The 121,871-nt window shown below is 43.4% G+C and overlaps 12 protein-coding genes, 1 long non-coding RNA gene and 5 other non-coding genes across 24 annotated transcripts in view; 11 read left to right on the forward strand and 7 right to left on the reverse strand.

Moving 5' to 3' along the window:
- Window positions 1–1,864: 1,864 nt before the first annotated feature.
- gphb5 (glycoprotein hormone subunit beta 5) lies at window positions 1,865–2,340 on the forward strand. The gene is made up of 2 exons (XM_057855404.1): window positions 1,865–2,083; window positions 2,152–2,340. Exons 1-2 carry the CDS (start codon window positions 1,865–1,867, stop codon window positions 2,338–2,340), a joined length of 408 nt encoding a protein of 135 aa, XP_057711387.1.
- Window positions 2,341–4,813: 2,473 nt separating this feature from the next.
- On the reverse strand, window positions 4,814–27,000 carry gpha2 (glycoprotein hormone subunit alpha 2). Of its 4 annotated transcripts, none has more exons than XM_057853566.1 (10): window positions 26,864–27,000; window positions 26,529–26,639; window positions 24,007–24,264; window positions 20,639–20,797; window positions 20,062–20,574; window positions 15,058–15,232; window positions 8,941–9,214; window positions 5,750–5,867; window positions 5,506–5,690; window positions 4,814–5,442 (listed from the first exon to the last, which is right to left on the reverse strand). In XM_057853566.1, exons 7-10 carry the CDS (start codon window positions 9,007–9,009, stop codon window positions 5,338–5,340), a joined length of 477 nt encoding a protein of 158 aa, XP_057709549.1. In that variant the 5' UTR covers window positions 9,010–9,214; window positions 15,058–15,232; window positions 20,062–20,574; window positions 20,639–20,797; window positions 24,007–24,264; window positions 26,529–26,639; window positions 26,864–27,000; the 3' UTR covers window positions 4,814–5,337. The 4 variants fall into 4 exon arrangements, with proteins under 4 accessions (XP_057709549.1, XP_057709548.1, XP_057709547.1 ...); XM_057853565.1 differs by having other exon boundaries at window positions 20,062–20,319; window positions 20,424–20,797; XM_057853564.1 differs by lacking the exon at window positions 15,058–15,232 and having other exon boundaries at window positions 20,062–20,797.
- On the forward strand, window positions 15,206–24,439 carry LOC130928689 (atrial natriuretic peptide receptor 1-like). The gene is made up of 23 exons (XM_057855405.1): window positions 15,206–15,238; window positions 15,372–15,480; window positions 15,540–15,672; window positions 15,740–15,872; window positions 18,179–18,283; window positions 18,344–18,446; window positions 18,506–18,651; window positions 18,717–18,789; window positions 18,850–18,994; window positions 19,064–19,150; window positions 19,545–19,688; window positions 20,473–20,594; window positions 20,655–20,793; window positions 20,893–20,941; window positions 21,090–21,191; window positions 21,926–22,045; window positions 22,109–22,202; window positions 22,262–22,349; window positions 23,368–23,507; window positions 23,578–23,730; window positions 23,797–23,895; window positions 23,972–24,063; window positions 24,131–24,439. Exons 1-23 carry the CDS (start codon window positions 15,206–15,208, stop codon window positions 24,266–24,268), a joined length of 2,547 nt encoding a protein of 848 aa, XP_057711388.1. The 3' UTR covers window positions 24,269–24,439.
- Window positions 27,001–27,247: 247 nt separating the features above from the next.
- On the forward strand, window positions 27,248–30,146 carry LOC130928125 (ceramide-1-phosphate transfer protein-like). The gene is made up of 6 exons (XM_057854351.1): window positions 27,248–27,397; window positions 27,481–27,542; window positions 27,632–27,798; window positions 29,033–29,138; window positions 29,209–29,405; window positions 29,473–30,146. The coding sequence occupies exons 1-6, from the start codon at window positions 27,316–27,318 to the stop codon at window positions 29,699–29,701; spliced, it is 843 nt and encodes a 280-aa protein (XP_057710334.1). The 5' UTR covers window positions 27,248–27,315; the 3' UTR covers window positions 29,702–30,146.
- trim2b (tripartite motif containing 2b) lies at window positions 29,742–35,904 on the reverse strand. Of its 2 annotated transcripts, none has more exons than XM_057854344.1 (13): window positions 35,774–35,904; window positions 35,040–35,297; window positions 34,833–34,978; window positions 34,572–34,752; window positions 34,216–34,475; window positions 33,983–34,121; window positions 33,744–33,914; window positions 33,379–33,678; window positions 33,079–33,246; window positions 32,806–32,974; window positions 32,667–32,737; window positions 31,138–31,278; window positions 29,742–31,066 (listed from the first exon to the last, which is right to left on the reverse strand). In XM_057854344.1, the coding sequence occupies exons 2-13, from the start codon at window positions 35,136–35,138 to the stop codon at window positions 30,914–30,916; spliced, it is 1,998 nt and encodes a 665-aa protein (XP_057710327.1). In that variant the 5' UTR covers window positions 35,139–35,297; window positions 35,774–35,904; the 3' UTR covers window positions 29,742–30,913. The 2 variants fall into 2 exon arrangements, with proteins under 2 accessions (XP_057710327.1, XP_057710326.1); XM_057854343.1 differs by having other exon boundaries at window positions 33,379–33,681.
- On the forward strand, window positions 35,315–39,167 carry LOC130928129 (uncharacterized). Its single transcript, XR_009066639.1, has 8 exons — window positions 35,315–36,128; window positions 36,510–36,532; window positions 38,010–38,048; window positions 38,257–38,290; window positions 38,488–38,534; window positions 38,733–38,771; window positions 38,976–39,012; window positions 39,093–39,167. It is a non-coding gene; the product is annotated as an uncharacterized LOC130928129 (long non-coding RNA).
- On the forward strand, window positions 37,843–37,935 carry LOC130929325 (small nucleolar RNA SNORD14). The gene has a single exon (XR_009066864.1). It is a non-coding gene; the product is annotated as a small nucleolar RNA SNORD14 (small nucleolar RNA).
- LOC130929312 (small nucleolar RNA SNORD14) lies at window positions 38,088–38,180 on the forward strand. The gene has a single exon (XR_009066851.1). It is a non-coding gene; the product is annotated as a small nucleolar RNA SNORD14 (small nucleolar RNA).
- Window positions 38,326–38,418, forward strand: LOC130929311 (small nucleolar RNA SNORD14). Its single transcript, XR_009066850.1, has one exon. It is a non-coding gene; the product is annotated as a small nucleolar RNA SNORD14 (small nucleolar RNA).
- On the forward strand, window positions 38,571–38,663 carry LOC130929323 (small nucleolar RNA SNORD14). The gene has a single exon (XR_009066862.1). It is a non-coding gene; the product is annotated as a small nucleolar RNA SNORD14 (small nucleolar RNA).
- LOC130929324 (small nucleolar RNA SNORD14) lies at window positions 38,809–38,901 on the forward strand. Its single transcript, XR_009066863.1, has one exon. It is a non-coding gene; the product is annotated as a small nucleolar RNA SNORD14 (small nucleolar RNA).
- A 3,320-nt stretch (window positions 39,168–42,487) lies between the features above and the next one.
- fgb (fibrinogen beta chain) lies at window positions 42,488–45,241 on the forward strand. Its single transcript, XM_057854348.1, has 12 exons — window positions 42,488–42,621; window positions 42,687–42,719; window positions 42,788–42,891; window positions 42,953–43,058; window positions 43,130–43,198; window positions 43,267–43,381; window positions 43,453–43,559; window positions 43,657–43,771; window positions 43,834–43,953; window positions 44,416–44,633; window positions 44,709–44,899; window positions 44,963–45,241. The coding sequence occupies exons 1-12, from the start codon at window positions 42,529–42,531 to the stop codon at window positions 45,189–45,191; spliced, it is 1,500 nt and encodes a 499-aa protein (XP_057710331.1). The 5' UTR covers window positions 42,488–42,528; the 3' UTR covers window positions 45,192–45,241.
- Window positions 45,242–47,929: 2,688 nt separating this feature from the next.
- LOC130928124 (fibrinogen alpha chain) lies at window positions 47,930–53,324 on the reverse strand. 2 transcript variants are annotated; one of them, XM_057854349.1, is made up of 5 exons: window positions 52,931–53,324; window positions 49,990–50,164; window positions 48,792–48,975; window positions 48,560–48,705; window positions 47,930–48,478 (listed from the first exon to the last, which is right to left on the reverse strand). In XM_057854349.1, exons 1-5 carry the CDS (start codon window positions 53,014–53,016, stop codon window positions 48,188–48,190), a joined length of 882 nt encoding a protein of 293 aa, XP_057710332.1. In that variant the 5' UTR covers window positions 53,017–53,324; the 3' UTR covers window positions 47,930–48,187. The 2 variants fall into 2 exon arrangements, with proteins under 2 accessions (XP_057710332.1, XP_057710333.1); XM_057854350.1 differs by lacking the exon at window positions 49,990–50,164 and having other exon boundaries at window positions 48,792–48,970.
- Window positions 53,325–53,477: 153 nt separating this feature from the next.
- fga (fibrinogen alpha chain) lies at window positions 53,478–58,388 on the reverse strand. The gene is made up of 8 exons (XM_057854346.1): window positions 58,224–58,388; window positions 58,048–58,152; window positions 57,798–57,981; window positions 57,584–57,729; window positions 57,427–57,525; window positions 57,198–57,344; window positions 56,561–57,104; window positions 53,478–54,169 (listed from the first exon to the last, which is right to left on the reverse strand). The coding sequence occupies exons 1-8, from the start codon at window positions 58,353–58,355 to the stop codon at window positions 53,562–53,564; spliced, it is 1,965 nt and encodes a 654-aa protein (XP_057710329.1). The 5' UTR covers window positions 58,356–58,388; the 3' UTR covers window positions 53,478–53,561.
- A 375-nt stretch (window positions 58,389–58,763) lies between these two features.
- On the reverse strand, window positions 58,764–69,858 carry npy2rl (neuropeptide Y receptor Y2, like). The gene is made up of 6 exons (XM_057854353.1): window positions 69,748–69,858; window positions 66,232–66,530; window positions 66,037–66,169; window positions 61,770–61,935; window positions 61,554–61,707; window positions 58,764–59,479 (listed from the first exon to the last, which is right to left on the reverse strand). The coding sequence occupies exons 2-6, from the start codon at window positions 66,349–66,351 to the stop codon at window positions 58,907–58,909; spliced, it is 1,146 nt and encodes a 381-aa protein (XP_057710336.1). The 5' UTR covers window positions 66,352–66,530; window positions 69,748–69,858; the 3' UTR covers window positions 58,764–58,906.
- Window positions 69,859–76,746: 6,888 nt separating this feature from the next.
- On the reverse strand, window positions 76,747–79,615 carry LOC130928126 (lecithin retinol acyltransferase-like). Its single transcript, XM_057854352.1, has 2 exons — window positions 78,946–79,615; window positions 76,747–77,003 (listed from the first exon to the last, which is right to left on the reverse strand). The coding sequence occupies exons 1-2, from the start codon at window positions 79,447–79,449 to the stop codon at window positions 76,851–76,853; spliced, it is 657 nt and encodes a 218-aa protein (XP_057710335.1). The 5' UTR covers window positions 79,450–79,615; the 3' UTR covers window positions 76,747–76,850.
- Window positions 79,616–84,192: 4,577 nt separating this feature from the next.
- On the reverse strand, window positions 84,193–93,082 carry lratb.1 (lecithin retinol acyltransferase b, tandem duplicate 1). Its single transcript, XM_057854347.1, has 19 exons — window positions 92,829–93,082; window positions 92,654–92,754; window positions 91,210–91,279; window positions 91,016–91,146; window positions 90,857–90,939; window positions 90,700–90,799; window positions 90,585–90,628; window positions 90,436–90,513; window positions 90,176–90,372; window positions 87,918–87,982; window positions 87,752–87,858; window positions 87,579–87,681; window positions 87,419–87,518; window positions 87,311–87,350; window positions 87,088–87,248; window positions 85,592–85,675; window positions 85,410–85,527; window positions 84,981–85,071; window positions 84,193–84,896 (listed from the first exon to the last, which is right to left on the reverse strand). Exons 1-19 carry the CDS (start codon window positions 92,983–92,985, stop codon window positions 84,822–84,824), a joined length of 1,905 nt encoding a protein of 634 aa, XP_057710330.1. The 5' UTR covers window positions 92,986–93,082; the 3' UTR covers window positions 84,193–84,821.
- An 18,229-nt stretch (window positions 93,083–111,311) lies between these two features.
- The window catches only part of LOC130929183 (H(+)/Cl(-) exchange transporter 5-like), a 15,754-nt gene continuing 5,194 nt past the window's right edge, over window positions 111,312–121,871 (forward strand). Inside the window, exons 1-12 of one of the 2 annotated variants that reach the window (XM_057856181.1) lie at window positions 111,312–111,405; window positions 112,083–112,208; window positions 115,029–115,177; window positions 115,242–115,341; window positions 115,408–115,595; window positions 115,668–115,790; window positions 118,519–118,725; window positions 118,791–118,871; window positions 118,948–119,182; window positions 119,247–119,422; window positions 121,619–121,759; window positions 121,849–121,871. The exon at window positions 121,849–121,871 is cut by the window's right edge and continues 164 nt beyond it. In XM_057856181.1, the coding sequence (XP_057712164.1) occupies window positions 112,094–112,208; window positions 115,029–115,177; window positions 115,242–115,341; window positions 115,408–115,595; window positions 115,668–115,790; window positions 118,519–118,725; window positions 118,791–118,871; window positions 118,948–119,182; window positions 119,247–119,422; window positions 121,619–121,759; window positions 121,849–121,871 (1,538 nt within the window). In that variant the 5' untranslated portion in view covers window positions 111,312–111,405; window positions 112,083–112,093. The other variant, XM_057856180.1, reaches the window with a different exon arrangement.

A 121,871-nucleotide genomic window follows, 5' to 3' on the forward strand; every position in this document is an offset into this window, starting at 1 on the left:
GAAATAATTTTACTCCAACGTGAATTTATTAGATCCACATTTGAGTGATAAAAGCACATGGAAAAACAGTAATTATCAACAATGTATTCTTAATACAGTGTTGATAATAATTACATTTTCACAAATGGTCACTCTGGAAATACAAGTGAAATTGACCGAACACAAAAATATAACACAATTAGTGAAATAAAGTACACATAGAAGAAAAAGAAAATAAATGATCATCTTGCTTTTTACTCAAGCTGCAGTCAAACCTCTTATCTCCTACATTCAGGGGCGGATCTAGAAAAATATTTATGGGGTGGCGAAAGGGTGGCAGGAAAGTTTTGAGCTCGGAAAATATTGCATGATGGTATATCAATCATTGACGCCAGCCCCTTTGCTTTTGAACACAAAAACGCTCACTAAAGCAGGGAGTGCACCCGCCCATGGATGTTATGTATGTTAATATTAACAACTTTCACTAAGGGGGTGTACTCACTTTTGTTGCCAGTATTAAAATTTAGGCGCATCACTGTTTGAGGGCTTGATAACTCCAGGGATGTGGAGGGGGCAGGCACAGGATGTTTAGTTATACTGTTTTGTTGCTTAGCAGGCAGGCATAGCACTCTCAGTTGTATTGTACTGTAGCCTACATGGGATATTAGATGAAATTTTTTTGTTTATATTGTGTCACATAACATTACGGTCTGTTCAATTAAATGTCCATCTCAAATAATTTGAAAATTTACACTGTCATTGCTTGCAAAGCATTAAAAGTACCGTAATTTTCGGACTATAAGGCGCACCTGACTGTAAGCCGCCACCCACCAAATTTGACACGAAATGACATTTGCTCATAGATAAGCACTGGACTATAAGCCGCAGCTGTCTTCACTGTACTATAGGATATTTATTTAAAAAAAGATGTTAACTGGAAACCCTTTTTTTGAAAGCACATCATATGAACCACCATGAACCTTTGAACCAATTGGCTGCAAAACTTCATTGCTTCAAGAAGCTTCATTTGGCCATCACTGCTCCCTTGTCACTTATCCTCTGCTGTCACCAGCTGTCAACACTGTTGTTGTCCAACATGCCTCCTAGCATGCATTGCAGCGCTAAAGATGTAAATAACAATCAAAATTCATGTTTTCTGTGCTAATTATTTCTTCAGTTGCCGTTCCAGTTGTTTCATTTATTGCTAGTTATGGTATTAGGTAACATTTTATTGGGCAGTGGCGCCATAAGACTGTAATTAGACAATCATAATTATGACATGAGACTGTCATGAGCATTAATGAATGCTTATAACAGATGTCATTTAGTGGTATTCAGGAAATTATCTCACTTTTTTCCAAGGCAAGGCAAATTTATTTAAATAAAAGGCAGTTGGGCAGGCAGTCATGATGCAAAAGGTGCCCTTTTTTCCCCTCTGAGCACCTGCCCTCCAAATTGTCCGTGCACGCCCCTGTTCATAAATACCTGGTTCATCTGTGGCAGCCAATGAGTTAAGAAAAGTGTGCCTTGACAACTATGAGTATTTTCCAGGAGGGAGTCTCCATTCTTCAATGAATGAATCGTAATGACTATGATGTCAGAGTGTCTCTCACGCGACAAAAAAAAAAAAAAAAAAACTGGGGGTGGCTATCAAAGACAACCCTCCCAGCTTCTTTTTCACTCACTGACAGACTCCCGCCAGCTTCACTCTGCGCAGACGGCCACACACAACAGGTGAGAGGTTATTCTTGCTTTTTTACTTAAACTCAAACATTTATTGGACTTCAGCCCACAGCAAGTGATAATATATAATATATGTAATATTTTTAATTTTATATTAAGTTTGTTTTTCTTACTTACTTTGTCTTATGTTGGTTTGCCAAGCATGCTTCCGCCGACCCGGATCCCGACGGTCCTCTTCCTGCCGCTGCTGATGCTCGGGTCGCAGTCCGCTGCAGAGATGCGGGTCTCCGGGATGACGCCGGCGCTGCACGGCTTTCGCGGCTGCGCAGTGCGAGACTTCTCTTTTGTGGCCCAGAAGCCAGGTTGCAAAGGGCTTCGGGTCACCACCGAGGCGTGCTGGGGACGCTGTCACACCTGGGAGGTAAAACACGCCGCTGTGGAATATTTCAAAGAGGAAAGGAACGCAAATGCATGCGCTTGGTTTTGCAGAGACCAGTGTTGGACCCCCCATTTATCCACCGGCACCACTGCGTCTGCACGTACGCGTTGACCCGCTACGCCAGTGTGCGTCTGCCCGGCTGTCAGCCCGACGTTTCGCCTCTTTATCACTACCCGGTGGCTCTTCACTGCCACTGCGCCGTCTGCAACACCCTGGACAGCGAATGCGAGAGCTTCTGATGGATGATTCGTGCTTATTAAAATCATGCAAACCAAATAACTGTGTGCCAAGTTTGACTGCGAACACTAAACTTGCAAGAAAATTTAGAAAAATGCAGGCCTGAGACATTATTTTGTTTTTCCCCATCCAAAAACAGCCGTTTCGGTCCAAATTTGTCATGCTCGCGCCTTTTCAAGGCCTGCACAATGGCAGAGCACACGCATGGAGGATAGTTTACATACTACTACTGGGCTACTACAAAGACAGCTTCCTATTTCACCTACAGTGTTGGAGTTTTTTTTTATTGGAAAAAAAAGCGCCCGTGTATTATAATGCAAATTCTCGCAGCTAGACGGCGCAATGACACACAAACATTTTTGAAAACTAAAAGGTCATATAAGCCTCGATTTAGCACTCACTGTTCACAACACTCAAATCAATTGCAGCAACAGCAAACAATAATATGGCTACAATTCAAGCTATTTTAAGTTGTCCACTGTCTGCAGTGAACTTTTCCTTGCTGGGCACTATTACAAACTATCATAAAAATCTTCATTTTTGACCTTTAATTAAAAAAAAATTCTGTAAAGAAAAAAAAATGCCAATTCATTTTTGCGTTACTTTTTCTGTTCCAATACCACCTCGTTAAGGTGTCAGGTGGTGACCATGTTATTAACAACAACAAAAAAGATCAACATATATATTTAATCCCCAGTTAAATACGTTGTTTCAATATGTTTTATTTATTGATTTATTTTTTAACACACATACACAAAAAGAATCTACCAAAATTTCTCCTCGCAGGTCTTCAGCTTTTTTGACCGAGCCGTGATGCACATCAAACAATGAGTTTCATCAAGACAATTCTGACCAGGTGTGTGTTTTATAGTGGGCAGAGCAGCTTTAAAGCACTCATCAATGATTGGGCACATACCTGACTTAAATTGTTTGGTAAAAATTGGTTCAATTGCTATTTAAGTCTCCCTAGGCAGAGCGTTCACTTACTTATTTTTTCCCTCTTCTGTCATTGTTTGCATACTATCCGCATTAAAATATGAAAACCAATAAATGTTTGGGTGATTTTAGTTAAAGCAGACACTGTTTTTACATCTGTGTGATTTTGACAAAAATCAGATAACATTTGAGGGGGATTTTTTTGCACAAATGTGACAACATCCAAAAGATTTAGAAACGTTTTCATACCACTGTAGGAAAAAATATGAAAAATGTGTTCCCTCCATCCCCTTTTATTAACACACCTCTAGATTAAATAATGCCAAAATTCAAAAATTCCAAATCCTTTATTCACAAAATGTAATCACAAAAAATAAGACATCTCTAGCTTTCTTTTACAGCCATTTAAATCACTCTGGTTCCACTTATAGTCACTTATTGGCTGCCATCGACGCCGCTTGACGTCCAATCTATTTGAATGAAAAAACAAATTTTCATTTGCTGCCAACCCTCCTGCTTCGAATGGATTGGACGTCTATTAGTGATACACATTTGAAAATTCTATTGCATTTAAATAAGTGCCCTATAAAGGTTAACTCAACACTTAATAACTTTTCAGTCGATTTTAGCGACGCCGGTGGACAAAAGCGGTAGTTTTTGCAGCCTCAATCAATTAGTAGTCAGTCGACACGTCATCGCAAATGTTATGAAAGTATTTGATAAAGGTTGAAAAGTTATAGAGGTAGATTTGTGTCTTTATTATTCAATCAAAAAAAAAAAAAAAACAGTTGCTTCAATCAAAAAAAAAAAAAAAGACTTCAATCAAAATATATATTTTCAATCAAAAAAGTCACTTAAATTAAAAAAAAAAAAGTGTTTGCAGAAATAAAATTGAAACTAGAACTATTTTTCTTTGATTTTTTTTTTTTTTGTTGATAAAGTCGATTTTAAATTGAAACAACTTTTTTTTATTGACATAATGTAGTTTTGCGTTTGGGCTAGGACATTTGTGTCTTTATGATTTAAACAAAAAATAAGTTGCTTCAAACCAAAAAGCATATATATTTTCAAAACAAAAATCACTTCAATCAAAAAATTTAAAAAAAAATTTTAAAAATGTGAATGCGAAAAAATATTTGAGACTCTAAACACTAAATTTTTCATTGGAACTGTTTTCTTTGATTGAAGCAATCCTTTTTGTGTTTGGGCCACATTATGCGTAGGACATTTGTGGCTAAATCATTCAATCCCAGAAAAAGTTGCTCAATACAAAAAAACTATTTTCAATCAAAGAAATAAATCATTTGCAAAAATAAAGTTGTCCTTCCCTAAAAAAAAAATTTTTTTTGAAAATATATTTAAAATATATATTTTTATTGCAATAAAAAAAATTTTTTTTAAATATATATTAAAATATATATATAAAATATATATTTCAAATAAAAAAAAAATATTTTCAAAAAAACATATATATTTTTAGGGAAGGGCAATTTTATTTTTGCAAAGGATTTTTTTTTTTTTGATTGAAATGTGGCCCAAACACAAAACTACATTACTTAAATCAAAAATGTTGTTTCGATCAAAAAAAAAAAACAAAAAAATGAAGAAAAATAGTTTTCAAATGCATTTTTTTTTTGTTTCAAATTTATTTTTGCATTCAAAAACATTTTTTGTTGTTTGAAGTGACTTTTTTTTTTTTTTGGATTGAATAATAAAGACACAAATCTACCTCCATAAAAAGTTACCTAGTGTTGCTTTAACTCATTGCTGCCATTGACAACGATCGGACGTCTACTAGTGACAAACTCATAAATTCACAGCAGGAGGATAAAAAGAGCCACGTGATTAGACGTCTATCATCGTCGATGGCACTGAAAGAGTTGAAGTTGCTGACAAATAAATATTTGTGATTTTTTACATTCTTTTGTCATTTGTTTACGGTTAGTGCTTCTTGTAAAATGCGGCAAAAATGATTTTTCTGCGCTGTCAACACACCACCACGGGAATCCGGATTTGGTCTGGGAGTGCATAAGTCGATCGGATGGCGGGTTCCCATCCTCAGGTCAGTAGCGGGACGTTCGGCACATGTCGCAGCGGCAGGCCTTGGCTGTCAGGATCTCCAAGTCGTCGTGGTGACGCCCTCCGGGACACTCCAGGCGAACTTTGACCTAATATGGAACAGTTAATAAGACGGAGGCCTTATCCCGATAAACTGCCATCAGCTCGCTCACCTTGGCCTCCTTCCCGATGGTACAGCAACGTGACGATGACGTGACGTTGCGGGTGAAGTTGGAGGCAACCAGCACGGAGTACCTGGAAGGGAAGGCGCTAGACTCGCAGTAGCCTACGCAGGCGTGCACCAGGTGGGTCCCTCGACAGGTGCCGCGCCGGTCGCTGCGGACGCTCACGTTGAACGCTGCGCACAAGATCCGCTTTAATAAAAACGCCACCGATCGGAAGGTGGTCGGGACTCACGGTGCAAGTGACAGCCAGGGCTTAGGGTGACGTTCTCGGAGCTTCGACCGACGGGAGACGAGAGCAGCAGCGACATTGCCGGCACCACCAGCAAGCAGAAGGTCGTCGGCTGTGACATCTGTAACATTGTTTGACGAACAGAAAAACAAGCTTATTATATGCCTCTGCTGTGTATTGGAATGAGTTTATAACTAGTAGACGTCCAATCCGTTCGAAGTGGGAGGGTGGCAGCGAATGAACATTCGTTCATTCGCTGCCACCCTCCCACTTCAAATGGATTGGATGTCTATGATTCAGATTCAGAGATTTATTTTGTCATTGATACCAGCAAGGAGAATCAATGATAGTGAGAAAAAGGCGGTGGCGGACTGAAGGAATGAGCCACCATAAACACTATTCTCATTGATTTTGGTAGCAACCTGTTGGTTTGTATTTTTTTTTATACAGCGACATCTTTTTAAAACAATATACCAATTCATGGTGGGAGCATATCGATAACCTTTTGGGCTGCAAAGTATCACAATATATCACCTTTTCGATAGATTGTCAAACCCCTACTGGCTGCCAATGATCTATTTTGAGGAATTCCTCGACCGCTTCCTTTCTTGTGGAAAACCACACGATTTGGATACACGTGCGCCGATGATGGCCTTTATTTCAATTGTTCCATTAACGCTCATTTCGGAGTAAGTAGCGGCTTAACGACGAGGAAAATGAGAGCGACGGATGTCTGAGCGCCACCGTCTTAACACACGCTCACTGGCCTTGTGTGGAATGTAAACATCAAGTCAGGTTTTCCCTCTAATTTGGTCGATCTGACCTTTGTCGTTCCAACGGGAACGCACGGAACCCCCATTTTAATCTCCTGCTATACAGTCCTGAATGTGTGTTAAGATTAGGGCTACAGCTATCAATTATTTAGTAAATGACCTTTTTGCATTAAAATCACTTGACACAATAAACGATAACATGAGTAAACCATTAGAGAACTGTAACCTGATCAAAGTACATAAGTAGGACTTTTAATTCAAAGTTTCTAAATATTGGTCAAGTAAAAATGCATAGTTTTGAGTTTGGGAGTAGTTACAGAGGTCCACTACTAATATTTACCAACTTTGGCCAAAATTCATTCAGAATTGTGGATTTACAGTACCACAGAAATGAGAACTGTAACCTGATACATGTAGGACTTTTAATTCATTTCTCTAAATATTGGTACAGAAAAACGCATAGTTTTAAGTAAGATAGTAGACAGAGAAGTCTACTACTAATATTCACCAACCTGTCTTACATTTCTGCATAAAATGCAAGATATTAAATGTGACGGTTCACTTACTTATTGTCTTCCATCTATCATTGTTTGCATACTACCCTATCAAAATATAAAAACCTATAAATGTTTGGGTGGTTTTAGTTAAATCAGATACTGTTTTTTCATCTGTGTGATTTTGACGAAGATCAGATCACATTTGATGGTGGTTCTATGCAGAAATGTGAGAAATTCCAAATGGTTCAGATACTTTTTAATACCACTGTATACCCCCTTTTGTACTGTTTATTGTGCGTTTTCAATTGTCGTCGAATACTTGGGGAGAGTTTACAGTGCCCAACATAATTATTGGATTTATAATTATTATGTGTTTTTTAGCTTCTAATAATTTTTTTTCTAAATAATATGGAACCTTAATGGAAAAAAAGAGAAAAATCCAACCTTCAATACAAGTGCATTTATTCATTGGGGAAAAAATCCCACATAAAGAAATAATTATTTGACATCAAATAATGTGTGTCACAATTATTAGCACCCCTGGTGTTAAGACTTTGTACAACACCCTTTTGCCAACAAAACAAGGTCTGGGGACTGAGATGGCCATGGGAGGAGCTTGATTTTGTGTCTGGTAAACCATTTCTGTGTAGATTTGACCATATTTTTAGGGTCATTGTCTTGCTGAAAGACCCAGTGCGACCCATCTTCAGCTTTCGGACAACAGATTTTGATTTAAGATGTCCTGGAATTTCAATGCATTCATCATGCCATGCACCCTAACAAGGTTCCCAGGGCCTTTGGAAGCAAAACAGCCCCACAGCATCACTGACCCACCCCCATACTTCACAGTGGGTATGAGGTGCTTTTCAGCATGCGCATCTTTCGTGGCACGCCAAACCCACTTAGAGTGTTTGTTGCCAAAAAGCTCAATCTTGGTCTCATCTGACCAAAGCACACGGTCCCAGTTGAAGCCCCAATACCGCTTGGCGAACTCCAGACGTTTCTCCGTGCATGCCTCCCAAACAGCTTGTTGGCGTGTTGAAAAGCACCTCATACCCACTGTGAAGTATGGGGGTGGGTCAGTGATGCTGTGGGGCTGTTTCGCTTCCAAAGGCCCTGGGAACCTTGTTAGGGTGCATGGCATCATGAAAGCTTTGAAATACCAAGACATTTTAAGTCAAAATCTGTTGCCCGAAAGCTGAAGATGGGTCATCACTGGGTCTTTCAGCAAGACAATGACCCTAAACATATCGCCAAATCTACACAGAAATGGTTCACCAGACACAAAATCAAGCTCCTCCCATGGCCATCTGAGTCCCCAGACCTCAACCCTATTAAAAACCTGTGGGGTGAGCTGAAAAGGAGAGTACAGAGGAGAGGACCCAGGTCTCTGGAGGATTTAAAGAGATTCTGCAAAGAGGAATGGCTGAAGATCTCTCTTTCTGTCTTTTCCCATCTTGTGAAAAATTATAGGAGAAGATTAGTTGCTGTTTTGTTGGCAAAAGGGGGTTGTACAAAGTATTAACACCAGGGGTGCTAATAATTGTGACACACATTATTTGATGTCAAATAATTATTTCTTTATGTGGGATTTTTTTTCCCACTGAAAAAATGCACTTGCATTGAAGGTTGGATTTTTCTCTTTTTTTCCATTACGGTCCCATATTATTTAGAAAAATAATTATTAGAAGCTAAAAAACACATCATTATTATAAATCCAATAATTATGGAGGGCACAGTATATGATTGCTTTTGATGACGTGCGGACGCTAACTGAAACATGCTAATCGTTTGTTAATGCTGTATCAGCAGCAACACAAATTTGAATTGCTGTTATTGAAGATGAGACTATTTAATTCGATTTTAAATGCAAGCAAAATGTTTTAGTTACATTAAATCAGTAAAGTCAGTAAAAATTTCTTACCTGTATAGAGGAAGGCACAACTTGCAGAGCCCAGTCGATTGTCGGCAATGCAGAGGTGAGGTGTGTCATGCAGGTAGGACAGAGGCCACTTATAGCTGGGAACACACCCACGCTCTTCCATGCAGGTCCCCACTTTTCTTCAGCCCTGTTATTTCTCTGCTCCAATTTTTCCCTAAATGTCCTTTCTCCTTCTGCTGGTGCGTTAGCATGTCAGCGAGGCTACCACCTCCCTACCGCACTTTAAAACCTACATGGGGGGGCGGGATTGGGATCTCTGTGACACAGAGGAAAACTAGATTAGCTTTTCCATTAATGTGTTGGCACCATCGGCACACATGCGTGCAGCATGTTAGCGTCATTTAGCTCCTTTAGCGCCACTGATGGTGACAGACATCCAATAATTTGGCAACAAAAAACTCAATTAAAACTCTTTAATAGCGGCCATTACTTCATTTGTGTTGTTGGACATGCTTGCCATTTGATGACTTTTCTAATTTTTTGAATGACACACAGTGCAGGAAAAGGTGTTGGTGACCACCTTATGGCCCCGCACTTTCCCAATCGGGCTATGGCAATGGAAAAGCGGAATTTGTGACATCATCATCCTAACCCTCAATTACATCTACACAATTATTGTGGTGACAGTTGCGCAGACGGAACACCAGTGAATGGCCTCCTCAGATTAGACTGCGAAGGGCCATTATTTTAACGTGACTCAGCAAAGCTGACTGGTGTTTAGATTCATCCGTTGCATCTTTGTTAGCTTGGTTACCATGTAGCCTATGTCATTATTGTTAACTCATTCGCTGGCATTCGCCAAATCCGTTTGGCATTGAATGAACATGACGGCGAGAGACGTGAAGAACCGCTTTTGCACTGTAGGAACTATTCGCAGTTCCTAAAACCTTTAGGGGGACAATTGAGTTTTTTTGCGTGTTCACACATGTAGGAACTTAGGACTAGGAATTCGAGTTCCGAGAACCATTTTAGTTCCTACTCTGAAGCAGAACAGCAGCTATCAATTATTTTAGTAGTCGATTAATCGATGAACGAGTTAGTTCCAATAATCGAGTAATCGGATAAGGAACATAAAAAATTCAAATACCTGAACTGAGCCTAAAACGTTATTAAAAAAAAAAAAAAATGAGGATCTAAGTACAACAAAAGAACAATTGGCTATCTTACATAGCAAAAGTCTGCTAGCTTAAATGCTATAAAACTTTTTTTTTTTTTTTTTTTAACAATGCTCTTAGCAAATAATTCAAACCTATATTCCCACAAAAAAACTGCTAAATATCACTATAAACTAAATTATGAATGCATTAAAAATACATATACATTAGCTCAAACAAAAACTGACCTTATGTTGGTCTTAGCATGGAGCGGATTCAGCCATGTTAAATGAGTTACAGTGGGGCAAATAAGTATTTAATAAACCCAGAAAATCACATTGTTTGATTTTTGAAGAATTTATTTGCAAATCATGGTGGAAAATAAGTATTTGATCAATACCAAAAGTTCATCTCACTACTTTGCTATGTACCCTTTGTTGGCAATAACGGAGGCCAAACGTTTTCTGTAACTCTTCACAAGCTTTTCACACACTGTTGCTGGTATTTTGGCCCATTCCTTCATGCAGATCTCCACTAGAGCAGTGATGTTTTGGGACTGTCGTTGGGCAACACGGACTTTCAACTCCCTCCACAGATTATCTATGGGGTCGAGATCTGGAGACTGGCTAGGCCGCTCCAGGACATTGAAATGCTTCTTACGAAGCCACTCCTTTGTTGTCCTGGCTGTGTGTTTGGGATCATTGTCATGCTGAAAGACCCAGCCACGTCTTATCTTCAATGCCCTTGCTGATGGAAGGAGATTTTCACTCAAAATCTCTCGATACATGGCCCAATTCATTCTTTGCTTTACGCAGATCAGTCGTCCTGGTCCCTTTGCAGAAAAACAGCCCCAAAGCATGATGTTTCCACCCCCATGCTTCACAGTGGGTATGGTGTTCTTTGGATGCAATTCAGTATTCTTCCTCCTCCAAACACAAGAACCTGTGTTTCTACCAAAAAGTTCTATTTTGGTTTCATCTGACCATAACACATTCTCCCAGTCCTCTTCTGGATCATCCAAATGCTCTCTAGCGAACCGCAGACGGGCCTGGACGTGTATTGGCTTCAGCAGTGCAGGATTTGAGTTCCTAGCGGCACATTGGGTTACTGATAGTAGACTTTGTTACTGTGGTCCAAGCTCTCTGTAGGTCATTCACTAGGTCCCCACGTGTGGTTCTGGGATTTTTGCTCACCGTTCTTGTTATCATTTTGACGCCACGGGTGAGATCTTCCATGGAGCCCCAGATCGAGGGAGATTATCAGAGGTCTTGTATGTCTTCCATTTTCTCATAATTGCTCCCACAATTTATTTCTTTACACCAAGCGTTTTACCTATTGCAGATTCAGTCTTTCAGCCTGGTGCAGGTCTACAATTTGTCTCTGGTGTCCTTCGACAGCTCTTTGGTCTTGGTCTTAGTGGAGTTTGGAATTTGACTGACTGAGGCTGTGGACAGATGTCTTTTATACCGATAATGAGCTAAAACAGGTGCCATTAATAGAGGTAACGAGTGGAGCCTCGTTAGACCTCGTTAGAAGAAGTCAGCCAGAAATCTTGCATGTTTGTAGGTGACCATATACTTATTTTCCTCACTAATTTGGAAATAAATTCTTTAAAAATCAAAAAATTTGATTTTCTGTTTTTTTTTTTCCACATTCTGTCTCTCATGGTGTAGGTTTACCCATGTTGACAATTACAGGCCTCTGTAATCTTTTCAAGTAGGAGAACTTGTACAATTGGTGGTTGACTAAATACCTATTTGCCCACTGTATGTCATATTCACTGATGCCACCAAAGAGCAGTGTATCCTCTCAAATCAATTAAACCAAATGCAAACATCTTCAAAACTAACCATTACAATGCCACTCTAATTAAACGAACAAACGAAGCAGCAAAATTTGATTTGAAGCTCTTTTCTAATCTAAATACTCGAGTTAATCGATTAATCGTTGCAGAACTCTTTTACTTCAGTAAAACAAGTACTTCATCCACCACTGCCCAGCGGTTCCCATCCCTAGCAGTCGGTGAGTTCATTCAAAATTTGTGCGTATTGTGGTACAAATGATTTCCTGTCAATTGTCGTGTGTAATTGTGGCCAGATGGAATTCACAAAGACAACACACGTGACACCATCAACTTGAATTTTTGTGCCAAAATTCGTGACAATGCCTCGGGGCGACACACACCCTTGAGGTGGAACACTTAAGTCATTTAGATTGACGGGAGGAAAGTGCGCTTTCCATATGGTGACACTCACCGAGCAAGTCATCAAGTGGAAACATTAGGCGAGTGGCATTTTATCCATCAATGAGCAGAATAATGCCTTTGAATGCGGTCCACCTTAAACGAGACGGACGAGGAGGTCGAAAAAGTAATAAAACTAGAACAGGAAAAGAGCTCTGGTTAAGGGTTAGGATTCAGTTACAAAAATAAAAAGTCAGCCTTCAAAAAGTATGAAATCTGGACCGCATACTAACAAACAAGGATTGTCTCAGGAGTGATTTGTTCGAGAATTCTGTTAGGTTTTGTGTTGTTTTTTTCCTAGTGTGACTTGTCCCTGTGATTACTCATTGATTTCACCTGTTGTGCCTGCTCCTAGTGAGTCCACCTGTATTGCCCAGATGTTCCTCGTTGTCTCGTTACCCCTTGTCTGCATGCGTGTGTATACAAGCACCCAGTTTCTTTTCACCCCTTGTTGCGTCATTGTCAACGTCAAAGTCCATGTCAATTCCCGTGTCAATGCCCATGTGCTCGTCAGTGTTCTCAAGTTTGCCCAGTCCAAGTCCTTGTGTTCCTCGACAGGTGAAACAGCGCCATTACAGATTGAACGCGACAATGCGTGAGTGGGTCGTGCAGCGCATGCGTTAATTGCGTTAAATATTTTAATGTGGTAATTTTTTTTTTTTTAATTAATTACCGCCGTTTTGGGATAAATTTGATAACCCTACCTTAAGCCTAAACTAAAGACTCTAGATGAGTGTAACATATTATGTCTGTAACGTTAAATACAATTAGAAAATGATTTAATTAAGATATATATATATTAGGGCTGTCAAAATTAACGCGTTAACGAGGGGTAATTAATTTTTTTAATTAATCCCGTCAAAATGTTTGACGCAATTCACGCACAAATGCCCCGCTCAAACGTATCAAAAGGACAGCAAAGTGAAAGGTGTACTTGTTGTGTTTTTCGGAGTTTTGCCGCCCTCTGCTGGCACTTGGGTGCGACTGATTTTATAGGCTTCAGCATCCAGGATGCATTGTGTAAGTAATTATTGACATCAACAATGGCGGGCTATTAGTTTATTTTTTGATTGAAAATTTTACAAATTTTATTAAAACGAAAACATGAAGAGGGGTTTTAATATAAAATTTCTATAACTTGTATTAGTTATTATCTTTTATTTATTTTCTATATTTTTTTATAAATATATATTTTATTTATTTATATATTTATATATTTTATTTATTATTTTTATTTATCTTTTAAGACCTACAAGTCTATCCATGGATCGCTTTAACAGAATGTTAATAATGGTATTGCCATCTTGTTGATTTATTGTTATAATAAAGAAATATAGTACTTATGTACCATATGTTGAATGTATACATCCATCTTGGTCTTATCTGTCCATTCCAACAATAATTTACAGAAAAATATGGCATATTTTATAGATGGTTTGAATTGCGATTAATTGCGATTAATTTTTGAGCTGTAATTAACTCGATTAAAAATTTTAATCGTTTGACACCCCTAATATATATATATATATATTAAAAAAAGGCATGTCCGATATTTTTTTGCCGATTCCGATATTTTGAAAATGACGTGATCAGACCCGATCGATCGACATCTCTAGTTGCTATTTTGGGCAAAAACTTATATGTTTAATATTGCTATTGATCCTGATAATATAGGTGATTATCTCTGCACTTGGTGGTTTCTGTACATCTAGTGTAAAATCAGAGAATTTTATAGCCATTTTAAGTTTTGTGACATAAAAAATTATTTGGGATTTTATAAGGGAACGACTTTGAATTTTTTTCATGCCACTGCTCATTGTGACTCATATATGGCTAAGGTAGGTGCCTGTTTTGGTTTTAGGTCGGTAACAGCTTTGGTTTTAAAATGTTTGAATTTAAAGTTTTTGAAAATAAGCCCCCTACGGATCGGCCCCGTTTCCCGTGTCCTGTCAAGTATTATGAAGTCTATGCTCAAGTATAGCAACAAGTATTTGTCTATGTTTGTATTCAGGCCGATGCGGATCGAAGGAACTTTCTTTCAAATTGCACGTTAGAAGTGTCATTATCGCTCCTTTTCATTCTGTTTAGCGCGACAGCGCCGGAGATGATCTCACTCTGCAGATCAAACTTAATACTTGTGAAAGCCTTGCAAGCTTTGTAAGGGCGACTCCTTCTCGTTTTAAGAAAACAAATAACTCAATAGGCCCGCTACAATTAGCGTAAATCATTTTTTCCGTTCCGGGCTAACGCGCGCTAGGCGGGAGGGAAGTCAAAGTGAGAACGAAAGAAAGAAAGAGGGTAATTTGGAGACTTGGTTGCTACCAGCAGGAAGACACAATTGCACTCTCTAAGTGATGCAATGCTATTATTAACCTTAATCACAGTGGTTATCCTCCTCACGCTTGCCTGAGGCAACCTCACTAGCGGCGATACGGCCACTGTTTGCATGCGCTGTTACTGTCGGGCGGGGAAGTGGGCGACCGCTCTTCATCCGTGGTGGCTAATTAGCAGATTGTGTGATGGCAAATATGACTAGAGTATATCATGTGAGGGAAAATCCAGAGGAACATGCAGGTGGGCTTTTCCTTCATTCAAGTGTAGCCAAACGACAGATGCTCCTGGAACGCCACCGCCTGAAGTGGCTCTTCAATTTGTCGCCCTACGTTCAGGCTTAGAAGGCCCCAACTAATTGTGTTTCCCAAAGAATATCGTGTATAGTAAGGAAAAGGGTGATAAAGGTCATTGTAGAAGGTTGGATAATACCAGTGTTCTGCAGCAGAGGGCAGCCTTGCTCCAAATGCGTTGTGTTGAAAAGTGACAACCTGCTGCTCAACGCTCACTTGGATGCAGACATCCGAACGCTGTGGGCATCCTCCTTTGGCAGCTCCTGCTTAGTTTTGATTTGTCCGTCATGAGGAGCAACCTCTGCTTCGCCATCCTATGGGTGAGACATTTCACCGTTCAACTCCATCTTGCACAGTTCAAAAATCAAACTTTTGGAGACCCTTTCGTTTGACCTCATCAATGATTGGATTTAAACAAGACTGAATTTCCACTCTTGTCCATGTATATCGAAGGTAGTGTGTTGCGCCACACCTACGTCTTGCTGGCACGACCTGGACAACAGCGAGTATGACTGCTGGCCTCTGGAGCGCCCAGACGACTCCAACATGATCAGTTGCGGAGGTAAGTGTATTCACGCTGGCTGGGAACTGCGCTGGTAATGCCGGCGTGTCCGCGAACAGGTCTGGAGATGGCGTGGGTACTACGGCCTCCAGAGACGGTGAAAAGCGGCGAGGTGTTCGCCGTAGTCTACTCAGTCTCCGTGCGAGACTCTTTCTATAGCTGGGCCGTGGACAATGACATCTTCCCTCACAGGTAACCGAGCATCCCGACAGATCTTCCGTAAACCGTCGATGCGCTTTCTAATGCCGAGGTTGTTCAGTTCCATTGAGGGCGCGGAAGACGCTCGTAGGTTCTGCGAACATCACGATTGTCCCGCCAACTGGAAAGACGCCGACGGTGAAAACTGCTGCATTCATCACGCCAACATCCACTCCTGTCCACTGGGATACATGGTATACACACCCGTGCGGGTTAGCGAGCAAACGAGGTATAGGCGTATGAAAAAGTATCTGGACCTTTTGGAACTTCGCACATTTCAGCATAAAATCATCATCAAATGTGATTTTTGTCAAAATAACACAGATGATAATACAGTGTCTGCCCTAGTTTTTCATATTTTAATAAGAATAGTGTTTTCCGAAATTTCCAGGTTCGCAGTGAATCAGTAACAGGCACACTTTTGCTCAATAGACAATGTTTATTGATTAGAAAATGCAGAATAAATGAGATTTATTGATTACAATCCCACAAGAGCAAGCAACAAGCATAAAAAACAAGCATAACAAGGGTAACGATGACGCTAGATTTGAGTTTGTCAATCCCAGAATCCCCGCGTTACGTTACAGCACAACCAGGTGTCCCTTAGCAATGAAAATCGCTTACAGTGACAAATATGTGGGAGCCAACGCTCCGGTAAGGCGGCGAAGGAACAAAGCCAGGCGATCCGTACGTGAAGTAAATAAATGAGGATCTAAGTACAACAAAACAACAATTGGCCAACTTGCATAGCAGAAGTCCACTAGCTTAAATGATATAAAATGCTATCTATTTTTTTTTTTTTTTATGACAATGCTCTTAACAAACATTCAAACACATATTTCCCAAAAAAAACCGCTAAATATACCTATATACTAAATTATGAATGCATAAAAAAAACAATCTCAAGCAAAAACTGACCTTATGTTTTTCTTAACAGGGACCAGCTGAATTCAGCCGTGTTCAATGAGTTATGTCATATTCACTGTTGCCACTAAAAGGCAGTGTATCCACCCATATCAATAAAATGAAATGCAAACTTTCAAAACACACCATTACGACGCCACTCAAACAAATACAGTGATCCCTCGCTACTTCACGCTTCAAATTTCGTGAATTTCGCCTGGCTTTGTTCCTTCGCCGCCTTACCGGAGTGTGTTGGCTCCCCGCTCATTTGTCACGGTAAGCGATTTTCATTGCTAAGGGACATTTCGTTTTGCTGTAACGGTAACGCGGGGATTCTGGGGTTGACAAACTCAAACCTAGCGTCATCGTTGACATTTGTTGATACTTGTTTGCTTGCTCTTGTGGGATTGTAATCAATAAATCTTATTTATTCTGCATTTTCTAATCAATAAACATTGTCTATTTTGCAAAAGTGTGCCTGTTACTGATTCACCGCGAACCTGGAAATTTCGGAAAACAGCATGCAAACAATGACAGAAGAGGGAAAAACAAGTAAGTGAACCCTCAGCCTAAGGAGACTAAAAGAGCAATTGAAACCAATTGTTACCAAACAATTTAAGTCAGGTGTGTGCCCAATCACTGGTGAGTGGTTTAAAGCTGCCCTGACCACTATAAAACACACAACTGAACCATCTCTAAAAGTCTGAATGTTCATCAATGAACAGTCCGAGAAGTTGTCTACAAATGGAGAGAGTTTGGTACTGTTGCTTCTCTACCAAAGAGTGCCGTCCACCAAAGATAACCCCAAGAGTTCGGCGCAGAATACTCAGAGAGGTAAAAAAGAACCCTAGAGTGTCTGCTAATGACTTACAGAAATCACTGGCACGGTCCAATATCTCTGTGCACACACCACCTATATGTAAAACTATGGCCAAGAATGGTGTTCGTGGAAGGACTCCACGGAGGAAGCCACTGCTGCCTAAAAGAAACATAGTTGCTCATTTAATGTATGCAAAAAGGCACTTGGACTCGCCACAGAAATTTTGGGAAAATATTTAAACCAAAGTTCAGTTGTTTGGGAGTAACGCACAACGTCATGTGTGGAGGAAAAATGGAACAGCTCACCAACATCAACACCTCATCCCCACCGTGAAGCATGGATGAGGGAGCATCATGATTTGGGGCTGTTTTACTTCCTCAGGGCCTGGACAACTTGCAATCATTAATGGAAGAATGAATTCAAAAGTTTATCAGGATATTTTGCAGGAAAACCTGAGGCCGTCTGTCAGACAGTTGAAGCTAAAAAGCGGATGGATGCTGCAACAAGACATTGATCCAAAACACTCAAGTAAATCAACTTCAGAATGATTTCAGAAGAACAAAATAAGCGTTCTGGCCAAGTCAAAGTCCAGACTTGAACCCCATTGAGATGCTGTGGCATGACCTAAAATCAGTGATTCATGCCAAACATTCCAGGAATTGGACTGAAGTACAGCAGTTTTGTAGAGAAGAATGGGCTAGAAATGCACAAACGTGAGAAATTCCCAAAAGGTTCAGATACTTTTTCATACCACTGTTTGCTGGCGCTTGTGTTCAGACTTCGGAGAGCATCTGCGGTCCGTGGATTCCCGATGATGGGAAGATCTTCACGCATACTATCTCCACTTCGGGCAAGATGACGCAGACCAACTGGAGCGCCAAGGTAAGAGTCGACGCCCTGAGAAGAAGACGGGGCTAATAAAGAAGCGGTGCTGTCCGGCAGGTGGTTCTGTTCCACGTGGGCTTGACCTCACTCATCGCTCACATCCGAGTGGGCCGCATGCAAGTGGCGCTGGAGGCCAAAAGCACCGTGCTGCCCTCCGCAGGTACAACATTCACGCTTCTGCGGCACTGTCACCGCGTGACCGACACTGGGGTATTGTAGTCTGCGGTGATGGCGAGTGCCAAGAGGAGGAGCTTTGCTCCACCTGTCCCGCCGACTGTGGCCAATGCCCAATGACCGCGTCCGCCAAACTGGCCATTGGACTGCCGCTGAGCTTGCTGTGCCTCTGCTTCGTCCTAACTGCCACGGTTAGAATTGCTTAGCCCCCTCAATTGTGCGCACTTGTGACCGTCGCTGCCTACTGTACTTTCAGTGGCTGAGGTATCAGCAGCAGAAACTGCTATGGGATGAGAGCTGGATCATCGATTTTGACCTCATCAAGCAAGGTACGGAAAATACGTAAAGTAACACCTTGACTTCTCAGTATCTTGATTTTGGCACCGCAGATCTGCAAGCTCGCGTGACCATGAGCAGCTTGATTAGCATGGCCGCTGCACAGAGCGACAGCAATACCAGCTGCGTGACAGCCCTCGCTTCCAACGGAGGACAAGCCGGAGGCAGGAAGACTACGTTCACCTGCACGGGGATCTAGTAAGCTCGCCACTTTGACCTTTTTCCTTACGGATGACGAAGGCAAAACAACGTGTGTTTGTCTCACAGTGACGGTAGGACAGTGGCTATCAAGAAGATTCCTAGCAAGTCTTTCTCTCTGTCCAAAACCATCAGACAGGAAGTCAAGCAAGTCAGGTAAGATGTCACTAATGACTGCTACATCAGCATAGGTTGTCACATAAGCCTTCAATCATATCACATAAATACCACCTATACAACAGTTGCTACATAGAGAATAAGCTAAACTTGCTACAAAAACAATACCAAACGTGATATTCAGGGTGTGAAAGAAACACATGGTCAATTTGCATTAAATAAATGCGATTGCAGTCAAAATTTATGTAGAAATGGCTGTTTTCAAACATTTTCAGTTCACTCTTACATGCCATTATTTGAATGGACCTCTGCCTTGTTTTTGTTGCACAATAACAGTACTGTAAGCCAAATATTGTCGGAGGTCCCGCGAGTAGCACTATAAACTTCGGCATGGATACGAAAGTGATTAGGAACAGAGCCTGTGTGCGTTCAGGGAGTTGGACCACCCCAATCTGTGCAAGTTCATTGGCGGCTGCATCCAGTCGCCGAGCGTAGCCATCATCACCGAGTACTGCCCCAAAGGCAGCCTCAATGACGTACTTCTCAACGAGGAGATCCCGCTCAACTGGGGTTTCAGGTATGACCGCCTCCAGATGTTTTGGCCATGAGACAGGTGTTTAGGCATGTGCCGGTATAAGATTCTGACAGTATGACAACCTTAAGCCAAAACATCACGGTTTCACGGTATCACGGTATTGCAATTACAGCTCTAAAATGTGTTAACCTGAGATGCCTAAACCCAGAGCCACAGCTCAACATTACTACCATCAGAACAACAATAATTGAATTTGTGTATGACTCGTATCATGTTTACATTATACACAGACTGTCTCTCAACACAGTTGCCAGAGAGAAAAAAAACACCACGTTTTACCACCGCTAGACACACTAAACACACTGGAGTTAACTCTCGTAGCTGGTGGGAAACGTTCATGACAGTGTTTACTAACCTTTAATTTTGTATAAATGTGAAGTCATATTGGAGGTATTGCCTCCTCTGCAGCTACTCTGCGCAAAGTTGTTTTACATGTCGGTTGGCCCTCCTCCTCTAAGCCGTGGCCGTCTGTAAGTTTTCTGTATCCGAAGTCTTCCCATACCGGCGATTTCGTTTTCTTCGATGGAGGGAAAAAGTTCAGGAGTTTTACCTCCTCCAGCCATCGTGCAGCACAGTTGAGTAACAACCGGTGGGGGAGTGTTGAGCCTTGTAGCTGCAAGCGAGAGATTTCTACATTTTTGGGACGTAAACAATAGCTAATACAGTAGGGACGGTATGACGGAATTTTTTTTAAACCGTTTTCATACCACGGTATACCTTGAAACCTGTATTCGGCGCATGTCTATGTAACACAAGAGCCTCCTAGGTTCTCCTTCGCTGTGGATATCGCCAAAGGGATGGCGTACCTCCACCAGCACCGCATATGTCACGGCCACCTCAAGTCTCTCAACTGTGTGCTGGACGACCGCTGGGTGTGCAAGATCACCGGTGAGACCCTCGTTGTGTGGACTTTCTCCCGGAATTCCACCAACCTCATGGTTTCGGCAGATTACGGGCTGAGGGTGTATCGCCGGGGAGAAGGGGCGGAACCTCCCTCAGCCTATCAGCAGAGACTTCAAGAAGTGTACAAGCCCCCCGAGTTTCAAGAAGGCGATGTGGAGCCGACACTGGCTGGAGACGTCTTCAGGTCACTGTACAAACATGTGCACACGACACAAAGAAAACAATTATCGTTATTTTTTTGTTAAGACACACAGGAGAGTAACACTTGTGTGGGTGTGTTCAGTTTTTCCATAATCTTGCTGGAGATCGCAACACGCAGTGACCCCGTCCCCGTAAGTGTGACACCAAAACATTTCTGTTAAGTCCAGTAAGCAACCCTCGCACTCAGGTTCAGAATTCACAGGCCTCCTAATTTACTGCTTTTTCGTTAGTTTTGTCGATTCACGACCATGACTATTTTCACACGGCGCTTGTGTGCAGGTGGATGATTCCAGCCTGGAATGTTCTTGCTGTCCACCTCTGCCCGAGCTCATCTCCAGCAAAGCCGACAACAACTGCCCGTGTCCCACCGACTACGTGGAGGTAGAGTAGCTATCCGCCACCATGCCGCCCATCGGTCGCGAAGGAATTCGGCCTCCCAGGCAAGCCGCCGGAACCGCGACAGTCGAACCAGTAGGCATCCCGCTGGCACAGCCCCAGCAAGTTGGCTGGAAAGGCCAAACTCCGCGCGTCCACTCCGGTGTTAACCCTTTGTACTGACTCTATTTTGAACGGTTTAAAGAAGGCTCACCGAAAACAGGTTGACAATTTATATGTCGACAGTGATCAAAAAGCAAGGCAAAACAGACGACGGAGAGGCAATGCAGGGTACGCAAAACAACGGATACATCGGAATGTTCCCGAGAAGCGACAGTTGTTAGCTAAGTCTTTTGAAAGCTGTGGTGGAGTGGGCGTGCCTGGGTGTTGTCTTGGGATCATCCTTCTGTGGCAGCTTTGGGCGGTCAAGCTCGTGTGTCATCTTTCGTGGCTGGGTCGTGGTTGCTGCGGCAACTGAGGCATGTCTTGACGTCTAAGGCGCTGAGCTATCAATTTGTTGCCTTGTTAGGGTGGGGGTGTCCTTGCCATCAGGCGAGGGCTGATAAGCTGGTCCACTTTACTGTGTCAAAGGGCATGGAGAGAAGTCTGCCCATTTCTTTAAACTATGGTTAAATGCTTTACTATAATGAATGTGTTAGGCCACTGCAAACAGTTATACGGTCTCTGCGAGAAAAGTAACTATCCTCTACAGTCGTTAACATCAGTCTTTTCGTTGGCAGCTCATCCGACGATGTGGCGCTCAAAATCCTACCCAACGGCCTACTTTTGAACAAATCAGAAAGTTTGTCTACCGCATCAACCCCATCAAAGTCAGTCCGGTGGACATGATGATGAACCTGGTAAGACTCCACGGACCCCCGCCCACGCTCGTATTGGCTCACAGAGCGTGCGCTGCTTTTCAGATGGAGAAGTACAGCAAGCATCTGGAAGTGTTGGTGGCCGAACGAACGCAAGATCTGATGCATGAGAAGCAGAAGACGGATAGACTTCTCTACAGTAAGAAACACACACGGGGGAATAGTGCCCATGGGTCGATCATCTGCGTACGTGCGCAGGTATGCTCCCTCGCCAGGTGGCTGACGACCTACGTCAAGGCAAGCCGTCGCAGGCCCAGAGCTACGTCAGCGCCACAGTGTTTTTCAGGTAAGACAGACAAGAAGCGAGCGCGTACTGGCTAGTATTTGCCCGCCACAGCTTGGTGAAAGAAGGTCCACTGTTGGAGCAATCATTAGAAAATGGAAGAAGCTAAACATGAAAGTCAATCTCAATCAGAGTGGAACCCCATGTAAGATGTCATCCCATGGGGTCTCAATGATGCTAAGAAAGGTGAGATCAGCCCAGAACTACATGATAGGAGTTGATCAATGACCTGAAAAGAGCTGGGACCACCGTTTCCAAGGTTACTGTTGTTAATAGACGTCATGGTTTGAAATCATGCATGGCACGGAAGGTTCCCCTGCTTAAACCAGCACATGTCCTGTCTTAAGTTTGCCTATGACCATTTGGATGATACAGAGGAGTCATGGGAGCAGGTTTTGTGGTCAAATGAGAGTAAAATAGAACTTTTTGGTCAGAATTCCACTAACTGTGTTTGGAGGAAGAAGTGAGTACTATCTCAAGAACACCATCCCTACTGTGAAGCATGGGGTGGCAGAATCATGCTTTAGGAGTGTTTTTCTGTGCATAGGACAGGAAGAGTTCACTGTATTAAAGAGAGGAATACTGGGGCCCTGTATTGAGAGATTTTGGGGAGCAACCTCCTTCATTCAGTCAGAGCATTGAAGATGAGTCGTTCCTGGGTCTTCCAACATGACAATGACCCGAAGCACACAGCCAGGAAAACCAAGGATTGGCTCCGTAAGAAGCATAACAAGGTTCTAGCATGGCCTAGCCGGTCTCCAGCCCTAAACCCAATAGAAAACCTTTGGAGAGAGCTCAAACTCAGCCCAGAAACCCGACTGAAGGGTGGGCCAAGGTCCCTCCTGCAGTGTGTGCAAACCTGGTGAAAAACTAGAGGAAACGTTTGACTTCTGTAATTGCAAACAAAGGCTACCATACCAAATATGAACATTCCCACGATGAAAATTTCAGACCCCTCCATGATTTCAAAGCGGGAGAACTTGCAAATTAGGGTGTTCAAAATTTTCTTCACTGTGTGCAGTGACATCGTTGGATTCACGCAACTGTCCAGCAGCAGTACGCCGTACCAGGTGGTGGACTTCCTCAACAAGCTGTACACCACGTTCGATGACATCATCGACAATTATGACGTCTACAAGGTGGAAACCATCGGTGACGCCTGTGAGCACCCACAAATGCTATCAGAATCACTCGTTTTTCTCAGCAAGCTAGCATGTGTGCATTTGCGTAGACATGGTGGTGTCGGGCGTCCCGCAAGAGAACGGAATCCTTCACGCATCTGAGATTGCCAGCATGGCGTTGGACTTGGTGGCTGTGTGCCGCACCTTCAGGATCCCTCACAAGCCTAACACGCAACTGCAGATTCGCGCCGGGATCCACTCGGGTACGTGCAAAATTTAATCTACTGAATTGCTAAAACAAAGTTTTGTGTACGCGTGTGTTTGGTCAGGTCCAGTGGTGGCCGGGGTGGTGGGGACGAAGATGCCTCGCTACTGTCTGTTTGGTGACACGGTAAACACAGCTTCTCGTATGGAGTCTACCAGCTTAGGTACTGTGTGCACCTTCGTCTCCATCCTCCGCCCTCGCTGTACCTGACCAAGTACGTTGTGCCATGTGTTGCATAGCATTGAAAATCCAATGCAGTGCTAGTGTCTTTTACCTGCTGGAAGAGATTGGCGGCTACGTGTTGGCGTGTCGCGGAACACTGCCGGTCAAGGTCAGCGACTTCCATTCCCGTGCAAGGCCATTCGGAAGCCCGCTAAAGTCGAGCGTGTTCTCATCAGGGGAAAGGTGACATGGTGACGTACTGGCTGGACGGCAAGACCTCCGAGGAGTCGGACGGCAAAAGAGAGCAAGATCTTGGATTCTCCCTGCCTGGCGCGCTTGACGCCAAGGACCGTCCGATTGCCGGCTCCACCTGAAGGCAGCGGGTTGAACAATGTTAGCTAACCCCGAACCCAACATAAACATATCATCAGTGTTGTCAATAACTGTAATTTCACTTCATCAGTATCGAGTAAACTAACGCGTTAATTTTTCCAAACCAGTGATCTGATTAAAGTTAGTTTACTTAGTGTCTGTACATTACTATTTTTTTGTTGCTTCATAATGTACGTACGATGAAGAATATTGTAGTCATGTATGAAGAGCATTTTGACATAAGACCTAATGAACCACCATGAAGCTTTCAACCATTTGGCTTCAAAGCCCTATTGCTTCAAGAAACTTCATTTGGCCATCACAAGGGACTCCCTTGGGGGAAACAGTCAACCTCTGCTGCCACCTGCTGTAAGCACTGTTATTCTCCAACATGCCTCCTAGCATGCATTGCAGCGCTATAGATGTAAATAACAATCATTATTCATGTTGTCTGCTAATTATTTCCTCAGTTGCTGTTCAAGTTGTTTCATTAATTGCTAGTTATGGTATTTGGTAACACTTTATTTGACAGCGGCATCATAAAACTGTCATAAGACCATCATTAATTGCTAGTTATGGTATTTGGTAACACTTTATTTGACAGCGGCATCATAAAACTGTCATAAGACCAAATGAACCACCATGAAGCTTTGAACCAATTGGCTTCAAAGCTTCATTTGTCCATCACTGCTCCCTTGGGGGAAACAGTTACCCTCTGTTGCCACCTGCTGTAAGCACTGTTATTCTCCAACATGCCTCCTAGCATGCATTGCAGCGCTATAGATGTAAATAACAATCGTTATTCATGTTCTCTGCTAATTATTTCCTCAATTACTGTTCAAGTTGTTTCATTAATTGCTAGTTATGGTATTTGGTAACACTTTATTTGACAGCGGCATCATAAAACTGTCATAAGACCAAATGAACCACCATGAAGATTTGAACCAATTGACTTCAAAGCTTCATTGCTTCAAGAAGCTTCATTTGGCCATCACTGCTCCCTTGCGGAAACAGTCGTCCTCTGCTGCCACCTGCTATCAACACTGTTATTGTCCAACATGCCTCCTAGCATGCATTGCAGCGCTACAGATTTAAATAACAATCAAAATTCATGTTCTTTGCTAATTATTTCTTCAGTTACTGTTTAAGTTGTTTCATTAATTGCTAGTTATGGTATTTGGTAACACTTTATTTGATAGTGGCATCATAAGATTGTCATGAGACCAAAGGAACCACCATGAAGCTTTGAACCATTTGGCTTCAAAGCTTCATTGCTTCAAGAAGCTTCCTTTGGCCATCACTCGTCCCTTGGGGGAAACAGTCAAACTGTGCTGCCACCTGCTGTCAACACTGTTATTGTCCAACATGCCTCCTAGCATGCATTGCAGCGCTATAGATGTAAATAACAATCAAAATTCATGTTCTGTGCTAATTATTTATTTAGTTACTGTTCTTGTTGTTTCATTATTTGGTAGTTATGGTATTTGGTAACACTTTATTTGACAATGACGTCATAAGACTGTCATTAGACAATCATAATGTTGACATCACAATGTCATGAGCATTAATAAATGCTTATAACATATATCATTTAGTGTTATCCGGCAAATTACCTCACTTTTAAATGGATGTAAAAGACCCAAGCTGGACATAAATGGAGTTAGTGACATAATTTGCCGGATGACACTTAATGACATCTGTCATAAGCATTCAGTAATGCCCATGATAGTGTCATGTCAGAATTATGACGGTCTTATGACACCGCTGTCAAATAAAGTGTTACCTATTAACCCAAATAAATCAACAAATAAGCCGCACGGGACTATAAACCACAGGATTCAAAATGAAGTGAAAAGTAGCAGTTTATAGTCTGAAAATTACGATACTTTTTCATGTAATCTCTGACAACACTGCATATTTTTAGAATTTGCGTTGTCAGTACACATCATTTTCATCTCCATTAGTTTCCGCCGTGCATGCAAAGCATCTTTTTAATTAAACGTGTGTGTGAAGATAGAACCACTCATGTCAAGTGGACGTGGTCTCTCCATTCTGAAGCTTGCTCACTCATTTTATTAAGCATTACCATATCTGAGTAGACACATGTGCACTCATGTACTTCAAAGCACACTTCAACGGGATAGCGTCTCATCTTTTAGTTACAGAATACATCAGAGACGCATACAAACAAAGAAGCCACATGCATGGTTTCCATGGCTACCTTGTCATGTAACTTCCAAAACAACATGAAAAACGGATCACCTGTCAGTTATGGCGAAGGTGGGCGGCTCTCTTCTCCAGCAGCCAATGAGCTGCGACCCTGCCGGCGTAGATGACGTACGACCAAGACAAGAGCACAAGCGCCAACAAAACCTGGCAAAAACGCAAAATGCAAACATTTAAATATTGAAAACCTTCAAGGCGTTGCCAGTTGCTTGCATATAAAGACAAAACTGGCATATAAAGACATCTGTAACCGTCAACGCCGCTCAATAGACGCTAACAATTGTTCTACATTACAACGAAGCTGCTTGCTAGCTCCTAAGTTTAAACCCAACAAAACGAAACATTTGGCGTTTAACAAGCGTGAATTTTACCAAGGAATAAATCCTTTCCAAAGTTCGTCTGCTGACCACCACCATGTTGTGACTTGGGGGCTCTTGAATCACATTTAAATCCAAGAAAGATTCACTCGGTTAGCATAGCAAATGACATCACGTCTTGTTCTTTGCTGCCTTATATGTGTGGCAACGTACCACAGCGCCGTCCTGTGGTTGCACTCATAATTACATTCCAGTTGAATTTCAAAAAGGTAAACCAAATTTTCACTGATGGTGGTAAAAAAATACTGTAAATCATCCAGAATATTCTCTATGTACTTTAAATAAGTATTTTTCTTTTTAATTTCTGTGAGTGTATGTAAAGCCATACAAGCAAGAGCAAAGGTCAAGCTCAAAGTTCATCGAGTGACGAGTGTGTTTATCACGAAGTGGCTATCATGATCAATGCCTGTGTTTGAGTTTCGAATCTTTTTGCGTAAGTTGTCTCAATGGTCAAGCTCGGACGTACTGCGGTGCTTGGATTCCTGCTACTGTCAGCCATCTTGACGCTGGTTGTCTTCGTGTGGCTTCGTAAGTCCCTTTACTCTGCGCCCCCCGCCCCCTGACATTGACCTTTGATCACATTTAAGTAGAGGATTATATGTACATTGCAGATCAGGGTGGTGTCGGAGACTGTGGACCTGCGTACTTTCCATGCCGGACAAACAAAAAAAACGTAAACAATCAACCTGGGCTTCTAACATTATCACCTATGATCTTATCACTGCAGAGATTTTCGCGTATGAAAGCTCTTCTCTCTTTCAGTCTAAGCTTCCATTGACGAAGTCCACTGAAGCTCCGCCTCTCATCCGGGAGTGCCCCGGCCAATTGTTTCAGGCACCGCGTCTGCTGCACTTTTTGAAGGCCAGCGTTTCCGTTCCTGATGATGTCCTGCTGGAGCCATACCTGCAGAGCTGGGATCAGTTGATTATGTACGTTCCAATTGCATGGGGAAGCGTACTTTTAGTGGTCTCTAATTGTCGACCAATCACATGCATTCCAGTAAGAGTAGGGAATAAACACAAGAGAAGAAAGAAAAGAAAAGAAACACAAACTACAACAAGAAATACATTGAACGTCTAGACTAACTACTAATATGTTGGTGCTATCGTTAGCTAGAAGTATTTCCGGTTGACACCATGTGTGGGGCCTGTTGACCAGGGAAAGAGGGGGACGGGGTGGGGGAGTCTATAAGCTAAATGATTGAAAGGGGTAGAGTGTACAAAAATCAGCTCTGTGATCTAGAACCCGTAATCGTGTGAATCCCTTGTGAGTGTAAGCCCGTTGGTAACCGACCCTACAAAGCCCCATCACCAATCCCGGCACCGGGACCTCCCACCCGAGCGCTCCCTATCACATCCAGCTGCACGCGAGCTCCACCAGGCGCGTGACAGCCATGCAGATGACGGGAGACGCCACGCGGGCGCCAACCCAGGGCCATGGGCCCCGCCCAGCAAGCCCGGGGGGGTTTCAGCGCAGCCCATCCCTCCTCCCGCAGCCCAGAAAAGGAGCCATCGTCCCCCCCCGGGATCCAGGGTGGTTCCCCGGGCCACCCGCGCACCCATTAACCGGCCTTCAGGGATGGCAAGAGGGGACGCACCACCTACCCCACGCCCTCCAACCCGGCCCACGAACCACAGCTGCAGCCCCCCAACCGGCATGGCACGCCGAGGAGCCGCCACGGGGCGACTTAAGATCGGAGCCCTGACTTCCCCCCACTCCCGCGGCTGGCAGCCCAGGCAGAGGGGGGGCCACACCGCAGGAGCCACGCCATAGGGAAAAAGTGTGGGACCCACCTACCACCCTATTACTGTGGCTGCCAGGTTCCCGGCTGGCAGCCATTACCCATCACCGTGATGGGATTGTGAGGGGAGGGTAATGCAATGTATACATTAAAATAGGAGAGCTTGGCTTGGGTGGGTTTAATATTTACAGATTTTATGTTAAATAGGGGCCAGGTCCAGGAATTCTGGTTAAGGTTAGTGCAGGGGGAAGGGGTGAATGGTTTAAGGTTCGGCGACTTGGGGTTCTTTGGTTAAGTTTAGTGAAGGGGTAAGGGTAAGAGGCTAGTATCCAAGAAAATAGGGATCACTAAAAGTAAGCTTTACCCAATTGGACTCAATTGCAGGGCTAAGCTTGACTGAACTCGCTCTATTTTCCCGACAGTTTCATGGAGTCCCTTGGATCTGTGGTCTCGTTCTTCTCTCAGAAGGTCAATGAGAAAACTGACTTGATCCGACAGCTGGCTCGTGCTCAGGAGCCGGACAGTAAGGTGAGAAGGTCAAGCCCGGTGCTGAGTGGTTCCCTGGTTCCTCTAAGACTTTCTTGTGCTCCCTCTGCAGGCATACCGCTCAGTGCGCTCGATGGTGGAGGCGGAGCTCCGAGCAGGCACGGTGGACTTTTCCCGTCGCAGCGATTCGGGCTGCAGGACGCTACTGCGTTTGCATCGCTCGCTGCTGTGGCTTGCCCTGACGTTGGATGGCCTGACCCATGCACCCGACCGGCATGGGCGCCTCAAGACCCCTGGCCAGATCTGCAGGTTTGGACGTGAGTGCTGTCCCATCATATCGGCACCTGTATAAGTTTTGCCTGTTTTGTCCCCTTAGGGACGCCTACCAGGTGGCACTGGCCCCCCACCACTCTTGGGTTCTTCGTCAAGCGGCGGAGCTAGTCTTCCTCGCCCTCCCTGACCGGGAGTACTTTCTCGAGCTGGTGTGCGCCCGGAGTCAGCATGAAGCCGAGCCCGTGCTGCGTGTCATGATAAATGCTCTCCAGAGGGTCCATGGTACCACCCAGCGCATCCTTCAAGAGCATTCCATGCTAGACCTGCCGTAAAGGCGGCCCCAGCTCGGTATTGTCACGAAGGGACAAAGAACAGCTCCAATTGGATGAAGAATCTCATTTATTGATTATTAAATGGACATGCAGACAGGAAACATTCACATGTACAACTGATTAACAATCGATAGCACATAAACATCCCTCATTGCCTTGATTTGACTGTTGGTATTCACAGCATAAGAAGCTGGTCAGTTAACTTTTTCCCCATCAATCTTTGGTCGACAAAGCCGGTCATGGAATTCTTGGAAGGTTGGGGACTAGCTAGGTTTAGCTGGAGTGATCAAGGGATTTGGGAATAGCGATGATATTACTTAATTGTGCCAAAAATATTCTTCAAATATGACCCCAATGAGCAGCATAGAAACTCATGAGGTTACTGTAAAGTCATGCTGAATTCATATTTAAAACAAAAAAAAAAACATGCTAATGATGTTAGCTGGGTTGGACCACATGCTAATAAGCTTAGGGAACATGCTGAAAACTAATCCTAGCGTCGGTCTTGGTGGGGAAATAGTTAAAAACAGACATTAGCACTGAGCTTGTGGTGTCTGCTGGCTTGTTAGAGTTGAAAAAGCAGTTAGCGTCACACTCCGAGTACTGAACATTGAAGTAAGTACAATGCTCACAAAAAATGGTGGCTATTGAGCTTGAGCAAAATATCTCCATTCTTGGGTGAGCCATGTTGGTCAGTCAATCCTAATGAGAGATGAACTTAACGCTTTGGCACTTGAGAGTTGCAATGCACACAATGGAACACAATCAAAAGCAAGATTAATGCCATGAAACAAATTCATGAGTTTATGAGATGTCATTGGCTGACTCCACCCACTCAGTCAGCCGTTGTGGAACACGGGCGCGAATTCCGTCCTTCGTAAGGCGACAATGTCCAATTTGAAGTGGTCACTTTAAAGGGTCGGCGCACTGTCCCGGTGAGGGTCAGGGGGACTGCTAGCTTCGACCTTTAGCCCTCAATGCTGAGGAAGTTAGCATTTAATTGTCCCCTGGAGGTTGGTAGGTGGACTACATACCCGAATTGAACGATGACAGAATGACATCAACTCGATCAGAGGACAAGATGGATGACATCGCTTGGACTCACATTCGCTATCTCGACCGTCCGTCCGGGATTCTTCAACATGACAAATGCGGACTTGGTCAGAACGAAAACAGGAACGGCCACTTCCTCGATCTACCACAGTCTTGCCGTCACTGTAGGTAGCGGTAAACTTTGAAGCAGTGGTTTCCTGAGTCGGCCACCACCACATGTCCGTCCTGGGTCAGGGCCAATCCCTGCGGCCCGTACAGAGGGTCGGCTGACGTGTTAATGTAGGACAGAAAGGAGCCGCTGCCGTCAAACACCTGCACAGGTTTAAATGAGAAGGAAGCTGGTGATCCTTGTGCCAATAGAATGAGGCGTTGATATAGCGCACCTGTATACGGCTGTTACCCCAGTCGGCAACAATGATGTTTCCATTGGCGTCAACGGCCACGCCGGTGGGGGCGTTGAACTGCCCGTTGCCTTCGCCGTTAGAACCAAACTTAAGAAGAAGCTCTCCTTCAGGAGAGAACACCTGACAGGAAGCAATGTTAGTCCAAGGACCACTAAGGATTGAAGGGATCTACAGTGGGGCAAATAAGTATTTAGTCAACCACCAGTTGTGCAAGCTCTCCCACTTGAAAATATTAGAGAGGCCTGTAATTGTCAACATGGGTAAACTTCAACCATGAGAGACAGAATGTGGAAAAAAAACAGAAAATCACATTGTTTGATTTTAAAGAATTTATTTCCAAATTAGAGTGGAAAAATTTGGTCACCTACAAACAAGCAAGATTTCTGGCTGTCAAAGAGGTCTAACCTCTTCTAACGAGGTCTAACGAGGCTCCACTCGTTACATGTATTAATGACACCTGTTTTAACTCATTATCGGTATAAAAGACACCTGTCCACAACCTCAGTCAGTCACACTCCAAACTCCACTATGGCCAAGACCAAAGAGCTGTCGAAGGACACCAGAGACAAAATTGTAGACGTGCACCAGGCTGGGAAGACTGAATCTGCAATAGGTAAAACGCTTGGTGTAAAGAAATCAACTGTGGGAGCAAATATTAGAAAATGGAAGACATACAAGACCACTTATAATCTCCCTCGATCTGGGGCTCCATGCAAAATCTCACCCGGTGGCGTCAAAATGATAACAAGAACGGTGAGCAAAAATCCCAGAACCACACGGGGGGACCTAGTGAATGACCTAAAGAGAGCTGGGACCACAGTAACAAAGGGTACTATCAGTAACACAATGAGCCGCCAGGGACACAAATCCTGCACCACCAGACGTGTCCCCCTGCTGCAGCCAGTACACGTCCAGGCCCGTCTGCGTTTTGCTAGAGAGCATTTGGATGATCCAGAAGAGGACTGGGAGAATGTGTTATGGTCAGATGAAACCAAAATAGAACTCGTTAGTAGAAAGACAGGTTCTCGTGTTTGGAGGAGAAAGAATAGTGAATTGCATCCGAAGAAAACCATACCCACTGTGAAGCATGGGGGCCGAAACATCATGCTTTGGGGCTGTTTTTCTGCAAATGGACCAGGATGACTGATCTGTGTAAAGGAAAGAATGAATGGGGCCATGTATCGAGAGATTTTGAGTGAAAATCTTCGTTATTGCCAACAAAAGGTACATAACAAACTATTGAGATGACCTTTTGGTATTGACCAAATTCTTATTTTCCACTCTAATTTGGAAATAAATTCTTTGAAAATCAAACAATATGATTTTCTGTTTGTTTTCTCACATTCTGTCTCTCATGGTTGAGGTTTACCCATGTTGACAATTACAGGCCTCTGTAATATTTTCAAGTGGGAGAACTTGCACAATTAGTGGTTGATTAAATTCTTATTTGCCCCACTGTAAATGAGATAAAGGACACAAAGAAATTCGAAAATCTTAGATGCTGCTACCTTGACAGAGTGATTGTGGAAGTCTGTCACTATGATCTCGTTGTTTTTGTTGACAGCGGCGAAGTGCGGACCTTGGGGACACGAGCGACCAAAGATTGAACAGGCGAGTCGGTAGTGCGATTGTGCCGGTGCACCGTACCTGCAAACTGTTTGTCGCCGTTCCCGCGGCTCCCGAACTTGGTGACGAGCTTTCCAGTCAGCTGGAAGATGAAAACTGTGCAGGCTTTGTTGTCCACTACAATCACGTGACCTTCGTGGTCCACCGACACACCCTTGGGTCCCATCAGCCTACCCGAACCCAGCTTGGCCTGTTCGCCCATGTTGGCGTAACAACATTAGCATGAGAAAACTAGCATAATTTTAAGCTAATAGTTCCACGAGTTTACGTGGAACCCACGAGAGGGACACTCACCTTGAATTTACCCTCACTGGAGAAGATGCTCACCCACTTGTTGTCGTAGTCGGCGATGATGATGTCACCGCTGGCGTGCACTGCCACGCCCGTGGGCCGCTGCAGTTGCCCCGGGGACCGCCCACGCACCCCAAATCGACTTTTGAATTCTCCCTGGCTGGAGAAAACCTGAAACGTCCAAGAAGATAATACAGTGGTACCTTGACTTATGGGTTCAATTTTTTCCAAAGACTCATCATGTCATGTATACTTCACATTTGTCTTCACGAGTTTTAAAAGTTCCAAGTACGACGCCGTCACCTGCACACACTGGTTGTTGCTGTCGGCGATCAGAATGTTCCCGCTGGCTGCCGCGGCGACTCCTTGAAGATTGGTAAACTCTCCTTTGTTCCGGCCCTTAGTTCCGATCCGAAAGATCAGGTCATCCTCGATGGGGTTCTGGGTTTTGCGGCGTGGCGTTCCCAAGGCGCTGCTGGCTCTCTTGGAGCCCTTCTTCTTCTGGCCTGGGGACTTGCCCCGCCTTTTGGCGCCTTCTGAGGAGCCTGTAGATGGTGTGGCGTTGGCAGCGGAGTTGGAGGGCGTGGTTGTGGAGGGCGACACCTGCTGGGAAGGTCATGCTTTAAGCCTTGACAAATATGTGAACCTTAGAGTCGGGTTTCCTATACCTGTGGCGTGCTAACATTTAGCTTGAAGGGACTTCCTTTAATGTGTTGGTCATACAGACGCAGCGCCAGTGAAAAGTCACCCTCTTTGGGTACCACGTAAACAAACTCATACGTTCCATTCTTGTGGTCCAAGATCTCGCCGTCCACGATGCTGCCATCGGGTGTAAACACCTGCGGGAAGACCAAGACGAGGTAAGCCGGCCTTGCCCGCACTCCGTATTAGGGGTCAGTGTCACAACCTCAGCAGACAGGATTGCGTTCCCGCTCTTGCAGGCCCCTCCGGACTTGTCTCGGGTTACTATGGTGACAGAGGAAGGGAGTCCCACGATGCTTTGCTCCAGGCCGGCGCCCATGGCTTCACTCTGGCTTGCCACTGCACTAAGGAAACAGATTTGAATGAGACAAGAGGAGTGCTGTCTACTGGAGTTGAGTTCAAAGCCAAATTCCAATGAAGTGCTGCTAGTCCACTTACCTGGTGGTCACGATGGTGCCTAGGTTGTGAATCCACTTTCGCAGTCCGTCTGTCTCTAGGATCAGGTCCAGTTGGTCGTTCTCCTCCGGCTGACAGGACAGACCCCGTCTGGCCAGTTCCTCCAGCTTCTCCTTGAGCTCCAGCTCCACTTCCAAGTTAGTGGCACACGCATCAGTCGCTAATAGCTCCTTTGCGCGGGCGCATGCAGACGACACGGCACCTTCTCCCTGCTGGAGGCTCTCAAGCTGGGACTGGAGCACCTGGAGTCAGCACAGTAGCATCACAGCTTCTCAAACTGTTGTCAGAACCCGGAGTTTGATACGCACTCTACTCTGTGGCTACTTGATTTGAATCACCTTGTGCTTCAAGCCATAGGTGACCTCCAACTCCATGAGTAGAACACTCTTCCTCACGTCCAACTGCTTGTGAAGGTCCTCGAAGCTGGATAGAATGTCCTCCTCGATGGCCGCCCTCTGATTTGTCAGCTGCTGGACCATCTCCCCCACCACCACGGCGGCGGCAGAAATCTGCGGCAGTCTGAAGACCAGAACATCATCTGCTGATTCTCAAAGTGTCCACGTCGCAGAGTCAAGTTTCACGCCGCCGTCTCTCGTCACCTGTCGTGAGCCGCCCTCATTCCTGTCTCCAAGAAACTCCGGTACTGCTCCAAAGCCTGGCTTAAAGAAGCCCTAGAGTGGTCGCCATGCTCAGGCGCGCACTCGACACACAGCGCTCGTGTGCACGCCCAGCAGTACTCGGACACCTGCGGAGAAGACACCGTGAAGGATGGGTGACGGGAGCGAGCAGCCACGGGAACACCTCACCTTGCCGCCATGCTGCGGGCAGGTGTCCTTAGTGGGCGGAGCCTCCAGCACGGTACACTCCTCACTGCTGCTATCCGGAGAGTGTTGATGTGTCGCCATCGGCCGCGCCGATCACAAGACGGCTGCGCTACGGCGCTCTCCAAGTGAATCCGATGGAATGAACTTTGGCGGGCTGCCACATGACATTTAATCTCCACCCTCGCCTCAAATGTGTGATTTTTGGCAGAAGACGACGCCTCGCTCAGATCACTTGCCATCCTGCCGAATAGAAGACGATGCTTACGACGCTGCGGAAGCCCCCCCGACATTATTTACGGTAAGTAGGTCACACTCGTATCCTCAGAGTGATGCTGTGGTTGCCATGGAGACCCAAAGTCTCAGGCCTTCCATCCGAAAATGCTCCGTTTCGGTAAGAGGAGACGAGAACCATACGGTGCAGCCTTCAGATACGAGTTCCTCAAAATACTCGAATCTCAAATGATTTTACTGGCTAAAATTGTACTCTAGAACAGAGCATGTTGTTAGAAATGACTGGAATTAGTGATGAGCTGCTGTCACCGTTAGCGCTGGTGATGCTAACTTGATGCGCACTCACAGGCCGGATGTTGCGCGGGGACAAGCTACAGATGCTACCGTCTCCTCCCTTCATCATCACCCCTCCATCCTCACACAGTCACCCGGCCACTCGTTACATCACAGTGTCATGTCAAAGAAGCCAGAGAGGAAATACTCACCATATTCCAGCGCAGCGTGTTTTGCAGCCTCAAGCCATCCTTTTCTGTCTCAATGTGTGTATGAGGGAGGAGGGGGTGGAGGATGCCGCCACCACCACCATCATCATCATCAAGGCAACACCAGCAGCGACACAAGCAGAAGGAGGCAGGAGGAGGACTGTCCAATCAGCTTCCTTGTAACGTCTGCCAATCAGGAATGCCTTTAGAGAAGCCAGCGCTCGTCTGTTGTTTGACCTCCAGCCGCCAGGTGGCGCTAATGTCAAGAGGTGACATATAAGCGCAACCGCGAAGGTGAAACGACCATTTGGATCCTGGGAACAGAGGAGGAAGAAGCAACTGCAATGTGGAGACGAATGTAAATATAACTTTGTTTATCGTTTTTTACAATATCATACGTTAATTTTAGCGATGACAAAAGCGTAAAATAGCCGACTGTTCTCATAGTCGGCTTGTAGAACGCTCTTGCTACACGGATGGTTATCGATTGTGCTTTCACTGGCAGTTAAACTCGCAGTGAAACATCGTTTCTTAATTCGTCATGATCTCGCGTCGTGGCATGAGAAATGTGCACTTTTATATGTTTGAACGAGACCTGTATTTCATTTCAAGACGTTAGGTTGCGTTCTTTGTCAACACGTGGTCAAAGAGCTTCTCGTTCGTGATTCATGACTGGAAAATGAGTTATCTGCTAGCTTACTATACTTACAATCTCCACTTTTTCCATATTGCATTACAGGTGATCATTCTAGAGTTAGCCAGGTATGTTTACACGTGTTATATAGCATTTTTTTTTTTTTTTAATTCAAACGCACACATACAACGCCTCAACAAATTCAAAACTGCAATGAAACACATAAACATGCATGACAAAACAAAGGAGGTACATTGTACATACTGTACTACACGTGGCAGAATTATTTCAAAATATAAGGCACTTTAATTGTCATACTTATAAAACAAGAACAAAAGAAAATACATGTACACAACACTAAGTCGATCAAAGACGAATCTCTGAAATGCTAAAGTGTACAAATACTCTTGTTGCTCTTTGTCAGCTTAAGTGTATCTATACAAGAATTCCAAAAGAAATAGCCGAAAATATGGTGTGGACCTTGAAACTCTCACCTTGTGCAAGTAAAAGTTGAGAGATGGCTAAAACCAAAAGTGGTATTTGTCATGTGGCAAAATGGGTTTTGCCATGTGGCTTTTTTTTTTTTCTTGCCATGTGGCAAAATGGATTTTGCCATGTGGCTTTTTTTTTTTTTTTCTTGCCATGTGGCAAAATGCATTTTGCCACATGGCAAATACCTCTTTTTGTTTTCGCTGTCTCTCAACTTTTACTTGCACAAGGTGAGAGTTTCAAGGTCCACGCCATATTTTCGGCTATTTCTTTTGGAACTTGCACAAGTTTAAAGTTCCATTTTGGCACATGGCAAAAAAATGCCACATGGTAAAATCAATTTTGCCACATGGCATAAAAATGCCACATGGCAAAATCAATTTTGCCAAATGGCAAAAAAATGCCACATGGCAAAAAGCAATTTGCCATATGGCAAAATAAAAAATGCCACATGGCAAATACCTCTTTTGGTTTTCGCTGTCTCTCAACTTTTACTTGCACAAGGTGAGAGTTTAAAGGTCCATTTTGGCACATGGCAAAAAAATGCCACATGGCAAAATCAAATTTGCCACATGGCAAAAAAATGCCACATGGCAAAATCAAATTTGCCACATGGCATAAAAATGCCACATGGCAAATACCTCTTTTGGTTTTCGCTGTCTCTCAACTTTTACTTGCACAAGGTGAGAGTTTAAAGGTTCATTTTGGCACATGGCAAAAAAATGCCCCATGGCAAAATCAATTTTGCCACATGGCAAAATGCATTTTGCCACATGGCAAAATCCAATTTGCCACATGGAAAATACCACTTTTCGTTCTCGGCCCTACTGTAAAAGTTACCAAGCAGCAATATCAGATTAACTAAATGATATTTTAACATCAGACCAAATCCTACAATTATCACTTTTTTCAATTACAATTGTATGCTTAACTTGACCTGCTCTCACATTTGCTGTGATGACGACTTTTCCTGCCATTCGTAGTTTCCACCAGAGGTCATGTGACCAAAGATGGCTAAATTCTTCCTTGGATGTCTGAGCGAACAAGACGGATTTAATCATTTTTTAAAAAAAGTTACTGGACATGACGAACTTTTGATTTTACTTTGACTTTCAGGGAGAACATCCTTCGGCAGCCATTTTGTGAGTCAGTCAGGTATGTCGAATTTTTTTCGTGACAATTTGAACATCGGTGTCGCTGTGATGACGACTATTCCTGCCATTCGTAGTTTCCACCAGAGGTCACACGACCAGAGACGGCTTAATACTTCCTTGGATGTCTGAGCGAATTTGACAAATTAGGTTTTTCTGAAGTTGCTGAGCATTTGAAACTAATTTTTTCCCCTTTGACTTTAGGTGAATAGGTGAATTTCCAATGGCGGCCATTTTGTGAGTCAGGTATGTAGTTTCTTTTGACAATTTGAACATCCGTGTCGCTGTGATGACGACTATTCCTGCCATTCGTAGTTTCCACCAGAGGTCACACGACCAAAGACGGCTTAATACTTCCTTGGATGTCTGAGCGATCACTAATGATTGAATGATGGATTTGACGCTGTTTACAATTAAGTGACTTCTTCCTACTTGTGTTTTAGGTGAACTACCTCAGGCGGGTGTGTTGGAAGCGTCCTAAGTCGGTCAGGTATGTATTTGTTTATACTTAATGATATTCCAACTTTCGCTGTGATGACGACTTTTCCTGCCATTCGTAGTTTCCACCAGAGGTCGCACGACCAAAGACGGCATAATACTTCCTTGGATGTCTGAGCGAACCACACAGATGTAATCATTTTTCAAAAAGTTGATGAACTTGACCAACTTTGAATTTTCCTGTTTTTAGGGAGAACATCCTTCGGCAGCCATTTTGTGAATCAGTCAGGTATGTCGAATTTTAAGTAACCATTTGAACATTGTTGTCGCTGTGATGACGACTTTTCCTGCCATTCGTAGTTTCCACCAGAGGTCACACGACCAAAGACGGCTTAATACTTCCTTGGATGTCTGAGCGAATTTGATCATTTGTTAATTTTTGTCAACTTACTGAACATTTGAAACCAACTTTGTCACCCCTTTTGTCTTTCAGTGGACTTCCTCCCGCAGCTATTTCGTAAGTCAGTCAGGTATGTTGGAATTTTTAGTTATTACAATGACCATCCAGGACCTTTTAATAAGTGTTAAAACTAGTCTTTTCTTCCTACAGGTTTACAGCAAGTCAGCATCTGAAAGCATGAAAATGATGGTTATTCTAATTCAATAAAGTACTTGAACTCTTCAATGTGTGAACTGTTTTTTTCCCCCCACATCCTTAAAACACCCTTTGAACATAAATTGGGTGAAGTGATGGTTTTATTTACAAGTTCTAAGCCTTTTGACTTCCTATAAGCATCTGGTTTTGGGGTAAAAATTAAGTTTGATGACCTGGAAGAATTTTAAGGTAAATATAGCCTTGCGCAAAGTACTTGCTGTAGTACATGGACTGATTTTAAGTTCGTTTCAACAAAGAATTGGTTGAAAACGGGTGGGTAGTTACGCGTTACTTCCACTCCATCACATTTACTTGAGTAACTTGGAAAAATGTACTTCTAAAAGTGGTTTTACCAAGCTATACTTTTTGAATAGATTTGTGAATAAAACACTACTACGCTACTTTGGGCTAAACGAGTTACGTTTTTCCCCTTTGTTCTACATGTTAGCATCGCTAGCAAAAAAAACCTAAGAGTAGCTCTACTAATTTCACCAATGAGACGTCGCAACAATAATCACGTGTCTCCATTACACCAATCAGACGCAAGCTTGCCGTTCTATCTTCACGCTAGCCGGTTCAATCGTGTTTTAAAGCACCGTAACAAATTAAGTATTTGATATAGAGTGCTATCCTCAACATGACTCGAAAGCGTGGATTTTAACCTCTCTTCCAGTTTTATTTGGCACTGATTGACCACGGAAAACGGGAGATATGATCCTTTTAATTTCAAAATCGTAGTTGTGAAGGAACTCTTCACTATTCAAGCTAGGAACTATTTTCTCCACCAGAGGGCACTAATGCTCTTTGGACGAATAGTGTATAATTCGTGTATATTTTTTCCCTGTCTAAATTTTTTTTCAATATTTCATTGGTTTAATGTGGTTATGTAATGGGTTATTGTACAGTATTATTATAACAACAGTTCGTATAGTTTACTTTGTGCTCAGGAAAAAAAAAATACCACTGTTTAAAAAAAATAAAATATAAGCAGTTACCCAATTCTTGAGTAGTCTTTTTACCACTTGTTTACTTGTACTTTGAGTACATTTTTTAACGGATACTTTTACTTCAGTAATATTTTGAAGTAATGCTACTCTTGAGTACATTTTTGGCCTACTCTACCCACCTCTGGTTGAAAAGATTCAATGGCATACCGCAAGCAACACGTCACTTGTGCTCATTAATATTCATGACGTTAGCAATTGTTGCTTGGTGGGTCAACCTCCCGTTTGTCCCTAATTGTAAATAAATGGAAATAGTGTACAAACGAGATGTTTATCCGAAAATGATGTCTCTGATGCAAAATTCACTGGTAAAGATGTGGAACAACATACAAATGTTCAGTTAGAGATGGCTTGAGCGTCGAAGGCTGTTGTGTGCATTGCCTTACGCCACTGACAATGACATTCTCCTGTTTCAAAATCTATCCTTTACCACCATATGCCCTGTCTTTCTTAAATATTATATCCTCTGGTTGTGTTACGTCTCTGACCGTTCATGGGGGCAATTTACATTGTTATTTTTGTGAAGTGATTGCAACTGCTACTCGGTGGCAGCCAACGAACACTTGTAATTTTTTCATTAATAACAAAACTTTATTCTTTAATTTATTTACACTTCCCAAAAGCAGTTTTTTTTACAACAGAAAAGGTAACAGTGGCAGTCAAATACCATTTTAATTAGTTTCAGGTCATTCATTGTCAGACAGAAGCAGGATGGCAAAACGCCACGCTAAAAAATAAACAAAAATATCAAAATGGCTTGTTGGCCCCCAACAAAAGGTTCACTGCATATGAAATGTGAATGGCTTCACCTTGCTGGCGTTAAACTGGTCTTTTGGACGTCCGCGCAAGTTGATCAATGCTTCACATTTTTTCCTCCGAGGTTTTGGTTTCAGGAAACGTGTGAAGAAAACATCCTTCATATGTCGTAATGTCTAGTGTCGTTTCTACAAGTTCCATAGCAGCAGTGTTTGGTCGGCATGTTCTTTTTTGAAAGCTTATTGGAGAAAACAAGCAGAAATAACAGAGATTTTATGCGAGGGCATGTCTATAATGTTCCACGTTACGATGGCAACGTCACGGTCTAAAAATAGGATTTGTGCGGTATTGTGCTGCAGCGATTAATCGATTAACTCGAGTGTTCGATTAGAAAAAAAGATTCTAATTAAATTTTGCTGCTTAGAGTATTCGTTTTTTAAAGTGGCCTTGTAATGGTTTGTTTTGAAAGTGTTGGCATTTAGTTTTATTGATTTGGGTGGCTACACTGCCCTATAGTCTGCCTCATTTCATGTGGCTGAATCCAGCTGCTCCCTGTTAAGACCAACAAAAGTAAAAGTTTTGTTTGAGCTAATTTTTTAAAAATGCATTCGTAAAGTTTATTTTAGCAGTTCTTTTTGTGGGAATTTGTGTCTGAACCATTTGTTAAGAGAAATGTAAAACAAAAAAAGCGGATTATAGCATTTAAGCTAGCAGACTTTTGCTATGTAAGTTAGCCAATTGTTCTTTTGTTGTACATAGAGCCTCATTTTAATTAATTATTTTTTTAATACCGTTTGAGGCTCAGGTATTTTAATTTTTTATCTTCCTTATCCGATTACTCGATTATTCGAACTAACTAGTTCATCGATTAACCGACTACTAAAATAATCGATAGCTGCAGCCCTAGTGCGGTACGCTGTTAAGCTAGATATGCACATTAGGCTAGCAGTTGCTAAGCTAAGTGGCACCAGAGTGGTTAAATTTAGCAAGATTAGCTGGGTCACACTCAAGTAGGTAATTGTGACTAGTTAAGCTGTGTCATTTTCAAAAATGTTAAAATAAAGCTTGTGTTTTTCCAGTGTTGCCTCCAGGACAGGCCAACATACTGAAAATTACTTAACTGGAACTTAAAAAGATTCAATTAAGCTAGGTAGGTATGCATATTATGCTAGCAGATGCTAAGCTAAGTAGCACCAGAGTGGTTAAATTTGGCAAGATTTGCTGGGTCTCAAGTAGCTAACTGTGACGAGTTAAGCTATGTCATTTTTAAAAATGTTGACATTAAGCTTCTGTATTTCCAGTGTTGCCTCCAGGAAAGGCCAACATACTGAAAATGACTCAACTGGAGGTGATTAAAGAGCTTTTGCAGACAAATACACCTGACGTTTCATCTCTTTTTCAGAGTAAAGTGTACTTTGAGGAGAAAAATCCATTGCAACAAACTCAACTGTCATCATGCTAATAACCCTTTGGACTCAAACATCCAGCCTGTTCCTAACTGACCAAGTTTCCCGTCACCTCGGTCATGTTTGCCGTGTGATGACCTGGATCCACCAATGGAAGCGAGGGGAGGAGCAGGTCAGCATAAAAAGCGTCTTTGAGGGTCGGCGGGACAGAAAAGACAAGGCGAGATGAAGACGATACGCACGTTCTTGCTGCTGTTCCTGTGCGTAAGTGGTGCGGCACCACAGGGCGACTTGGACTATGATGACTACGACAGCACGGTGAGTCTGAATGAAACCCTGAAAACAAGTCATCCCTTGGCTGAATTTTCATGTTTTGTATTCAGGACCCAAAGACCTCATCAAAGACAAACTCAACGGTATGACACGCTACATCCATCTATCTGTTTTTTGGCTGCCTTGTCCTCATCCGTCTTTGTGTTAACAGGACCAAACAGCACCGGACGCCCGCGGACACCGCCCGCTCAGTCGGGGACGGGACGTCTACAGCCCAAACCGCTATTTACCGCCGCCTATTAGCGGTGGCAGTAGGTCAGTCTTCACACATAAGCGCACGTACACGAGCCAGGGTGCTGAAATGTCATTTGGACAGGTATCATGGACGCCCTACCAGCCCATCTAGAGGGCGACAGGTAGTGGAGGAGGAGAAGCCGGTGCACCGCGAGTCAGGCGGGTGTTCATACGGTGCTGGAGAACTGGTAAGTTACCCTGTACATTAATCCGAGTCTGCAGCCACGTATGTGATGCCTGTTCTACCCGTCCTATCTAGGGTGTGCTGTGTCCGACCGGCTGCGAGTTGAAGACGGCGCTTCTCAAACAGGAGAAGAGTGTCATCACGGTAAGTCATATTAAAAAAAAACACACCAAAGACACTTTAGAACTCTCAAATTTGACCATTTGTTACAGAGCATCAACGAGCTGACGCCTCAGGTGAACGATTTGTCGCGCTCATCCAACGTGGTCTACAACTACGCCACCGAAATGTCATCCTCGCTGACCGAGCGTCAGCGAATCATCGGAGGTGAGGTCCGGAGGTCTTGCCTTGTTCCGCCTCTGTCCTCGCTTACCACCGTGCATTCGCTGTCCCCACAGACAATGGCCGTGTGATCAATCAGTTCACGGATCAGGTGGAGGATCAGCACGCCTTCATCAAGGAGACAGTGGACACCGTGTTTCCCTCCACTATTCGGGTCCTGAAGGTAGGATTCATTTCCTGTAAGTCACGGAGTAAGTGCATTTACACCATGACAGTTGTAGAAATCACCATTAGGTGGTGTTGTTGTTGTACCCACGTAGGGAGTTGTGGAGAAGCTTCGCCTGAAGATCGAAAAACTGGAGCAGGCCATCCAGAAACAGAGGGAGGAGTGCAAGGAACCTTGCGAGACCAAATGTCCCATCCCAGTGGTGACCGGTAAGGATATTGTCGTTTAGAAATATAAAAATAAAAACTCAAACAGTTTTCCATATATCTAGGAAAGGAGTGCGAGGACATCTACCGCCGTGGAGGAAGAGAATCACAGATGTACGTAGTTCAACCGGATCCTTTCGCATCCCCGTACAAAGTCTTCTGTGACCAGAGCTCCAGTAACGGAGGTAGGTGGAGGGTTGTCTGGCTTGTGTGTTGTTGTATGAAATTTCAGGTTTGCGGTGAATCAGTAACGGGCACACTTTTGCTCAATAGATGATGTTTATTGATTAGAAAATGCAGAATAAATGAGATTTATTGATCACAATCCCACAAAAGCAAGCAAACAGATATCAAAAGCAAGCAAACAAATGGTAACGTGATGCTAGATTTGAGTTTGTCAATCTCAGAATCCCCACGTTACGTTACAGCACTACTAGTTGTCCCATAGAAATGAAAATCGCTTACCGTGACAAACGAGTGGGAAGCCAACAACACTCCAGTAAATCGGCAAAGGGACAAAGGCCAGGCGATCCGTACGTGACCCGCTAGTCGACCTCAATGGTCGCCCGGAAATGTTCGGCTTTTGTAGGGATCGCCTGGCCTTTGCATACAACATGTGTCTGTCTCACATCAACCTTCTCCACCAGGATGGTTGCTCATCCAGAACCGACTGGACGGCAGCGTGGACTTTGGCCGGCGTTGGGACGAGTACCGACGTGGTTTTGGGAACATCGCATTCGATGTGGGCAAGGGTTATTGCCAGACCCCTGGCGAATACTGGCTAGGTAACGAGCGCATCAGTCAACTGACCAAAATGGGTCCGACGGAGCTTCTCATCGAGATGGAGGATTGGACAGGTGCTAAGGTGAGCATCAAGGTTGTTCCACTGCTTAGTGGATACTTTGTTGCATCAATCAGCATGGTGTCGCTTTGCTTTCAGGTCAACGCCCAATACCGCCGCTTCACCATGCAGTCAGAGTCGACAAACTACGTGCTAGCCGTGAGTGATTACTCAGGCAATGCAGGGAACTGTCTCCTGGATGGTGCGCTGGAGCTATTTGGGGTCAACCGCACAATGACGAAACACAACGGTGCCATGTTCAGCACCCATGACAGGGACAACGACAACTGGTGAGCGGCCGCTGAAGGTCTTTCTCGACCGTCCTGTCTCACTATTTCTTTCTTCCGCTCCAGGAGCCCTGGTGATCCCTCCAAGCAGTGCGCCAGAGAGGACGGCGGAGGCTGGTGGTACAACCGTTGTCACTCCGCCAATCCTAACGGGCGCTACTACATGAACGGCGCCTACACCAAGCAGATGGCCAAGCACGGCACAGACGACGGCGTGGTGTGGATGAACTGGAAGGGCAGCTGGTACTCGCTCAAGGCCATCAGCATGAAGATCAGACCTGTCTTCGCTTCCTGATAACGGAGCGTAACAGCAGCACAGCCTGAATAAATACCTTGTAAAAATTGTGTACTTACTAATCATTTGACTCGTTACTCAACACGCATACTTTATGACACAATTTAATATCAATTTTATTTTATACAAGACTTTTGACCAATACAGCTGGTCAATAGAGGGCTCTTATGGTGGTACCCAAGGTCCTCTCCCGTAAAACCATACATACAGAGGTATGAAAAAAGTATCTGAACCTTTTGGAATTTCTCAAATTTCTGCATAAAATCACCATCAAATGTGATCTAATCTTTGTTAAAATCACACAGATGAAAAAACAGTGTCTGCTTTAACTAAAACAACCCAAAGATTTATAGGTTTTCATATTTTAATGATGATAAAATGCAAACAATGACAGAAGGAAGAAAAATATGTGAACCGTCGCATTTAATATTTTGTGGCCCCCCCTTTGGCAGCACTAACTTTAACCATAGGCTTCCTGTAGCTGCAGATCAGTCTGGCACATCGATCAGTACTAATCTTGGCCCATTCTTCTCTACAAAACTGCTGTAGTTCAGTCAGATTTCTGGGATGTCTGGCATCAATCGCTGTCTTTAGGTCATACCACAGCATCTCAATGGGGTTCAAGTCTGGACATTGACTTGGCAACTCCAGATGGTGTAATTTGTTGTTCTGAAACCATTCTGAAGTTGATTTACTTCTGTTTTTTGGATCATTGTCTTGTTGCAGCATCCATCGTCTTTTTAGCAACATGATTGCAAGTTGTCCAGGCCCTGAGGTAGCAAATGGCCGACTTTGGCACCATGCCCAGGTCAGGCCTGTGAATAAAAACGGTTTTGAGAACTTAAGATCTAGTATGTCTCATGAACACTCTCACCAATATTGAAGAGGATCCAACTAACACTCTAGGCACCAAGGTCTTAAATGTGCACCCTGTTAATCAATAAAAATTTCACATTCAATCCAAAATACCTGATTTGACTTAGCCCCTCCAGAAGGTGTATTTTGTTCTTCTGAAACCATTCTGAAGTTGATTTACTTCTGTGTTTTGGATCATGGTCTTGTTGCAGCATCTATCGTCTTTTTAGCTTCAACTGTCTGACAGACGGCCTCAGGTTTTCCTGCAAAACTTTTGAATTCATTCTTCCATTAATAATTCCGAGTTGTCCAGGCCCTGAGGCAGCAAATGGCCGACTTTGGCTTCATGCCCAGGTCAGGCCCGCGAATAAAAACTCACTGTTTTGAGAACTTAAGATCTCATATGTCTCATGAACATTCTCACCAATTTTGAAGAGGATCCAACTAACACTCTAGGCACCAAGGTCTCAAATGTGCACCCTGTTAATAAAAATTTCACATTCAATCCAAAATATATATTTTGACTTGGCCCCTCCAGAACGTGTATTTGGTTCTTCTGAAACCATTCTGAAGTTGACTTCCTTCTGTGTCTTTTTCGCTACATGATTGCAAGTTGTCCAGGCCATAAGGCAACAAATGGCCGACTTTGGCACCATGCCCAGGTCAGGCCTGTGAATAAAAACTGTTTTGAGAACTTAAGATCTAATATGTCTCATGAACATTCTCACCAATTTTGAAGAGGTTCCAACTAACACTCTAGGCACCAAGGTCTTAAATGTGCACCCTGTTAATCAATAAAAAGTTCACATTAAATCCAAAATTTAGCCCCTCGAGAACGTGTATTTGGTTCTTCTGAAACCATTCTGAAGTTTATTACTTCTGTGTTTTGGATCATTGTCTTGTTGCAGCATCCATCCTCTTTTTAGCTTCAACTGTCTGACAGACGGCCTCAGGTTTTCCTGCAAAACAAGTTTTGAATTCATTATTCCATTAATGATTGCAAGTTGCCCAGGCCCTGTGGAAGCAAAACAGCCCCAAATCATGATGCTCCCTCCACCATGCTTCACAGTGGGGATTAGGTGTTGATGTTGGTGAGCTGTTCCATTTTTTCTCCACACATGACATTGTGTGTTACTCTCAAACAATTAAACTTTTGTTTCATCAGTCCACAAAATATTTTGCCAAAACTTCTGTGGAGTGTCCAAGTGCCTTTTTGCAAATATTAAACAAGCAACAATGTGTTTTTAGATAGCAGTGCCAGTGGCTTCCTCCGTGGAGTACCCCCATGAACACCATTCTCGGCCATAGTTTTACATGTAGTTGATCTGAGATATTGGACTGTACCAGTGATTTCTATAAGTCTTTAGCACACACTATAGGATTCTTTTTTACCTCTATGAGTATTCTGCGCAGAACTCTTGGCCAAACTCTCTCCATCTGTAGACAACATCTCTGACTGTTGATTGATGAACATCTAGACTTTTAGAGATGTTTTTGTATCCTTTCCCTTTCGCAGCTTTATACAAATCAACAATCCTTGATCGCAGGTCTTCAAGACAGCTGTTTTGACCGAGCCATGATGCACATAAGACAATGCTTTTCATCAAGACAATTCTGACCAGGTGTGTGTTTTATAGTGGGCAGGGCAGCTTTAGACCACTCATCAGTGATCAGGAACACACCTGAGTTAAATTGTTTGGTAAAAATTGGTTTCAGTTGCTCTTTAAGTCTCCTTAGGCGGAGGGTTTACTTACTTATTTTTACCCCTTCTGTCATTGTTTGCATGCTATCCACATAAAAATATGAAAACCTATAAATGTTTGGGTGGTTTTAGTTAAAGCAGACACTGTTTTTTCATTTGCGTGATTTTGACAAAGATCAGATCACATTTGATGGCGATTTTATGCAGAAATTTGAGAAATTCCAAAAGGTTCAGACATTTTATCACACCACTGTATATGAACTACAATTACTGATAATAAAAATATACATTATTTGATTTTGTGACGCATTTACAGTCCGGGGAGGGGGGCGCCAAAATCTTTATACTTAGTTACTCGTTGAAAATATTGCATGTAAAGTGCTATTTGAAAAGTCTAGAAAATTCACAAAATGAGGAAAAGTCCTGGTTGATTTTTATGCTAGGAGTCGCCATTTTCCACAAAGATCTGGTTTTTCGGAATGTCTTCAAATTGGGTGAGAAGCTCTTTCTGGACGGTGGGGATCCACTTGTAGGCTTCGGACGGCAGCGCAAACTCTTCCAGAGAGCGCACTGTGATTTGCGGGATATCTTGTGGGGCCTTCTTCTTTCTCCGGCTATATGTCTCAGACACGTCGGCCAGAAGCGTGTGGTAGTTGTGGTGATCGACGCCAAGTGCTAGCGCCGTCCTGCAGGAGCCCTTGCACGCTCGCAGTTTCATGTCTACGTCCACCTGGTGAGCAGTGAGGCCAATAAAATACGATTTTTGCAATTATGCTAACTGTAACAACCCTCTCCGAAAAAAACAAGGCACCTCAGCTCGCCAAAGTTCTTCCACCTGCTGCCGGACTCGCTCGTTCAGCTGCTTCAGCCGTCTTTGCAGCCGCAAGGATCGTTGGCGCAGCGACGTTAGCTTCCTCGCTAGCTGAGCGCCGTCTTGCACCAACTTTAGCTCCGACACTGCAGTGAAGCCAAAGCTTAGTATTAGCATTGTAAGTTGTAGCAGTAGCTGCAAAACTATCAAGTCAATTAGTGGCTGGTTTCACCGTGTCGGATGACCAGGACCTTCCTGTGGCGGCGGTAGACATCGGCGACTTTTGCCATCACATTTTCAAGTGAACTTTCCGACGTCCTGGCCTTGTTGCAGACTTCATAGATCTTCGCGGCAGTGTCTGAGTCAGTCTGCGAAAGGGCGGCCTGCAAGCGGCAACCGGATGGACACTTCCTGTCCTTCCAGTGGGGAATTAGGACAAAATATTCAGTAATTTTCGGACTACTTTTCCCCTCATTTTGAATCCTGCGGCTTATAGATCAGTGTGGCTTATTTGTTGATTAATTTGGGTTAATAGGTAACATTTTATTCGACAGCGGCTCATAAGACTGCCATAAGACCGTCACAATTATGACATGACACCAAGTCCGGATCTAGGTTTACCCACCAGAGTGGGCACTAAAAAATCTTGAGGGGGCACCCCCAATGCAGGCTTTTTTTTTTTTTTTACCCTCTGCATTTCTCCGGGCTTGGGACCGGCGCTAGTAGGACACTGGCTTGTGTCCAGTTGAGGCTGTATTAATTTTTGGGGGGTTTATTTGTTTTTTGTTTTGTTTTGTTTTTTTCATTCATTCATCTACTTATTCTCGCAGTCGGCGTGATGTCACGATGACGTCATCTCGCATAGCAACGTGTCGCCATTTTGAGATGGGGGCACGCACAGGTAAACATCCGTAGATAAACGTCTGAAATTCAAATGATTCAGCTGTGTTTTGCGTCTTTCTTTTTTTCATAAAAACGTCTTAAACATGACTTATTATTATCACGAGTCACTGCCGACAGACAGACAGAGGAGGCGATACAACTTAAAATTAGCGTGTATTAGCCTGCAAATCTGCCCATACAAAGTCGCAGCTGATAGCTGGATAAACAATCCAAAGGAATTGCCTGCAGTGGAGTTCGGAAACATCTAGAGCTACCTCATAAAGTCCCCCAGTAAGTTGACCTTTATCAATTACGTGGAATACGTACTGTGTGGAACTAAGAAAATACGGAGTGATTATTTGTGCCGTAACCGGTAATTTGCCTCCAAGCGTTTTTTAGCCGTGAACACGTCACGGCAAAATAACCAATTCCCACCAGGCCAATAATATACCGATTGACCGATCAGAGCAGTTCACGACAAAAGAAAAATAACGCTTTGCGAGTTGTCGGTTACGGTAATAATAACCAATCGATTAAAGTTTACTCACCAGTAATAAAATGTCCATGAATGGTCCACGGAACCGTCTTTTTACTGTTCCTCGATTGTTTGCTTTTGGCCATTTGCTTGTCCTTTTCTTCTCACGAGGAAGAATGAAGAACTTCAAATGCAGCTCCGAACTCTTCCTTGTGTGACAACCCGCAACACGGCAACTTTTAGTCATTCTGACGGAAAAAAAGACCGCCAATAAGACAAAAGTTCAACACGTTTGTACTCGTGTTTTGCCCTCATTTCAATATGGCGACGCTTTGTTGTGGCTGGTGACGTCATTAATGCTCGGATGTCCGACTGCGAGAATGTGGAGGAGAGAGAGGATAACAAACGAGGTTGGAAAAACAGCTTGTTTTGGTGATTGCTTGTTCGGCGTGGTTGCGGCCAACAGTAACCGTTAATCCTGCAATAAAAAAGTAGGTGAAACCAACTCTCCGTGCGTTCTCTATTACCAGTGCGACACTACAATAGATATTCCCAACATTTTGAGTTGGTGGGCACGACTCACGTCTGGGTGGGCTGTGCCCACCCCGGCCCCCCCATACATCCGACCCCGCATGACACTATCATGGGCATTAATGAATTCTTATGACAGATATCATTAAGTGTCATACCGCAAATTATGTCACTAACGACATTTAAGTCCAGCTCAGATCTTTTATATCCATTCAAAAGTGAGATAATTTGCCGTATGACACTGTTGGAGCAGTGTTTTGCTGAGTGACGTAATGTGGAAGTGCCGCCAATATGGGCGATGACGTCACCACTATGCGCGTATAAATCAATGACTTAATCAGCACAGGTGTGGAACACTGGCGGATATAGTTTTCAACCGCATCGCAACACATGTGACCGCACGCAATGCAAATACCGCACGCACGCAAACGCACGAGTTGCGTGTATATTGTTTTGTTTTGTTTGAAAGTTTGAAGACGCCAAGATCGCATTTTGTTTCCTTATTTGACCACACAACATGACTATGGTCTGAATGAGCACGATTAGCTTGACTCATTGACAATTTGGCACCCTGGATTACCATCGGCCACGTCGTTTTGTCTGATCCTGCCGGCTGACGTCGACACATGGTGAGTGCGCGTTGAAACATTCCTAAACCAGCGTATTATTGAAAATTGTCAGAACAGACACTAAATGACATCTGTCATAAGTTTTCATTAATGCTCATGGCAGTGTCATGTCATAATTATGCTTTTATGACAGTCTTATGGTGCCACTGCCAAATAAAGTGTTACCAAATACCATAACTAGCTAAGAAATAATTGGCACAGCACGTGAATCTTGATTGTTATTTACATCTGTAGCGCTGCAATGCATGCTACGAGGCATGTTGGATGACAACAGTGTTGACAGCAGGTGGCAGCAGAGTTTGGCTGTCTTCCCCAAGGGCGCAGTGATGGCCAAATTGAGCTTCTTGAAGCTTTGCAGCCAATTGGTTCAAAGCTTCATGGTGGTTCATTTGCTCTTATTAGAGCATTATGGTGAAGCTGTCAAATAAAATGTTGCCAAATACCATAACTAGCAATTAATGAAATGATTGTAACAGAAACAAAAGATATAATTAGCACACAACATGAATTTTGATTGTTAATTAAATCTATAGCGCTGCAATGCATGCTAGGAAGTATGTTCAACAACAGTGTTGACAGCAGGTGGCAGAAGAGGTTGACTGTCTCCCCCAAGGGAGCAGTGACAGCCAAATGAAGCTTCTTGAAGCTTTACAGCCAATTGGTTCAAAGCTTCATGGTGGTTCATTTGATCTTATGACAGTCTTATGATCCCGCTGTCAAATAAAGTGTAACCATATACCATGAATAGCAATTAATGAAACGACTGGAACAGTAACTAAAGAAATAATTAGCACAGAACATTAATTTTGATATTTATATCTGTAGCGCTGCAATGCATGCTAGGAGGCGTGTTAAGACAACAACAGCGTTGACAGCAGGTGGCAGCAGAGGTTGACTTGTCTCCAAAGGGAGCAGTAATGGCCAAATGAAGCTTCTTGAAGCTTTGCAGCCAATTGGTTCAAAGCTTCATGGTGGTTCATTTCATTTTATGACAGCCTTATGATGAAGCATAGACTTCAAATCTATGTTATGAAGTCTATGGATGAAGCTGTCAAATAAAATGTTACCAAATACCACAACTAGCAATTAATAAAACTACTGGAACAGTAACTAAACAAATAATTAGTTCCCCAAGGGAGCAGTGACAGCCAAATGAAGCTTCTTGAAGCATTGAAGCTTTGTGACCAACTGGTTCAAAGCTTCAAGTAGCTTCAGCAGGTGGCAGCAGAGGTTGACTGTCCCCCCAAGGGAGCAGTGACGGCCAAATAAAGCTTCTTGAAGCTTTGCAGCCAACCGATTCAAAGCTTCATGGTGCTTCATTTGATCTAATGAAAGTCTTATGATCTCGCTGTCAAATAAAGTGTTACCATATACCATAACTAGCAATTAATAAAACTACTGGAACAGTAACTAAACAAATAATTAGTTCCCCAAGGGAGCAGTGACAACCAAATGAAGCTTCATGAAGCATTGAAGCTTTGCGGCCAATTGGTTCAAAGCTTCAAGAAGCTTCAGCTGGTGGCATCAGAGGTTGACTGTCCCCCCAAGGGAGCAGTGACGGCCAAATGAAGCTTCTTGAAGCATTGAAGCTTTTCTGCCAATTGGTTCAAAGCTTCATGGTGCTTCATTTGATCTTATGACAGTCTTATGATGCAACTGTCAAATAAAGTGTTCCTGGTTAATAGCTTTTGGTGTAAATATGATCCCATAGTACAGTGAGGCTTATCTATGAACAAATGACGTTTTCGTGTCAAATTTGCTGGATAGCTGCTTATAGTCAGGTACGCCTTGTAATCAGAAAATTACGTTACAAAAAAATGTCATACGGGGTCCCGAAACATTTTCTGTTCTTACCCACTCGCTACTGGAACACGGCGGAACGTCCAACCGGGCAGGACAGCGTCGTTCACCAGGAAATAGGTCGGACTGTCGCCGGCCATCTTGGATGCGTGGATTCACGCACACTGTGGGCGCAAAGTAAATATGTGGTCAGCAGCTTGTCCAGGGTCCAAGGACGCCATGTTTTTTTGCTTTTGGAAATAACACCATGCACTGAGTGCCGCAAACATGAGTTACCCAACCTCCTAGCATATACAGTTGCTTGCGTTATGGCGGCAATATTTACCACTGGTGTGAGCATTTAATAGCAGTTTGACCTTTAAACTTAATTAAAGCTACATATATCCCCACTCATTTTCTTTAAAAATTGGAACTGCTTTTAGTGTGCGTTTGTGCCACTTTTAAAAGAAACAGAAAGCCATACACTGAATGTCTTGGGAAAACTAAACTACTGAATCATTGAACAGGGACAAAGCTGTGAAAGATTTAGTGGAGTTTATAGTCAGGGTATGTTGCTTTCACCAATGAGAATCCCGCGAACACATGCACAGGGCAGACAAGGTGAGCATTGATTCTTTATTGAATTCAGTGCAGAACATTCTGGAATCATTGAAAAGTCAACAGAAGCAAATGTCAACACAGGAGGTCACAACGTGGCAGATCGCACAAACATTTGAACGCTCTTGGGCCTGACAGTGCCCCACACGGGGCCAGTGCCTTCATTGAGGTTGGCCGCCTGGCAGTCATTATACCACCAGCCCCCGCCGTGTACCAACGCGCAGTTACCCGCCCCCGTGTCGTGGTCTCGGTCCCAGGTACTGAACTTCATCTTTCCGTGTGACGCCAGGGCATCTCCCGCGTTGCCGCTGTAGCCGGAGATGCGTAACGGGTAGCCCTCCACCTCGGAACCTACGCTAACGATATATTCCGCAGTGGTTACGCCCCCCTGCTCGTCCCGCAGGTCCACCCTAAGCAGGTTCTCCCCCTGGCTGGTCAACAAGTGAAGATGTCGGTTGCCCAGCCACATCTCCCCCCTCCCTTGCGCGTCCACATGTCCGAAACCTTCTCGGTACTCGGCCCAAGTACGGTTGAAGTCGAGCGAGCCGTTCTCTCTCTGCTGGACTAACAACCAGCCCCCCAACAGTCCTTCCTGCTGGCAGTAAACTGACACCGGTGCGGCTGCCTGGGACACTTTGACGTTAAACACGCCGTTGCTTTCCCCCTGGGTGTGCTTGTGGAAGATATCCACGCAATCTGCAACACATTGTTTTTTTTTTTTCAATTTCCATAAAGGTCAACACCGAGACTGAAGAACAGAATTAGAATGTCTTGCTCTACTCGCAAAAAGTTAGGGGTGTTGAAATTTTAGACTTTGGGCTGTCAAACTCAAAGGAAACACGCCTGTGCTATCTGAATGCTAACGCACTCAATGAGAAACTCAAGACCAAACAATTAGCATCCATGTGGTGTGGTGACTGCTAGCCATCCAGAACTGTAGAAAATTGAGTGTTATAACATCTGGGACAAATCCCATCAAATACTTTTACTTTGTCTTGACATAAGTATTTAGTCAACCACCAAGTTCTCCTACTTGAAAAGATTAGAGAGGCCTGTAATTGTCAACTGGGTAAACCTGAACCATGAGAGACAGAATGTGGAAAGAAAAAACAGAAAATCACTTTTTTTTTTTTTAAAGATTTCATTTCCAAATTAGAGTGGAAAATAAGTATTTGGTCACCTACAAACAAGCATGATTTCTGGCTGTCAACGAGGTCTAACTTCTTGTAACGAGGTCTAACGAGGCTCCACTCGTTACCTGTATTAATGGCACCTGTTTAAAATCATTATCGGTATAAAAGACACATGTCCACAATCTCAGTCAGTCATGGCCAAGACCAAAGAGCTGTCGAAGGACACCAGAGACAAAATTGTAGACCTGCACCAGGCTGGGAAGACTGAATCTGCAATAGGTAAAACGCTTGGTGTAAAGAAATCAACTGTGGGAGCAATTATTAGAAAATGGAAGACATACAAGACCACTGATAATCTCCCTCGATCTGGGGCTCCATGCAAGATCTCACCCTGTGGCGTCAAAATGATAACAAGAATGGTGAACAAAAATCCCAGAACTACACGGGGGGGCCGAGTGAATGACCTACAGAGAGCTGGAACCACAGTCACAAAGGCTACTATCAATAACACAATGCGCCGCCAGGGACTCAAATCCTGCACTGCCAGACATGTCCCCCTGCTGAAGCCAGTACACGTCCAGACCCGTCTGCGGTTTGCTAGAGAGCATTTGGATGATCCAGAAGAGGACTGGAAGAATGTGTTATGGTCAGATGAAACCAAAATAGAACTTTTTGGTAGAAAGTCAGATTCTCGTGTTTGGAGGAGAAAGAATACTGAATTGCATCTGAAGAACACCATACCCACTGTGAAGCATGGGGGTGGAAACATCATGCTTTGGGGCTGTTTTTCTGCAAAGGGACCAGGACGACTTATCTGCGTAAAGGAAAGAATGAATGGAGCCATGTATCCAGAGATTTTGAGTGAAAATCTTCTTCCATCAGCAAGGGCATTGAAGATGAGACGTGGCTGGGTCTTTCAGCATGACAATGATCCCAAACACACAGCCAGGGCAATAAAGGAGTGGCTTCGTAAGAAGCATTTCAAGGTCCTGGAGTGACCTAGCCAGTCTTCAGATCTCAACCCCATAGAAAATCTGTGGAGGGAGTTGAAAGTCCGTGTTGCCTAACGACAGCCCCGAAACATCACTGCTCTAGAGGAGACCTGCATGGAAGAATGGGCCAAAATACCAGCAACAGTGAGTGAAAAGCTTGTGAAGAGTTACAGAAAACGTTTGGCCTCCGTTATTGCCAACAAAGGGTACATAACAAAATATTGAGATGAACTTTTGGTATTGACCAAATACTTATTTTCCACCATGATTTGCAAATAAATCCTTTAAAAATCAAACATTGTGATTTTCTGTTGTTTTTTTTTTCCACATTCTGTCTCTCATAGTTGAGGTTTACCCATGTTGACAGTTACAGGCCTCTCTTAATATTTTCAAGTGGGAGAACTAGCACAATTAGTGGTTGACTGAATACTTATTTGCCCCACTGTATGCAGACAAACTGCAGCTTTTGCAATATGTAAAAAGGTTGTCCGCCCGACTGCCTGCCTGAGTGGTCCACTGTTCAACAAAGTCAAGGCAGCCCTGCCCTGCAAACACTAATTGAAGCAATCCAACCCTGTGGTTTTGCGAGTGTGAATGGGAAAGACTAATGAGGACCATGGTGCTAACAAAAGATATGCTGATTAGGGTCAGATGATCCTTCTCTGGTTACAAAAGTGATTTGTATCAACTGATACAACCTTGGTAGTTCTAGTGTTAATGCAATGGATATCTTTAGTGAACATGAAGCAGTGAGTAAAGGGTTGATCTTAGGGTTTTAAAAAAGATTTATGCAAGTTCTATTCATTTTCAACAGCAAACATGATCTGACATATTGCGAGTTCTTAAACTTGTATTTCAAGGTACCACAGTACCTCCTTGACTTCTTGCGAGTAGTGCATTTTGTATGTACTGCTGACGATTAAGGCTAGCAAAACCTTACTCCAGGTCGGAGCTTGCGGTACCTTTTCCCGTGTAATCGATCTTGCGTGTGACCTGCACTCCCTGCAAGCTACGAGCATGAGGGTCGGGAACGTCGTCTTCCGTGTTGTCGCTAAAGAACTTTCCCAAGTCAAAGCCCACTTCGGCGAAAGGCTGCGAGAAGCCCGTTTTGGAGTCCAAGTGGCTTCCCTTGACCCCGCCCGCATGAAAGGTCTTGATGTCGGTGGAGACGTGACTCACGCCGGGGAAGAGCGAACCCAACCCTCCTTTGGTGCCGGTCACCACCCCGCATTCGGGACCGCCCTGACTGGTCTGTACTAGCTTTTCCACCGGGCCGTCATCTGTCATCACCGTGGTCTTCTTGACAGAAGTCACGCATTTGGTGAAGTCGACAATCGGGGGACTGGGCGTGTCTTCAAAGTCGCCGGTGCCGAACGAGCCTCCTGTGAGGTCAGTGATGGACTTGGAGGGGCCAGATGAAGAGGTGGAAGTACCTGGAACTTTGGAGATGGTTGCTGGGGAGGAGGGGGAACCTTCTGTCTCAAGTATCAACTGGAACGATTTCACCTAACCAGTGAGGAGAAGATGGCATCTGTCAGACTAGATTCGCAGGTATTCCACTCAAAGATCATCACATGCTGAAAAATGAAGTGTCCTGACCTCTTGGAAGACATCTTTGAAGCCCAATTTGAAATTGGCGCCCTGAAGTCCTCCTTGCGACGCTTGCTGCAGTGGCAAGCTTCGCATCACTTCCATCTGGCGTACCAAGTGGATGTTCTGAACTTGCTGAGCTTGGAGCTGATTTATCTGGAAAGCAAGTCGGAGGAATGATAGCTCGTATTTCTGGGGAGTGAGAGGAACTATATTTCCTAAGTATAAAGGTGCTCACCTGTTTGTCCAGAACCACGTAGCTGTCATGGTCCACCTGATGCTCAGAGTAAGACTTGCAGGAACCTTTGCAGGAGCGCAACTTGATGTCAATGTCCACCTGTAGGGCAGGACCCTTAGGAACTGATTTTTGGTAATCGCCACAAAGCGAGGCTCACCTCCAGCTTCTGCATATCGGCCACTTGATCCGTCACCCGGTCACGGAGGGCCGCCAAGACCCTCAGCTGCCTGTCGATCTTCACCTTCATGTCGGTGATCCTCTGGCGGAGGTTTTGAGCCAAGTTGTAGTAGCGGTCGTCTTGACCTGAGGAAGGAAGGCAAATTTAGTCATCCTTGACCAAAATGGTCCGAAGTAGGTGCGCGGGGACTAACCGGAGTTGAGGATGAGCTTCTCCTTCAGGTAGTCGTACGTTTGCTTGGTCACCTGGTCGGCCTTGTGTTGCCCCTGTTGGTTCTGCTCTAACAGACTGCGAATCTTCTCAATTTTCTTTAGGAGGCTGTGATCCTGGTGTTCCATCAAACCTTGGATCCTGCAGCCCGATGGGCACTTTGGACCCTGGTCACACACGCAGCATAAGTTGAATCAAAAGCTTTGATTCAACTCCTCTCTCATAACACTTACCCAGTCGTCGTCAGTGCAGAATGGCCACTCCTTTTGCGTGGGGCACTTCTCAGATCTGGTGTTGGGCACCACAGGCCGTGCCCCCCTGGGGTCTAGCCCTTGGGCCTGTTGACATTTTGTTTTGTGGAAATGTCACTTGACATTCAAACAATTTGAAAATTTTGCCATTTTCTTACCAGTGAGACAGCGCATAAGAGGCCGAAGCAGGCCAGTAAACTTGGTCGTGGCATCTCGTCAAATGTTCCAAAGTTACTGAAGCTCACTGGTTTTGAAGCCTGAACCGACACCCCCCTGCCCCCGTCACGCATGACTCAAACAAGGTTGAGCAAGCCGTTGAGGGGACGCCGACCTTTTGTGTGGCTGCACTTTGTACATAAACATGGACTGTCACTTACCCGCAATGAGGACACCCAGACCGTAAAGTGGAAAATCATGTTTGGTACCTGGACTTACACAACTTGATCCAACGTGACTGTCACATCGCATTTATAAAGACAATTGATTATTTTACAAACAGAACTGAGTGGCCATCAACCAACTTCACTGACATTTGTATTTTTATTTAAAAAAAAACACACCAGAGTAGCAGAAGCTAAAAAAGCTGAAGTCATGAGGCAATCATCACAACATGAAAAGGCCAAAAGGGGCGGAGCAAGTTGCAGTCGCAGCAGAAAGTGTAAAATTTGGATATAAAACATTGGTGTAACAAAGTTTACATTCATGAAGCACTTCCTATTTGGCAAGGAGGATAGAGGAAGTGACTTTGAGCTTTCAAATGTCTCATTGATAAGGCGTGTAAGAGCTTATGAATGCAGTTTGTCCGTTCAAAATGAGTCTCCAAGAAATTTGGACGCTCACGTCACACGTCAGTGGCGTTGAGGCAGGCTGAAGCGACTTCCTGCCTCCCCTGCGCCAACTTCAACCTTCCGCCCTCGCCTTCTCCATCCAGCGGATGCACGGAGTCTCTGTGTCCGCGCGGCCCCAGTCTGTCCCTGAGCTTGAAGGCGGCTAGGAAGGCGGCGCGAAAGTTGCGGTTCATCCATCCGTAGAGCAGCGGGTTGGCGAAGGTGGAGCACATGGCTACCACGTGAAAGAGGGTGTATAGCAGGCGGAAGTGCGGCATGTCCGGCACGCTGCTGTCGATGTCAGTGGCTAGCTGAAAGGCGTGGTAGGGCAGCCAACTGACGGCGAATACCACAACCATGGTCACCAGCATTTTGGTGGTCTTGCGGCGGCGGCGCTGGCGTTCGGAGCCCACTGATGCTCCCTCGCCACCGGCCTCCGCCGGGTTGACGTGAGCTCGCAGCTTGGACCAGATGCGAGTGTACGCGAAGGAAATGACAGCGAGCGGGAGGAAGTACTGCAGCACCAGCATGGAGACGCTGTACACCGTCCCGTCCGTGCTGGATCCGGGCCACTTTTCTGTGCACGCCTACGGTCAGAGCCAAACAGAGATGGGATCATGTCACATCTTGATTTTCACTTCTTAAGCAAGTCTCAACAAATTCTAATCTCTTAAATTTATAGTATGCAGAAGGACTGCTGATTCAGCTGATTTTGTGGAATAATTTATTTTTTGCGTCACATCAGCTCAGTGTGCTGCAGGCTTTTGTTGCTACACCATGGAGAGTGGTGTGAGGCTTTTTGGATTTCCAAAAGATTCTGTTCAGCGCAACGAATGGGCAAAACGAGTCCGACAAACTAGAGACCATTGGACGGATGGCGAAGTGAGTAAACTACGTGTCTTATGTTACGTCATATACTGTCAATACTGGGATCATGGCAAACCTTTTAGTAAGGAGAAGGTCACTCGGCCGACTTATCGCACACCATGGTCGCCGGCTGATAAAGGCGTGCCCACCTATAGAGCGCTATATCTGGTTCTCGATTTTGTCAAGGCTTCCACCCCACCGGTCATCATCGCGTGCCCACCTATAAAGCGTGATCCTTGGCTTGGGCATATGGAGCCCGGTCTTGTCTCTGGTTCTCGATTGTGTCAAGACTTCCACCCCACTAGGTCCTCTCCACGTGCCTGCCTATAGAGCGGTATCCTCAGCTTGGGCCCGGGGAGTCCCCTGCTCTTGTCTCCGGTTCGTGTTTGTGTCAAGACTTCCACCCCCCTCGGTCCTCTTCATGTACCCACCTATAGAGAGAGATCCTTGGCTTGAGCATATGGAGCCCTGTCTTGTCTCTGGTTCTCCATTGTGTCAAGACTTCCACCCCCCCCGTCCTCTTCGTGTGCCCGTCTACAGAGCGCTATCCTCGGCTTGGGCCCGGGGAGCCCCTTTCTCTCGTCTCTGGTTCTCCATTGTGTCAAGACCTCCACCCCCCTCAGTCTCTTCGCGTGCCCGCCTATACAGTGCTATCCTCTGCTTGGGCCCAGGGAGTCCCCGGTCTCCGGTTCTCCATTGTGTCAAGACCTCCAGCCCCCTCGGTCCTCGTCGCATGCCCACCTATAGAGTGCTATTCTCGGCTTGGGCCCGGAGAGCCCCCCGCTCTCATCTCCGGTTCTCCATTGTGTCAAGACTTCCACACCCCCCTTGGTCCTCGTCGCGTGCCCACCTATAAAGCGCTATACCCATCTTGGGCTCGGGCAGCCACCCTCACTGACGTTGGATAGTTTGTCCACCGAGGACACGCCATTTTCAGCGTTCATTCACCTCTGGGTCCCCCGGCAATGAGCACTGCCTGCCTGCAGAACGACGAGCCGAAACTTGCTTGCCACCGGGGGCTGGCCAATCGGTGAAGTTTTGTGCGAGTTCGGGGTAGCTTTGTGTTATTTTTCGTATTCGAAAGGCGAGGAAGAGGCTTGGAAGAGCAGCTCAGTTCGGGTTAGCATGTGCCTACCTCTAACGCCTCCTGTTTTGTTTACGCTCTTTCTGCCATCTCCAAAGCCGGGGCAGAGAAATGACAAAAGCCGGACTAACTCCGGCGGTATAAAATACCGTTCGGGAGGTTTAAGAAGTTGGTAGTTTTGACCATTATGCAGTCTAACTGAATAAATGCATTTTGAATATTTCATATTCCATTTAGCACAAGACTTTTAGTCATGTCCGTACAATGTATTTTATTTGAGGAAAAATACTTTGATTAAAATGAATATCCTGTAAAAATATTAGAGTAGAGAGATGAAAACAATGACGACATTTTGCTGCTCTCTGTTGCATTTTCCCCATTTTGAATCTTCCTCCTCCATTGGGCTGATTTCTAAATCAGCTGAAATCGTTCCTCTGCCGACATTATCACCCAGATGGTGGCGCCAGAGCGCTATAATGACAGGAGTAGCTAAAATGCAAATTGACTCATTTCACGTCATCTGCGCTTTGCCAAATTGTTGTATTTAGTTAAATAATCTCAAAATATGATATTAAGTCACATAATAATGCCATTTAAGATTGTTTTATGGTGTCACAGGAACTTTAAGTCCAAAGCAAGTCTTAAAATTCAAGTCAGTCTCAAATCTTTAAGTCCCAAGCCATTTTCATGTCGTAAACCACGTCCTTTACCCGGATGCTGTGCCCCGGCGTCAGCGTGAAGGAGCCATACTCTCGAAAAATGGCAAGCGGGCTGGCCAGCGCGGCGCTCAGCAACCAGGTCAGCGCGATCACCCAGAAGCATGTGTCTTTCCGCATCCGGGTTTCCAGATGGTGAATGATGCACCTGCAAGCGAAACCGCACCCAGTGACACGTCGGCCCCGGGCCTTGGCACCGCGTCCACCAACCTGTGGCGATCCAGGGCGATGACGTTGAGGGTCAGAATGGATACGTGGACTGCCAGACCCTGGGCGAAGGGCACCAGGAAGCAGAGGGCGCTACCGAACTGCCACTCGCCTTGAAGCGTGTAGGCCAGCGTGAACGGGAGACAAAGCGCATTCACCAGTAGGTCAGCTGAGAAACGAGAAACAAAAAGCAGATTTAAACGACAGTGGTCTGAACAAGTATCTGAATCTTTTGGAAATTCTCACATTTCTACATAAAAACGCCATCAAATCTGATCTTTGTCAAAATCACACAGATTAACTAAAACCACCCAAACATTTATAGGTTTTTATATTTTTATGAGGATAGTATGTAAACAATGACAGAAAGGGGTTGAATAAGTACGTGAACCATCACATTTAATATTTTGTGCCGCACCCCCCCCTTTGGCAGCAATAACTTCAACCAGACGCTTCCTGTAGCTGCAGATCAGTCAGGCACATCAATCTTGGCCCATTTTTCTCTTCAAAACTGCTGTAGTTCAGTCAGATTCCTGGGATATCTAGCATGAATCTCTGTCTTTAGGTCATGCCACGGCATCTCAATGGGGTTCAAGTCTTGACTTTGACTTAGCCACTCCAGAAATTGTATTTTGTTCTTCTGAAACCATTCTGAAGTTGATTTATTTGTGTGTTTTGGATCATTGTCTTGTAGCAGCATCCATCGTTTTTTTAGCTTCAACTGTCTGACAGATGGCCTCAGCTTTTCCAGCAAAACATCCTGTTAAACTTTTGAATTAATTCTTCCATTAATGATTACAAGTTGTCCAGGCCCTGAGGAAGCAAAACAGCCCCAAATCATGATGGTGGGGATGACGTGTTGATGTTGGTGAGCTGTTCCGTTTTTTCCTACACACATGACATTGTGTGTTACTCCCAAAAAATTCAACTTTGGTTTCATCAGTCCACAAAATATTTTTGCCAAAACGTCTGTGGAGTGTCCAAGTGCCTTTTTGCGAACATTAAACGAGCAACAATATTTTTTTTAGACAGCAGTGGCTTCCTCTGTGCAGTCCCCCCCCCATGAACACCATTTTTGGCCATGGTTTTACATATAGTTGATGTGTGCACAGAGAGATTGGACTGTGCCAGTGATTTCTGCAAGTCTTTAGCAGACACTTTAGGGTTCTTTTTTACCTCTCTGTATATTCTGCGCTGAACTCTTGGCATAATCTTTGTGGGACGGCGACTCCATTGGAGAGAAGTAACAGTGCTAACTCTGTCGATTGATGAACATCCAGACTTTTAGAAATGGTTTTCTATCCTTTCCTAGCTTGATACAAATCAACAATCCTTGATCACAGGTCTTCAGACAGCTGTTTTGACCGAGCCATGATGCACACCAGACAATGCTTCTCATCAAGATAATTACCAGGTGTGTGTTTTATAGTGGGCAGGGCAGCTTTCAACCACTCATCAGTGATTGGGCACTGTTACGCCCCACGGACGGTTCGCTAAGGGCGTAAAATGAGCCACACAAGGTACGAGTGGACACAATTTACACAAATCAAACTCGCAATAAATGCAAGATGTACAAAATGCAGAGGAATCTACACTTAAACCCCACCCTCTAACTAAACCCTGTTCGTGAAAAGGAACAAAGAAAAGACAGCCACTGACCTAGCTTCCTACACTAAACAAAACAGGAGAAAACGGGTTGAACAGAAATGGCAGCTTACCCCTATTGCTTTAGTGCTCTTATTTACAGTGGTGAACAAAAATGATCCAATAACGAATAAACACAAAAGAACTCACCGAAAAACCAGGAGTATATCAAACTAGCGATCAAATGCACACGAGAGTGAATGGCAAATAAACAGCTGGGGAGGAGGACCGCGGCACGAACGCTGTCAAATGCGACCTTAGCTGTCAGTTGACAGCGTGTGGTTTTTGAAGCTTGGCACCCTTTCTTCGACATCGTCTGTCCGTCCGGCGTCAATCATCTTACCAGTGGCGCCACCAGGGGGTGGCCAGGGGTGGCCACGGCCACCCCTATAAATTGGTTGGCCACCCTGCTTGCCAGTATATCGTTAGATTGTTGTAGCATCAGTTATGCATTTCATCCCAGATGAATGCATTTATTTTGTTTTGTTAAATGTAGGGCTGTCAAATTAATCACGTTAACGGGCGGTAATTAATTTTTTTTTTAGGGCTCTCAAAATTATCGCGTTAACGGGCGGTAATTAATTTTTTAAATTAATCACGTTAAAATATTTGATGCATTTAACGCACATGCCCCGCTCAGATTAAAATGACAGCAGTGTAAAATTGTTACATGTTTTTTGTTGTTTGGCGCCCTCTGCTGGCGCTTGGGTTCAAATGATTTTATGGGTTTGGGGAGTGAGCATGGTGTAATGACATCAACAATGGCGAGCTACTAGTTTATTTTTTCGATTGAAAATTTTACAAATTTTAATAAAACGAAAACATTAAGAGGGGTTTTAATACAAAATTTCTATAACTTGTACTAACATTTATCTTTTAAGAACTACAAGTTTTTCTATCCATGGATCGCTTTAAGAGAATAGTAATAATGTTAATGCCACCTTGTAGATTTATTGTTATAATAAACGCAGTACTTATGTACCGTATGTTGAATGTGTATATCCGTCTTGTCTTATCTTTTCATTCCAACAATTTACAGAAAAATATGGCATATTTTATAGATGGTTTGAATTGCGATTAATTACGATTAATTAATTTTTAAGATCTAATTAACTCGATTTTAATCGTTTGACAGCCCAATTATTTTTTTTAACCACGTGAAAATATTTATTGCAATTAACGCATTCGCGGCACGAGTCATTCACGCATTTCCGCAAACAGCCTACAATGGCGCCATTTTACTTATATACAGAGATAAGAGGCAGAGTGGAGTAGATCTTAACACCCTGTAGTGTACCCAACGCAGAGAAGATGTAGCATTTGCAGCCACCACACACAGTCATGGTTGCGCCAATTCCCATCATGAATTTAGGCAGAACAGTTAAGTCGCTACAGTATCATTTACTTAAAGCTCAACAAATACACTAGATGGCAATATTTAGTCACAATATACAAACTCATATTTATCCTTTAAGAATTACAAGTATTTCTATCCGTGGATCCCTTTCACAGAAAGAATGTTAAGTTAATGCCATCTTGTGGATTTGTTATAATAAACAAATACAGTACTTATGTACCGTATGTTGAATGTATATATCAGTCTTATCTTTTCATTCCAACAATAATTTACAGAAAATTATGGCATATTTTAGAGATGGTTTGAATTGCGATTAATTACGATTAATTTTTAAGCTGTGATTAACTCGATTAAAAATTTTAATCGTTTGATAGCCCTAGTTAAATGTGCACCTTATGCCTAATATATACATTACACAATAAAACAGAATTGTTGTGGATTTCAAAATGTTGACTGGACAGTTATGGACTATGCACATTAAATCATTACTAACATCAAATATTACACAATACACCAAACTATATAAGTGTTGATAGATTAAAACCTGAAATTATGGCTTTTAGTTTTGGCCACCCCAAGATTTTAAGTGGCGCTATCTGGCCACCCCTATGAAAAATTTCTAGAGGCGCCACTGCATCTTACGTTACAGTGGGAGGGGAAGCAGCCAGCTGGCGGAGGCGACGATCAGCTGACTGTTGACTTCTCAGAATAAAACAGTTCAACGGCCAGGGCCGTCACAGGCACACAGCTGATTTAAATTGTTTGGTAAAAATTGGTTTCAATTGCTCTTTCCTACTGTCGTTGTTTGCGTGTTATCCTCATTTGAATATGAAAACCTAGAAATGTTTGGGTGGTTTTAGTGAAAACAGTTTTTTCATCTGTGTGATTTTGATCAGATCACATTTGATGGTGATTTTATGCAGAAATGTGAAAAATTCCAAAAGGTGTCATTGTTTGCATGCTATCCTCATTATTAAAATATGAAAACCTAGAAATGTTTGGGTGGTTTTAGTGAAAACAGTTTTTTCATCTGTGTGATTTTGATCAGATCACATTTGATGGTGATTTTATGCAGAAATGTGAGAAATTACAAAAGGTGTCATTGTTTGCATGCTATCCTCATTAAAATATGAAAACCTAGAAATGTTTGGGTGGTTTTAGTGAAAACAGACTGTTTTTTCATCTGTGTGATTTTGATCATCACATTTGATGGTGATTTTATGCAGAAATGTGAGAAATTTCAAAGTGCTGGACCGGTTTTAGACCTACCGACAGCCAAGTTGGCAATGAAGAAGTTAGTGACGGTGCGTAGCGTCTTGAAGCGGTAGATGACGTAGATGACAAGAGAATTACCCAAAAGCCCCAGGAGGATGATGGCGCAGTAGGCCATGATCAACACCGCCTGCGGATGGTTACAAATGTCAGCGGGCGGCGGGCCCGTCGGGACGTCCGCCTGTCACTCACCTGCACGCCTGGTAATCGGATGGGGTCTTCGGGGAAGGTCGGAGGCGTTGCGTCGGTGGCAGACTCGTCGCTGGAAGTGATGTTCGTAAGCGGGTCCTGCTCGACGCTGACCCAGTCCATGTCGGACGCTAATGTATACCTTGGTTGTCCACTAATCTTAAAATTTGTCCTCTCCCGGATTTCCTCAGTCCTCACATGTTGTCAAACACGCCTCTTTCATCCAATCCCACTTGCCATTATGTCTTGTCAGTCCCATAATTGCACTTTGTGTACATCCATTGGCATTCATAATATGTCACCTGCACGAGGAGAGAGGAAGGACTCAGTCAAAGAAAGTTGAGTCGACGGCGCCGCTAGTGACGATGCGCGACGGAACTTGAACGGCCGCTGATTTATTCATAGACATGTATCTCACCTCTGCTATTTTTGGCTCCTGTGGAGCAGCTTAAGAAAGGCGTGGACGCCACCTAGATGTTGACTGATGATGTCATCAGAAGCTAATCAGATACGTATATTGGACCCCTGTATTGAATCCGGTATTAAAATCAGTCTAATATCAATATGGTTTATTAGATGGGGCTTTGCAAGGCAAAGGCCCAGATATTAAAATTCCTTTTTTAGATGGGGATTTGCAAGGCAAAATTTTCCCGTTCGTCCGCAAACGTTGTTGGTTTATAAAAAAAAAAAGTTTTTTCAAAATGTATGTAGTCCTACAAATTTTGACCAAATCACATAATTTGAACAGAAAAAATTCCAGGACGGTGAGGGGCATAAAGGTTGTATACAGAATGTGGAAAAAACATATGGTTCCCCAGAAATTCGCCAAAAACTGTCCCGTTCATTTCTAATGAGTTGCCATTGACGGCAATGTATGTTCAAATTTCCCATTCATTTCCAATAGAATTGACACCCTTGTACATAGATACCATTGGCGGCCATGTATGTTAATTCTATTGATGCCGATGTACTTGGACTCCATTGACACATTTGTAAGTCAATGCCATGGACGGCCATTTACGTCCAAATTTCCCATTCATTTAAGATGGTATTTACATTGCATTGACGCCCTTGTACACTGATACCATTGACGGCCATGTATGTCCAAATTTCCCATTCATTTCCAATAGCACTTACATTGCATTGACGTGATATTACCAGGGCATGTCCCAGAAATGTCCCCAAATCAACCGAAAATGCCCTGGTATCAACTTGACGTGTCCCCCAAATGTCCCTTAATCAACAGGATGTGAACTGATAACTGGACGTGTCCCCAAAATGTCCCCCAAATCAACAGGATTTGACCTGATATCAAAAGGACGTGTCCCCAAAATGTCCCCAAATCAAGAAGTGACTTGTATCAACAGGGAGAGACCTGATATCAACTGGACGTGTCCCCGAAATGCCCCCAAATCAATAGGATTTGACCTGATATCAACAAGACGTGTCCCTGAAATCGGGGCCGGCCCAGGCCATTTAAGGGCCCTAAGCAAAACAATGCAAAGGGGCCCATATTTTTGGCCCACCATTTCACCACAGTGTACTGTGAAACCCATACATGCAATCCAACCCATACGTCCATATTTTGTATATTAATCAGATTTTGTTGCACTGCATACTTCAAACTTCTCACCCTAAATGATTGTCAGGACTTACAGTAGATAGCGCCAAACCTTTTTCTAAAAGAGGAAAGTTAAGGAAGAAATTTTATTTTTTTTAAGCTTGTAATCAAGTATCAAAACTCACAAAAGTCAAATAAAGCAAACTGTAGTAAATAGAATATAAATTAAACAATTGCCAAATTGGGGGCCCCCTAGTGGTCAGGGGCCCTAAGCAGCTGCATAGTCTGTGTATAGGCTGGGCCGGCCCTGCCTGAAATGTCCCTAAATAAACAGGATTTGACCTGATATCAACAGGACGTGTCCCTGAAATGTCCCCAAATCAAAAGGAAATGACCTGATATCAACGGGACGTGTCCCTGAAATGTCCTAAAATCAATAGGAAGTGACCTGATATAAACAGGACCTGTCTGCAAAATGTCCCCAAATCAACAGGAAGTGTTCCTGAAATGTCCCCAAATCAAAAGGAAGTGACCTGATATCAACAGGACGTGTACCCTAAATGTCCCCAAATCAATAGGATCTGACCTAATATTGTCCCCGAAATGTCCCAAAATCAACCTGGGCGGGCTTTAAATCTGTATGTACCACAGCAAAGCCCCACAGCAATTTCTCCAGAGCTTGCAGTTTTTAGCTATGACCGTAATTTGTTAACTATAAGCCGCTACTTTTTCCCTTATTTTGAATCCTGCGGCTTAGTCCAGTGTAGTTTATTTGTTGATTTATTTGAGTAAAGTGTTACCTATTAACACTTGACAGCAACTTCATAGGGCCATCATAAGACCGTTATAATTATGACATGACACTATCATGGGTATTACTGAATGCTTATGTCATTAAGTGTCATCTGGCAAATAATGCCAATTTGTTGCATAACACTAAATGACATGTTATAAGCAGTCATTTTATATATATATATATATATATATATATATAATTAGCAATTAATGAAACAAATGGAACAGCAACTGAAGAAATAATTGGACACAGAACATGAATTTTGATTATTTACATGTGCAGCGCCGCAATGCATGCTAGGAGGCATGTTGGACAACAACAGTGTTGACAGCAGGTGGCAGCAGAGGTTGACTGTCTCTCCTATGGGAGTAGTGATGGCCAAATGACGCTTCTTGAAGCTTTGCAGCCAATCGGTTCAAAGCTTCATGGTGGTTTATTTGGTCTTATGACACTCGTATGATGCCGCTGTCAATTAGTGTTATTGGTTAATCTTTTTGTGTAAATATCCTATAATACTTTGAGGACAGGTGCGGCTTATCTATGAACAAATGGTGTTTTCGTGCCAAATTGTGGGTGGGGCTTACAGTCAGGTGCGCCTTTTTAGTGCAAAAATTACAGTATTAGTCTTTCCTCGGTAACTCTTAAAGTGAAACTGAGTTTATCACTCGTAGACGTCCATCATTTGAAGTGTATTTGCTGTTACGCTGTTATCTCTCCGACTGCAAATGGATTAAACGTCAATCTCCGTCAATGCGTTAACTCATCTGATTTTTAGTTTCTTAGTGATATTTTTTATGCTTTTTAAAAAGATGAAGCTTCGCAGTAGTACAGTTTAACATAGTGATTGATTAACCCTTTAAAGGGCGCTCATTGAAATATGAAACTGTAAAAAGCAACTTTAGAACTAGTGCTAAGCGCCATTTTCTGCAGAAATTGCACGAATTACTAATTAGTATTATTAAAGTTAAGTATTTTTTTTTTAAATGACCAAAAATAGTGATTCTCCATAGAGGAATAATGATGTTTAACAGAAGTAGAAAGTAACTTGAATCCAATAATGCAAATTACAGCAAACCTGCCCGCTCGAAACAAGATTGACGGTCACAGAATATTTGATAAGCATTAACAATAGTTTCAAAAGACTAGACAAGACAAGACTAACCGGTGGCGCCTTCTCGGTCCCGCCGGCAAACAAGCAAGAAAGAGAAAAGAGCTTGTTTACTTTTCCAATTCATCCAGCATCTGCTCACGTTGCATCACTGTGCGAGGAAGAGGAGGCTGCGAGGAAGAGGAGGCGGTGAGGAAGAGGAGCCCAGCATCGTGGTAGGCGGGGCACGCGTGCGAGGAAGATGACGGAGGAGGAAGATCCAATCAAAGCGTGCTACTACATTCAGTGAGACAGAATTCCAAATGCGTGACAGTCAATGAGTGAATGTCATTTGCTTAACCCTTTAAGAGCCAGGCCTATGTTGTCTGATTTTGCATTCCTGTGATGCTGCTTTTATTTTTCAAAGAAAAAAAAATGTTACAATGACCTGGTTGGGTCTTTTTTTTTTTTTTTTTTCAGGACACAATAACCTTCATGTTCAAACTGGTGTTTTGCTCACTGACCAATTATAATCAACATTTTGGACCCAAAAAGACAAAAAAATCACAACATTTTTGGTCAAAATTTGCAATATTGATGTCCCAACTCCTTTTATGTCCTGCTCGGATCTTTTACAACTATTCAAAATTGAGATAATTTGCCGGTTGACACAAAATTACATCTGTCATAAGCATTCAATAATGGTCATGGCAGTGTTATGTCATAATTATGGCGGTTTTATGACAGTCTTATGGCGCCACTGTCAAATAAACTGTTACCGAATACCATTATTAGCAATAAATGAAACAAATGGAACAGTAACTGAAGAAATAATTAGCACAGAACATGAATTTTGATATTTACATCTGTAGCGCTGCAATGCATGCTAGGAGGCATGTTGGATAACAACAGTGTTGACAGCATGTGGCAGCAGAGGTTGACTGTCTCCCCCAAGGGAGCAGTGACGGCCAAATAAAGCTTCTTGAAGCAATGAAGCTTTGCAGCCAATTGGTTCAAAGCTTCATGGTGGTTCATTTGGTCTTATGACACCACTATCAAATAAAGTGTTATCAAATACCATAGCTAGCAATTAATGAAACAACTGGAACAGGAATTGAAGAAATAATTAGCACAGAACATGAATTTTGATTGTTATTTACATCTGTAGTGCTGCAATGCATGCTAGGAGGCATGTTGGATGACCACAGTGTTGACAGCAGGTGGCAGCAGAGGTTGACTGTCTCCCCCAAGGGAGCAGTGACAGCCAAATAAAGCTTCTTGAAGCAATGAAGCTTTGCAGCAAGTTGGTTCAAAGCTGGTTCATGGTGGTTCATTTGCTCTTATGACAGTCACATGATGCCGCTGTCAAATAAAGTGGTACCGGTTAATATTTTTTGCTGTAAATATCCTATAATACAGCTGCGGCTTATAGTCCAGTGCAGTTTATCTATGAACAAATGCCGTTTTTGTGCCAAATTTGGTGGGTGAGGGCTTATAGTCAAATGTGCCTTATAGTGCGAAAATTACAGTAATAATATGTACATATACAGTGGTACCTCTATTTACGAAATTAATTGGTTGGAAGTAGTTTCTTAACCTGAAAATTCTGTAAGGAGAGACGCGTTTTCTATGTGAATGTCCTAATGCGTTCCAAGACCGACAAATTCAGACACAAATCTTTTATAATGCATAAAAATGCATCAAAACATGTAACAAATACGAGTTGGAATTAGATTATTGCAAAATAAACATAAAATCATAGTTGTGCATGGTGTAAAAAAAAAAAAAAAAAACAAGAATAGAGAATAAGAGTTTATACACTCATGTTAAGTTGTCAGAAGAGGACGCTGGGACACACACATTCACATACAGTAGAGGTCCCTTTTAGCCAATTGGATGCCAGGAAGATGCTAGGCAATAGCCAATGGCAGAGCGGCTATAAGTATGTTAAATTCAGTTAACTCTACAAGTTGTGAGTACTAGCCATACTGTATTGCCTTTCTTACCCTGAAATTTCTTTGTAAGAAGAGACATTTCCCCAATGAGTTGTCTTAACCTGAAAATTCTGTATGTAGAGACGTTTGTAAGTAGAGGTACAATTGTATATTATTTGACATAGCCGAATTGGTGTACGGCGCACTTTTTGCTCCATTGCTGGGTGCTTTTGCGCAAGCCTGTCAACGGGGGTGGCAACCGGGTAAGTTGTCCCGGGCCCCAAAATGACCCTTATTTTACTTTCACATATTTATTTAAATCATTGTCTGATTAAATATTATGTTCGACTCGATATATAGTACATTAAAACGTTAACATATTAAATATTTCAAATATATATATATATTTTTCCTTTCTTTGCACAGGGCAGGCACAGGATGTTTAGTTAGACTGTTTTGTTGTTTAGCAGGCTGGCATAGCACTCTCAGTTGTATTGTATTGTCGCCTACATGGGACAATCCAATACAACTTAGACACATCACATTACGGTCTGTTAATTTTAACTGTCCATCTCAAATAATTTGAAAATTTACACTGTCATCGCTTGCAAAGCGTTAAAAGTACTGCGTATGTTGTCGTGGCAGGGGTGGGCTGGGGGGGGCCCTATAAGTCTGTTCTGGACAGCCCTGCTTTTGCGTTTCTAAATAAATGTTGTAGGATTTCAAAGTATTCTTGGATATTTGGATAGGTAGCCCTTGGATGAAAAAGTTTGGACACCCCAAGTGTACACCATTTTGCTGGTGTGACCATAAAAGGGCAAGGCGCAAGCATGGCTAAGATAATCGTGGAGCTCTGTTTACAGGGAGGAGAACTTTTTCTTGTTATCTAACATTCTTTTTTGACATTTCCTTACCCTTCTTAGAGCAACTGACAGCTTTTGGTTATTACTTTTTTTATGAATGTTTTTGTTTTTTTTAATTATTCATAATACACATAAGTGAGTGCGTTAAAGGCTTGACTCATTGTTTGACTCATTTGAAATTGAAGTGATAAACAAACACATTTCAGTTTTTATTGACATCTGATTGGACGTCCATCAACATCACCGGCACTGAAAGAGTTAGTCACCTTTCCATCAAAATGAGAGCGATGAAAAATCCAATGCACGCAAAAGTTATCCCTCCCCCGCGGTAGCCAGGAGAGGCTTGTTAGCGGCGGCAGAAAATTAAAAATAGAACTATTACGACGGTCTCTGGAGACGGGGCCCCTCCCTCCCACATACATTGAACACGGACCGGCTCCTGATGTCAGCGCTGACGTCACGTCAAGGTGACGCCGCGTCAAGGCCGACGCCAAGGGAACGCAACTTGGGGGCGGGGAGGGAAGGAAGCCAGCGAGCGTAGTCGTTTGTGTGAAAAACAGACTTCGCTCAATATTCTAGAGGCCTCGTTGGTATTTACGGGGATTTTTGATGCTCTTTTCATGCTGATGATGTGAAGTTCGTTTTTTCTAATGTGTGATCATGGAGAAAACGGTCAATAAAAGCTATAATAAGAGATCATGGCTGAGATTTTAGTCTAATTTATCAAAGAAATGTGAGTATTCGACCCTTATGACATCATCAATACCCATTATCACATCCATGAGTTTGTCAGGTATGTGGGTAGAAGTGATGTCACTAAATGGCTTCCGTAATTTTCACTAGAATATTACTAGGAACAATCTGGTGAGCGCCAGATAGTTTGTAGTGCATTGCACATACTATCTGGTGCGCACCACATAGTTTCTGGTGCGCACTAGAAACATGGCTACCGTAATTTTCACTAGAATATCACTAGAAACAATCTGGTGTGCGCCAGATAGTTTGTAGTGCATAGCACATACTATCTGGTGCGCGCAAGATTGTTTCTGGTGCATTGCACTTACTATCTGGTGCGCATCACATAGTTGCTAGTCCATTGCACATACTATCTAGTGTGCACCAGATTGTTTCTGGTGCACACTAGAAACTATCTGGTGCGCGCAAGATTGTTTCTGGTGCATTGCACATACTATCTAGTGTGCATAAGATAGTTTCTAGTGCACAACACATACGATGTGGTACACACCAGATAGTTGCTAGTGCATTGCACATACTATATAGTGCGCACCAGATAGTTTCTAGTGGATAACACATACGATGTGGTGCGCACCAGATAATTGCGAGTGCATTGCACATACTATCTGGTGCGCACCACATAGTTTCTAGTCCATTGCACATACTATCTAGTGCGCACCAGATTGTTTCTGCAAGATTGTTTCTGGTGCATTGCACATACTATCTAGTGCACACCAGATAGTTTCTAGTGAATAACACTTACGATGTGGTGCGCACCAGATAGTTGCTAGTGCATTACACATACTATCTGGTGCGCACCACATAGTTGCTAGTCCATTGCACATACTATCTAGTGCGCACCAGATTGTTTCTGGTGCACACTAGAAACTATCTGGTGCGCGCAAGATTGTTTCTGGTGCATTGCACTTACTATCTGGTGCGCATCACATAGTATGTGCAATGGACTAGCAACTATCTAGTGCGCATAAGATAGCTTCTAGTGCACAACACATACGATGTGGTACACACCAGATAGTTGCTAGTGCATTGCACATATTATATAGTGCCCACCAGATAGTTTCTAGTGAATAACACATACGATGTGGTGCGCACCAGATAATTGCGAGTGCATTGCACATACTATCTGGTGCGCACCACATAGTTTCTAGTCCATTGCACATACTATCTAGTGCGCACCAGATTGTTTCTGCAAGATTGCTTTTGGTGCATTGCACATACTATCTAGTGCACACCAGATAGTTTCTAGTGAATAACACATACGATGTGGTGCGCACCAGATAGTTGCTAGTGCATTACACATGCTATCTGGTGCGCACCACATAGTTGCTAGTCCATTGCACATACTATCTAGTGCGCACCAGATTGTTTCTGGTGCACACTAGAAACTATCTGGTGCGCGCAAGATTGTTTCTGGTGCGCACTAGAAACTATATGGTGCGCGCAAGATTGTTTCTGGTGCGCACTAGAAACTATCTGGTGCGCGCAGGATTGTGTCTGGTGCGCACTAGAAACTATCTGGTGCGCGCAAGATTGTTTCTGGTGCATTGCACATACTATCTAGTGTGCACCAGATTGATTCTGGTGCACACCAGATTGCATAACACATCTGATGTGGTGCGCACCAGATAGTTTCTAGTCCATTGCACATACTATCTAGAATCAATCTGGTGCGCACCAGATCCCACACTCCATTTCCAGCAGCCCACCCCCAAATAAATAGAGTTTGGGACACCAGATAACACATATTCTTACAAAAAAACGGCTAAATACCTGTATACCTCTAAGCTAATTACAAATGCATCAAATGCTATCCTCATTAACCCTTTAACACCTAAGCCTATTTTGGCCAAATTTGCATGCATTTGATGTTGCCTTTATCTTTCAAAGAAAAAAATTGTTTACAATGGCCAAGTTGGGTCCCTTTTTTCAGAACACCTTGACCTTAATGTCCAAACTGTTGTTTTCTTCACTGACCAATTATAATCCACATTTTGGACCCAAAATGACCAAAAAAAATCCCAAAATCTTTTTTCAAAATTTGTAATGTTGATGTCCCAGTGACAACTAAACATGCTCGACCAACTGTTTTGAAGCTTGATAATATTTATTCAACTCGCTATTCAAACAGCAGGTATGGGCATAGGCGTATTTGGCCTTTACACATACTATGGTCAAAACAGGTTATATACAGTGCAAAAAAGTGAGAAAAATTTTGATATCATCTAACACAAAAATGGTTTGGAGGATATCTCTTTGTCAAGTTAGGTGTTGTACCCATCACCTTATCAAAAGTATATACGTACATGCAATCAAGCTTCTCGAACACACATCTACATAAAAATTGAAAAGATTATAGTGAAGAAAATATATAACATTGAAAAAAAGTATTTTGAAAAATATTGACAAGTAGTTCAATTTTTTTCAGGCATGCGACCCAATAAAGTTTAAAATACGGCTCATCTTCTTCCTTGAGTTAATGAAATAATGCATTAGCTTGCGCTAAATGCAGTTTTAGATTCATTCTGCACGTTTCAAAGTCGCTCGCTCAAACCAACCGGCCGTTGCTTGCTTCGCATGCCTCCCTTTCATTAGTTGGCGCCTCGCTCGGAAATTTATTCAAAATGATCACATTCGGTTCGTCCTTCTTGACATCACAACGGCTCTTGGGATATGTAGTCTTTTGTGCTGCTGTCGGTTTTGAAAAAGGACAAGAAATGTGGAGATAGATACATGGTCCATGCAGCGTTTTAATGCATATTTTTGAGTGCAATGAAACTATAAAATTCAGATGTTTTTTTTTTTTTTCATCTGTGTGATTTTGACAAAGATCACCTTTTTGATTTTTACAACTCTTTTGGCCTACCCTAGTTTAAGCTTATGATAACTTTTGGTAGAGTTTGTCAACAAGCAACATTAGTCCCTCTTCTGGGAAGTCTGTATACAACCCACACTCAATTTCCAGCAGCCCACCCCCAAATAAATAGTTTGGGACCCCAATAACCTTCAATATATTTCAGGAAGGTCAAAAGAATCCTGCCCACAAAACGAGGAGATTGATTGACTGTCCTCCTGGAGGTGATGACAAAGAATGCATCGGCACATGAAGACAAAAGGGGGGGAGGGTAGACTGAACGCATCGCATTTCCCGGCGACCAATGGCACGACAGTGCCGGGCAAAAGGTCAGGCCGACGGCCGAGGTCAACTCATCGAGACCCTCCCGGAAGGATTCCGGCGCGGAAGGGCCCTCGGAGACTCCGGACCGGAAAAAAAATCAACTCCCGACGCGATGCTGACGTCTGATTGTCTGCAACAATAGGTTGTCACCATGGCAACAATTATCATTCATCCCCCCGCCTGCACTGCTGACATACCTGAAGCATTATGCGGGGGGGACGGGGTCAGCCTTGGCGCACGTGCCACTCATTGAAATGCTCTCTCACGCACCTGACTCCATTTTGTAACCCGCACACCACTGAAAAACGCTCACTTTCCAGCCAGTTGCCTTTATTGGCATCCTTTATTTACATGACTTGAAGGTGGGAAAACAGGAAAACAAAACCAGAAGATGCTTAGAAAAGTTGGCCGGACGGGATGCGGGTATATCCCGTAGGCTCCCCGAAGCCTTCAGCTGGCCATCCACAGCGTAAGGGGGACCACCAGGGCGGGCAGGGCGGTCCCGGATGACACGCCCGAGCAGGCCAAGGAGAGCAGGCCCAGCAATGCCGCTAGAGCTACGTTCCTCTGGTCTCGGATGAGAGACTTCAGCCACTGGCAGAACTGGAAAAGATCCCCAAATAAGTTAATTGGGCCCAACAGATCAGCAAACGAGCAGACCCCCCCCACCCCCTTTTTCATCCCCTGTGGTCTTCAATGGATGCAGCTTTGAGATAGGAGTGCAAAAAGCAAAAGGTTTCCAAAGTACTGGTATGTGGGCTCCCTCTAGTGGTAGCTTTCAATCACTAAATCAAATGTTTCATACACGCTGGTTTGTCACTATCAATAGCATTGAGTGAGTTAAAACCTAGCAAAAACTTCGTTATGAAGTTTTGCGTCCAATACAAGGCCGGCCCAGCCTATACACAGACTATGCAGCTGCTTAGGGCCCCTGACCACTAGTGGGGGCCCCAATCTGGCAACCTCATTTTATACATTGTTAATAGAGCATTGCGAATAATGTGGCGCGCATTGCTGTTTATCCATGCAAACATCCATTTTCTTGTCATTTGGGGTGAGAAGTTTGAAGTATGCAGTGCAACAAAATATGATTAATATACAAAATATGGACGTATGGGTTTCACAGTACACTGTGACGAAATGGTTGGCCAAAAAATATGGGCCCCTTGGCATTATTTTGCTTGGGGCCCCCAAATGGCCTAGGCCGGCCCTGGTCCAATACATATACAGTGGTACCTCTACTTACGAAATAATTGGTTCTCGAAGTCATTTCATTTATGTCCAGTTCGGATCTTTTACATCCATTCAAAATTGAGATAAATAACAAAATGACATGTCATGTCATAATTATGATGGTCTTATGACAGTCTTATGGCGCCGCTGTCAAATAAAGTGTTACCAAATACCATAACTAGCAATTAATGAAACGGGTAGAACAGTAATTGAGGAAATAATTAGCACAGAACATGAATTTTAATTTTTATTTAAATCTGAAGCGCTGTGATGCATGCTAGGAGGCATGTTACACGACAATAGTGTTGACAGCAGGTGGAAGCAGAGGTTTACAGTCTCCCCCAAAGGAGCAGTGATGGCCAGATGAAGCTTCTTGAAGCAATGAAGCTTTACAGCCAATTGGTTCATGCTTCATGGTGGTTCATTTGATCTTATGACAGTCTTATGATGCCGCTGTCAAATAAAGTGTTGCCAAATATCATAGCTAACAATTAATGAGACAACTGGGACAGTAACTGAAGAAATAATTAGCACAAAACATGAATTGTTATTTAAATTTGAAGTGCTGTAATGTAAATGTAATGCAAAAAGCAAGAGGTTTTCAAAGTACTGGTATGTGGGCTCCCTCATTAATGCTCATGGCAGTGTCATGTTATAATTATGATGGTCTTATGACAGTCCTATGGCGCCCCTGTCAAATAAAGTGTTACCAAATACCATAACTAGCAATTAATGAAACAACTAGAACCGTAACTGAGGAAATAATTAGCACAGAACATGAATTTTGATTATTTAAATCTGAAGCACTGCAATGCATGCTAGGAGGCATGTTAGACGACAACAGTGTTGACAGCAGGTGGCAGCAGAGGTTCACTGTCTCCTCCAAGGGAGCAGTGAAGCCCAAAGGAAGCTTCTTGAAGCAATGAAGCTTTGCAGCCAATTGGTTCAAAGCTTCATGGTGGTTCATTTGGTCTTATGACAGTCGTATGATGCCGCTGTCAAATAAAGTGTTACTGGTCTTTTGGTGTAAATATCCCATAATACAGTGACGACAGCTGCGGCTTATAGTCCAATGCGGCTTATCTCTGAACAAATGTCGTTTTCATGGCAAATTTGGTGCGTGACGGCTTATAGTCAGGTGCGCCTTATAGGGCAAAAATTACGGGACATGCCCCCCCCCCCCTCACACACACACATACATACACATGCACACCCACACAGCCCCGACAAAAATAAAATGTCTACAACATGCCGCCTCCAATGTTTAGCCCAAAACCTACGCCCCTGATCAAATGACGTCTGCTATGCTGACCTGTTCCGTCTGCAGGCTGCGCGCGTCTCCGTACCGGCACCAGGTGACGAAATGCTCGCAGTTGTTCCAAAGCAGGCTGTAGGGGACGCTGCCGAGCAGGCGCTCCGCCCGCCGCGCCGCCTCCTCCGCATCCCGGCACCCGCCGCCGGCGCTCTCCATGTCGTGCGCATTGAGCCGGACGCTGGCGCCGTAGGCAAAGTCCTCCACGGAGTCTACGCGCACGCTGGCGCGTTTGGAGAGCACGCCGAGCAGCAGGCGCGTGTTGCTGACCTTGCAACGAAGGTGACGCGCATCCGACGTGACGGCCGGGAGGATGTCAGGGATGAGGTGCGCCACGCGGCCGTCGCCCAAGTAGATCCCGAAGTGCTTGAAGAGCGTGCGCGGCACCTCCAATAAGTCTCCGCGCCGGTACGTGCGCTCGAGCGGCGGCGCAACATCGGCGGGTGCGCACGTCACCAAAAACAACAACACTTTGTCCAGGAGATAGCCGAGCGCATCCAGCATGACGTCAAACAGACGGAGACAACTTTGTGCGGTAGGAAGGGCAGCGCGACCACCATGACGCCAAGCGCCGGATGCTCCGAATGGGCCCGGGCAGATTCGCACCAGGGGCGGGACCTCTTGGGTGTGACGTACGTGACCCGCAATTTGGGTTCCCCTCTAAAAAAAACTGGCGCTCCTCCACCCTACCGTCTCCCATTGGGGCAGCATATAGAGACCAGACTAACTTTCTACTAAAGTGGCAGCCAAACCCCACCTGATGCTCTCACAAACAGCCTATGGGAGCACAGGAAGTGGGCGGCGTAGCACGCGCAGGTCAGGAAAGAAAGAGCACTTTGTTTTCTTTTCTGTTCTCTCCTCACCCCAGCCAAGACCAACACACTGGTCAAACCAATGGACTTTTTGGCTGTAATTAACGGTGACAAACTAAGCAGAGTTGCTTTAGAAATGAACTGTTTTAACTTTGTCCCACCTTATTAAAAGAGCAATTGAAACCATTTTTTAACCAAAGAATTTTAAGCCAGCTGTGTGCCCAATAACTGATGAGTGGTTTAAAGCTGCCCTGCCCACTATAAAACACACACCTGGTAAGCGCATTGACATTCAACTGGCACCCAAGTCGAGCTATGTCACTGACGGCTGTGCACGTCCAAATTTTCCATTCATTATGAATGGCAGAAAATGTGTGGTTGTGATTTTTTTTTTTTACCATACACTTTACATTACAGCACATCCATTTTGCCACATACCAAAAAATGCCAAATGGCAAAAAAAAGGCAAAAAAAAAAAATGCTACATGACAAAATCAATTTAGCCACATGGCAAAAAAGAATGTCACATGCCAATTCAATTTTGCCACATGGCAAAAAAAATGCCACAAAGCAACAAAAAAAAAATGCCACATGGCAATACAATTTTGCCACATGGCAAAAAAATGCCACAGGACAAAATCAATTTTGACACATGGCAAAAAAATGCTACATGGCAAAATGCCACATGGCAAACTCAATTTTTTCACAAGGCAAAAAAAAAGCCATATGGCAAACTCAATTTTGCCACATGGCAAAAAAATGCTACATGGCAAAATCAATTTTGCTACATGGCAAAATCAATTTTGCTACATGGCAAAATCAATTTTGCTACATGGCAAAATCAATTTTGCCACATGGCAAAATCAATTTTGCTACATGGCAAAAAAAATGACACAAGGGGAAAAAAATGCCATATGGCAAAATCAATTTTGCCACATGGCACAAAAAAATTCCATATGGCAAAAAAAATCATCAATCAGACATCAATTTTGCCGCATGGCAAACAAAAAATGCCACATGCCAATTCAATTTTGCAAAATTGCAAAAAAATGCCACATCGCAAAAAAAAAAAAAAATGCTACATGGCAAAATCAATTTTGCTACATGGCAAAAAAATGCCACATAGCAAAATCAATTTTGCAACATGGCAAAAAAAATGCCACATAGCAAAATCAATTTTGCCACATGGCAAAAAAAAATGCCACAAGGCAAAAAAAAAAAAAAATCCGTAAGGCAAAATCAATTTTGCCACATGGCACAAAAAAATTCCAAATGGCCAAAAAATGCCACATGCCAATTCAATTTTGCCACATGGCAAAAAAAACATGCTCCATGGCAAAATCAATTTCGCAACATGGCAAAAATATACCACATGACACAATCAATTTTGCCACATTGGAAAAAAATGCTACAAGAGGAAAAAAATGTCACATGGCAAAATCAATTTTGCCACATGGCACAAAAAAATTCCACATGGCAAAAAAATATTACATGGCAAAATCAATTTTGCCACATGGCACAAAAAAATTCCACATGGCAAAAAAATATTACATGGCAAAATCAATTTTGCCACATGGCACAAAAAATGCCATATGTCAAAATCAGTTTTGCCACATGGCACAAAAAAATCCCAAATGGCAAAAAAAAAAATCACATGGCAAATACGACTTTTTGTTCTTTGTCCTGCTGTGATTTTATAGAGAAATGTGAGAAATTCCAAAAGGTTCAGATACTTTTTTCATACCACTGTACATCTGACTGGCGTTAGTGTCACAAAAAGAGCTCATGCAGCTTGTCAATCGACATGCGCATTGCCTTCTTATCAACGCACAGGGAGGGTGCCGAGGCTTAACTCAGAGCATACGTCGAGGTAGTTAGTAAAAGAAGCTCGCCGCCAGTCAAAATGGATTGGACGTCGTTTGCTGTCAATGGCAGTGAAAGAGTTAAAAAGTGACTGTTGGCGTGGGAGTGCATTTAGTGGTTTGAAAGCAGTGATGTCAGCTTCAATGCTCACACTATTTCCCTTCATGCGTTATGTGTGTGTTGGTAACAATTTACAAGTGGGTGAGAGCGAGCGCGTGTAAAAGTGGAGCAAAGAATGTGTGCCATTTGGTGGTTTGGAAGCAGTGACTTCACTTTCAGTGCTAGCTTAACTCATTGGCTGCCAATGACAGTTGCTTTAAAAAGCAAATGTTTTTACATTGACCACAATTAACTTTGGCTTTACCCTGTTAAAAAGGCTTTATTGTTATTTCATGAATTAATATTGGCCAATAATGTTAACCACACGGTTGCTAACGTCATATGCTATTGTTTAGCCAAAACTGGATTCATTACCTTATTACTATTCATCCTATTATACTATTTAAAAAATTCTGTGCCGATTTCTACTCACGTGCTAGATTCAGTGTATTCATTGGTTTAGAGACGCGAACGCATCATGTCTTTCGCCTGCATGCTTAGGTCTGAAGGGGTTAATTACTGCTAAATCTCAAAACATTCATCCAAAAAGTCCAAAAGTATTGTATTTTGTTTAATGATGGAGGATACAGTGCCCTCTGCAGCGTTGGGTCTGGCTGGACTGTCGCCTTGTATGACTGAGGAGCAGACTTGGACATCTGACATGGATAAGAGATAGCTGCGCTCTGGTTTGGCCCACATAAAGCTGTAAGTTGTTTCAGCTAATATGTTTTTGTATATATTTGTAATTAAGTTTACAGCTACAGTTTGTGGAATTAAGTGTGAGAAATTTGCTATGAAAATTGTAAATATGTTAGCTTTCATAGCATTTAAGCTAGCTACTTTTGTTTGGCTAATTCAATCTACTAAATTTACATATTGAGCAGACTAGACGGACGTTTGAACACCAATTTTTTGTGGTCAAGTATTGTTTAAAACCTGTGAGACAGAAGCTCTAACTATGAGTATGTTGGTGCTATTGTTAGCTTGTTGCATTTCCGTTTGGCACCATGTGGGGGGCCTGATGACCAAGGAGAAAGGGGGTGGGGGGGTCAGAAAGTGTACAAAAGCGTACAAAAATCAGCCATTTAAGGTGTTAGAACCCAGGATTTGTGTGAATCCACTGTGTGAGTATGTTGGCGTTCTATTCTATGCTGCCTGATCGCTAATCCTGACACCGGGTTTTTCTACTTGAGTGTGTCTTATTGCTCCTAGTCATGCGTGAATCCAATCAGACATGTGATAGTCCTGCAGACGAGTGCTGTAGGCCACGGCCCTTCCCTGCCAATCGGGCTGAGATATTAATTATGAGTGATTACGTCACTCGCAGCACCACACTTAATGCAAAATGGACCCGAAGTGATGTCATCACTACGAATTAACAGCATATCATCTCCAAAACCGTCACGGCACAATTTTTTATGATTGACACAGTTTTAAGCCATTTTTAATTATAGCTAACATTCAGTAACTTTTCAGTTTTGGTTGATTTTAGCGACGCCTGTGGACAAAAGCGGGAGTGTTTTGCCTTAAAAAAAGGATCTATGTTCAACAAAAGAACAATTGGCTAAATTACGTAGCAAACATCCACTAGCTTAAATGCTATAAAATGCTAAGTTTTTTTTTTTTTTTTTTTTTTAACAATTCTCTTAATAGTTCAGACATATATTCCCACAATAAATAGCTAAATTTACCTATAAACTAAATTACAAATGCATTAAAAAAAAAACTAGGGCTGTCAAAATTATCGCGTTAACGGGCGGTAATTAATTTCACGTTAAAATATTTGACGCAATTAACGCACATGCCCCGCTCAGATTAAAATGACGGCACAGTGAAATGTGTACTTGTGTTTTTCGGAGTTTTGTCGTCCTCTGCTGGCGCTTGGGTGCAACTGATTTTATAGGCTTCAGCACCCATGAGCATAGTGTAAGTAATTATTGGCATCAACAATGGCGGGCTACTAGTTTATTTTTTGATTGAAAATTTTACAAATTTTATTAAAATAAAAGCAATAAGAGGGGTTTTAATATAAAATTTCTATAACTTGTACTAACATTTATCTTTTAAGAACTACAAGTCTTTCTATCCATGGATCGCTTTAACAGAATGTTAATAGTAATGCTATCTTGTTGATTTATAGTTATGATAAACAAATACAGTACTTATGTACCGTATATTGAAAGTATATATCCATCTTGTCTTGTCTTTCCATTCCAACAATAATTTACAGAAAAATATGGCATATTTCATAGATGGTTTGAATTGCGATTGATTACGATTAATTAATTCTTAAGCTGTAATTAACTCGATTAAAAAATTTTGATCGTTCGACACCCCTAAAAAAAACATTAGCTAAAAACAAAAACTTAGCTTATGTTGGTCTTAACATGGAGCAGCTGGATTCAGCCATGTGAAATGAGGCAGACTAAAGGGCAGTGTATCCACCCAAATCAATAAAACTACATGCAAACACTTTCAAACAAACCATTACAGCGCCACTTTAATTAAACGAATACTCGAAGCAGCAATATTGAATTTGAATCTTTTTTTTTTCTAATCGAATACTCGAGTTAATCGATTAAATGTTGCAGCACTAATCACAAGTGTTATGAAAGTATTTCATTAAGGTTGAAAAGTTACCTAGTGTTGTTTTCAATGGTGGGCTGGTTGACCCGATATTGACAAAACAATTGTAAATATATCAAAAATAATCGCAGCACAAACTTTTTACAGTACAAACAGGCACAAATGTAGCACAAACAATTGACATCATTTTTATATAAATCCGTGTTCTGATGGGGGGGCTTAACTTCACAGAGGTGGCAGTCGCCACCACACTCGGCGCGGAGCCGACGCACACCACATCAGAGGGGTTAAAGGTCGTAAAAGACAAAGCTCCCAGACGCGTGTCGACACCTTTTGCTTCTATTTAATGAAGACCCGTCCAATCGGCGACGGGACGCCGTTCAACGCGGAATTCAAGAGTTGCCGTAACGACGCAGGGTCTGTTTGCAATTAAGGAGGAAATGACATTCCAAAGACCGAGGTGAGAGGTCGGCGCTCCGGTCACGTGATTGGACCCGACGGTTCCAACCGTGCCAGTCAACCGAGCAGGGGCGCCAAGTCGGGAAGTCCGCGGAGTTCCAAATCCAGCAACATCTGAGCCAAGGCTTTTCCCTGCGGGAGGTCCACACCCACACAAACACAAGCGTTGATTGACAGCTCCCCCCGACCGCTCGTGTGGGCGAGCGCTCGCTTTACCTGGGGGTCACTGCGCAGGGACGCCACCCCTCCCCCTCCGAGGGAATTCTTCAGAACAAAATTGAGACCGTTGATCCCCGGCAAAGTGTATCTGCGCACACATAAACACTGGTAACCACGGAAACCGCTTTAACAAGGCGCCTGCGGTGGCCATTTTGCATTTCACGGCCCCTTTTACGACCCTTCGTCAGGCTAATTGCGAACACATGCTAACCGGTGCGGCAAAATCATGTCGCGCAAAAACGCCTCGAGATACGACTTCCACTTGAGAGTTTGGAATAAAAAAACGGATCTTTTTCAGCGCCAAAGTTCCGTGCGGTGGCGGGCAGACACATTTGGGAGCAATTAGAAACAGAACATCCACAGCCCGAAGCAGTCATCTGCTTAGTCATGACAAGCCACGGCGGTTTGCTAACGTTATCCACTCACCGCGTGACTGCGCCGCGCAGGCCCGACGGGAAGATGTGGACCAAGTAGTCCTCCACCGCCGAGGAAGTAAGGTGTTTCTTCAGGTAGGGGAAGATGCGGGCGTCGCGAGCGATCACGCCTGTTCGTGAAGCTGACGTTTAGCTAAATGTTACGGGTTTTGCACGAGTGTTAGCGTAGCTTACCGATGTTGGCGGAGTCCCCTTTGTCGCCACTCCTAGCGTACGCTAATTCTTCCAGTCTGTAGCAATGCGGCCCAGTGGGAAGTTCTACAATAGCGAGAGCACTTTTTAAATCCATTTCACTCATTTAAAAGATTTTCTGTGGTAATTTGTGTAATACGTAGACCAGTACCATAATTTTCTGACTATAAGGCGCACCTGACTATAAACCGCAGCTATCCAGTAATATGGGATATTTACACCAAAATGTATTAACCAGGAACACTTTTTTGACAGCAGCATTCATACGACTGTCATAAGATCAAATGAACCACTATGAAGCGTTGAACCAATTGGCTGTGAAGCTTCAAGAAGCTTCATTTGGCTGTCACTGCTCCCTTGAGGGAGACAGTCAGCCTCTGCTGCCACCTGCTGTCAAAGCTGTTGTCGGCTAACATGCCTCCTAGCATGCATTGCAGCACTACAGATGTAAATAACAATCAAAATTCATGTTCTGTGCTAATTATTTCTTTAGTTATTGTTGCAGTTGTTTCATTAATTGCTAGTTATGGTATTTGGTAACACTTTATTTGATAGTGGCATCATACAACTATCATAAGATCAAATGAACCACCCTGAAGCTTTGAACCAATTGGCTGCAAAGCTTCATTTAGCCATCACTGCTCCCTTGGGGGAGACAGTCAACCTCTGCTGCCATCTGCTGTCAACACTGTTGTTGTCTAACATGCCTCCTAGCATGCATTGCAGCGCTACAGATGTAAATACCAATCAAAATTCATGTTCTGTGCTAATTATGTCTTCAGTTACTGTTCCAGTTGTTTCATTAATTGCTAGTTATGGTATTTGGTAACACTTTATTTGATAGGGGCATCATAAGAATGTCATAAGATCAAATGAACCACCATGAAGCTTTGTACCAATTGGCTGCAAAGCTTCATTTGGCCGTCAGTGCTCCCTTGAGGGAGATAGTTAACCTCTGCTGCCACCTACTGCCAACACTGTTGTCGTCTAACATGCCTCCTAGCATGCATTGCAGCACTACAGATGTAAATAACAAAATTCATGTTCTGTGCCAATTATGTCTTCAGTTACTGTTCTATTTGTTTGATTACTAGCTAGTTATGGTATTTGGTAACACTTTATTTGACAGTGGTACCATAACACTGTCAAAAGACAATCATAATCATTCATAATTATAATTGTGTCTTTCAGAAAATTATCTCACTTTTGATTGGATGTAAAAGATCCGAGCTGGACATAAATGGAGTTAGTGACATAATTTGCCGGATGACACTTAATGACATCTGTCATAACCATTCATCAAAGCCCATGATAGTGTCATGTCATAATTACTGTATAGTCCAAAATTTACTGTATTAATTCAGAGTGTGTCTTCTCTTCTTATTGTAAGAGTCTCAATAACTTCAGAATGATAATGGTATGCTGTCTCCCTCTAGTGGAACAATCTCCAACTTCAAGCCAAACATTTCATGGCTCACCTGCATCGACCTCTTCCCCGTCCCACGTAGGTGTGGCTTCCTCTTCGGGTGATTCAGGCTCCGCCTCCGAAAAAGACTCCACTAAATGTCCGTCCAAGTGAATGTGGATCTGAAGTTGAGACTTGGGCTGGTAGAAGAAGAGCGGTTTCAGGATGGGAGACCTAGAAGATGACATTGAGATCAAATAATGACAAAAATTGGAGAAACGGGGGGTGGCACTCACACTCGGGGACGGCCGCCCACAATGCCACACAGTCCGGGAGCTGCGAGCAAGGACGCAAAGTTTAGGTGATACGTCCCCCTTTGAATGGAGAGCAAACGGCGGTCGTACCCATGCCGGTCCCAGCGGGGGCGATCTCCCTGGAGAAGACTTCCAATGCCTTCTTGTCTTTGTGGCAGACGGCCAACCACAGAACCGCCTCCCTGGCGTCCTGCACCGCCGGCACATTAATCTCGCCGGTATTAGTAAGTTAGTCGAATGGAGGTCTCACTTTGTTGGCGCCATGAGCACCGTACGTGTCCTCCGCTCCCAGAACTTGGATGTTTATGTCCGTAAAATCCTCAAGATGCAAATGCTTAAATATCCGCCTCGTCCTGCGCAATTCGACCAAGTTTTTTGGAGTAGAAGCGTAGATTCTAAATGCCTCGACACTGAGGAACCCACCTTTTAATGATGCTCTCGGCAGTCCTCCGGGCCTTTTCCGCCGCTCTGGGCCCGCCGAGCGGACACACGGCGGTGGCGCGAAATCCGTCCATGTATGTGGCACACACCTGCGGATGGTCGCGGAAAATGTTGAGTTCTGCAGAGTGGCCACAACCATTCTTCTCACCTTATAGTCACGCGGCGGTGCCAAACCTTTGGCACCACTCACTCGGACGGCGCCACCTTCGACACCTGAACGCACCCGAAGCGCATTAGTATCAGTAAAGACGTTGACATGGTAACAAAGCACCAAAGACTCCACCATCAGTTGACAAGACAGCTCCTACAGACATTGAGCTACTCCTTCCTGTAGGGAGCTGACCCAGGCAGAATGTTGAGTTGGCTTTCAACACACGCTGCATTCTAACGCCGGATTTAGGTGGAAATAGGACGAAGGTTTTACCGCATACAAGCAGACAGGAGTGTCTCAAGAGTGATTTGTTCGAGGATTCAAGGTAATTATTATATTAAATAGCACCATGCAGGCACTTTGAAACGTGAAGAAAAACATTTAAATTTGTGTAACTTTGGCTTGAAATATTTACGTAAAATGAATGATAACTGCTTGTTTTTTGCTTTAAATCAAGAATCTAGACTGAATATCTATAGAAATTCTGCGATTTAAGCATTTATTGAAAATAATTTTCAACGTAAAAAGCTGTTTCGTGACGGCAGCTATGTTGGATTACACAATACGGTAACTTTTACTTGAAATATTTTAAAAAATGAACGGTAACTGCCCGTTTTTTGCTTTTAACCAAGAATCTAGATTGTTTTACGTTCATATCTATAGACATTTCGCTACTTCATCTTTTATTTAAGAATTTAAGAATTTTCAACTTAAAAAAACTTTTGTGACGCCCGCCATGTTGGATTACATAATACTTTCCTTGAAATATTTACATAAAATGAATGATAACTGCCCGTTTTTTGCTTTTAACCAAGAATCTAGACTATTTTACGAAAGAAAACAGAAAAAAAGAAATTCTAAGACTTAAGCATTCATTTACAAGAAATTTCAACTTAAAAAGCTCTTTGTTCCTTGACGGCCACCATGTTGGATTACACAATACTGTAACTTTTGCTTGAAATATTTACGTAAAATGAACGATAACTGCCCGTTTTTTTGCTTTTAACCAGGAATCTAGACCGTTTTACCTTCATTTGTAAAGAAATTCTACAATTTAAGCATTTATTTACAGGAGTTTTGAACTTAAACAGCTCTGTTTCGTGACAACCTCCATGTATGATTACATAATACTGTAACTTTCCTTGAAATATTTACATAATATGAACGATAACTGCCCGTTTTTTGCTTTTTAACCAAGAATCTAGACCGTTTTGCGTTCATATCTATACAAGTTCTGCAATTTAAGCATTAATTTTAAAGAATTTTCAACTTAAAATGCTGTTTCCTGACAGCTGCCATGTTAGATTACACAATTCCGTAACTTTTTCTTTAAATATTTACGTAAAATGAACGATAAATGCCCATTTTTTACTTTCAACCAAAAATCTAGATTGTTTTATGTTCATATCTATAGAAATTCCGCGACTTAAGCATTAATTTTCAAGAATTTTGAACTTAAAAAGCTTTGTTTTGTGACTGCTGCCATGTTGGATTATGCAATATTGTAACTTTTGGTTGAAATATTTGCGTAAAATGAACGATAACTGGCCATTTTTTTGCTTTTAACCAAGAATCTAGACTGATTTACGTTCATATCTTTAGGAAAATCTATTTACAAGAATTTTCAACTCAAAAATCTTTGTTTTGTGATGGCCGACATGTTGGATTTTGTATCTCTACACAATAGTGGAATTCAACCTAAATAAGTTGTGATTGTATATAGAAAAATGGAAATTTAGCTTTTGTCAAGTAAAATTAAGATGGCTCTGCTTGCTTTCCGCAAAGACTAAGTTTCTTTTGGGAAAATTGAGTGATTTTTTTTTTTAGCTGTTGAAAACGTGCACTAAATTAAAAAGAAAATTAAGTTGCTATTTTGGACAAAAAACTTTTATTAAAAACTGTTATTTATTGCTATTGATCATGAAAATATTGGTGATTATCTCTGCATTTGGTGATTTTTGTGCGTTGAGCGTAAAATTTGAGAGTTTTATAGCCATTTTAAGTGCTGTTGTGCTTGTATAAAAAAATAATTAAATTTGGATTTTATTAGGGAACGACTTTGAATTTTTTGATGTCGCTGCTCATGGAGACTCCTATATGCCTAAGGGAGGTCCCTGTTTTGGTTTTAGGTCGCTTGCAGGTTCGGTTTTAAAACTATTTGAATTTTAAGTTTTTGAAAATCGGCCCCCTACGGATCGGCCCCAAGCCCCGTGTCCGGGCCGTCAACTGATAGTGAAGTCTATGTGCGCACATACCGGGCACTTCCTGGATGAGCACGTGGCTGAAGTCACAGATGACGTCTGGTAGCACGTATCTCCGCGGGTCCCCAATCTCATACACCAGTTGCTCGGCCGCCGTGCCGAACGACACCAGGCCGCCGGTTTTTGGCGGTTTGGAGAGGACGAAGGAACCATCTGAGCAGCATTCAACCACCGGGAAACCGATGTTGTCCCTAACGAAGGCCGCCCGAGTTCACTGTCAGCTCTCCTGGAGGGTGGTTATGGTCAGTTCTCACCAGTTGGGGACCAGATGCCAGTCGGTAAAGATCCCGCCGGTGCTCTGGGCGCCACATTCAATGAGATGTCCAGCCAGACTGAATCACACACACACACAAAAAATAATAGCTTACAGTCAAGTGGCTCAAAAGTCAGTGAGTTTTATTACCTTCCAGCAGCTAGCAAGTCCAAGTCATCTTCACCCCATCCAAACTAGCAGACAACACAACGCAAACACAGAATATGGCTACTATCAACTTGTTGCGTATTAATTGATGACTTACCGCATGAGTGAGTGGCCCAAGAGCAAGGGCGCTATCCACGCACCGGCCCGTTACCACGATGTCGGCGCCGAGGTCCAGACATCGGCGGATAGGTCCCGCCCTGCGCACATGCCCAGAAATCATCAGCGCGCACCCGGATGAGACTACCCTACCTTACCCTAGATAGGCGTTCATGCTATGCAGCGTCCTAGGTAAGGCGCGGGCGCCGTCTGCTGTCTTGACTTCGGTGAGGCGGCTTCTCTAAAGGGGAGCGGTTCATACGTCCTGAGTAAATCAACGATTTTGCGTTCATCATCTCCATCCGGCGCTTCCTCACTTGAGCCATGAGGTCGTCGCCCGTCACAACGGCGACCTTCAGATCCAGACCGGCCTTCTGGACCACCTCCCGGATGGCGGCGGCGCAGGCTAGCGGGTTGACGCCGCCGGCGTTGCTGACCACGCGCACACCTGCAAGGATAATTCCGTCGCTATGGAAACCCCTACTCGTTGCTACGGAAACGGAAGACTCACCTTTCTTGTGGATGTCGTGGATGGACGGCGCTAAGGCTGCCTGCACAAAGTCTGGCGCGTAACCCAGATTCTGCCAGACAATTAATTTATGAGTTGGTTATGAGAGGTTGTGGGATGGATGTGACCTGTTTGGGGGGGGGTGATACCTCCTCACGGCAGGCCCAGCCATTCCCGCACCTTTTTTTTAACGCACCACACACGTCATAGGGGCCCCGGTGCCGGGAATGGCGATGAGGCAGCGTAGGGTCGGTTGCTGACAGGCTTATACTCACAAGGGATTCACACGATTACTGGTTTCCAGATCACAGAGCTGATTTTGTGTACACTCCATACCTCCCAATCACTTATCTTATAGACTCCCCCACCCCCCTCCCCTTCTTCCCCTCGCTTCTCTGCTTGGGTATCCGCCCTGCGCTCCGTCGCGGGTCGCTGTCTGGATGCCGGTATGTCGGCTGGGTGTTGCCTGCTCTGGCAGGGGACCTTGCCCTGGGCTTGGTGGGCTGATGGGGGACCCGTTGAGTGCCGTGCCGGTTGGGGGGCTGCGGCTCGTGGACCGTGTGGGCAGACGGGGATGGGCTAAGGGTTGGTGGTGCGTCCCATCTTCCCATCTCTGAAGGCCGGTTAATGGGGGTGCGGAGTATCCCGGGTGACCACCCTGGATCCCGGGGGGGGGGGTGACGATGGCCCCTTTGCTGGGCTGCGGGAGGCGGGATGAGCTGCGCTGGCTCCCCCTTACCACCTGCCCTCCCTCCACGAGATGGCTGGGTGGGGACAGTGGCCCTGGGGTGGTGCCCGCGCGGCGTCTCTTCTCGTCTGCGTGGCTGTCACATGTTTGGCGGGGCTCGCGTGCGGCTGGATGTGATTGGGCCCGCTCGGGTGGGGGACCCCGGTGCCGGGAATGGCAATGGGGCGGCGTAGGGTCGGTTGCCGACGGGCTTACACTCACAAAGTATTCACACGATTACTGGTTTCTAGATCACAGAGCTGATTTGTGTACACTCCACCCCTCCCAATCACTTATCTTATAGACCCCCCCCTTCTTTCCCTGGTCAACAGGTCCCCCACATTGTGTCAAGAGGAAATAAATCTAGCTGAAAATAGCGCCAACATATACATAGTTAATGCAGGCGTTCAGTGTATTTCTTGTTGTAGTTTGTGTTTCTTTTCTTCTGTCCCTCCATAACCACTTCAAGTTTGCTGCTTTGTCATTATAAACGAGGTATGTTGAATGATCACAATGGGAGTATGTCATACTCTCAATGTGAAACATTCAAACTGTTCTGACCAACAGGACACTTAACTTACATTCTCCGTGTCAAACAGCTGAACTGGACAGGTTTAAAAAAAAAAGAAAAAAAGAATGAATTTATGCGAAAAACGAGCAATTTGTAACAGTAGGAATTTTTTAATGTATTTCTGTCAAATAAAAGTGAATGCATTTTACCGGTGCTTTGGTCTTGGCTGCGGTGAGGAGCGACATGGTGATTTCGCTCAGGTAATCGAACACCAAAAAGTCGAGTTTTCCGCCATGGATCAGCTGAGGCACTGCGCTCACACACGCACACGTGATAAAATACTGTACATGCCACGTTATAAGTAGTGTTGTTTACTGGGAGTACCTGAAGTGGCTGTGTCCCCCCAGAACCCCGAGGCGCAGCCGATTCGGACGGCGCGGGTGTGCTTTGAGCGTCTGTTGTTCGTCCACGAACTGACACGTGAACGCATCACATGCTTGAGCGTCCTTTCGGGACGGAGCAAGAGCAAGCACGCAAACATTTTAAACACGGACAAAAAAAGAAAGTGCGAAAAGTTGCTGTGTTCAAGGTGCTCTCATAGTTTTCACATAGATAAGGCTAGATGTCCTAAAGTGGAGTCAGCGGCGTAACTAGTAGGCGGCCATCTTGCAACGGGAAAAGGTGCGTGATTTCCTCCACTAAAAAGCTCATACCTCACTGAATTTAAGACGTATTTATAAATAGTTTGGTTTGTAACAAACGATATTAGCGTGACTATGATTCACATAATGATTCACCCGATTTTAAACATCTTTAAGTATGCAACAACAGTGGTGAAATGTAACGAAGTAAAAGTGCAGTGATCCCTCGTTTTTCGCGGTCAATGGGGCCCAGAATCTGCCGCGGTAAGTGAAAAACCGCGAAGTAGAGTGTTCAGTGGATTTATTCAGATATAGCATTGGAAAGAGATACATAGAAGACATGTTTTTCACCTTTTGTGAAATGTGTGTATCGGTAACATGAGTTATATGTGGGAATGTACATGTGTTAAATAAGAATCTATTAGGCTATGGGTATATGTTTATACAAATACCATTTTGTGTATATGTACTTGAGTACAAATATGAAGTGGTAGTTTTTGCTTTTACTTCACTTCGTTCAACGGTACACATATGTACTTTTTACTTCACTACTTTTCAAATTGTTGCCTGCGTTTCACGCTACTTCAGTTTTTTTTTTCTCATTGCGGATAATTGTTTTCGTTTTCATACCTCCAGCACAATCAATATGCCCCGTGCAACTATACCGTAACTGAGCACTAGAGGCAACAACATGAGAACAGGCAAGATTAGGCAGGTGAACAAGATACTGTATTGACCAATAAAAAACAGCACACTCTACCACACAGTAAAAGGCGGTACACACCTGATACTTGCCTGCGTTCCGCCAATAAGCCAAGTTTTAAAGCTTGGTAAGGGTCTAGTCCCAGCGTCTCTTAAAGGGACCATGCATAGTTACGGACATTACAGTATAAAATAAAATAATAATATGCATAAATTCGTTTACAGAACAAATCCCAAGAAATGCATGTTGTTTATAAAAATTCGTCATTTGAAAGAGTCGGAGATTTGTTGATGCACTGAAAAGCTGGACCAACGAATCACGCCCCTGACATAAACATTTTTTAAAAAACCTCGCAAAAGAATGGGTTTGCGTTATTTATTGTAATCTCTGATTTTTTAAAAATGTTTTACAAGTTAGACTGTACATTACTGTAAGTCCTACTTGTGGTTACGTGGGCAATTGCTCGTGCTGTCCCGAGTATAGCCTAAATAATTTTAAATTGTTGTCATAACATTTATACCACGGATATTATCTGAAATTGTGAGCATTTGCATGTTGTTTTCAGCACCATTTTCTGCGTATGTTTCAGGACCTGTACCCGTCCTGTCATCCCTGCACTGTCATATGAACTTTGCGTTCCGGCACCTTATGATTTACGCCTAAATAATTGTAAATTGTTGTCATATTATTTATACCATGGATATCTGAAATTGTGGGCATTTGCGTGTTGTTTTCAGCACCATTTTCTGCGTATGTTCCGGGACCTGTCCCCGTCCCGTCATCCCTGCACTGTCATATGAACTTTGCGTTCCGGCACCTTATGATTTACAAATTAAGCACTGATGTAGACGTATATTACATTTTTGCATCGGGAGAAAATACTTTTACTTGTAAATTTTAAAGCAAGTGCTTTTCTACTTTTACTTGAGTATTTTTTTCTGAGATACTTTTGTCTTTAGTATTTACTTGAAAAACAAGCAATATGAAAATCGGTTGAAACTGGAGCAATAGTTATTTCAAATTAAATACTCCTTTAATTTGTATTATATGGCCGGAATGGCTCTGTTGCAAAATGGCCGGCAAGTGACAACGCCTGTTCTCTCTGTTTCACAAGGCTCATCTAGTATCAGATGTGTGTTATGAGACTCTTCCGCTTTGTGCGATGGCACCCTCCTGTGGTCATAAGTGGATAACGCATGCGCACAATGCCTTTCGCTGAGCGAGGGGGGTTAGGCAAGAGAGAGAGCGCTTGCTCCTCTCTCTCTTGCTCTACCTCCTCTTCCTCTTGTTCCTGAGAGCTTTGAGCCAACAGCCTCCGACACTCGCTCTCCATCACAAGCCAAGCCGCACTCTGGTCCTCCTTCTTTTTTTCTTCTTCTTCTAGTGGACTTTTCATCATCTGCAGCAGCAACTCTTCCTCCCGCTCCTGCTCCTCCTGTCCTCCTCTCCTCCTCCAGAAGCGCTGCAGATTTGCACCATGAGCGAGGTGAGTACACGAGGCTCGATCTTCATCATGCACCACACTCTCTTCCTCTTCCTCCCCCCGAGTCTTGATCTGAAGGTGCGGCGGCAACCCCGGAGCCTTCTTCTTGCCCTTCTTCCTCCTCTTCCTCCTCCTCTTGAGCTTTTGTCGCAGTGTTGTTGCAGAGGCCTCTTGTCACAAACATCAGCAGCAACTCGAGCCGCTCACTCGGCAAACGCATTTCTTTGGATTTGAGCTCAACTTTGTTTTGAAAAGTTTGAAAATACTCAGGATTTCTAGGAACACTACAATTAACATTTAGAAAGGATGTCAAATTATTCTCTGCCGTGTTCGTCTGTAGTTTTCTTACTGGGCTGTCGAGAGACGAGGATTTTTTGCAATTAAATGACTAATCTGCAAGTGTAATTATCTATTCGATGAATATAATAAAGAGCACGTTTTTTACCGTGCGTGCATCGGAAGCAAAAATGTTGCGCTGAGAAAAGTTGATAAGAATAACATCTTATTGTATGATTGATTTCCATAGCGATAGCTGGTTATTTTGATTCATAGTCAAATTAGTCTGCTTTCTTTGAAGAAATTTGAGAATATTTAGTTTTTTCCCATTTAATGTTTTAATAAACGAGAAATAGAATTTTAAAAAATTAAACAACTAGAATTAATGTTAATGCAATTAATTAAACAAATGGAACAGTAACTGAAGACACAAGTAGCACAGAGCATGAACTTTGTTATTTACATCTGTAGCGCTGCAATGCATGCTAGGAGGCATGTTGGACAACAACACTGTCATAAGACCGTCATAATTATGACAGTAATTTGCCAGATGACACATCCGTTATTAGCATTCATTATTGCTTGTGACAGTGTCATGTCGTATTTATGAGTGTGTTACCAAATACCATAATTAGCAATTAATGAAACAACCGGAGCAGTAACTGAAGACATAATTAGCACAGAAAATGAATTTTGATTGTTATTTACTTCCGTAGTGCTGCAGTGCATGCTAGGAGGCATGTTGGACAACAACACTGTCATAACACCGTCATAATTTTGACATGACACTATCATGGGCATTACTGAATGCTTATTACATTAGGTGTCATCTGGCAAATTATGTCACTAACTCCATTTATGTTCAGCTCGGATCTTTTACATCCATTCAAAAGAGAGATAATTTGCCGGATAACAATAAATGACATCCGTTATAAGCATTCCTCAATGCTCATGGCAGTGTTATGTCGTAATTATGATGGTTTTATGACAGTCATATGGCGCCACTATTGAATAAAGTGTGACCAAATACCATAAATAGCAATTAATGAAACAACTAGAACAGTAACTGAAGACATAATTAGCACAGGACATGAATTTTGATTAGTATTTACATCTGTAGCGCTGCAATGCATGCTAGGAGGCATGTTGGACAACAACACTGTCATAAGACTGTCATAATCATCACATGACGTTATCATGGGCATTACTGAATGCTTGTGTCATTAAGTGTCATTCGGCAAATTATGTCACTAACCCCATTTAGGTTCAGCTCGGATCTTTTACATCCATTCAAAAGTGAGTTAATATGCCGAATAACAATAAATGACATCCGTTATAAGCATTCCTAAATGCTCATGACAGTGTCATGTCATAATAATGATTGTCTAATGACAGTCATATGGCGCCACTGTCAAATAAAGTGTTCCCAAATACCATAACTAGCAATTAATGAAACAACTAGAACAGTAACTGAAGCCATAATTAGCACAGAGCATCATCTATAGCACTGCAATGCATGCTAGGAGGCATGTTGGATGACAATAATGTTGACAGCAGGTAGAAGCAGAGGTTTATGTCTCCCCCAAGGGAGCAGTGATGGCCAAATGAAGCTTCTTGAAGCATCATTTGGTCTTACGACAGTCTTATGATGCTGCTGTCAAATAAAGCTATGAATAAAGTTTTACCTAATACTATAAATAGCAATTAATGAAACAACTAGAACAGTAACTGAGGAAATAATTAGCACAGAACATGAATTTTGACGGTAGCGCTGCAATGCTTGCTAGGAGGCATATTGGACAACAACAGTGTTGACAGCAGGTGGAGCAGTGATGGCCAAATGAAGCTTCTTGAAGCAATGAAGCTTTGCAGCCAATTGGTTCAAAGCTTCATGGTGCTTCATTTGATCTTAGTAGTGGTAGTGTTTTGCCTTCAAGAAGACTGCGTTTCCCATGAGGACTAGCGCACACCCGCACTGTGTCATGAAATCATGATCTCCTGGTTGCCTGCAGATGGATTAAATTTCTGTTTCCAGTGGCTGTGTGAAGGATGACTAGTCTTAAGGTAATGAATCTAGTTGTAGGTAAACAATAGCATATGACGGTTAGCAACCGTGTGGCATAGTGACACCCTCCTCAAAGTGCAAATAATGACAGAAGGGGGGAAATAAGTAAGTGAACTCTATGTCTAAAGAGACTTAAAGAGCAATTGAAACCAATTTTTACCAAACAATTTAAGTCACGTGTGTGCCCAATCACTGATGAGTGGTTTAAGGCTGCCCTGTCCACTATAAAACACACACCTGGTAAGAAATGTCTTGGTGAGAATCAGTGTCTAAAGTGCATCATGGCTCAGTCAGAAGAACTGTCTGAAGACCTGCGATCAAGGATTGTTGATTTGTATAAAGCTGGGAAAGGATACAAAACCATCAACGTTGGTTCAAATTTCCCATTCACTTCCAATGGAATTTACAGTGCATTGATGCCATTGATGGTCATGTATGTCGAATCTATTGATGCCAATGTACTTGGATTCCAATGACATTTATGTAAGTCGATGCCATTGACGGCCATAGATGTCCAAATTTCCCATTAATTTTCAATGGCAAAAAATTAATGTCCCCAAATCAACAGTAAATGACCAGATATCAATAGGACGTGTCCCTGAAATGTCCCGGCTTCCATTGACGCACATGGAAGTCGATGCCATGGACGGCCAAGGACGTCCAAATTTCACATTCATTTTTAATGGCATTTACTTTGTTTAATGCCATTGACGGCCATGTTTGTCGATTCTATTGATGCCAATGTTCTTGGATTCCATTGAAGCAACTGTAAGCCATTGACGACCATGGACGCCCAAATTACCCATTCATTTTCAATGGCAAAAAAACTAATATCCTCAAATCAACAGAAAATTACCAGATATGACTAGGACCAGCCCCCAAAAGCCCCAAATGACCAGTTATGACCAGGACACTCCCCCCAAATGTCCCTAAATGACCTGATATGACCAGGCCACGCCCCCAATTGTCCACAAATGACCTAATATGACCAGGCCACTGCCCCCAAATGTACCCAAATGACCTGATATAACCAGGACACCCCCCCAAACGTCCCCAAATTACCTGATATAACCAGGACACCACCCCAAATGTCCCCAAATGACCTGATATGATCAGGACACGCCCCCCAAATGTCCCCAAATGACCTGATATGACCAGGACACGCCCCCCAAATGTCCCCAAATAACCTGATATGACTAGGACACGACCCCAAATGTTCCCAAATGACCTGATATGATAAGGACACGCCCCCCAAATGTCCCCAAATGACCTGGTATAACCAGCACCCCCCCAATGACCTGATATGACCAGGACACGCCCCCCAAATGACCTGATATGACCAGGCCACGCACCCAATTGTCCCCAAATGACCTGATATGACCAGAACACGCCCCCAAATGTCCCCAAATTACCTGATATGCCCAGGACACGCCCCCCAAATGTCCCCAAATTACCTGATATGACCAGGACACGCCCCCCAAATGTCCCCAAATGACCTGATATGACTAGGAAACCCCCCAAATGTCCCCAAATGACTTGATAAGACTAGGACACGCCCCCAAATGTCTTCAAATGACCTGATATGACTAGGACACGCCCCTCAAATATCCCCAAATGACCTGATATGACCAGGACACGCCCCCCAGATGTCCCCTAATGACCTGATATGACTAGGAAACCCCCCAAATGTCCCCAAATGACTTGATAAGACTAGGACACGCCCCCAAATGTCTTCAAATGACCTGATATGACTAGGACACGCCCCTCAAATATCCCCAAATGACCTGATATGACCAGGACACTCCCCCCAAATGTCACCAATTGACCTGATATGATTAGGACACGCCCTCAAATGACCTGATATGACTAGGACACGCCCCCCTAAATGTCCCCAAATGACTTGATATGACTAGGACATGCCCCCCAAACGTCCCCAAATGCCCTAATATGACCAGGATGTGTCCCCCAAATGTCCCGAAATCAACAGGAAGTGACCTGATATTGTCCCCGAAATGTCCCCAAACCAACCTGGGCGGGGGTATTTCCACCCATAGTAAGTGCAGTTCCTCGTTAAAATACAGTATGAAAACCTACAAATGTTTGGGTGGTTTTAATTAAAGCAGACACTGTTTTTTCATCTGTGTGATTTTGACAAAGATCTGATCTCATTTGATGGCGATTTTATGCACAAATGTGAGATATTCCAAGAGGTTCAGATACTTTTTTATACCACTCTCATTTGCCATGCATTAAATTGGGGTTGTGTTAATGCCGTTATTAAAGAGTTTAACTGTAAGGCTTCAATAAAAATGTATATTAAGGCCAGACTACATGACCTAAATGTTAGGCCGGCCCATTGGGATTTGTCCTAGTCCTCCGGATTAGCCACTCCACTATCGCAATCAATGGCAGCCAATGTGCTCATCATGAACGTTCAATCTATTTGAAGTGGGAGGGTGGCAGCGAATGAACGAACGTTCATTCGCTGCCACCCTCCCACTTCAAATGGATTGGACATCTACTCGTGATAAACTAAAATAACTGCTTGCTTTTGTTGGGCATGTATAGTGCTGATGCACCGAAAATTGCCCTGACGTCAGGAGTCGCACGCTCCTCAGCTTCTTTGTTTGACAGCTCGTCTCCTCGGCCCCGAAGCTCTTCGGCCACTTCCTTTTCACCCGCTTCTATTCAGACCCCGGCTTTGAATGCACGGAATCGTCACGGCTGGGCTTACGTAAGTTCGCCGTGGTCGTTTACGACAGCTGTTTGGCGGATTTTCCTGCCTGGACACCCTGACACCCGCTGGATGGTGCGCGTTTAATCCTCAATTTTGCGTCTATAAATACACCCCAGAGACTTCCTGCTGTTTGGTGTTCCTGTGAATTTCTGCACACGCGTGTTTTCCATCAAACATTCATGGCAGGCACCCCTTTTCCCCGCTTCAGGACCATTTCACACCCACGCTCTCTGGCTTACATAAAGCCATTACGGCACTATTTTTAGTGGGCCCCACTTTCAGGTCTTCGATTGAAAGAGCGAGGAGTCATGCCCCGCCTTCCCCTGAATGTCCCCGCCCACTGGTGTTTATTTCTTTTCAATGAGGACAATGTCGCTCAGAGTTTGGGGAAAGTGGGGAACCTCTTCCTGGTCGAGCAGAAACCCAGGATTACGTAAGAGGTGTAATCCTCGTCGTATTCCCGCTGCGGAGGCATGACTGAATATCGCACGCGCCTGATTCCAGGAAGAAAAGCCTGCCGGGGGGGGTTGTTTGTTGCCGGCGCATCCATCTGGCCTCCATTCACGCTGGCCCACTTCTCGCTCAACACTCTGATCTTTCTGCGTTTCCTCTCCTCACGCTCCATATGCGTCTTTGTCCCGCCGCTCCCGGCCGGGCTCCTCGTTAGTCGCCGCAATCTGTCGTCTCTCTCCGCCGAGGAACGCGGGGGCATCCCGATTTAGTTCGTCATCGGCTACCTCAGCTTCAGCAGTATGTTACGATGTCAGTACGAAAGATGAGATGCAAAAGGTTAGGAACTGAGCTTAGGTTTAGAGCAGTGGTTTCAAGAAGCTTCATTTGGCCATCCCTGCGCCCTCTGGGGGTGAAAGTCAACCTCTGCTTCCACCTGTTGTCAACACTGTTGTCATCCAACATGCCTCCTAGCATGCATTACAGCTTTAGAGATGTAAAATACAATCAAAACTCATGTTCTGTGCTAATTATTTCCTCAGTTACTGTTCTAGTTGTTTCATTAATTGCGAGTGATGGTATTTGGTAACACTTTATCTGACATCTGCATCATAAGACAGTCATAAGACCAAATGAAGCTTTGAACCAATTGGCTGCAAAGCTTCAAGAAGCTTCATTTTACCATCACTGCTACCTTGGGTGTGACAATCAACCTCTGCTTCCACCTGCTGTCAACACGGTTGTCGTCCAGCATGCCTCCTAGCATGCATTGCAGAGCTACAGGTGTAAATAACAATCAAAATTCATGTTCTTCTGCTAATTATTTCCTCAGTTACTGTTCTAGTTGTTTCATTAATTGCGAGTTATGGTATTTGGTAACACTTTATTTGACATCGGTGTCGTATGACAGCCATAAGACCAAATGAACCACCATGAAACTAATTGGCTGCAAAGCTTCAAGAAGCTTCATTTGGCTATCACTGCTCCCTTAGGGGAGACAGTAAACCTCTGTTTCCACCTGCTGTCAAAATTGTTGTCGTCCAACATACCTCCTAGCATGCATTGCAGTGCTACCGATGTAAATTATAATAAAATTCATGTTCTGTGCTAATTATTTCCTCAGTTACTATTCTAGTTGTTTCATTAATTGCTAGTAATGGTATTTAGTAACACTGTATTTGATAACGGCATCATAAGCATCATAAGACTGTCATAAGACCAAATGAAGCTTTGAACCAATTGGCTGCAAAGCTTCAATAGCAGTCAGTTACTGTGCTAGTTGTTTCATTAATTGCTAGTTATGGTATTTGATAATTTTTTATGTGACAGTGGCATCATAAGACTGTCATAATACCAAATGAAGCTTTGAACCAATTGGCTTCAAAGCTTCATTTCTTCATGAAGCTTCATTTGGCCATCAATGCTCCCTCTGGGAGGAACAATCAACCTTTGCTTCCACCTGCTGTCAACATTGTTGTGGTCCAACATGCCTCCTAGCATGCATTGCAGAGCTACAGATGTAAATTACATTCAAAATTCATGTTCTTTGCTAATTATTTTTTTCAGTTACTGTTCTAATTGTTTCATTAATTGCTTTTAATTGCTAGTTATGGTATTTAGTAACACTTTATTTGATAGCGGCATCATAAGACTGTCATAAGACCAAATGAAGCTTTGAACCAATTGGCTGCAAAGCTTCACTAGCACAGTCAGTTACTGTGCTAGTTGTTTCATTAATTGCTAGTTATGGTATTTGGTAATTTTTTATTTGACAGTGGTGTCATAAGACTGTCATAAGACCATCATAACTATTACATAACACTGCCATGAGCATTAAGGAATGCTTATGACAGATGTCATTTGGTGTCATCCGGCAAATGATAACACTTTGAATGGATGTAAAAGAACCGAGATGGACATATATGCAGTTAGTGACATAATTTGCCGGATGACACTAAATGACAACCATCATAAGCATTTATTAATGCCCATGATAGCCTCATGTCATAATTATGACGGTCTTATGGCAGTCTTATGACGCCGCTGTCAAATAAAGTGTTGCCTATTAACTCAAATAAATAAATTTTTTTAAAAAACACACACTGGACTATAAGCCGCAGGATTCAAAATGAGGGGGGAAAGTAGCGGCTTATAGTCCGAAAATTACGTTAAGCGTAAGGGGTTCGGCAAAGGTGAAGACACACAGGGCTCAATTTTCATACACTGACCAAAGTCAAAGTGCCATGTCATGTTTTGGACTGGTTTCCTTCAAGTTACATGCTTTATTCCATTTCTTTTAACTGCTAGTCCTCTATCTAATGGGAGGAGAAACTAGTTTGCTCAGTGGAAGGTTGACTAGCACTTGGTATGTGGAAGTATAATAGACCTGCAGACAGCTTAGACCTCACGAATATAATAGAAAAAAAAACATTTAAGGGCTACATTTCCCAACAATATGAACCTAGTTAATTGATAGGCTAAATGATCCATGCAGAATATATCTGTATTTACTTATACTAACTTTCATGTGTATTGGTTCAGGTGAGACACTTTCAATTCAAACCTTTGTTTTCAAAAACTACTAAAGAATCGTTTTGAAAACTTGCAGAATAAATGTCTGGATTTTAACAGGAAATGTAGATTACAATATACACAAAGATTACAAACGTTTTAATCATCAATTAAATATCTATAAGGGGGTAATCCTTTGTTCGCTACATTTTTTACAGTTTAATTAACGTTAACAGTCTCTCAAATCAGCTTCCGAGTTTGAGAAATTCACACAGATGAATGTTTTGCTAACTAAGGCTACGTTCATACTACAGGTCTTAATGCACGAATCCGATTTTTTCGTGTTTTTCCGACTCGAGTGAGGCATTAACTTGACGGTCTGAACGTGACAAGTCGCATAGAACGGGACCATTTAAAATCCGATCTGGGTCACTTTCGTATGTGGTCTAAATCCGATCTGGGCCACATTTTCCCAGACTGTCTCGGCGGTCTGTACTGTCCAGTCCCGCAAATCGGATTTAATGCAGCAATTACGTCATCAAATAGCGAGAGAGTCGTTACCGTCGCAACGCACCTGTGCGTTATTAGCGCCTAGCTTGCAGTGAACACGGCTTTTGGGGAAGGGCTGCGCTTGACAACAGTCATAAAAAATAAAAATGGGTTGAGGATAAGCCTGAGAATGCTCAGTTTTCTCTCTGTTCCAAGTGAGCAATATTTCTACATTGCCTCCACGGCTGAGAGTCGGGACAAACTGCCCGTATGTGTGTGTGACGTGCACGGACAGTGCGTGCATGCTATCGATCCATATAAACTTTGAATATAAGCCTAAACGGGGATTATTTATGTCTGTTATTTGTGTCCACCTTTTGAAAAGCAAAATATGATATCCCTGGAATGACGGATGACGTCTGTCATTTGTTTTGATGCTTCTGCGCATGCGGGTCTTCTTGCTTAGCGCGTGTCCGACTGCGAATTAGTGCGCATGCGTAATACTTGAACGGTCTCAATGGATAAAGGCAGTCTGAACGGGCACGCCAAAAAAACGGATATGACAAAAAATCGGATTCGTGCATTAAGACCTGTAGTATGAACGTAGCCTAAGATACAGGTCAGACTTTCAGTAGCAAAGTTAGTGGTGTGTTCCACACCTACACAACATTGACGTCTGTTTACATTACTTACAGTTGTTGCTGCTGGCGTAAAAAAGTTCTAATACCCCTAGTCTTCAAAAGGGGTGGAGGAGGCGGCATTTTGTATTTCTGTCGGGCTGTAAATGCGTGGACATAATGAAAGTACTGTAATTCACTTACTAATAATCGGTTCAGTTCTATCCTTACAACATATGGGAAGACAATCGAAATGACCCGTAAAGTTGAAGTCATTATATCACGCAAATAAGGTTGCTGAAAAGTTGATGGGGACAATTTCAACATCTTGAAAGGTCGTGTTATGTCCCTACCGTCCCTATGCAAGCCTATGCCCTCGTTCGCGGGGGCAGCAGCTTCAATAGAGAAGCCCAGACCGTCCTCTTCCAAGCCACTTCATTCAGCTCTACTTTAAAGATCCCAAGGTGTTCCCAGGCCAGGGGACAGACACCCCCCAGCGTGTCCTGGGTCGGCCTCCTCCCAGTGGGACGTGCCTGGAACACCTCACCAGGGAGGCGTCCAGAGGTATTCTAATCAGATGCCCGAGCCACATCATCTGGCTCCTCTCGATGCTAAGGAACAGCAGATCTAGTCCGAGGCCCTCCCGGATAACCAAGCTTCTCACCTTATCTCTAAGGGAAAGCCTGGACACCATACGGAGGAAACTTGGTTCGGCTGCTTAGATCTGGGATATCTGTCCTGTTCAGCTGTTTGACACGGAGAATTGAAGTCTAAGTGCCCGGTTGGTCTGCACAGTTTTAAAGTTTCACATTAAGAGTATGACATACTCCCATTGTGATTATTCAACATCCCTCCTTTATTATGACAAAGCAGCGAACAGGAAGCAGTTATGGGGGAATAGAAGAAAAGAAACACAAACAAACAACAAGAAATACATTGAACGTCTACACTAACTAATATGTTGGTGCTCTCGTCAGCTAGATGTATTTCCGGTTGACACCATGTTTCCCTGTTGACCAGGTAAAGAGGGGGACGGGGGTGGGGGAGTTTATAAGCTAAGTGATTTAAAGGGGTAGAGTGTACACAAGTCAGCTCTGTGATCTACAACCCAGTAATCGTGTGAATCCCTTGTGAGTGTAAGCCCCTTGGTGACCGACCCTAGGCCGCCCCATTGGCACTCCCGGCACCGGGACCCCCCACTCGAGCGCGCCCTATCACATCCAGCCGCACGCGAGCCCCACCAAGTGTGCGACAGCCACTCAGACGAGCGGAAACGCAACGGGGGGGGGGGGCCTCAGCGTAGCCCATCCCTACTCCCGCAGCCCAGCAAAGGAGCCATCGCCCCCCCCCCCCCCCCCTCCCGGACCTACCCATCACGCACCCATCAACCGCCTTCAGGGATGGCAAGAGGGGACCCACCACTGTTCGCGAGCGGATCCCTTTGATAAAAGCATTTTGTCTCATTACAATTGCTAATGGTTCGATAAATAGAACGAATAATAGGGGTGAGAGTGGCCTTGTCGAATTCCCCTTTCAAGACAGAAACTTCGTGAAATGACCCCGTTTGTGTTGACAGTGGCTTTTGGGCCGCAGTTCCTGTGGTTTGTGTCCTGTGTCTCTCAGGACTTCAGTCAGCAGAAACTAGCAAACTTGAGCTATTTATCATCTGCGCTAACCGTTAGAAAAACAATTGCACAGGTGTTGCTAGGGTCTAAGACTTTGTCTTCTGAGGGGTTTACTTTCCACATTTGGATTGCACGGCCAAATAACCACAGTCAAACCCTCTTGATAGTATTCCTTCTGAAAGAAAAACACGCAAGTTGTCGTCCTTTCAGCCGCATAGCACATATGGGGTGTGACTCTCGGCCCCGCGCTTGTCAGTTGCATCTTGTCGTCTCCCGGCCGATCCGCTGCGACGCGTGTACGCTGGAAAGATTCCAGAGTTTGAGATGATGCCAAATTTGACGGATGTTGTTTTTTCCCCTTTCTTTGTCTCCTTAGCTAACGTCCCCGAAGTCAGCCAACAGCGGGCAGTCGGCCGCAGACGACAACAAAGGTGCGTAAGTAACCGCGCTCCTGCCAAATGTGCCTTATGTGCCAACAAGCTGGGACTGTGAGCAGATTCTGAACAGAGCTGCCGAAAGTGTGTGTGCCTGTTAGATGCATTGGATCTGCATGAAATGAAAGATCAGACCAGAGTTTGTTCCAAAAGAATGAGAAAAAATGCTGCTAAAACCCCAGCACATACTGGATTTAAGAGCCGTTTCCTCCGTCCCACCCCAACAGAGAAGGCCACGGCGGCCAAGCCACTCGAACAGGAGGAGGAGATCGACATCGACCTGGAGGCGCCCGAAACGGAGAAGGCGGCTCTGGCCATCCAGAACCAGTTCAGGCGTTTCCAGAAGAAAAAGAAGTAGAACCGGAGCTGGGAACCGGAGAACAAAAATGATAAAAAGACAAAAAAAAAAAATGTACAGAAATGTCAGGGTGGGCGGGGGTATTATTTAAATCTTGAGGATTTTCTGCTTTCGTTTGCAAGAGTTTTTTTGCATGAGATTAAAACGAAAGCGCCGAATTCCCAATGCACAAAAACCGCAAAAGACGAGCACACTCACGGAAAGTCACTAACCTGAACGCCCCGTCGTCCCCGTAGTAAAGAGGCGACCGGGCTCGTCACCTTCAGAAACCGGGACGAAAGCCGGCCTAGATTCCAAGCACACGGTGCCACCTTGTGACACCAACCAGAACCTAATTAGTCAATTATTCTCGGAATGTAACCTCTTTTCTATTTCTAGCTGCGTAGATACCTACTTCCTTCCTCTTCTTTGCTCTATTCCACGCGCATTTCACTCTTGCCCGACTTGCTTTCTTTGTAGTTTGCGATTACCTAAATAGTCTTGCCAACAGTCCCGGAATGCGCGGGACATCCAGGAACACCGCCGGCGGCGATACCAATCTTTCTAAATTCTGGTCTGTCCCGCCTAATCCGGGACTGTTAGCAACCCGAGTCCCGGAGGACATTCGACTGTCGACTGGTAGGTCTCGCGCTCAGGCTGCGCTTAAAATCATCGCATAAGACAATCTTAAGGAAAGAACAAATTCAAATCAGTACGAAACGGATAAAAAGAATCGCTAGCTCGCTAGGTGCCATAGCACGTTAGCTCGCTAGCTAGCGATTCCGGACAAGGCCTGCCTGACGCCTGACGGATGTCCTCCGCTGCTGTTTGGAAATGCTGCGTGTATTTTTGCTGTTGTGAAGGCATGCCACATCCATGACATTTTCCTTTTGTGCACCTAATAAAAACTGACGCGTTTGGCATTCCACTCGTGTCGTGTTACTTTTTTGTGCTTTAACTCAGAGGCGAGTCCAAAATAACGGCGTTGGGACTGAGCAATTTGACGTACAGTGGGGCAAATAAGTATTTAGTCAACCGCTAATTGTGCAAGTTGTCCCACTTGAAAATATTAGAGAGGTAAACCTCAACCATTAGAGACAGAATGTGGGAAAAAAAACCACATTGTTTGATTTTTTTTTATAAATTTATTTGCAAATTATGGTGGAAAATAAGTATTTGGTCAATGCCAAAAGTTCATCTGAATACTTTGTTATGTACCCTTTTCTGTAACTCTTCACAAGCTTTTCACACACTGTTGCTGGTATTTTGGCCCATTCCTCCATGCAGATCTCCTCTAGAACCGTGATGTTTTGGTTGCCTGGCACGGCCAGACTGTTCTCCCTGTGTTTTCCAAACACTGAGAGTATAGTCTGCATTAACGGCCTCTCGAGCAAGTACAAAATCAATCGACAAATCAGATTCGTTTATTTGCGTGACGTGTTCTTAACGAGCAACGTCACTCTTCCACGTCGGAAGTCGTCTCCACAACAACACAGATGGCGAACAATCCACAGTAAAATCAGTTTTTAATGACCAAAAACACATCGACACAAGTCATTGACAACAGTCTGTCTCGCGCTAGCCATGTTGAATAAACTCCGCTCTCCTCGTATGTTTACTTCCGTGCGCAAGTCCCTCGTCCCACCTGTCGCTGATTGGTCCACTCCGCTGTTTGTTTGCTGTGGCTTGCTCCGCCTTGGAAATTTTATCCGCTTAATGGTGGCCAGACTCAAGCTGGAACAGCGGTAAGTCTGAAGTACCAGGCTAATGTTTTGGGGCTGTCGTTGGGCAACACGGACTTTCAACTCCCGCCCCTATGGGGTTGAGACTTGGAGACTGGCTAGGCCACTCCAGGACCTTGAAATGCTTCTAACAAAGCCACTCCTTTGTTGCCCTGGCTGTGTGTTTGGCATCATTGTCATGCTGAAAGACCCAGCCATGTCTCATCTTCAGAGATTTTCACTCAAAATCTCTCGATACATGGCCCCATTCATTATTTCCTTTACACAGATCAGTCGTCCTGGTCCCTTTGCAGAAAAACAGCCCCAAAGCATGATGTTTCCACCCCCATGCTTCACAGTGGGTATGGTGCAATTCTTTTTCCCTCCAAACACGAGAAACTGTGTTTCTACCAAAAAGTTCTATTTTGGTTTCACCTGACCATAACACATTCTCCCATTCCTCTTCTGGATCATCCAAATGCTCTCCAGCGAACCGCAGACGGGCCTGGACGTGTACTTTCTTCAGCAGGGGGACACGTCTGGCAGTGCAGGATTTGAGTCCCTGGCGGCGCATTGTGTTACTGATGCCCCTTTCCCACTGAAACTAGTGGGTCAACGCGCATTTTTTCCAAGCCGATGCAACCCACTAGCAAGTCAGTTTTCCACTCTAATTTGGAAATAAATTCTTTAAAAATCAAACAATGTGATTTTCTGTTTTTTTTTTCCACATTGTCTCTCATGGTTGAGGTTTACCCATGTTGACAATTACAAGCCTCTCTAATATTTTCAAGTGGGAGAACTTGCACAATTAGAGGTTGACTAAATACTTATTTGCCCCACTGTATTTGGCATAGGCGGCGTTTGACTCTTATGGGAGAGGGGGCCAAAACATGTTGATGACCTCGAAATGCAGTGTCAGAAATAAAACTAACAATTTATATATACTGTAATTTGGGGGCTTTAAAGTGCACCTGAGTATAAGCTGCCACGCACCAAATTTCTTATATGAAAACGGCATTTGTTCATAGATAAGCCGCACTGTAATATAAGCCGCAGCTGTCTTCACTGTATTATGGGATATTTACACCAAAAGATATGAACTGGTAACGATTTATTCGACAGCGGCGTCATAAGACCAAATGAACCACCATGAAGCTGCGAACCAATTGGCTGGAAAGCTTCATTGCTTCAAGAAGCTTCATTTGGCCATCATTGCTCCTTTGGAGGAGACCATCATCCTCTACTCCCTCCTGCTGCAAACACTGTTGTCGTCTTCAAATGCCTCCTAGCATGCATTGCAGTGCTAAAGATGTAAAATAACAATTAAAACTCATGTTCTGTCTTCAGTTACTGTTCTAGTTGTTTCATTCATTGCTGGTTATGGTAATTGGTAACACTTTATTTGACAGTGGTGCCATAAAACTGTCATTAGACAATCATAATTATGACGTGACACTGTCATGAGCATTAACAAATGCTTATAACAAATGTCATTTAGGGTTATCCGGCAAATTATGTCACTTTCGAATGGATGTAAAAGATCCAAGCTGGACATAAATGGAGTTAGTCACATAATTTGGCGGATGACACTTCATGACATCTGTCATAAGCATTCAGTAATGCCCATGATAGTGTCATGTGATAATAATGACGGTCTTATGACAGTCTTATGGTGCCACAGTCAAAAAAAGTCTTACTAAATACTATAAAAAACAATTAATGAAACAACTGGAACACTAACTAAATAAATAATTAGCAAAGAACATGAATTTTCATTGTTATTCACATCTGTAGCGCTGCAATGCATGCTAGGAGGCATCTGTTGCCTACTGACCCATATAAATCAACGAATAAGCCACACTGGACTATAAGCCACAGGATTCTAAATCAAGGGGAAAAAATAGCAGCTTATAGTCTGAAAATTACGGTAGACAAATAAATTCAAAATGCAGATCATTGTTCGGAATTCCCATGTGGCCAAAAAAATGTCACACCAAACTGCTGTAATTAATATCATTCAGCAGGACTATTTTTTAGATGCGCAATTCAGCCACACCGTTGCTAACCATCATATGCTATTGTTTCGCCACAACTGGCTTTATTACCTTTTACTATTCATCCTTCACACAGCCGCCGGAAACAAATGTTGTTTAATCCATCTGCAGGTGACCAGGAGATTGATTTTCGATTGATTGATGATTTTACGACAATGTGCGGAGGTGCTCTGGTCCTCATGGTAAACATGGTCTTTCTTCAGGCAAAACATTACCGCTTTTGTCCACCGGTGTCGCTAAAATCAACCAAAACAATAGTTACCAAGTGTTGCTTTAAAGTGATTTAAAGTCAATTACACGCAATAGTATTTTTCAGCCACCAGGGGGGCACTGCCCCATCTGCCCCCCATAATCTCCGCCTATGGTGTACGGGCGCACCACAACATGGATTTCTTTTTTTTTTTTAAGTTTATTTTGAAATGAAAATGAAGACTTATGGATAGTATTTACGGATTATGTGTTGTGGTAGTTAGTTAAAAAAATACTAATTACATTAAAAACCGACTAATGGCAATATTTGTAGACAGTAATTTATTACAGATATAGGTTTGATAAAAGATAAGATTTGATTTGGCAAAGCTCAGTTCCCTTATTTGTAAGAAAAGTATCAAATATATCCCTTAAATTGTTGTAAAATGATTATTTGTGAAGACAACGCGTCCAACTGCCCCACTGACCCACTTGAGGAAGCGACGACAGCTCTGAGCTCGATTGCTCTTCCTGCCACCCTACTTCTGTCAAGATGACGTGCTTCCCGGAAGTGAACAACTTTCACAACAAAAGCTGTACAAGAGCTTGCTGATGAAATTACGTCAAAGGTAAATAAGAAATGTTTGGCATTTGTGCTTTTCACGGCGACGTGGAAAGTTTTCGCTATTTATTCAAAATGTTTTGTTTGTTTGTACTCGACAGTGTGGTTTGTACGTTCGTTTTAGTAGCGGAGTGAGTGTTAGCTAGCATGGAGCGAGCTAAACTTAACACGACAAGCTAACGCTTGCGTAAAAGCTAAATCCGTAACCGTAACGTGATTTCCTCGAAGTTGCGTTGACGTTCTTGTGAGCCGGCCGCCAACTTTGTGGTGTTGACATAAGAATAACATTAAAATATTAGGAGACAAAAGCGAATCACGAGATCCGAGCGTCGTTTCTCCGACGGATAAACTTTGCCCTGAACGGATCACCCCCCCTTCAGACAACCCCCAACCCCAGAAGAATATAAAACTAAATTTTTGTGGGTCTCCAGTCATGAGAATTCCGACTTGTTCTTTCCAAGGTGAGATCTGACTAGTTTCAAGCTAATTATATTCAAATGCAGGCATTTTCAAGTTGAAATCAGCCAAAAATCCTTGTTAAATTAGCAACATAAACTTGCTCATCCTTAAATTTCTACTGAAAATCACTTTTTAGTGATTGGGGTAGAAGGAATGATTCGTATGTGGATGACTAGGCTCGGCAGTGATGACAAATCATGACAATTGTTGTGGGTCACATGACAGGCGCCGCCGTGATGGAGCAGCGAGGTGGCGGCGGCAGCAGCAGCGACGATGATGATGAGATGGTGGACCTCACCGGGGCCACGCTGGACTTCTCGTCCAACTACGACGACCCTCTTCTCGCTTCCGGTAAGCGTAGGCATGTGCCGGTATGACATTCTGACGGTATGGTAACGTTAAGCCAAATTTTCACGTTATCATGGTATTGAACTAACAGCTCTAAATGTGTTACTATAAGATACGTTTTTTTTCCATTGAATAGCAGCCTAAACCCACAGCAGAACAAAAATAATTGAATTATTTTCCATCAAAAGCATGTGCGTATGACCCGTATCATGTAACATTATACACGCACTCTCTTTCTCAACACAGACAGTTGCCAGAGAGAGGAAAACACATGTTTTACCACCGCTAGACACACTAAACACACTGGAGTTAACTCTCGTAGCTGGTGGGAAACGTTCATGACAGTGTTTATTAACCTTTAATTTTGTATAAATGTGAAATCATATTGGGAAACATGTCGGTTGGCCCTCCTCCTCTAAGCCTGTAACGTTTCTGTAGCCGAAGTATTCCCATACCAGCGAGTTTCACCTCCTCCAGCCATTTTGTAGCACAGCTGACACACGGACATTGAGCAACAACCGATGGGGGAGGGTTGAGCCTTGCAGCTGCAAGTGAGGGATTTCTACCTTCTTTTTTAGGACATAAAAAAATAGCTTATACCTTAGCAACGGTATGACAGACTGCACATATTTAGCTATGAGTTGAGTTTTCCAACCATTTATTATCACCATTTTGCTCCCAGTAGTGACTTATACGGCCCTTATTTGACGTCATCTGACTTTGCGTGACCGAGCAGGTCCGACCAGATCTCACTTTGTTGTTGACTGTCGAGCGGGGTGATTAGCGGCGCGTGACGGAGCAGTGAGTGCAAAGGTAGCAAGGTAAAACAATAATGAGCAGAGCAGAGTTCCTTCAGGGACAAGTCTCGCGTGTCATTCTCTGTCTTTAGTTCCTTGTTGAACTGAAGACAAGTACCGTAACTGGTTCAGTCGGGTGCGTGACACCTTTATCTTTCCTGGCAGAAAAGTGAAATAGAAATCGAGAACGAGGAAGAGACGTACAGTGAAGAAAATAAGTATTTGAACAACTTGCTATTTTGCAAGTTCTCCCACTTAGAAATCATGGAGGGGTCTGACATTTTCATCATAGGTGTATGTCCACTATGAGAGAGATTATCAAAAAAAAAATTGCATTGTATGAATTTTTAACGATTTATTGGTGCAATACAACTGTAAATATACTTTGTTTTCACAGTGTTACCTCCCCTGTGTAACGCTTGCAGTGACAGGTGGAAATCACAACTTCTCTTGCTCACTTTTAACTTGTGGCATTTATTGGCGAGCACATAAAAAAGCCTCACACACTCATTACAGCGCGCTCACTTTCTTCTCTCCCTGCCCGCCCACGGGCAAACACACCTGTCAGCTCCAAGGCAGCACTTGCAACAACAGATTTCTGTACTATTTCGTATGTTTGTAGTGTTACCGCTGTACTTAATCATGGTTTTACACGTTCTGCGTATGAAATAAACCAGGGGTGCCCAAGTCCGGTCCTCGAGAGCCCGTATCCAGCTTGTTCTCCCTCCTTTAACACACCTGAATCAAAAGATCAGCTCTTCAGCAAGCTTTGCAGGAGCCTGACAACAATCCTAGTTATTTGATTCAGATGTGTTGGAGGAGAGAGACATGGAAAACAAGCTGGATAGGGGCTCTCGAGGACCGGACTTGGGTACCCCTGAAATACACGTTAGCTAATTAGCTAATTAGCTTAGTGCTCGGCGCTAACTATTAACATCTCAAAAACAACAACAATAAAGGCTAAACAGTACAAGAGGGTTCGTGTACTTACCTCTTATAGACGCACACGGGTCTTAGCAACACACTCAGGACATTTTTCAAGTGAAATGCCTAAAACTACTGCTGGACATCTGAAAGACAAGGTGCAACGAACACTATCTCTTCCCTTCTCGCTCTAAAAAATAACTTGCGCACAAATGCGGTCGCGCTTCTGTTCCTGCCTGTCTCATACACAGATTTATTTTCCAGTCTTAGTAACCAGGAGCATCCGTAATAACGTTGTGCGTGCGTCCGTTAACGGTGTCCGGGCAGCAGACGTGTCTTGGATTTCGTTCCGCTACGAGGGGCTGTCATAAAGTTATGAGGGAAAATCTGCGTTTTTGAACCTTTATGAATCGTAAGCGAATCGTCATGTGGTGAATCGCGATGCATGTAACAATCGATTTTTTTGGGAACTCCTCTAGTAGCCATCAGTCAGGTTTCTGGGCTTTCACTGGGAAACACGGAGTTTAAGCTCCCTCCAAAAGTTTTCCATTAGGTTTAGGTCTGGAGACGGGCTAGGCCATGATAGAACCTTGTTGTGCTTCTCACGGAGCCACTCCTTGGTTTTCCTGGCTGTGTTCTTCGGGTCATTGTCATGTTGGAAGATCTAGGCATAACCAATCATCAATTCTCTGACTAAAAGAAGGCGGTCGTTCTCCAAAATCTCACAATACAGGGCCCCAATCATCCTCTCTTTTAAAAAAGTTCACTCATCCTGTCCTACGCACAGAAAAACACCCCTAAAGGATGATGCTACCACCCCCATGCTTCACAGTAGGGATGGTGTTATTTTTTTGCCGATTCCGATACTTTGAAAATGACGTGATCGGACCCGATCGATCGGGACATCTCTACCAATAATTATGGCGGGCACTGTATTAACAAATGCAGTTTTCGTGTCAAATTTGGTGGGTGGCGGCTTATAGTCAGGTGCGCCTTATAGTGCGAAAATTACGCTAATTGTTGCAGCACTACTTGACAGTTTCCATAGAAACGCAAAGAATTGGATAAATTGTTCATGTTGTGACTCTCTGCGACCCCCCAGGCGATTACGAGACGTCCGCGAATGGCGCCGGCCCTTCCAAGTGGCTGGACCCTCCGGAAGATGCGGCGCCCGGGCTCGGCACCTATGAGGACTTCAACACCATCGACTGGGTCCGCGAGAAGAGCAAGGACCGCGACAGGCACCGAGAGGTAGCGTCCCAAATCACTCCTGGTTTCTGTTTGGGAACTTTTTTCATGTTCCTGGTTTGTTCAGATCAGCAACAAAAGCAAAGAGTCGGTCTTGTCAATGGCACTGAGCATCATTGACGCCTTCTCGGGTTGGCTACTGATGCTCCTGGTGGGCCTCATGTCAGGTAGGTCCGCTTACGGTGGTCTGCCAAAGTCCGGCATAACCACGTTTTTTTCCCGTTGCCTGGCAGGCGCGGTGGCAGGCGGCATCGACATTGCCGCCCACTGGCTGACGGACATGAAGGGAGGCGTGTGCCTGGCAGGTTTCTGGTTCAACCACGAGCACTGCTGCTGGACCTCCAACGAGACTACCTTCAATGATCGACATCGCTGTCCTCAGTGGCAGAGCTGGGCCCAACTAATCAGCGGTACCTCACAGGTGACACCTCCACACTAAATGGTTTGCCTACTGCTTACGGGAGTGATCTTCTTTAACGTTGTGTGCAAACAGGGCGCGTTCGCTTACACGCTGGACTACGTTATGTACATCTTCTGGGCGCTCTTGTTCGCCTTCCTGGCCGTGACGCTGGTGCGGGCTTTCGCTCCATATGCGTGCGGCTCCGGAATCCCCGAGGTGAGTTTGCTCGCCGCAGTGCTACAGAGGTATGAAAAATGAAAACCCCCCAAAAATGTCACATACCCCCCAAAAATTGCCACAAACCAAATTTATTTTGCCACATACCAAAAAAAAAAAATGCCACATGTCAAAATCCGTTTTGCAATATGGCAAGGAAAAAATGCGACATGGCAATGCCATATGGCAAAATCAATTTTGCCACATGGCAAAAAAATGCCACACTGCAAAATCCATATTTGCCACATTTTTTTTGCCATGTGGCAAAATTGATTTTTCCATGTTGCATTTTTTTTTTTTGCTTATATGGCGTTTTTTTGCTATGTGGCAAAATTGATTTTGCCATGTGGAAAAATTAATTTTGCCATGTGGCATTTTTTATTTTTATTTTTGCATGCGTGCTTAGCCATCAATGGCATAACCTGACTTGGGTGCCAGTTGAATGTCAGTGCGCTATGATGGTAAGTGGATGGCCAAAAATCACAGCCACACATGTTTTTCTGCCATTTAAAATGAATGGAAAATTTGGACGTGCATAGCCATTAATGGCAAAACCTGAGTTGGGTGCCAGTTGAATGTCAATGCCCTGTAATGTAAAGTGCATGGTCAAAAATCACAGCCACACATGTTTTTCTGCCATTTTAAATGAATGGAAAATTTGGACGTGCATAACTGTCAATGGCATGGACGTGAATGGCCTGCAAAACTGCCATATACCCCAACAAATGCCACAAACCAAAATCCATTTAGTCACAAACCAAAAAAAAAAAATCCCACATGTCAAAATCCATTTTGCCACATACCAAAAAAAAAAAGCCCCATCATGTCAAAATGAATTTTTCCACATGGCAAAGAAAAAATGCCACATGGAAAAATCCATTTCGCCACATAGCAAAGAAAAAATGCCACATGGCAAATTCAATTTTGCCACATGGCAAATATCACTTTCAGTTCTCGCTGTCACTCAAGATAGAAACTTTTTTTTCCAACTATTACAATCACTTAATTTTCACATCAGAAACTTAAAACTTGAGGAAAATATTCAGAATCATCTTAATTTGACTCAAAAATAGCAAAATTTGCATATTTTTGTATGCAATCACAACTTCTTTACGTTGAATTCTGCTTTTGTGTAGAGATACAGTGGGATGAAAAATTATCTGAACCCTTTTCTCACATTTTTGCATAAAATCACCATCAAATGTGATCTGACCTTTGTCAAAATCACACAGATGTAAAAACAGTGTCAGTGCTTTCACTAAAACCACCCAAAAATTTATAGGTTTTCATTTTTTAATGAGGATAGCATGCAAACAATGACAGAAGGGGGAAAAATAAGTACGTGAACCCTCGTCCTGAGGAGACTGAAAGAGCAATTGAAACCCATTTTTACCAATCAATTTAAGTCAGATGTTTGCTCAATCACAAATAAGTGTTTTAAAGCGGCCCTGCCCACTACAAAACACACACCTGGTCAGAATTGTCTTGATGAGAAGCATTGCCTGGGGTGCATCAAGGCTCCATCAAAAGAGCTGTCTGAAGACCTGCGATCAAGGATTGTTGATTTGTATAAAGCTGGGAAAGGATACAAAACCATCTCTAAAAGTCTGGATGTTCATCAATCGACAGAGAAGTTGTCTGCAAATAGAGAGAATTTGCTTCTCTCCCAAGGAGTGGCTCTCCACCAAAGATGATGTCAAGACTTCATCGCAGAATACTCACAGAGCTAAAAAAGAACCCTAGAGTGTCTGCTAAAGACTTACCGAAATCACCAGTGCAGTCCAATACATCTATGTAACATCAGCTATATGTAAAACTATGACCAAGAATGGTGTTCATGGGAAGAAAAAAACATTGTTGTTCGTTTAATGTTCGCAAAAAGGCACTTGGACACTCCACAGAAGTTTTGGCAAAATATTTTGTGGACTAATAAACCAAAGTTGAACTGTTAGGGAGTAATACACAACGTCATGTGTGGAGGACAAATGGAACAGCTCACCAACATAAACACCTAATCTTCCCCGTGAAGAATTGCGGCGAGAGCATCATGATTTGGGGCTGTTTTGCTCCCTCAGGGCCTGGACAACTTGGAATCTTTAATGGCAGAATGAATTCAAAAATTAATCAGGATGTTTTGCAGGAAAACCTGTGGCTGTCTGTTGGACAGTTGAAGCCAAAAAGAGGATGGATGCTGCAACAAGATAATGATCCAAAACACAGAAGTAAATCAACTTCAGAATGGTTTCAGAAGAACAACGTACAGATTCTGGAGTGGCCAAGTCAAAGTCCAGACTTGAACCCCATTGAGATGCTGTGGCATGTCCTAAAGACAGTGATTCATGCCAGACATCCCAGGAATCTGACTGAACTACAACAGTTTTGTAGAGAAGACTAGGCCAAGATTAGTCCTGATCGTTGTCTGGTTGAAGTTATTGCTGCCAAAGGAGGGGGACCACAAAATATTAAATGTGATGGTTCACTTATTTTTTCCCTTTTCTGTCGTTGTTTGCATACTATCCTCATTAAAATATGAGAACCTATAAATGTTTGTGGGGTTTTTAGTTGAAGCAGACACTGTTTTTTCATCTGTGTGATTTTGACAAAGATCAGCTCACATTTGATGGTGATTTTATGCAGAAATGTGAGAAATTCCAGAAAGTTCAGACACTTTTTCATACCGCTGTAAGTTGTGGCTCGGTGCCAACGGGCAGTTTTTCACACCGCGCAGATCAAAACGATCCTAAGCGGCTTCATCATTCGTGGCTACCTGGGCAAGTGGACGTTACTCATCAAGACGGTGACTCTGGTTCTGGCCGTGTCTTCCGGCCTCAGCCTGGGCAAAGAAGGCCCGTTGGTGCACGTAGCCTGTTGCTGCGCTAACATCCTATGCCACTTCTTCACCAAATATCGCAAGAACGAAGCCAAGCGCAGAGAGGTACCGGTGCTGATTACGACAGCGAGTCCCGCGGACCGAGCGAACGTTTTTCCGCTTTTCTGCAGGTGCTCTCTGCCGCAGCGGCGGTGGGCGTTTCAGTGGCGTTCGGCGCTCCGATCGGCGGCGTTCTGTTCAGCTTGGAGGAAGTAAGACCCGCCCTGCGAATGTTCCGTGCCCTTCCCATACGGTCACGTGTAAAGAAACTATTGTCGCGTGGCGTAGGTGAGCTATTACTTCCCTCTGAAAACGCTTTGGCGCTCGTTCTTCGCCGCCCTGGTTGCCGCCTTCACGCTCCGGTCCATCAACCCGTTTGGAAACAGCCGACTGGTTCTCTTCTACGTGGAGTTCCACGCTCCGTGGCACTTGGTAGAGCTGGTGCCCTTTGTCCTCTTGGGCATCTTCGGGGGCCTATGGGGGGCGCTCTTTATCAAGGCCAACATCGCATGGTGCCGTAGACGTAAGTGCGCCAGTGTACGTTCATGTTCTGAGTCTTTTTTAAGCCGATGTGTTTGCTCCCTAAGGTAAGTCGACCCGTCTGGGACGCTACCCGGTGCTGGAGGTCCTGGTGGTAGCGGCGCTGACAGCTTTGTTAGCGTTTCCTAACGGCTACACCAGGATGAGCGGAGCCGAGCTCATTTCGGAACTGTTCAATGATTGTTCGCTGCTCGACTCTTCGCAGCTCTGCGGCTACAAACAGGTTAGCGCTAGGTTTTTTCATAAACTTCACTATCAGTTGACGTGGCTCGGGGCCGAAACGTAGGGGGACTAGTTTCAAAACCAAAGCCGCTAGCCACCTGAAACCAAATCAGGCAGCTCCCTTAGGCATATATGAGTCTCCAAGAACAGCGACATTAAAAAAAAATAAAGTCGTTCCTGAATAAAATCACAATTATTTATTTGTACTAGTATAACAAAACTTAAAACAGCTATAAAATTCTCAAATTTTACGCTACATGCACAAAACTCACCTAACGCAGAGATAATCACCTATATTTTCAAGGTCAATAGCAATATTTACCATATAAATTTTTGCCCAAAATAGCAACTTCATTTTTTGTTTTGATTTGGTGCAAGTTTTCAACAGCTAATAAATCACTCAATTTTCACATCAGAAACATATTACTTGAAGAAAGCGTGCAGAATCATCTTAAATTATACTCAACAAAAGCAAAATTTGCATTTTTCTATATACAATCACAACTTATTTAGGTTGAATTCCGCTGTTGTGTAGCGATAGAAAATCCAACATTGCAGCAGTCACAAAACAACCAGCTTTTTAAGTTGAGAATTCTTGTAAATAAATGCTTTAATTGCTGAATTTTTATAGATATGAATGTAAAACAGTGTAGATTCTTGGTTAAAAGCAAAAAGAACAGGCAGTTATCGTTCATTTTACATGAATATTTCAAGCAAAAGGTACTGTATTGTGTAATCCAACATGGCCGTCACAAAACCAAGCACTCTTTAATGTGAAAATTCTTGTAAATAAATGCTGAAATAGCGGAATTTCTAAAGATATGGACGTAAAACAGTCTAGATTTTTGGTTCAAATGAAACGGGCAGTTATCGTTAATTTTACGCAAAAATTTCAAGCCAAAGTTAGGGTATTGTGTAATCCAACATGGTGGCAGTGACAAAACAAAGAGCTTTTTAGGTTGAAAATTCTTGTAAATAAATGCTTACATCGTTTAATTTCTATAGATATGAACGTAAAATAATCTAGATTCTTGGTTAAAAGCAAAACACAAGCAGTTATCGTTCATTTTACGTAAATATTTCAAGCCAAAGTTACGGTATTGTGTAATCCAACATGGTGGCTGTCACGAAACAGAGCTTTTGAAGTTGAAAAATCTTGTAAATAAATGCCTAAATAATGGAATTTTTAGAGCTATGAATGCAAAACAGTCTTGATTCTTGATTAAACGCAAAAAAAAAAAAAAAAAAATACCAGCAGTTATTGTTCATTATACGTAAATATTTCAAGCAAAAGTTAGTTTTTTGTAATCCAACATGGCGGCTGTCACAAAACGAGTTTTTTAAGTTGAAAATTCTTGTAAATAAATGCTTAGATTGTGGAATTTCTATAAATATAAACGTAAAACAGTCTAGATTTTGGGTTCAAAGCAAAAAACGGGCAGTTATCGTTCATTTTACGTAAATATTTGAAGCCAAAGTTACGGTATTGTGTAGTCCAACATGGCCGTCACGAAACAAAGAGCTTTTTAAGTTGAAAATTCTTGTAAAGATATGCTTTAATTGCGATATTTCTATAGATATGAATGTAAAAGTCTAGATTCTTGTTTAAAAGCAAAGAAACAGGCAGTTATCAGTAGTTTTTACATTAATATTTCAAGCCAAAGTTACGGTATTGTGTAATCCAACATGGCCATCACAAAAGAAAAGCTTTTTAAGTTGAAAATTCTTGTAAATAAATGGCTAAAATCAATAGATATGAATTTAAACAGTCTAGATTCCTGGTTAAAAGCAAAAAACTGGGCAGTTATCGTTCATTTTACGTAAATACTTCAAGCTAAAGTTAGGCTAATTTTTTCCATTCATTTCATTGTATTCACCACGTTTCAAAGTGCATGCATAGTGCTATGTAATCTAATAATTACCTTGAATTCTCAACCAAATGACTCTTGAGGCACCCCTGCCTGCTTGTATTCTGTAAAACCTTCGTCATATTTCCACCTAAATCCAGCGTTAGAACACAGTGCGTGTTTGAGTTTATCTCAGTGAAAGCCAACTCAACATTCTGCCTGTGTCGGCCCCCTACGGGAAGGCGTGGCACAATGTCTGTGGGAGCTGTTTTGTCAACTGATGGTGGAGTCCATATTTTTTTTTTCCCCTTTATTTTTGCGACCACTAACCAAGCGTGCTCTCCCTGCAGCCCACGAACACGACGCAAAGCGGACTTGGCGACGGCCTGGCGGACCGACCGGCCGCGGAAGGCCTCTACACGGCTCTTTGGCAGTTGGCGCTGGCGTTACTCTTCAAGATGGTTATCACCGTCATCACCTTTGGAATGAAGGTCACACGCACAGTTATTGGTTTCATTCTTGAAGGCCACATCCTGCTCGTTTCAAAGTTGTGTAGAGACTGCTTTTGCGTGGTGCGCAGGTTCCGTCGGGACTGTTCATCCC

This window comes from Corythoichthys intestinalis, chromosome 13 (assembly GCF_030265065.1).
Source record: "Corythoichthys intestinalis isolate RoL2023-P3 chromosome 13, ASM3026506v1, whole genome shotgun sequence".
NCBI lineage: Eukaryota > Metazoa > Chordata > Actinopteri > Syngnathiformes > Syngnathidae > Corythoichthys > Corythoichthys intestinalis.

Coding starts and splice junctions, on each gene's coding strand:
- fga (XM_057854346.1), bottom strand. CDS start 58,355: ATGCGTGACGGGGGCAGGGGGGTGTCGGTTCAGGCTTCAAAACCAGTG. Junction 57,730..57,797: donor GAAGCTCATCCTCAACTCCG/GTTAGTCCCCGC, acceptor TTCCTTCCTCAG/GTCAAGACGACCGCTACTAC. Junction 57,345..57,426: donor ACGTGGTTCTGGACAAACAG/GTGAGCACCTTT, acceptor CTTGCTTTCCAG/ATAAATCAGCTCCAAGCTCA.
- lratb.1 (XM_057854347.1), bottom strand. CDS start 92,985: ATGTTTGCGTGCTTGCTCTTGCTCCGTCCCGAAAGGACGCTCAAGCAT. Junction 90,514..90,584: donor GACTTGCTAGCTGCTGGAAG/GTAATAAAACTC, acceptor TGTGTGATTCAG/TCTGGCTGGACATCTCATTG. Junction 87,682..87,751: donor GCCGAGAGCATCATTAAAAG/GTGGGTTCCTCA, acceptor CGAATTGCGCAG/GACGAGGCGGATATTTAAGC.
- LOC130928126 (XM_057854352.1), bottom strand. CDS start 79,449: ATGCTGGATGCGCTCGGCTATCTCCTGGACAAAGTGTTGTTGTTTTTG. Junction 77,004..78,945: donor GCAGCCTGCAGACGGAACAG/GTCAGCATAGCA, acceptor GATCTTTTCCAG/TTCTGCCAGTGGCTGAAGTC.
- npy2rl (XM_057854353.1), bottom strand. CDS start 66,351: ATGGACTGGGTCAGCGTCGAGCAGGACCCGCTTACGAACATCACTTCC. Junction 61,708..61,769: donor ATCGCCCTGGATCGCCACAG/GTTGGTGGACGC, acceptor TTTCGCTTGCAG/GTGCATCATTCACCATCTGG. Junction 59,480..61,553: donor CGCCGGGGCACAGCATCCGG/GTAAAGGACGTG, acceptor CTCTGACCGTAG/GCGTGCACAGAAAAGTGGCC.
- gphb5 (XM_057855404.1), top strand. CDS start 1,865: ATGCTTCCGCCGACCCGGATCCCGACGGTCCTCTTCCTGCCGCTGCTG. Junction 2,084..2,151: donor GACGCTGTCACACCTGGGAG/GTAAAACACGCC, acceptor TTGGTTTTGCAG/AGACCAGTGTTGGACCCCCC.
- trim2b (XM_057854343.1), bottom strand. CDS start 35,138: ATGGCGACACATCAACACTCTCCGGATAGCAGCAGTGAGGAGTGTACC. Junction 34,753..34,832: donor ATGAGGGCGGCTCACGACAG/GTGACGAGAGAC, acceptor TCTGGTCTTCAG/ACTGCCGCAGATTTCTGCCG. Junction 31,067..31,137: donor GGGGTAACAGCCGTATACAG/GTGCGCTATATC, acceptor AAACCTGTGCAG/GTGTTTGACGGCAGCGGCTC.
- LOC130928124 (XM_057854349.1), bottom strand. CDS start 53,016: ATGGCCGGCGACAGTCCGACCTATTTCCTGGTGAACGACGCTGTCCTG. Junction 48,706..48,791: donor GGTCCTGGTCATCCGACACG/GTGAAACCAGCC, acceptor GCTTCACTGCAG/TGTCGGAGCTAAAGTTGGTG. Junction 48,479..48,559: donor AAGAACTTTGGCGAGCTGAG/GTGCCTTGTTTT, acceptor ACTGCTCACCAG/GTGGACGTAGACATGAAACT.
- LOC130928689 (XM_057855405.1), top strand. CDS start 15,206: ATGAGGAGCAACCTCTGCTTCGCCATCCTATGG. Junction 15,239..15,371: donor TCTGCTTCGCCATCCTATGG/GTGAGACATTTC, acceptor TGTATATCGAAG/GTAGTGTGTTGCGCCACACC. Junction 20,595..20,654: donor CTGGGTGTGCAAGATCACCG/GTGAGACCCTCG, acceptor TGGTTTCGGCAG/ATTACGGGCTGAGGGTGTAT.
- LOC130928125 (XM_057854351.1), top strand. CDS start 27,316: ATGGTCAAGCTCGGACGTACTGCGGTGCTTGGATTCCTGCTACTGTCA. Junction 27,398..27,480: donor GGTTGTCTTCGTGTGGCTTC/GTAAGTCCCTTT, acceptor TGTACATTGCAG/ATCAGGGTGGTGTCGGAGAC. Junction 27,543..27,631: donor GCCGGACAAACAAAAAAAAC/GTAAACAATCAA, acceptor TCTCTCTTTCAG/TCTAAGCTTCCATTGACGAA.
- gpha2 (XM_057853567.1), bottom strand. CDS start 9,009: ATGACACACCTCACCTCTGCATTGCCGACAATCGACTGGGCTCTGCAA. Junction 5,868..8,940: donor TTGTGCCTTCCTCTATACAG/GTAAGAAATTTT, acceptor ACAATGTTACAG/ATGTCACAGCCGACGACCTT. Junction 5,443..5,505: donor CCATCGGGAAGGAGGCCAAG/GTGAGCGAGCTG, acceptor GTTCCATATTAG/GTCAAAGTTCGCCTGGAGTG.
- fgb (XM_057854348.1), top strand. CDS start 42,529: ATGAAGACGATACGCACGTTCTTGCTGCTGTTCCTGTGCGTAAGTGGT. Junction 42,892..42,952: donor CCTATTAGCGGTGGCAGTAG/GTCAGTCTTCAC, acceptor TCATTTGGACAG/GTATCATGGACGCCCTACCA. Junction 44,900..44,962: donor GACAGGGACAACGACAACTG/GTGAGCGGCCGC, acceptor CTTCCGCTCCAG/GAGCCCTGGTGATCCCTCCA.